General features: G+C 37.7%; 2 protein-coding genes, 1 long non-coding RNA gene and 1 other non-coding gene across 21 annotated transcripts; 1 reads left to right on the forward strand and 3 right to left on the reverse strand.

Annotated features, from left to right (window-relative positions):
- Window positions 1-4,639: 4,639 nt before the first annotated feature.
- Window positions 4,640-5,851, reverse strand: LOC129031165 (uncharacterized). Its single transcript, XR_008500973.1, has 3 exons — window positions 5,718-5,851; window positions 5,494-5,637; window positions 4,640-4,885 (listed from the first exon to the last, which is right to left on the reverse strand). It is a non-coding gene; the product is annotated as an uncharacterized LOC129031165 (long non-coding RNA).
- On the forward strand, window positions 5,841-100,138 carry CCDC150 (coiled-coil domain containing 150). Of its 17 annotated transcripts, none has more exons than XM_063647770.1 (28): window positions 5,841-6,100; window positions 12,662-12,825; window positions 22,946-23,166; window positions 23,271-23,449; window positions 25,108-25,176; window positions 31,872-31,988; window positions 33,024-33,153; window positions 36,140-36,183; window positions 38,704-38,796; window positions 40,596-40,703; window positions 42,504-42,628; window positions 42,915-43,092; window positions 43,655-43,723; window positions 59,412-59,525; window positions 65,485-65,568; window positions 79,009-79,116; window positions 80,466-80,609; window positions 85,465-85,593; window positions 86,463-86,632; window positions 87,542-87,635; window positions 88,471-88,640; window positions 92,907-93,033; window positions 96,543-96,737; window positions 97,142-97,210; window positions 97,306-97,467; window positions 98,210-98,296; window positions 99,370-99,489; window positions 99,783-100,138. In XM_063647770.1, exons 1-28 carry the CDS (start codon window positions 6,089-6,091, stop codon window positions 99,897-99,899), a joined length of 3,399 nt encoding a protein of 1,132 aa, XP_063503840.1. In that variant the 5' UTR covers window positions 5,841-6,088; the 3' UTR covers window positions 99,900-100,138. The 17 variants fall into 17 exon arrangements, with proteins under 17 accessions (XP_063503840.1, XP_054333047.1, XP_054333054.1 ...); XM_063647769.1 differs by having other exon boundaries at window positions 5,894-6,015; XM_063647771.1 differs by lacking the exon at window positions 5,841-6,100 and adding an exon at window positions 6,121-6,479.
- Window positions 52,216-52,398, reverse strand: LOC129032261 (small Cajal body-specific RNA 16). Its single transcript, XR_008501276.1, has one exon. It is a non-coding gene; the product is annotated as a small Cajal body-specific RNA 16 (non-coding RNA).
- LOC129031164 (uncharacterized) lies at window positions 65,009-79,896 on the reverse strand. 2 transcript variants are annotated; one of them, XM_054477091.1, is made up of 3 exons: window positions 79,606-79,896; window positions 77,410-77,507; window positions 65,009-65,217 (listed from the first exon to the last, which is right to left on the reverse strand). In XM_054477091.1, the coding sequence occupies exons 1-3, from the start codon at window positions 79,732-79,734 to the stop codon at window positions 65,106-65,108; spliced, it is 339 nt and encodes a 112-aa protein (XP_054333066.1). In that variant the 5' UTR covers window positions 79,735-79,896; the 3' UTR covers window positions 65,009-65,105. The 2 variants fall into 2 exon arrangements, 1 of the variants encoding a protein (XP_054333066.1); XR_008500972.1 differs by having other exon boundaries at window positions 65,012-65,217; window positions 79,751-79,893.
- Window positions 100,139-103,965: the final 3,827 nt, after the last annotated feature.

Genomic DNA, 103,965 nt, shown 5'->3' on the forward strand with positions numbered 1-103,965 from the left:
CAGGGTGGCATCCTACCTAGGGCTGGTTCCTGCCCTGTGTCCTGAGCTGCGGGGATAGACTCTGGCCACTCAGAACCCTGAACTAGGATAACTGGGTAAAAGCTCTGGCCACCCACAACCTTGAACTGGGATAACTGGGTAAATAATTATCTTACTTGTTTTTATTAATCTTTTTTTTTTTTTTTTTTTCTGAGACAGCGTCTCACTCTATCGTCCAGACTGGAGTGCAGTGGCTCAATCTTCGCTCTCTGCAACCTCCGCCTACTGGGTTCAAGTGCTTCTCATGCTTCAGTCTCCTCAGTCGCTGGGACTTCAGGCACGTGCCACCATGCCCAGCATTTTTGTATTTTCAGTAGAGACGGGGTTTCACCACCTTGGCCAGGCTGGTCTTGGACTCCTGACCTTGGGTGATCCACCCACCTCGACCTCCCAAAGTTCTGGGATTACAGGCGTGAGCCACCGCGCCTGGCCTATTAATCTTTCTTAAATGTATGTATAGCTCTCATTTATTTCAATATTTAATATTAGAAGTGTTTTGGCCTTTATTTAGAAATTTGGTGATGTTTTTGTGACCAGAAGTATGTCACAGGCACCTAACTCTCGTTTATATCAATTAGGCTATAATAAAAGTGGTTTCCTTAAACTTTCAATTAAAGTTGCCATTTCCAAGAACCTGTTGAGGATGTTAAGTAAGGACTTACTGTCCTGAAAACAACTGTATGCCCATAAATCCAACAACTTAGATAAAACAGACCAATTCTTAAAATACACAAGCTACCTAAACTCACTAAAAAAAAAAAATAGTCCTACAACTATTAAATAAATTGAATTTGTAGTTAAAAACTTTTCAATAAAGAAAGTTCCCTGCCCATATATTTTACTGCAAAATTCTAGAAAACATTTAAGGAAGAAACAATAACAGTTCTATACAATCTTTTTCTGAATTTATAAGAGAAGGAAACAGTTCCCCATGCATCTTATGAAGCTAGCATTACCCTAATAGCAAAACCAGATAACAACAGTATAATGAAAGAAAAATAAAGACCAGGCCAGGTGCGGTGGCTCACACCTATAATCGCAGCACTTTGGGAGGCTGAGGCGGGCAGATCACTTGAGGCCCAGAGTTTGAGACAAGACTGGCCAACATGGTGAAACCCTTTCTCTTCTAAAAATACAAAAATTAGCTGGGTGTGATGGTAAGTGCCTGTAGTCCAAGCTACTTGGGAGGCTGAGGCCCAAGAATTGCTTGAATCTAGGAGGTAGAGGTTGCAGTGAGCTGAGAGCACACCATTGCACTCCAGCCTGGGTGACAGAGACTCTGTTTCCAAAAAAAAAAGAAAAAGAAAGACCAATATCCCCCACAAACATAGACACAAGAATACTCAACAAATTATTATTAAATTGGGTCTAGAAATATATAAAAAAGGAAAATACAGAATGATTAAGTGGGATTTATCCAAAGAATGCAAGATTGTTTCAATTTGGGAAAACTCAACCAATGTAATTTACCAGATTACCAGACTAAAGAAAAAGAACATGATTATATAAATGGCATTTGACAAATTCAAATTTCTTCCCAAAAAAACTCTCCAGCAGACTAGAAATGAAAGGAAATTACCTGGATATGATTAAGGACAACTGTAAAAACCGATGACCAACATCATACTTAATGGGAACAAGATAAGGACATCCTTCTTTCACCACTGCTATTCAATATCATAGTAAAAGTTTTAGCCAGTGCAACGAGGCAAGAAAAACAAAGTCATTCAGATTGAAAGGGAAATAAAAAACTCTATTTGCAGATGTCAGAATTGTTTATGTAAAAAAATCCCAAATAACATACAAAAAAAATTCTAAAGCTAGTCCTAAAACTAGTAAGAGAGTTTAGCAAGGTCATAGGATAAGAGCTCAAAATACAAAAGTCAATTATATTTCTATATACTAGCAACAAACAATGGATTTGAAATTAAAAAAAAACTATTAACAAAAAGTGGAAAACTTAAATACAAATCTAACAAAATATATAGTATCTATATGTTGAAAACTATAAGATACTAATTAAAGAAACCAAAGAAGACCTTAGATATGTGGAGAGATATATTATCTTGGTTTGGATTAAAAATTATATGGTCACACTATCTACACAGGTAATAAAAGGTACTTTTATTTATTTCTTGTGTATATTCCCAGTGCTTATTTATACAAATATAAAATTCTTATCCCCCTTGGTGTTACACAATACCACACTTGTTCAACTTAAAATATATCCTATACAATTTTCCATATAAGTACATAGACATTTTCCTCATAAAAAAATTTTTATCGTGAAAATAATTTTAGACATACAGAACATTTGTAAGAATGGCATAGTAAACACTCACATACCACCACCTGGATTTCCTTATTTTCTTTGATAAACATGGTTTTTGATTGTGTGAAGTTAATTCATATATTTCTCATTGCATAGTTAGATGCTGAAAATTCTGTCTTACCCCACTGCTGTCAGATGGGGTGGAGAGTGGTAGGAGATGGAGTCTAACCAAAATGCATAAGCTTTGAAGTGAGATAGAGCCAACTCCAAATAACCATTCTGCCACTTATTGGCTGTATGACCTTTAGGCAAGTTACTTAACTTCCCCCGGTGTCAGTTACTTCATCAGTAAAATGAGAATATAACTACTACACCAAAGGTTACAGTCAGAATCATGTGTGGTGGTGTTATAAAGTACAAAAGAGTACTTTAATCTTAGGAAATGTAAAATACGGCTGCAGCAGTGTCATCATAGCCTTGACCTTATTCATAAGTTTGGTTAATGCAACAAGGTGAAAATCTACCTGACTATAAAATTTAGTTGGTGGAGCTAAGTGACAGAGACCTTATGAGAAGCACTGTTACCCTTGGCCAATTCAATTAATAGAATTATCTTCTCAGCCTTGGCCAGGCGCGGTGGCTCACGCCTGTAATCCCAGCACTTTGGGAGACCGAAGCGGGCGGATCATGAGGTCCAGAGATCGAGACCATCCTGGCTAACATGGTGAAACCCCGTCTCTACTAATAATACAAAAAAATTAGCGGGGTGTGGTGGCAGGCACCTATGGTCCCAGCTGCTGAGGAAGCTGAGGCAGGAGAATGGCGTGAACCCGGGAGGCAGAGCTTGCAGTGAGCAGAGATCCAGCCACTGCACTCCAGCCTGGGCCACAGAGCAAGACTCCATCTCAAAAAAAAAAAAAAAAAAAAAAAAAGAATTATCTTCTCAGCCTTGGGCTGATTCACCAGTTCATTAAAAAGCCAAAGACTCTTTCAAATCCTAATCTTTATACCCAGAGCCAATACTTTACCAAAATATCTGGATTGCCCACATAAGGTGAGGAACCAGTTAGTGAATTTGCCATTTTTATTCTTTTATTGTACCAACAAGATATGAAAACTTTGGGTGTTTTGTTTGCATTTCTTTGTCCACGGAATACATTTCCAACTCCAAGGGGAAGTAGTTGCAGGGAACTTTACTGCCATTCGTGTAACTACAATGTCCAATCATTTGCAGCATATATTCTATTTGGAGGCCTTTTCCTGGCTTACAAGTAGAGAGTGAAACACAGCCTCTATTAGTAGAGCTGTTCAAAATTTATTCATTCACTCACCTAACAAAAACTTTCCAAACGCCTACTGTGTGCCGGGCATTGTACTTGGTGTTGAAAAGAAAAAAACAAATTCCTGTCCTTAAGTAGCTTACAGCTCAAATAAGGGGAAATAAGATACATTGACAATTATGAAGTGCTTTGGGAGAGAATAGAATGGCTTCACAGAAGAGGCTAAGTTTCTGTTGAACTGGTGAGACTGACAAGAGGAAGGCCATGAGCAGCAGTGAGCATAACCTGCAAGCACAAAGACATTCTATGGTAGCAGGCTTGAATTCAGAGTTCCACTGGGGCACTAAGGGCAGAGTAGGCTGGAGGGTTCGGCTGAAGCTATTACCAGTTTGGTCTTCATCCTGCTCAACGGAAAACTTTTAGTTCAATGGTGGAATCATTAAATGTTTTCAAGCAAAGACCTGAGATAATCAGATTTACTTTTTAAAAAGATCTGGTAGCCATATGAAGGATACTCTGGAAGGGGTAATAGGAAAACCAGTTAGGAGACCATCGAAGTGAAAGAGAATGTGGTCTTCATGGAATAGCTAGGATTTCCATGAATGAAATGATCTTGTTTGATAAATGGGGTAATGTCTGAGAACTATTTATCAACTGAAAATCAAGAGGGAAATCAGCAAGAAAATCGGTATGTTTGGCATTATTTTAATCAAAATCCTAGCAGAATTTTTGTAGGTATCAACAAGTTGATTCAAAAAATTTGGGAGAAAGTTAAAGGAACTAGAAAGTTAAAGGAACAGCCAAAACAAATTTGAGAAAGGACAAAGTTGGAGAACTATACTCCCTGATTTCAAGTTTATTGAAGACTTCAGGTCCTTTTCTCTAACTTCGTAATTGCTTAAGTTCTTATACGGTTTGCCAGACGGTGAATAGGGGAAAACAAATGAAAAACACGAATTTAATCAGTTTGGTTCCCTGACTGCTGCTTAATATGGAGATTTGAGAAGGTGAAAACTCTCATTACACAAAAACACGTGGATACACGGATCACTCATCTCTTAATTCCACTGATAAACCAGAGGTCATTGCAAGATAAAACATACATAATGAAAATAATTGGCTCTTTGCACTGACGCTTTAAAATACATTTTCATTTCCTATTAAAAGCTTTATTTGGTCCCTTTCTCTGAATAATGTATGCAGTGCTCATTTCTCCTTCACCGGATCGGCTCAAAGCTTGATGAATATGGCTGTGGTTTGATGGGCAGTCTCTGCATCTCACATTGAGGCTCCGCTATGAAAAGAATTAGAATAGCAAGATCAATTGTCAGGCTAAGTAAATGAGGTCTCATCTCGGATCTGATTGCTTATATGAGAGGGCTGAAGTGATTCTTGGCTGCACTCTCAGGGAGAAGAGAGAAATGCATTTTAATTGCCCTGGCAGGGATAACAGGTGTTCTGTCCAGCTACCAAAATGCAAAGCCGTGTCGTCTTCGCACTATAGAAGGCTTTCCCTTAAGTGGGAATACATATTCTTAAAGCAAAACAACTCAGAAACGTTGGCGTGGTGATGCACGCCTGTAATCCCAGGACTTTTGGGAGGCCGAGGTGGGCGGATGGCTCGAGCCCAAAGAGACCAGCCTGAGCAATATGGTGATAACCCCGCCTCCACGAAAAAACACAAAAATTAGCCAGACGTGGTGGCGCGCGCCTGTGGTCTCGGATACTGGGGAGGCTGAGATGGGAGGATCGCTTAAGCTCGGGAGGTCGAGGCTGCAGTGAGTCGAGATTGCAACACCGTAATCCACCCTGGGCGACAGAAGAAGACTCTATCTCAAAAAAGCAAACCACCAAAAAAACCAGGAACAGTTCAATGCTCTTTTTCGTTTCATAGCTACTTACACTCAGATTTACAAATACCTATTAACTTGTCGACAGGGCAAGAAATAATTTATGCCGAAGAGACGAAAGACCAGAGAACAGATTTCTGTGTTTTACTCTCCATGTGGCCATCATGGACGAGGAAGAAGAGGGACTTGATTTTTCCTTTAACGAGAAGAATGTTTAAGCTCTGAATTTTTAACCAATTTTTATGCTCTTTACTCTGCTGTAGGGTATGTATTTACCAAGATTAGCAGAACACCGCGTGTTCACCAGGCAGAGACAAGTCACTGTGAAGTGGGCAGCACAGGACCTCCCGGAGGGCGGGGGCCGGAAACTACATATCCCGGCGTGCCCCGCTCGCGAGCACAATGGAGCCCGTCGTCATTTGGTTCACGGCGCTACGCATTCCCTGAGCGCCGCCGGATGCCGGCCTGGGTCCCGCCCAGGGCGGAGGGCCCTCCTGGGCCGGGAAAACTACAGTTCCCGACATGCCCTGCCACGGGTGCGCCTGCGTACCGGAGCTACTGCGCCGGGGAGCGGGTTGGTTTAAAATGCTGTGTTAGTTCCGTGGAAACCCGCTCGCCTGCTGCAGTACGGACCCTCAGGCGGACAGATGGACTGTAGGGTGAGGCTGCCGGGCCCTGGGCTAGTGAGCGGTCGTCGGAGGCTCGTGGGGGAGAGTCGTCGTCTCAGATAAGGACAGTCACCACTCCCTGGCGCCCTCTCCCTGTCCTGACGGAGTCCAGTCTCCCTCCCTGGACCTAAGGGCCCTGATTTAAGGCGCTTCGTCGTTGGCTGCCGGTGAAAGCCATTTAGGAGCGAAGATTGCATTGGCCTGGCTCCGGCTGAGGGATGGGGGATAGCCACCGAAGCCTCCAGATAAGCCCAATACCACCTTCATTTATGTGTTAAACTGGAGTTTAATAGGTTCCTGGGAAGGCTATTTCGGCGTTAATGTTTGATTTTTGCCACCAGTTAATCCTCCCTGGCTTGCTTACCAGAATGTAGGTGTCAGGAATTTGCGCTTGCTCTTTACGGTTTCCGCAGTACCTGGCGCTCTTGCTAGAACGGAATAGACATTCGTTAAATTCCTGTCGAAGTATTCTCCTGTTTATTTACCACCTATAATTTCCCAGGCACTGTACTAGGCTCTAAAGATAGAAAAATGTTTACTTTTAACCACACTTTGGAGAAGTTCGTATTAGTCCGTCTTAAATGCCCCCCCCCCACATGCTTCTAATTTGTTAATCTTGGCGTGCTCAGGACTAGGTCCTGTTCTCTGTTATCCTGCCTTATGGTTTTCTTGAGCTCTTCAGAAATTAATCTCCAGTCCACACCTCACCCCCAAACTTCAGATCCACAAATTCAATAATGTATTTAGTATCTTTCATGTTTTAAATTTGACATTTTAAAAACTACTCTTTATCTTTTCCACAAAACGGATTCTTCCTTAATAAGTTTGCATTGTCTCAGTGATAGCACCATCCAGGCCAAAAACCTTGTAGTAATCTTGGCTTCTTCCTTTCCCTCATATCTCATATCTAATGCATCAGCAAAAGCTATCTTTCAAGTATATCTAGCCACTAACCACTTCTTACAGTAGGAATACCGCTGCTGTCACCTTGGTTCTAACCAGCAGCATCTCTACTTCTGCTCTTGTTCTTCCACCATTTGGAGTGGGAGGGAGTCAAAGTGATCCAGTTAAAAGGAAAGTTAGATAGCATTCCTCAGCTATAGACCTCCAGTGGCTCTGAGAATCACTGACAGCAAAAGCCAAACTTTTACAATGGCCTTCAAGGCTCTGTGTATTCTGGTTTATTTATTTATTTTTTTGAAACGGAGTCTCACTCTGTCTCCCATGCTGGAGTGCAGCAGTCTCAGCTCACTGCAAGCTCCGCCTCCCGGGTTCACACCATTCTCCTGCCTCAGCCTCCCGAGTAGCTGAAACTACAGGCGCATGCCACCACGCCCGGCTAATTTTTTTTTTGTATTTTTAGTAGAGACGGGGTTTCGCCATGTTAGCCAGGATGGTCTCGATCTCCAGACCTCGTGATCCACCCGCCTCGGCCTCCCAAAGTGCTGGGATTACAGGCGTGAGCCACCGCGCCCGGCCATATTTTGGTTTTATTATTACTCTCTGACCTCATCTCTCAATGTTCTCTGTGCTACTCCTTCCTCTGCAGCCAAACCCACCTCTTTATTGTGTGTGGACTCAACAGACCTTCTAACTTCAGGCCTTTGCACTTGCTGTTTCCGTCTTCTGGGCCTTTCTGCCCTCTGATATCTATATAACAGGTCTTTGCTCAAATGTTATGAGGCCTTCTTTGACCACCCTGTTTAAAATGAAAATCTGCCCTGTAGCCTCCATCCCATGTTCTTTCCTGTTTCATTCTCCTCCTTTGCACTTATCACCAATAAACAAACTATGTATTTTACTTACTGTCTGTCTTCTTCAGCTGGAATATAAGCTCCACGAAGGCAGGGAGTTTTGTCAGTACTGCTCTACCCCGCCCCTGCCCCCTGCCCCCTGCCCCATTGCCTATAACAGTGTGTGGCTCATGGTAAATGTTCAGGAAATATTTGTTAGATGTGTGAGTGAATGAAGACAGTGTTACCATATTATTTTCCAGTGGTTGTGATAAACAACATTGACTCCCTGGACTGTTATTTTGGAACCAACAGCATATACTTGTATATGCTTTTGCCATTGTACACCTATTGCCAGGTGTAAGAATGGAGCCTGTGTCCACAGAAGCACGTGTTCTCTTTTCAAAGTCATCTGGCTTTTACTGGTATATTACTTGTGACAGTGGTCTTTTTCTTGCCATGCTTTCCATAAGGTTACCTGCCTAGAAGCTCTTTGGAAATATTCTCCCTAAACATTAAGACAGAATTCTATTAGTTTAATAATGATATGTGCATAGAAATTAGTTATGAATGAACTTTTTTAAAAATAAAAGTTTATATCAGTATTTTTATTACTGTTACTATCAAGCGTTAGGACTTAGATTCAAGGCAGCAATCAATATTTGCTCCTTTTCAAACACAACAAAGCACAGATATGTTGAAGCTGTTGTCTCTTTGCTAGAATGTCAGCCATTACAGGTAGATTCTTTTCATGTAAGACTGTGCTTCTTAGACTATGAGCCATAGAACTATGACTTATAAGGATCTGCCAGGTGGCCAATGGAGAGTGTTTGTGTATTTATGTATGTAGGGGTGTGGGTGGCATTTCTGCTATCCCTGCTTTGGGCCTACCAGATGGGGAGGACAGGCAACGGTATGAACAACTGCAGTGAAAATAAGAATCTCTAAATTTAAGCCCCAACTTGGTAGATTAATTTACTGGATTGAAAGTTCTTGTCTCATACTTTAACAGCCTCCCAGATACTCGGGGACTCTGCCTGGTGGCTTTAAGGCTGTCCTCTTGCTACTCAGCCATCACTGCCCCCTCCCTTGCTTCCAAGGACTCTCCTGACCTTGGCATTGTTTGATTTTTGTTTTTGTTTTCCCATGGTGGGAAGTGGAGGTGGTGGTTGGGAGGGAAGATTTTTCACTAACCCTCAGACTTGTTTTCATTTTTATTTTTTTAGAGACAAGGTCTTGCTTTGTCAGCCAGGCTGGGGTACAGTGGCACAATCATAGCTCACTGCAGCCTCTACCTCCTGGGCTCAAGTAATCCTCCTGCCTCAGCCTCCCAAGTAGCTAGGGCTACAGGCACAGGCCACCGTGCCCAGCTCATTTTTAAAAATTTTTGGAAGAGAATAGGGTCTTGCCATGTGGGCCAGGCTGGTCTGGAACTCCTGGCCTCAAGTGATCCTCCCACATAGGCCTTTCTAAAATGCTGGAACTACAGGCATGAGCCACTGTGCCTGGCTATGAGATCTGTTTTTAGTAAATCCCCAAAGGCTAGATTGGCTTATTTAATTTTTGTATCAGCAACTTTGATGACCTGAACAGGATTCTCAGCGATTGACTAAGAGGATATTTTAAGGACAACACCATGTATTTCACTCAAAAGCTTTGTCCCCTGCCAACCATCAATGAGTGTCCAAGTCACCTCAGTCTCCCCCTTCTTAGGGTGAATTTTCTATAAACCTCCTGCCCCTCAGAGGCTGGGCCAAGTTGGTTCCTCCTTTTTGAAAGTATATTTTCTCTGTGGAAGCCTGAGAAGCTTCAGTGTAGAGCAGGGTCGGGTGGCACTCAGTGTGGATGCAAACCAAATTCCTACCGCAACATGTTGGACCTTCTTTTTTTTTTTAAACAAATGAAGCAATTTAAATGATTTGCTGTTTTGTTTTCATGGCTGAATGTACACATGTCCTGGAGAGCCACTGTAAGCATTTAATACAGATCATAGGTTCCTTAGGGAAATATCAACAAAACTAGACATTTGAACAATTACATGAAAAAATTTTAGTTGGGAATCTGCATCCTATTCAAAATATGTGGGGGAACTTCTCCATTTCCTATATTTTTTTCCAAACATAGACTTTTGCAATATGAGTATTAGTATTATGTGCTTGGCTTCTGATATAAATGAACATAGACAAGACTCTATATTATAACTAGCTACCTGGGCCTAATAAATTGCCACAGAAATTGTTCTCCCTTCCCCTCTCCGGCACTGCTTGTCATTTTTACTTCTTCCTTCTACTTGTTTTTCCATCGGCTAATGCCTGGGCCTACTGTATGTAGAAGAAAGTGACTAAAACAAAAAAAACAAAAGTTTTTTATCTCACATAAGCAGAGTTTGAATATTACTGGTTTTGCCCAAGTGTCATGTTAGTCTGAGGTTCTCTGTCATTTCCTTGTGTTTCTCAGACACTGGTGATCTTTGGCTCTTTGTTTATATTTGAGAATGAGTTGCTGCATGCCTGACTGATAGAACGCTCTGGGAATTGTAAGGGGGTAGGAAAAGACAGGTGCCGTCATTTCTCTCCTTTTTATCTAGAAAAACAAAAGTCTGCCTAGGAGCCCTTTTGCAAACTTCTGCCCAAAGTCTCTTTGGCCAGAATATATCACATGAGTGTGCCCACTGAGGCGAGGCTGGGGTCAGGGGCTTTTCTGCTTCTTTTGGAGAGAGTGCAAAGGAGCTGTGTCTGTACACACCCCATTAGCCACCCTTTCTCTACTTTTTATCCCCATCTTTGGCCTGATTTATCTCTAGGTCAGTAGCTGGACAGCAGGTGACAGAAAATAGAATGGAGGTGCTTCTTCATTGTTACCCCTCCATTCTTTCCCCACCCAGTGCTGCCCCAACTCCAGCCCTGGTTTATGGCAGCTGATCCAGCCCTATGGACTTACTCAGAGGCTCTTCCTTTTACTACTTGAGGAATACTATACTGGCTTATGTGGTAACGTTACCAGGAGTCTCCACATCTGTTTTTTGTTTTGTTTTGTTTTTTTCCAGAAATGTAGAGGAACCCTACTTCGAATCTTTTGTATGTCCAGAGATTGCATCAATATCTGCATGTTGTTGTCTTTCCTTCAGGAATGATCTGAAAAAATGAAAGTTAATTAATAGAAGGGAGCTTCTTTCACCCCATGTCCTTAAGCTGACTTAACAGCAAATCTAAAGAATGCAAAAAGCTTGTGTCAAAAAATGTTTCACAGTAGGACGTGAAAGAAAAATTCTGGTCAGAAACACCATAGTAAGAGTAAAAAGAAAGATAGGCTGGGCATGATGGCTCATGCCTGTAATGCCAGCACTTTGGGAGACTGAGGCTGGCAGATCACTTGAGGTCAGGAGTCTGAGACCAGCCTGGCCAACATGGTGAAAACCCATCTCTACTAAAAATACAAAAAAAAAAAAAAAAAAAAAAAAAATTAGCTGGACATGGTGGCACACACCTGTAATCTCAGCTACCCGAGAGGCTGAGATGGGAGGATTGCTTGAATTCACGAGGTGGAGGTTGCAGTGAGCTGAGATCACTCCATTTCAGTCCAGCTTAGGTGACAGCAAGACTCCGTCTCAAAAAAGAAAAAATAGGCCATTTTCTGGGACCTGTGGGAAGAAGATACAAAGTGAATTGGAGAGCTATTTCAGGATGAAGAAATATCCTCAGTGGGTATAGCAAGCTCAGCCCCACCATGATTCTTGCTCCCTTAAATCCTGCCACCCGTCCTCCCCACTCATGAATTCTTGCCCTGGGTCCCGGGACCACCTTTAGCAACTTGAACATGAGGTGGACCTCCCTTTCACTTCCAGGAAGGTGAGGGTCAGGGAGATACCTGATGACATAGGAAGTGGGTAGAAAGGTGTATTCCTGATATCCCAAGTCGGACCCTTGTGAACACATTCCCATACGAACACTATCGCTAGAAATGGCTAAGGTTTATAGCATGATTAGTAGAGAAATGTCTGTACAGAACGGAGTTGCAGGACAATGTTTTTAAAGTTTTCACCGATTACCTTGTCATTGAACACGATTCATTTACACGTTGGGATCACATATAAGCTAATTCTGCTTCTGTCACTAATATCTTGAAAGTATTCTCACTATTCTTATTTATTTTCATTGGGTTTTGGGGGAGGAGTCTGGAAATTTGATGTTAATAGCTGTAGAAAGGTCTTGCTCTGGCTTGAAGTTAAGGTTGCATGTTATTTTTTAAAATGCTGCTTCAATGTAGGATACATAGTTGGTAAGTCATTTATTTTATGACAGCTGTACAGAGGTCCAAGTATAGAATGTTTTTCAAGAAGGTTGAATGGTAATGTTATGATGAAAATGGCTAGTAATAAAAGCCATTTCCTCAGCAAGTCATAGGTCCTTGTGTTTGACTAATAGTGGCAAATAGAATAGACTAAATTATGGTGAAATAAACTACTCAACAATCTTAATGGCTTACAACAACATAGGTTTATTGTATGTCATGACATCTACACTGTATATCATGAATGGGTTGTGGGTCTGTTTGATGTCATTGTCACCGTGGGATCCTAGTGCATGGAGAAAGTCCTACCTGGGATGTTGCTCATCTCATAGGGGAGGGAAAAGAGACAGATGGTGAAGAACAAGCTGGCTGTTATAACTTCCACCTACATTTAATTGGCCAAAGCAGAACACATCACCATTCCTGAGTTCAACAGGACACTGATGCCTAATCCTGGCACAAGAATGGCAGTGACTATTTTTGAACAATAATAGGACCTACCACACTAAGATTGTGACTGTATTCTTAGGTACATATGGAAACTACAGTGTCCAGACCGGTCCTTTCTCCAACCCACATCAATGCTACAGCTTCTGAAACATTCACAGTACTTCAGCAAAGGATGAGAATAGTTGAGGAACAGACCAGTTCACTGAGGGATGACCTAATAATGTTGGATTTTGGTGAAAAAAGGTAACAAAAATGAACTTAGATCTCTGTAGGTTGAAGAATTTTGCTTCACTGCTTATTAAGTCACAGTACTTTAGCAGATGAGATGGATATTTGCAAAAGAACTGAGAAATAATTTTCATTTGAGCATTACTTAGAAAACATTTGCAAAATGAAGAGTTGTCATTCTGTGATAGAGCTAGAGCTACTATCACTTTTTTCCTAAGCAGATATTTAAAATGTGTTAATTAGGTATACAAACTTTGGTATTCTGTTCACTTGATTAAAAACAAACGTAATTTTTCATGTAATAAAAAAAGATTTGTTCTTATTTTAAAATAAAAAGAGACATATTAAAGTTAAAAGCTAAAATGTTGCTTCATGCCATTAATTTGGTCATTTTCTTCTCCCATATTTATTGTAAATTAAAAGAGGTTTTTGAAGTCTTTAAAAATTTTATAATTTAGAATGGGATACTAAAAAAAAATTTTTTTCCCTAGTGCTTCTAAAGAAGTTATTAAAAGTTGGATTATCAATGGCCTGCAGAATCTGTGGGTTTAAGCAGCCAATTTAGAATTTACTGGTGTGATTTTTAAAAAATTACATATATATTTCCTGAGTGTCTCTCAGGAAAGATATAAAATTAGTATAGTTGGTATAACACCCATGGAATAAATAACCCTTTAGCAGTTAAAGATTAAATTTGGTTCAGATGTTGAGTATGTTGGTAACACAATAGGAATATTTGTTATGACTTTAAAAATTTTCTAAAAACATGAATATATTGCCTCTATGCTGACTTTAATAATTAGTTCACTATAATAGAATTAACATTTAACATTTTTGTGCATATAAAATATGCATATAAAATATACATATATGCATATATATTTTAAATGCATGTATATATTATGTACCTAATTATCACACTTTAAATATTTAACATATTTTATCACTTGTTTCTACGTAACAAGAAAAGTTTTATGAATCCATATTAAACAACAATTAAAAAGTCAGTGGTCCTCATTTATCACACATGGCCTCATCTTTACCTAATAACAAGAAATATATTTAAAATTGGAGTGGTTAATAAATGCTTGTTAACTAATCTATTCTTTTTTCTTTTTTTATATTTTATTTTTAATTGAAAAATAATTGTATATATTTATGGGGTAAATGTGATGCTATGATGCATGCATACATTGTAGAATTATTGAATCAGGCTAATTAACATATCCATCACCTCACATACTTATTTCCTTGTGGCAAAAAGATTTAAAATTAGTCTTTTAAGAATTTTGAAATATATAGTACGTTATTATTAATTATAGTCAATGTACTTTGCAGTGGATCGCTAGAACTTATACCTCCTCTTAAACTGGAGCTTTGTACTCTGACGAACAATCTCTTATTCCCCTGTCCACCTCCTCACCTTTACCCAGCCTTTGTTAACTACTGTTCTACATTCTACTTCTGTGAGTTTGACTTTTTAAGATTTACATGTAAGTGAAATCATGCATATTTGTTTTTCCATGCCTGGCTTATTTCCCTATTGATGGGCATTTAGGTTGTTTCTATATCTTGGCTATTGTGAATAGTGCTACAGTGAACACAGGTGTGCATATATCCCTTTAACATACTGGTTTCAATTCCTTAAGATACGTACCCAGAAGTGGGATTGCTGGATCCTATGGCAGTTCTACTTTTAGTGTTTTGAGGAACCTCCATGCTGTTCTCCAAAATGGCTATACTAATTTACATTCCCATCAACTATGTACAGGGGGTTCCCTTTTCTCAATACCCTTGCCAACTTGTTATCTTTCATCTTTTGGATAGTAGCCATTCTAACAGGTGTGAGGTTTTCTCACCGTGGTTTTAATTTGTATTTCCCTGATGATTTGTGATGTTGAGTATTTTTTTAATGTATCAGGTTGGCCACTTGTATGTCTTCATTTGAGGAATGTCTATTCCGGTTTTTTGCCCATGTTTAAAAAATAAGGTTGTTTTCTTGTTATTGAGTAGTTTGAGTTTCTTGTATATTTTGAATATTAGTCCTTTATCAGATGTATGATTTGCAAATATCTTCTCCCAGTCTGTGAGTTGTCTCTTCATTCTGTTGATTGTTTTGATTGCTGTGCAGAAACCTTTTAGTTTGATGCATTCCTATTTGTCTATTTTTGCTTTTGTTGCCTGTGCTTTGGGAGTCATATCCAAGAAATCATTGCTGAGACCAATATCAAAGAGGTTTTCCCTCATGTTTTCTTCTAGTAGTTTTAGTTTCAGGTCTTAGGTTTTACATCTGTCTTTAATCCATTCTGAGTTGATTCTAGTATATGGGGCGAAATAAGGGCCCAATTTCATTCTTCTATATGTGGATAGTCAGTTTTCCTAATACTTGGTTGAAGAGACTGTCCTTTCCCCATTGTGTATTCTTGGCACCTTTGTTGAAAATCAATTGACCATAAATGCATGGGTTTATTTCTGGGCTATCTATTCTATTTCATTGGACAATGTGTCTTTTTGTGCTGCTACTATGCACTCTTTATTACTATATCTTTGTAATATATTTGAAATTAGCTAATGTGATGCCTCCACCTTTGTTGTTTTTGCTCAAGATTGATTTGGCTATTTTGGGTGTCTTTTGTGGTTCCATATGAATTTTCAGGTTTTTCTATTTCTATGAAGAATGACATTGGGATTTTAATAGGAATTGCCCTGAATCTGTAGATGGCTTTGGGTAGTATAGACATTTTAACAGTATTAATTCTGCTAATCCATAAACCTGGGATATCTTTCAGTTTACAGTCATGTGGCACAATAAGGGCATTTCAGTCAGTGGCAGAGTGTATATTAGTGGTGGTCCCATAAGATTGTAATGGAGCTGAAAAATTCCTATCATCTGGTGATGTCATAGTCATGGTAACGATGCAGTGCAAGGCGTCACTTTTTCTATGTTTAGATATACAAATACTATTGTTTTACAGTTGCCCACAGTATGCAGTATGGTAACATGCTATACTGGTTTATAGCCCAGGAGATACAGCCTAGGTACGGAGTGGGCTATACCATCTGTGTTTGTGTAAATATACTCTATGATATTTGTACAGTGACAGAATCACCTAACAACACATATCTCAGAATGTATCCCTGTCATTACATAACTCATTACTGTATTTGTGTCATCCTCAATTTCTTTCATCAGCCTTTTAGAGTTTTCATTGTACAGATCTTTCACCTCCTTGGTTAAACTTATTCCTGAGTACTTTTTGGATGCTATTGTAAATGGGATTATTTTAATTTCTTTTTCAGATAGTTCATTGTTGGTGAATCGAAATGCTACTGATTTTTGTGTGTTGATTTTGTATCCTGCAACTTTACTGAATTCATTTATTGTAATCGTTTTTTGGTAGAGTCTTTAGGGTTTTCTGTACATAAGATTTTGTATGTCTTCAACAAAAAGAGACAATTTCACTTCTTCCTTTCCTGTTTGGATTTCTTTTATTTCTTTTTCTTTTCTAATTGCTTTGGCTAGGATTTACAACAGTACATTGAATAGAATTGGTGAGAGTGGGCATCCTTATTTCAGTCCTGATCAGAAGCTTTCAACTTCTCACCATTGAACATGATGTTATCTGTAGGCTTTCATATATGCCCTTTATTATGTTGAGGTACATTCCTTCTGTATCTAATTTGTTGAGAGTTTTTATTATGAAACATTGTTGAATTTTGTTAAATGCTTTCTCTGCATCTATTGAGATGATTATATAATTTTTATCCTTCATTCTGTTAATACAGTGGATCACATTTATTGATTTGGGCATGTTGAACTGTTGTTGCATCTCAAGGATGAATCTCACTTGATCATGGTGAATGATCCTTTTACTGTACTGTGGAACATGGTTTGCTAGTGTTTTGTTTGTTTGTTTTTTGTTTTGTTTGTTTTTGAGACTGAGTCTTGCTCTGTCGCCCAGAGTGCAGTGGTGCAATCTTGGCTCACTGCAGCCTCTGCCTCCTGGGTTCAAGCGATTCTCCTGCCTCAGCCTCCTGCGGATCTGGGATTACAGGCACATGCCACCACGCCTGGCTAATTTTTGTATTTCCAATAAAGACAGGGTTTCACCATGTTGGTCAGGCTGGTCTCAAACTCCTGGCCTCGTGATCTGCCTGCCTCGGCCTCCCAAAGTGCTGGGATTACAGGCGTGAGCCACCATACCGGCTGCTAGTGTTTTTATTGATAATTTTTGTGTCTGTGTTCAGGAATATTGACCTGTAATTTTCTTTTAGTGTCTTTGTCTGCCTTTAATTTCAGGGTAATGTTGGCCTTGTAAAACAAATTTGATGTATTCCCTCCTCTTCAATTTTTTGACAGTTTGAAAAGAATTGGTATTCTGCATTAAATGTTTGGTAGAAATTCACAGTGATGCCATCTGGTACTGGGTTTTTATTTGATAGGAGGAAACTTTTTATTTATTACTGATTCAATCTTCTTACTCTTTATTGGTCTGTTCAGATTTTCAGTTTCTTCATTATTCAGTCTTGGTAGGTTACATGTTTCTAGGAATTTATCCATTTCTTCTAGGTTATCCAATGTGTTCTTATTTTGCTGTGTGGTTATTCTGAGGATTACCAAAAAACACAATAGGCTATTTTAAGGTGATAACAATTTAATTTTTACTGCATGCCTGAACTCCACACTTTCACTTTCCCTGCTCCCACTATTTATGTTCTTAATGTCACAAATTACATGTTTTTATAATGTGTATCCCTTGGCAAATCATTGTAGCTATAGTTGTTTTTATTAGTTTTGTCTTTTAACCTGTATACTAGAGATATAATTGATTAATAACCTGCTATTACAGCATTAGAGTGATTTGAATTTGACAGTGCTTTTACTAGTGATTTTTATGCTTTCTGGTATTTTCTTTTATTAATTAGTATCCTTTTCCTACAGCTTGAAGAACTTTCTTTAGCTTTTTTTGTAAGGTAGTGGCAATAAACTCCTCCACCTTTTGTTTGTCTGAGAAAGTCGTTATTGCCTCTTTGTTTTTGAAAGATAGCATTGCTGAGATAGTATTCTTGGTTGACAGTTTTATTTTTCTTTCAGGATTTTGACTATATATTCCACTTTTTTCTTGCCTACTAGGTTTCTGTTGAAAACTTGATCGATAGTCTAGTATGGGTTCTCTTGTATGTAACAAACTACTTTTCCCTTGATGCTTTTAAAAATTTTTGTCTTTAACTTTTGATAATTTGATGATAATGTGTCTGTGTTAGTCCATTCTGCACTGCTATAAAGGAATAGTTGAGATGGTTAATTTATAAAGAAAAGAGATATATTTGGTTCATAGTTCTGCAGGCTGTAAAAACATGGTGCCAGCACTACTCAACTTCTGTTGAGGCCTCAGGAAGCTTACAATCATGGTGGAAGGCAAAGGGGGAGTAGGTGAGTCACATGATGAGAGAGGGAGCAAGAGAGAGGAGGAGGTACCAGGCCCCTTTAAACAACCAGTGTGAACTAACAGAGAGAGAACTCACTCATTACCATGGGGAGGGCACCAAGCCATTCATGAGGGATCTGCCCCCATGACCTAACAGCTCCCACCAGGCCTTACCTCCAACAATGGAGATCACATTTCAACATGAGATTTGGAGGGGACAAACATCCAAACTATATCATTCCGCCCTTGGACCCTAAATCTTGTTCTTCTCACACTGCAAAATATAATCATCCCTTCTCAATAGTACACTAAAGGCTTATTCCAGTGTTAATTCAAAAGTCCCAAGTCTCAATTCCAAAGTCTCATCGGAGACTCAAGGCAAGTTCTTTCCACCTGTGAACCCGTAAGACAAAAAGAAAGTTATTTACTTCCAAGATACAATGTAGTACAAACATTGGGTAAACATTCCCATTCCAAAAGGAAGAAATTGGCTAAAAGAAAGGAGCAATGGGTCCCACACTTTAAAGCTCCAAAACAATCTTTGACTCTCTGTCCCACATCCTGGGCACACTGGTATGCCAGATGGGCTCCCAAGGCCTTGAGCAGCTCGATCCCTCTGGCTTTGCATGTTGCAGCCTCCATGGCTGCTCTCAAGGGCTGGAGTTGAGTGCCTGTGGCTTTTTTAGGCTCAGGGTAAAAGCTGCCAGTGGCTCTGTCTTTCTGGGGTCTGGAGGGTGGGTTCATTCCCACAGCTCCCCTGAGCAGTGCCCCCAGGCGGACTCCAGTCCCACATTTCCCTTCAGTGCTACCCTAGAAGAAGCCTGTTGCAGGAGCAGAGCCTTTGCAGAGACCTTCTGCATGGGCACCCAGGCTTTCTCATACATCCTCTGAAATCCAGGTGGAAGCTGCCAGGCCTCCTTCATTCTTGCATTCTGCATGCCTGCAAGCTTAGCACCACATGGAAACTACAAAGGCTTATGGCCTATGTCCTCTGAAGCAGTGGCCTGAGCTGTATCTGGGGTCCTTTGAGCCATGATGAAAGCTAGAGCAGCCAGGATGTGGGGAGCATTCCTGAGGTGGTGCAGGGCAGTGACACCAAGTCCCCAAAACCATTCTTTCATCCTAGGCCTCTGGGCCTGTGATAAGAGGGGCTGCTTCAAATATTTCTGAAATGCCTTCAGAGCCTTTTTGCCATTGTGTTGGCTATTAGCATTTGGCTTCCTTTTAGTCATGCTAATCTCTCTAGCAAATGGTTGCTCCACAGGCCACTTGAATTCCTTTCCTGAAAATGTTCTTTCATTCTCTACCACATGGCTAGGCTGTAAATTTTCCAAATTTTTATACTGTACTTCTCTTTTCAATATAAGTTTCAACCTTAAGTCATTTCTTTGTTCCTATATCTAATTTAGACTGTTAAAAGCAGCCACATCACTTCTGGAACATTTTACTGCTTACAAATTTCTTCTGCTGAATACCCTAGGACATCACTCTTAAATCCAGACTTCCACAGATCCCTAAGGGCATGGACACAGTACAGCCAAGTTCTTTGCTAGGGTGTCACATGGGTGACCTTTACTCTATTTTCCAATAGCTTCCTCATTTTCATCTGAGACCTCATCAGCCTGTCCTCTGTCTATATTTCTATCATCTGAGACCTCATCAGCATGTTCTCTGTCTATATTTCTATTGGCATTTTCATCACAACCACATAAGTCTCTAAGAAGTTCTACTTTCCCTCGTTTTCCTGTTTTCTTCTGAGCCCTCCAAACTCTTCCAATCTCTGCCCATTACCCAGTTCCAAAGCTGCTTTTACATTTTCAATTACCTTTATAGCAATGCCTCACTCTTTGTTACCAACTTTCTGTGTTGCTTATTTTGTGTTGCTTGTAAAGGCATATTTGAGGCTGGGTAATTTATAAAGAAAAGACATATATTTGGCTCATAGTTCTGCAGGCTAAAAAGCATGGCACCAGCATCTGTTTACCTTCTGATGAGGGTCTCAGGAAGCTTACCATCATGGTGTAAGGCAAAGGGGGAGCAGGCGAAGAAGAAGAAGTGAGAGAGGAAGTGAGAGAAAGAGGAAGAGATGCCAGGATCCTTTAGATAGCCAGCTCTTGTGTGAACAAAAAGTGAGAACTCACTCATTGCCAAAACATTCATGAGTGAGCTGCCCCATAACCCAAACAGCTCCCACCAGGCCTTACCTCTGACAATGGGTATCACATTTCAACATGAGACTTGGAGGGAACAGACATCCACACTATGTAGGTGTCTAAGTATGGGACTGTGGAACTCTGAGTTCATCTTATTTGTTGTCCTTTGGGTTTCTTGGATCTGGATTTCTATGTCCTTCCCCAGGCTTGGGAAGTTTGCTTTTTTTTAAAATTATTTCTTTGAATATGTTTTCTGTTCCTTTCACTTTTCCTTCTGCAATTTTGATAATGGGCGTATTCTTCTGTTGATGGTATCTCATAAGTTCCATAAGCTATCTTCACTCCTTTTCATTTTTTTTTCCTTTCTGCTCCTCACATTGGATGATTTTCAGTGACCTGTCATCAGGTTTACTTATACACTTCCACTTCATATAGTCTGCCATTGAACCCCTCTATTGAATTTTTTAAGTTCTTTTATTGTATTCTTCGGCTACATGATTTGTTGGGTACTTTTTTATACTTTCTTACTCTCTTTTGTTGAAATTCTGTTTGTTCTTGCATTATTCTCCTGACCTTGGTGAGCATCTTTATGACCATTATTTTGAATTCGCTCTTGGAAAAACCACATGTCTCCATTTCAGTAGGATCGGTTTCTTGAGATTTATCTTATTCTTTTATATGGAACATATTTTCCTATTTCTTCATTTTTCTTTTAGCTCGCTGTGTTGGTTTCTGTACATCAAGACAGTAACCTCTCCCAGTCTTGTCAAACCGGCCCCTATTTAGAAGATCTTACCAATTCGTACAGCCAGAAATTATAATGTATCTCTCAAATCTCTGTGTTTGTACAATCTGATATCTCTGTTTTTGGTGGCCCCAGAAGATTAAGATGCGCCAAGTCTTGTTAGTACCATGAGAGCAGTAAGACAGAAGCCACGCTCTCTAGATGCAGCTGAAAATATTAGGGTGTTAGATGCATGTTCCAGTTCCTTCTATCCTCAGAGTGAAGCTGAGAGCAGGTATTTATCTCTTATTGCACTAAAGCAGGCATTATCTATCTGCACTAAGGCAGGCATTTATCTCTCTCCACTCTAAGCCAGGGAGAAGCTCTGTGGCAAATACCTATACTACTGTCATTCAGACTACATCCTCTGAGGGTATGGCCACTGGGAGTGGGCCCATTGTATATCTACCTCTTTGTTTTCTGTGGTCTAGAGAGACTTGGAAATGCAGAGCCAAATCAGCTCCCAGAGCTGGGTGGCTAAGGAGGTAGTCCTTACATGAGAGCTGTAGAAGTTATGTCACTCGATAAGTGGACAGACTACTTTTAGGAAGCTTCTGTAGACTTGGAGTTATCGCTGGGGCAAGCTAAGGGAGAAGTCTTGGCAAGTACCAAGCTCTCATTTAGGCTGCCAGAGGTGTGTTGTTTGCCTGCCCCATTAACTCCCTGATGCAAGTTAGTTAGAAGCCAGACCATCAAGTATTCACTGGAAGAATGTACAGAGAAATCCTTTTTAGTGAAAAACAGAACTGTGTGTTTCAGCACTTTCTCTGCACTGCTTCCAAGAGGTGTAGTCCCTGGAACTGCTTGCACTCCTGTTTAAAACCACCTCTTAGTATTGTGATCTGGGGAGATTCTCATATGAGACTCTTATATTCCTAATCCTTTCTATTTCTAGAGCTAGGAGGTTTAAGATGCAGTCCCTCAAGTAGAAGTTACAAAAGTTGGGGTGCTTGATGCATGGAAAAACTTTTTCCAGGAGGGATTGGTAGACTGAAGTTATTGATGGGAGTGAGCCAGGGGAATAGGCTTGGGGGCTGCCAAGCTCCCCTTCAGGCTGCCAAAGGTTATGTTTGTCAGCCCAGTTAATTCCCTGACGCAGGCTTGTATGAAGCTCAACTGGTAACAGCAGCAGTTGACAGAGTACATTGGCAACCCCTTCCAGGCAGAAACTGGGAGCTTTGAGTTGTAGGCCCTTCTCTACCCTGATCCTGGGGGATGAAGCCTCTCTGTAAGTGCTTACACATCCATGTATAATCACCTCTTTGTTCTGTGGTCTGGGGAGACTTGTGTATGCCTAATCCCTTCTGCTTCTAGAGGCAGGTGAATTAAAAGCCACTCTGTGGGGAATCTTAGAGTTAGGGTGGTAAATATGAGGTCCAAACCCTTCTCTCCTCAGGGAGAGGATAGGTGTTGGGGATACCTTCTTAACTGGATGGCACAGTGCCTGGGGTGGGGTTTGGACCTGAGTGTGCCTCAGCTTTTCCTACCTAGTCAATGTGGATATTTTCTCAGTTGCCAGATACAGAAGAGTCTCTCAACTTGTTTCTGACTTTCTCTCAGAGGGAATTGATCTGTGTGTCAATTAATCAATTCTCAGAGGGAATTGATTAGTGTGTCCCTATGTGGAGGGAGAGTCAGAAGCCTGCCATGTTGGTGATGTCACTCTCCAATTATTGTTCTTATTGGAAATGTTACATTGACTCAGTTTTTGGGATTACCGTAGTAGAAATTGCATTGCATAATATTGTTATATTGGGATCTTTGTCCAGAGGCTATTTGGAAGCTCCAAACCATTTAGAAGACCTGGACAGCCAGAAAGTCATTAGTCCTATCCAAAATGAAGCAATTTGTGCAGGAAAAAGAGATATTTTATGGAAGAACTGTGAGTTTCTGGTAAATCGAATGTGCCGTCTTGAAAGCCTCATTCAGTCCTTGAAGATGAACATCTTTCGGCTGCAAACTGAAAAGGATTTGAATCCTCAGAAAACAGGTATAGAGATAAGAATCATCAGAAATGTGGTCCTGTATAGGTGCTTGGTTTTCTTTACTGACCTTCTTTCTGCTGCTTGATGCCCCTCCTGTGCGGTCTGGTAGCTTTTCTGAAAGATCGACTGAATGCAATACAGGAAGAGCATTCTAAGGACCTGAAACTGTTGCATCTTGAAGTTACGAATTTGCGCCAGCAACTGAGAGCTGTAAAAGAGGAAGAAGACAAGGCACAAGATGAGGTGCAAAGGTTGACTGCCACTCTGGAGATTGCCTCGCAAACAAAGGTTTGAGTCTAAGAGTTCTGAAGTATAAACACACTGTTATGTGTTAGCTGGAGGAGGCAACAGACCTATGACACTGACTTTTAAAAATAGGTGAAGTTGATATGAGGATTCTTGGCATTTGACATTTGGCATGTTGATTTGAGGATTCTTGGCCTATGACATTTGCACTGATAACCTAAACCACCGTATGCTATCCGTGATTGATTATTTGTACAACCCTTACCCCATACAAGTGATGGTGTGGATCCAGAGGTATGAGATAGAGCCTGTGCTCTTCAGGAACTCATATGCTAGTTGGGAGAACAAGCTACAGCATGAGAAATTAAATAAGGAAAACATAAGAGTATAGGAAATGTTACAGAATAGTATAGGACAAAAAGTGAATATTGCCGAGTAAGGGCTTTGTGTTCAGACATATTTGAAAGGGTGAGGATGCTCTATCTAGAATAGATCAGGCAGGCTTCAGGGAAGGGATAGGACCTTTAGAAGCAAAGTGTAGGGGTGAGGACATTTCAAGGAGCACACGCAGAGGCAGCAAAGAATAAGGACTACTTGGAAAAGAAACTAACAATGTTGTTCTCCCTTCATGGGCTAGGCAATGTAATGGATGTTCAACGTGTTATTTTGTTTAATCTTTGCAAAAATCTTGTGAAGTAGGATATTATTATCCCCATTTTTTAACAATGATAGTACTGGGTCCCTGGGATAAATCAGTTGTCCAAGATCAGACATACCTGTTGTCTTCTTGTTACCCAGGTTTGAACCTGGATCTTTCTACTGGGTACAGCTAGGAGAAATATATAAACTAGCCTTACAAGAGTGAGGATTTGTTTGTGGGAAATAAGTTGGATATTAGCTAGCAATGACATTATAGAGCATCTGAAAATCAGAAATAATTAGTAGTTGGGGTTGATCCTATGGGGAGTGATTGAGATTTTTGATATGGAAGTGACATAATGAAAACAGGAAAACAAATTTAGCAGTATTATAGGGTATTGAAAATAGGGAGAGAAATTGGAGGCAAGGAAACCAATTAGGAATCGATTGCATTATTTGAGGCATGAGCCAAATTAGGTCTGATCTAGGGTTGTGGCATTTTGAAAGGAAAGAGGAATGTTCTGTTAAAAAAAAATATGCTCAAATATGGTACTGGGAGGGACTGAAGGCAGTAAAGAAGGCAAAGATCGCTCTGAGGTTTTACATCTGAGATTGTGGTGCCATTTATCTTAATAAGAAAGAGAATAAGTAGGGAAAGCTGTGTTTTTCATCCTCAGCTTGTAAGCACGAATAATATTTGAAGCTGGAAAAATAGAGTTCTTTAAAAAATTAAGAATATACCCTGTAAGTAAAATGTCTGTCAATTACCAGATTGACCTCTAATTATTGAATTTTATATGGGAGGTGGGTGTGATTAATCACTGTTTACGATATAAAAGAGGAAATTATAGAAATCATGTATCAAAGTAATAAAATAACTTTCCTGTTAAGTAACTCCTGGTAATAATTACTTCAGACTTATAACAAGGAGTATTTATAACCATATTAAAAATAGCATTTATAGGTTGCCAGAAAAAAACCTGATTTGATCTGATATACCTATAGACAATTTCTTCCTGTCATTTCAGATTATTTAGAATCTTTTCTCCTTCTGCTTTTAGAAGAATGCAGCCATTATTGAAGAGGAACTGAAGACCACAAAACGTAAAATGAACCTTAAAATTCAAGAGGTAAGACAAAAAGATGGAGGGTGGAGGAGGTGTTGGAATTGCAGAGGGGAAATCAAGAAAGCAGAAAGAGAGAATGGAAAGAAACCTTTGAAGAAGAAAATATGTGACTATGTAGTAGGAAGACTTTAAAAATATGCCACATTGAATTCAAGTGAAAGTGCCTGCCCTTACATGACATTAAGACTTCCTTTTACCTCAATACTGGCATAAAACTAGAAAGAAAAAATAAATGCTTTGTGACCAGGAAGGAATAGTTACCACTCGTGGCTGCCCGTGCACCATAGTTAAGTGGACACTTTCATGCAAAGTCCTTTTAATCTAAAGTTGTATTTAAAATAAAAAGCTATTAATAAGTCTGTTCATCTAATTTTACCTTAAACTTTCATTTCAGCTTGTTTTAGTAGATAGCAGATTGGGAAGTATGAAGTAGGTGGCTGCTAAAAGCTGTTGGACTAAAAATTTGCAGCTGAAAACAGTGGAAGAATCAGTAGAATTACTAACTCAATATACTCTGGCAGTGGCCTGAAACCTCAATATTCCCTGACATAATAGTATTAATAATTGATGTTCAAATCTAATGGGTCAATTTATATTTAAAAGATTCTGTTAATACAAAATAGAGAAGTAGACATACTTTTTAGGAAAATTCTTATGCAAAACTATTTTTAAGGTTATAAATTTTAGTGCTTAGGTGGTAAGCATAGGTATTTGGAAAATTGTCTTATATTGAGTACTTTATTTGCCAGTAATTACTGATAAAAGCTTGATTGCTCATAGTTAGAATGTATTCAGTTTATTTCTAAGATATTGTACTAGACTATTTTTAGGGCAGTTTTAGGTTTACAGAAAAATTATGCGGAAAACACAGAGTCCTGTATACCCCTCTCTCCACTCCTGCAGTTTCACTATTATTAACATCTTGCATTAGTATGGTACTTTTGTAACATTTGGTAAGCCAATATTGAGCCATCATTTAGTGAAATATGTTAAGATTCACTATTCATCATGCTGTAAAGTGCTGTGGGTTTGACAAATGCATAATGCCATGTATTTATCATTACAGGATCACACAGAATAGTTGCCCTGCCCTAAAAATGCCCTGTGCTCCACCTACCCATCCCTCCTCATGTCTTCCCCTGAGCCCCTGACAACCACTGATCTTTTTATTGTCTCTCTAGTTCTGTTATTGTTGGAATCATAGAGTATGTATGTAGTCTTTTTTTGTACTGGCTTCTTTTATGCATATGTGCTTAAAGTTCCTTCATGTTTTTTCATGGCTCAGTAACTCATTTCTTTATATAGCTGAACAATATTCTATTGTATGTACCACAATTTGTTTATCCATTCACCTATTGAAGGACATATTGGTTGCTTCCAATTTTTGGCAATTATGAATAAAGCTGCTATAAACATTGTGTGCGGGTTCTTACATAGACATACGTTTCCAACTCATTTGGGTAAATGTAATACCTAGGAGTGCAATTGCTGGTTCATCTGGTAAGCCTATGTTTAGCTTTGTATGAAGCTGCCAACCTGTCTTGCAAAATGACTGTATCGTTTGCTTGCCCATCAGCAAGGAATAAGAGTTATGGTTGCTGCACATCCTCACCAGCATTTGGTCTTGTCAGTGTTTTGAATTTTTGCCATTCCAATGGGTGCGTAGTGGTATCCTGTTTTGAGTTGCAATCCCTAATGATATAATGACACTGAGAATCTTCTCATGTGTTTATTTGCCATCTGTATATCTCCTTTGGTGAGTTATCTGTTAGACTTTTACCCCATTTTGTAACTGGGTTATTTCTTATTGTTATGTTTTAAGACTTCTTTGTATATTTTGGATACCAGTCCTTTATCAAAGATGTGTTATGCAATTATTTTCCCCTGTTCTGTAGCTTATCTTTTTATGCTCTTAGCTGTCTTTCACAGAGAAGGAACTCTTAATGAAGTCCAATATATCAGTTTTTTTCTTTCATGGATTGTAATGTTAGAATTGTATCTAAAAAGTCGACAAACCCAAGTCACTAAGATTTTCTCTTGTATCATCTTCTAAGAGATTTTATAGGTTTTCATTTTACATTTAGGTCTTTGATCTATTTTGAGCTAATTTTCATGAAAGGTATGAGATCCGTATCTAGATGAATTTCTTCTTGGCATGTGGATGTCCAGTGTTTCCAGCACCATTTGTTGAAAAGACAATCCTTGCTCCTTTGGATTGCCATTTAACATTATTTTTTACTGGGGAAGTCTTATTCTTAATTCTTGGTTCTATGGTAAAGTCTTGAATTTTGATTAAGCTCTGTCAAAGACTTGCAGAAGTACTATGCTAGTCAAACATGGGCATTCTGAGGGTATGTGAAATAGAAAGGGTATATTAGTTTGCTGGGCTGCCATAACAAAATCCTAAAGACTTGGTGGTATAAACAGAAATTTATCTGTTGAAGTTCTGGAGGCTTGAAGTCCAAGATAAGTTGTTAGCAGATTTGGTTTCTTCTGAGGCCTTTCTCCTTGGCTTGCAGGTGTCTGCCTTCTAACTGGGTCCTCACATGCCCTTTTATTTGTGTGTACCCATCCCTGGTGTCTCTGTGTGTCCAAATCTCTTCTAATCAGGATATGGTCAGATCACATTAGGGTCCACCCCAATGGCTTCATTTTAATTTAATCACCTGTTGAAAGGCCCTGTCTCCAAATAGAGTCTCACTGTGAGGTAGCAGATGTTGGGCTTCAACATAAGAATTTTGGAAGACACAATTCCGCCTATGACAGAGGGTTATATACAGATAGAAGAAGTGTGGTATTTATCTTCCTAAGAGATAATAAATATATATAAAATAGATACAAAATCTGGATGTGATAAACATTAAATGGATTAATTTATTGCCCTTAATAGTACTTCAGAAACAAATACTTCATTAGTAAAGGATTCTCTTTGTAATGTGCTTTTGTATGGCACATTGTAGGTATATCATGTATAAAAGAGGAAAATGTCCCTTTTTAAAAGTGGCCGTTCTTTAAAAAGGTGGCCAGCTGAATGCTTTCAAGCCTACATAATGGGGGTGATTAAAACAGAATTTAAAAGAGTGAAATATTTAATTCTGAATGAACTAGAGATTGAATCACATTTGACAGTAATGCAACTAAACTTTAAATGAGATGATTTCCTGGGTATTTTGAAACTTTCAAAGAATAAATTATATCTTGAACAAATTATAGTACCTAATTTGATATAAAGTTTAGGAAAGTATATTAAGCTACTCTATATGCTAAAGTAATTATAATCTGATACTAAAATCTGAAAAAATATAACCACAAATAAAATGGCTCATTCTTACATAAGATTGTAATATTTAACTTATCATTGGATAAGTAAGCAATTTCTAAGCTTAAAAAGAGCAAAATTATAAAATGGTCAATAGATTTGACCACATAAGAATACTTCTACATATAAAAAGCAATACTAATAAAGCAGCAGTCCCTAACCTTTTTGGCACTAGGGACCAGTTTCTTGGAAGACAGTTTTTCCATGGGGTTGTGGGGGTTGAGGGGAATGGTTTTGGGATGAAACCGTTCCACCTCAAATCATCAGGCCTTAGTTAGATTCTCATAAGAAGCACGCAACCTAGATCCCTTGCATGCACAGTTCACAATAGGGTTCACGGTCCTATGAGAATCTAATGCTGCCACTAATCTGACAGGAGGCGGAGTCCAGGTGGTAGGGCTGGTTCACCCACTGCCCACCTCCTGCTGTGTGGCCTGGTTCCTAACAAGCCATGGAGTAGTACCAGTCTGTGGCCCCAGGGGTTGGCAACCCCTGTAACAAGGTATTATAACACAAATAGGCAAAGTGTTAATAGTTTTCCCTTTTAAAGAATTTAACAGCCTGGGCAACATGGCAAAACCCCATTTCAAAAAAAAAAAAAAGAAAGCCAGGCACAGTGGTGTACACCTGTGGTCCGAGCTACTTAGGAGGCTGAGGTGGGAGGATCACTTGAGCCTGGGAGGTCGAGGCTGCAGTGATCATGCCACTGCACTCCAGCCTGGGCCACAGAGTGAGATCCTGTCTCCAAAACCCACCCCGCAAAAACTTAAAACTGCCAGGCATGGTGGCTCATACCTGTAATCTCAGCCCTTTAGGACGCTGAGGCAGGAGGATTGCCTGAGCCCAGGAGTTTGAGACCAGCCTTGGTAACAAAGTGAGACCCTGGCTCAACAACAAATTTTTTAAATTAGCTAGGCATGGTGGCATACTCCTTTAGTACCAGGTACTCAGGAGGCTGAGGCGGGAGGATCACTTGAGTCGGGGGAGGTCAAGACTGTAGTGAGCCATGGTTGCACCATTGCACTCAGCCTGGCTGACACAGTGAGACCCAGTCTCAAAAACAAAAACAAAAAAAGTAAAATTGTCTAAAAGTGCCCAAAAACAATGGACAAAGAATAAGTATGACAGTTTATTACATAAATATATATAGAGTTGATAACTATATTAGAAGATATTTAATCTCACAGTAACCAAAGAAATCCAAAATTATTAAGATGTTTTCATTTATTAGATCAGAAGAGATTTAAGAAAATTTTAATACATAGTACTGATGAGATTTATTCAAATACTATTGATAAGGTAATCATTGGAAAATTATGAAGGTAACAATTGAAAAAAAGGTTCTTATAGGAATTTATCTTAATGAAATAATCAGAAATGTAAGGAAAGATCTACTCACAAGTATGTTCAGGAGAGCAGTACTTACAATAGTGAAAAATTGGAAAAACCCTCATGTCAAATATCAAAGATATGATTTAAAAAGTTATAGAGCATTTCCAAAATGAGCAATCTTATAACAGTTATATCCCAACACATTTTTTACCTCTTTTAACCTTTAAAAAATGTTTTAAAAATTATAAAATATATTGTCCGTAGAGAAAAAAATGTGTACAATTTAGAAAACAGGTATAGTGTACTCTTAATGTCATCTACACTGGGGTTTTAAAATAGGATTTCTTTCAGTTTCACATCACTTCTTAAAAGGAATAGCATTCTCTGCAATTCCCATTTCAATTGGAAAGGATCTCTTTCCCTAATAATAAGAGAGACTCTTTACCTAATAATAGAAGAGACTCTTATTATTGGAAGGATCTCTTTACCTAATAATAAAAGAGACTCTTAACCTTCTTTATATTTAATGTGATTCTTTTTATAGTCACTTATTGACAGAAATAAGGTCAGTGTGCCTCCAAAACAGGGAAGAAAAAAAAAGTGTGTTTTTCTACTCTCACATACCTTGCAGCAGAACACTTCTGACACCCGACGACACACCAAGAAATTCTGTTCTTCAGTGGACGCCAGTTGAGTGTCCTGTAATTCAATTCAGTCCTGACACTATCTACCTGAAGACAGGTGAGGACTCAGTCTCACAAGATTGCCCCCCACTTTAGATGCCAATTGCAAGCCAAGTTGTCCTTCTGACTGACTTGCAAAAAATCGGTGTTCCCATGATGCCCCTCTGCAAGTTGAAATAATTTGCTGGAACAGCTCAGAGAATTCAGAGAAACACTTCACTTGTATTTACCAATTTGTTGTAGAGGATATTACAAAAGATACAGTTGAGCAGCCAGATGGAAGCGATGCATAGAGCAAGGCATGTGGGAAGGGATGCAGGCCCTTTCTGGGGCTCACCACCTTCCAAGCACCTCCGTGTGTTCAGCTGTCCAGAAGCACTCTGAACCCAGTTCTTTTGAATTTTTATGGAGGCCTCATTACATAGGCATGATTAATTAAATCATTGGCCATTGATGATCAACTTACCTTTCAGCCCTTCTCCCCTCATTAGAGGTTGAGAGGAGGGACTAGAAGTCCCAGTCCTCTAGTCATGCCTTGATCTTTCTGGGGACCAGCCCCCATCCACAGCTACCTACCTTCCCCCACCCCCAGCCAATCAGTCATTAGCACACAAAAGACACTCTTATGAGGTGATTCCAAGTTTTTTACGAGCTGTGTGCCAGGAACCAGGGTCAGAGATGAAATATATATTTCTTATATCACAATAGCACAGTACCCAAATTCTTTGAGTGTCGGTTTGGTCTGCTACTTAGTGGTTACTTCGTTATTTGTTTGGACCTCTAAATTCCAAAATAGAATGAAAACAGTTTTCAGAGTGATGTGTATAATACTGCAGGATAAAAAATATATAGATAAATCAAAATACAGGAAAATAAGAGTTGAAAATAAGTCAGAAAATATACAGAAAATACTAAGGTAAGATACTAGTGTTTTTCAAACTTTTTTTGACAATCCATTGTTGGACATATATTTTACACTGCAACACACATACATATACACAAACATTTCCCAAAGCAGCACTTACCCTTACTACTTGCATGCACTCTGATACTTTCTTTCTACTCTTTTATTTTTTCCTTTCTCTGAGTGCTTCTTTCAATTTACTAATGGATTTTGACCTCCAGTTTAGAAAACAGACCTAAATTATAGGAGGATGGGTACAATAAGTTTGATTTACATTCCTTAGGAGGTAATCCTAGGTAATCTAGGGAGAAACAAAAGCATGTTTCTGAGTAGTCATAAATGAATTAAGACTGTTTGGGGGTGAGATGGCGTGTCTGATAAACTTCTCAGGTAACTTTGATCTTTGTTAAACTAGTATGATGTTCAATTGGTCTTGCCTAACTGCAGTGTTGCTTTGTAGCTAAGGAGACAACTGGCTCAGGAGAAGTACCTTAGGGAATCTTTAGAGAAATCAGCATCAGCCATGCTCCTCAAAATACAAGAAATGGGATCAACAGTGGAGGTAGAACGAAAACAGGTAGAAATATTTCTTTTCCTTGTGTGGTTTGGGAAATGAAACCAAAGAAAAACTGGTATTTTACCTATAAACTTAAAATTTTACTAATTTCCTCTAGATTTATTAAAATATTTACTTTTTGTTAGCCATATGTTAACAATCTTACTACAGTTTTTTTTTTAAGTTAGTGCAAAATAAGAAAGACCCTAATGTCATTATTCAACACTCTTAATTAATGAATCAGAGAGCTAAGGACTGGAGAGGTTAATTTACCTCAGGCTTTATAGAGGTGAACTCTTAGCTCCTAAGAGAAAGATAAAGTATTTTTCCCTTATACCATACAATCTCTGTTATAGACATTGATTTTGGAAGGCATAGCCCTGGTCTCATGCTGTATATGTCTGACATGGATAGAAAATAAAGTCTAAAGCGATCTAACACTGGAAGCGTATCAATAAGTAAAACAGTCAGGACTATATTTACACTGCTGTTTTCAATTATCATTTATTTTAACATGATATTTCGCCTTCATATTTGTTATTTGAAGTACCTACAAATAATTTAGAATACTTTAAATTCTAACCAAGTCAGTTCATATTTTCATATTTTAATATAATTGGATGACATAATCTTTATTATTTTAACCAATGGATAAAGTTTCCCTTCATAACTGAATTATAACAAGGATTCTACTTTAGGAATTGCAAATGATCCTTTGTTGCTGTAACTTGCAATGCCAATATGGTAGCCATTAGCCACATACGGCTATTCAAATAAGTTAAATAAAAGATTTATTTCTTCACACACTAGCCACATTCAAGTGCTCAGTAGCCACTTGTGGCTAGTGGATTATTGCATTGGAGGTGCACAGAAGTTTCTATTGGATGGCACTGCTCCAAGACCGCATTCTGTTGAGATTTTAACTGTAACATAGACTAACTTCTTGTTGCTTCTCAGTGACATTAAGGTTGGAATGTTGCCTTATACATGTGCTATAAGGCAGCTTATTTGAAATCTTTATCTTACAGAAAAGGAATTTTTCTTATACAATTTCAGGTGCACATTTTGCAGCAAAACTGCATTGCTCTACGTGATTCTATACAGAGCACTCAAGAACTACTGGCCCAGGAACAAAAAAAAAAAGAAGAGTTGGAGATTGCTACTTCACAGCTCAAATCTGATCTAAGTATGAAAATAGATGCTAGAAATCACCTTCTTGTTAGTTTTTTGAGATTTCCTGGAAAAACTCTTAAGATCCCAAATTCTTAAAGTGGCCAGTGTTATTGGTATTTCCGACAGTGCTGTATGTAAAAAATTGCAGATTTCCCTTCTACCTGTAGTACTGAGACAGAGAAGGAATGTTGTTAATAATATATTTGACCCTCTTAATTGTAAACTATTCCTTATTTGTTTTTTTCCAGCTTGTTTGTGGACCTGGGAATATTTGGTTTCTAGACATCTGGCTTGAATATTGGGCAAAAAAGTAAAACAATAGATTGAATATTTGATAATAGAATATTAGTAAGGTAGTAAGGCCATGAATCCTTGATAACTTATGGATTCTGTCAGTTCATCATGTCAGATTCTCCATTCTTCATGTTATCAATCTGTTTTGGTTAACCTATTATTTGTAGAGATGGATAGTTGTAAGGTACCTTTAAGAGAGCTTAGATTAATCTCCTCTTTTTATAGATGAGTCTTCAAAGATGACAGAGCTAGGAAAGGAAAGAGCCTAGACTTGATCCCAAGGTGTTCGGTCATGTTTCTTCTAACCCATCAGCCTTTTACCATACTACTGTTGGTAGTACTTCATTATAAAGCAGTTTCCAGATAGTCTCAATGACAGAGGTCACAGAGTTACAGGGCAGTGCTTCATGTGATTAATACATCATGGTTTACACCGAACTTTCACATAAACTATTTCATTCAATACTCAAAGCTATCCTTCCAGAGTTACAAAAGGAAAAAATGGCAAAGTAAGACCTAGACCTGGATCTTCTAACTCCAAGCCTAGTGTACTCTCCAGTTCACCTTCTGTGCTCTGTGGCTGTGATGGGGGCAGAGAATACCAAAAAGGAAATGGAAATTATAAAAAATATAGAGCAAGAGTAATCTATTCAATGTTTTGACTTACTGCTTTTAGCAGAAAATATTCCCTTTTCTTATAGTAGTGAATTACTGTGTGAAGTTCTCACCGACAATGCCCCTAGATAATTTTCTGTCTTTCCTTAATTGTGTGCCTACAAAAATACATGTATATTTTATGGTGCTGCCACATTATCTCATTTGAGCACTGCAACAACCTGTCAGAAAGATAAGAAAATACACACATTCTATAGAAGATACAAAAGGGGTTGAGTGCGGTGGCTCACGCCTGTAATCCCAGCACTTGGGGAGGCCCAGGCAGGTGGATCATGAGATCAGGAGATTGAGACCATCCTGGTTAACACGGTGAAACCCCATGTCTACTGAAAATACAAAAAATTAGCCAAGTGTGGTGGCACGCGCCTGTAGTCCCAGCTACTTGGGAGGCTGAAACAGAGAATCGCTTGAACCCAGGAGGCTGAGGTTGCAATGAGCCAAGATCGTGCCATTGCACTCCAGCCTGGGCGACAGAGCAAGACTCCATCAAAAAAAAAGAAGATATAAAAGGATCCGCACTGACTGTACCCCTGTACCCAAAGACCCACAGCAAGTAGAATAGCTGAGCCTAAAACAGGTATCTATTATATTAGTTGGCCCTCTGAATTTTTATGTTACTTTCTTGTTGGATTAATGCTTTATTTTTGAATTTTATAAAGAGTTTGTGCAACACCATTAAAAAATGAAGATTAAAACAACAATAATTCAAACTGACATGAGGAAAAGGAAGCCTGTCTGAATGCCAACTAGGTGCATAATATTGAATTATAGACGACATATATGCAATTTTATTACTTTAAGGTACAAGTAGTTGTTTGAGCTACATTAATAAAAGGAATGCCTTTAAATATTTGCTTCAGTGAATTAAAACATGTAATTGTTTATCAACAATAAGCATTTATATGCAGATTTATAGTACTTAAGATGAATAAATTGTTCTTCAAAGTAAGATAAACACTCCCCTTTCATTCTTAACTTTGATTAGTAGAATTTTCCCAAAGTCATATAGTTCATCTTTTTTACCCTTCATGTATTTTAAATTAGAGTTTATTCTGATGAATTGTGGATTCATATGTTCAAAAAGTATAGTTTTTCTAAGGTATATCCTATATAAAATATCAGTTTTTATGTGTTTTATAATTTCTGGCTTTAGAATATTTAAGTGAAACAAGACTGATAGATAGATACAAATTTTTCTGTGAAGGCAAAACATTACTCTCAGATAAGTTTACACTTTTTGGCTACTAGTATATAATGCCAAACTGTTCCACAATTTTCTGTCTTTGGTTTTCTTTTCACTGTACATGCTCTGAGTGGTTTCAAATCTTTTTTTCCATACAAAATCATCCTCCTGAGTTCTAGACCAGTATCTTACTGCCAACTAAATATCTACATTTGGATGCTTTGCAGATTTGTCAAAACACATAGAAAACTTAAGTGTTTCACTCATTCTATCCCTGAAACCTGCTCCATGCTCTGTATTCCCTATTTAGCTGAAGAGTCCACTGTTCACCCTGCTGCCCAAGTCTGAATGCCAGATGTTCTCCTTGTCTCATCCGTTGTTTTACCCCACCAGTAAGCCACCAAGTCCAAAAGTGCTCTCTGTTGACTGTTTCACAGATCTGTTTTTCCTCTGTGTCTCTGTTGTCATGACCAGTGAGAGTCGGTCCTCATTGTCATTACTTTATTGAATTGTCGTTTACTCATATGTCAGTTACTTTAACAGCTGCTAAATTCATCTCCTTGCCTTTATTGTACCTTTGTTAGAGTGATCTTTCTAACAAAAATCTTTTGATCATGCCCCTCCTCAGCTTAAAATCCTTCAGAGACCTCATTTCCCATTGCAAATGACTGTGGACTAGTTTCTTGATAATTCCATAACAGTTTCTAGTCTATAAAACTATGATAGAAATAGTTGGGTTCTCCTTATCTCTACAAAAAATAGACATAAAATATTTAAAGCTTCTCACTATGTGATTTTAATGTAGCAAGTTACTATTATCATAATTATGTGGAATTTTTGTTTTTAGCTTCTAGAGATGACCTCATTTCCAAGTTGGTTGAAGAAAATAAGGTGAGTTTTGAAGTTGTGGAGTACAGAGGTGGTCTTTCCTCTCTTCACTAAGTCCTATTTCCTCTTCCATGTTGGCTTACAGTGCTGCTTATTCTCATCAAAGTTTTATTTAAAAAGTTTCATGTAAATGAGTAGTATATTTAGGATAATAGTATTAGGAACTAAGAAATCATTTCATGAAGGTTATTAGAGTTTGAAAAATGTCATTTGGCAAAAATAATAAGACTTACTTGTGTTTTTTGCCTATTGTAAACTAATTGTTATAAAATAAACTTAATGAAATGTAAGAAATATAACTACTTTTGGTGTTGGTGGTTGCACAACAGTGTGAATGTGTTTAATGACACTACACACTTACAGTGATTTGAATGATAAATTTTGTCTTATGTATATTTTGCCATAATTTTTAAAACAAAACATAATGATTTTATATCTTACTACATTTCTAAGTCTCTTGATGTGTCGATTCTATTTCTTTTGGATGCTATCTCATCCTGTGTTATATGTTGTCTGTTTTTCTTGAGATGCTTCTCCTGGGAAAATAGAAGGGTGGTTCTTCCTCTGTAGGAAGAAGATTTATACTTTGTCCTTCTCCATTCTGCTAAGTACCTTTTAGGGAAAGCCCCACCTACAATGCACATCTGTATCACTTCTCTCATCTCAAAGAAAACTAGCTTTTTTTTTTTTTTTTCTATAACCACAGAACAAAGGTGTTTTCTTCTGCTCCACTCTCGGTTCCTTGTTTTTGAAAATATCTTCACTTGTAACTTTAAAAGATCCTTGAATGTGTTCCTTTGAAGTCATAAGATCTTACTGCTAATAAGAAAAAATGTGTATGTTTAATAATAACAAATATTTAATCTTAGGAAGTAGAACTGTGATATAAAGATACTAGGTATATTTAGGCTATGGTTTCAGGCAAATTCTAACTGGAATCTCAATATAAGAATGGATTTAATAAACAGTTTTCAAAAAATAGGCTTTATTTTTAAGAGCAGTTTTAAGTTCACAACAAAATTGAACAGAAGGTAAAGAGATTTCCCAAATACTCTCTGCCCCTATTCATGCATAGCCTTCCTCATTAGCCGTTTGATGGATGTCCATTGAAAAAATGGATGCACCATTTTACATCCCTCACCAGAGTGGTACATTATGACAGTTGATGGACCTATATTGACACATTATCACCCAGAGTCCATAGTTTACATTAGGGTTCACTCTTGGTGTTGTGCATTCTATGGAGGGTTCACTCTTGGTGTTGTGCATTCTATGGATTTAAACAAATGTATAATGACATATATCTACCATTATAGTAGTTACGTTTTATAGTATCATTCAGAGTAGTTTCATTGCTCTAAAAATCTTCTGTGCTTTGCCTATTCATCCCTCCCTCCCCTTCTAATCCCTGGCAATCATTGATCTTTTTACTGTCTCCATAGATTTGCCTTTTCCAGAATGCCATATAGTTGGAATCATATAGTCTATAGCCTTTCAGACTGGCTTCTTTCACTTAGTAATAAGTATTTATGTTTCCTCCATGTCTTTTCATGGCTTGATAGCACATTTTTCTTTCTTTTCTCTTTTTCTCTCTCTCTTTTTTTTTTTTTTTTTTTTTTTTTTTTTTTTTGAGATGGAGTCTCACTCTCACCCAGGCTGGAGTGCATTGGCACTATCAGCTCACTGCAACCTCCGCCTCCTGGGTTCAAGCGATTCTCCTGTCTCAGCCTCCTGAGTAGTTGGGATTACAAGTGCCCTCCACCACACCTGGCTAATTTTTGTATTTTTAGTAGAGATGGGGTTTCACCATGTTAGCCAGCTGGTCTCAAACTCCTGACCTCAGGTGATCTGCCTGCCTCAGCTTCCCAAAGTGCTGGGATTACAGGGATGAGCCATTGTGCCTGGCTGAAAGCTCATTTATTTTTAGTGCTGAATAATATTCCTTTGTCTGGATATATCACAAGTTATCCATTAACTTACTCATGGACATCTTGATTGCTCCAAGCTTTGGCAATTATGATTAAAGCTGCTATAAGTATCTGTGTGCAGGTTTTTGTCTGGGCATTGGTATTCAGCTCCTTTGGGTAAATCCCAAGGAGCATGATTACTGGATCATATGGTAAGAATATGTTTAGTTTTGTAAGAAATCACCAAACTGTCTTCCAAAGTAGCTGTACCATTTTACATTCCCACCAGCAATGAATGAGAGTCCCTGTTGCTCTACATCCTTGACACCAGTTGGTGTTGTCAGTGTTCTAGATTTTGGCCATTGTAATAGGTGTGTAGTGGTATCTCATTATTGTTTTAAATAAACAGTTTTGATAAATAGTTTTGAAATAAACAGAAGTTTAGGAGTTGAAGATACCAAGATTTTTATACATTCTGTATAAGACATTTATAAAGTTCCAGTGTATGTCATTGGAACTTGAACTTGTACTGGCCGAAATACAAAACAGTTATTTTTATAGGGGTGCACATACTATCTCTTATATGTGAAAAAGAGAGTAATTTTTTTTCTTATAGAACGTGCAGATATCTTTCAACAAGGAACATGAAGAAAATGCATATTTGAGGTCCGAAATAATGTCTCTTCATGAAGCATCAGAAAAAGCACAAGTAAATACTCATGATTTTGCTAGTTTTTAGATGTTATTTAATTTTGTTCAATTAAATAACCAAGAAACAAAATTAGTCTTGATTATATAAATTCATACCATCTCCATCGCCCAACTTTTCATTTCCATAAGATTTATTTCATCTTTGAAACATTATCAAATTAACTACATTTCTCATTTCACTCTCCAAATTCCTATGATATATAAGTATACAAGATGTACCACTAAAATTATGCACTAGTTTACACTTTGCCTTTGCTTGCTTTCTAATTTGCTCATTAAATATATGTATTTCCCCCTCCAAAGTGAACTTCTGAATAATTCCATGGCAAGGGCTATGTCTTATACTTTCTTTGTATCTTCTATAGTAAATAATTATACAGTAGGAACCTAACAAATGCTTGCTGGATTTTGAAGTTAGATGTAATCATTTCTGGGATGGTGATTCCCAGATTTAGCTGATGTTTTATATATATGTGCATCTGCAACAAGAAGTCACCAGATATGCAGGCAAATTGGAGTTACTTATCACAGAGCCGAAAGAAGTGTTTATCATTTAAAATAACTTTTCTCTTGGTACAATTTGATTGTCTCAGTATTAGGTTCATAGTGTTGCTGGGCTCTCTGCATAATAAAAATAATGAAGTATAAAATGAATGTGTTTTTAAATATAATAACATCAACTACTATTACTCTTCCTATACTAATAGTAGGTAACATTTTTACTGAGCCCCTTCCACATTCCAGGCACAATTCCAGGCACCTTATATTAGTAACAAATTGTAATCCTCACAATAGCCCTATGAAATGGAAACTTATTCACATTTTAAAGATAAGGAAGCTGATGTACAGACAAGTTCAGGAACATAGATAATAGGTGGCAGAGTTGGAATTTGAACTCAGGTAACCTGGCTCCAAAGAAAAGTAGCTATTTCTTTTCAAAGAGCAAGGGTTCTCTGTTTTGTCCCCAGGTATTCTTTGATGAATAGCTTGTACATCTGCATCTGGTGTGACTTTAAGCCCCTGAATTTGTTTCTAACTACTGTACTGCCCATACCACTTGTGATGTTTGCCAGATAATCTTTTATTTATCTTTTCTTTTACTCCATTTTATTTTTTGCATGTTTTTTTCCTAGTGCTCCTTCAAAGTTGCTTGTTCTTGAAGAACTTGTTTAAAACATAAGATCTTTGCCAAATCTACCTTGCAAAAATAACTGATAATTGAGATAAATGTTTTTCTCAATAATACAAATTTCAAATTATGAAAAGAGAATTATTAACTACCTACATATATGATAGATCTGTGTAGCTCAAACAATTTTTGTTTTATTTTGAAAGATTAATCTCATGATGGTAAAATCATCCATATTTTGCTTTTATGAATATTGTCAGCTGGTGGTGAAGGAGCTTAGGTATTTTGTGTTACCAGCTAAATAATTCTGAATGCTCATGGATTTCTATAATATTGGCTAGGTACTGACATTGTAAATTCCATTTTGCAGATGTCTTGCTCTAATGAACCAGTGTTCAAAGTTGTGAAGAATAGAAGATCAGTAAAATGCCATATGCTTCAGTTGCTCTACCAAATCAGCAACTCTCTTAATTTAGAATTATTTATGGTATAGACTTTTAATATTTGGAAGTACTTTTTAAACTAATGACATGTGAATTGAGGATAGGTTAAATAGATTAGGTTCATATATACAGTGAGATACTATGCAATCATTAAAAATAATAATACATAAGTAAAACTAATTCTTTATTGGAGAGACCAATGACTTGCTGTGTGTGTTTTCTTAGGTTTTGAATGACCAATTGACTAAAAAGTGTTCAGAGTTGAGCTGCATGCTTCAGACTGTTACTATGGAAAAAGCCAGAATCATTGCTGACCATCAGGCTATTCTGCAGGTATTCGTTTAACACGAAAGCCAACCAGAAAGCCAGCCTGGTTGATAGATCTGGAAATGTTTGTGGCCAACTGGAGAAATAAAATATTTTAACAATAAATTTCAAAAAATCTACTGAATTATCTTATTTCTATTAGTGCTTTTCAATTTTCATCAGAGGGGTGATTTGGCCTTACACTCAGGGCTTTTCATGATTTCTTCTCAAATATCATCACTTGAGGAAAAATAATTATTTGTCCCATTGTTTATAGAATCATGGAGAACACGTATGACTAACCCTAAAGTACTTAACCTTTTCCTCAAACACCTTGCGATTTCTCCTTTTGCTTATGCCATTTTCTCTGCTGAGAATGCTTTTTACTTCATCTTCAATATCTGAAATTCTGTTTATTCTTTAAGAGTCACTTTCATCAGGCAGCTTGATCATCCCAACAAGAAGGGATAAGTTTTCCCTTTCAACTTCTATTCCTGGGACACTAAACAGACCATCATAGTAATAGATCACTTTCTCTTTTTGTGAGCACACTTACTATATATACTAAGCATTGTGCTAAGGATTTTACACATATTACCTCCTTTAATTGTAGCAGCCATTATGTAAAAGGATATTTGTTATCCTCATTTTACAGATAAGAAAATGAGGGTTAGAGAAGTTCACTTGCCCAAATTCACCTAACTAGTAAGAAGTAGAGTTGCGTTTTAACCTAGGGTGACTCCAGAGTCAATGTATATAATCATTATGTTATGCTGCATCCCTATTCTGCATTCTCTAGTAGTAATTTATGTGCTGGTTCATTTCCTAGATTACACTGTGAGCTCTCTAGAGGCAAGGACATTACCTTATATATCTTTATTTCTCATAGTGCTAAGCATGCTTTGCACATAACATATACTCAATAAATATTTAGTTTTTAACTCTGTGCAAGTATAATGCTATATCTAGATAGGATTATAGTGGTGAACAAGACAAAATTCCTACTTTCATGGACTTATAATTCAGTGGACTGAATATATAGTGAAATATTTATTACAAATATTTCAAAATTTTGGAATATAACACAATTGGGATCCCATTTTACCAGTGTGAAGACTTGCTTTGCAATCAAATATTGTTAAAATAAAAGTTTTTAAAAAAGTATTTATAAAACTAATTGTTGATATGTCCTGTATTTGCAAAAACTTTATGGATTATTTGTAGGGGTATATGGTACATAAAAATGTCATGTTTTGATAATTCCAAAATGGTGAGCCAGAGAAAATAAATTATGTAAAACAGTTATAGTGCTTCTGCTGTAACATTATCTGAGTGCAATTTAAGATAGTCTTAAAAGAATTCACAGCAAACTGTTAAACATGATAATCCTTAGAATGTGGGATTATTTGGAGGGGAAGTGCAGATAGAGAGGAAAGGATCTTTTCACTTTATATACATTTATATTGTTTTACTTTTAAAAATAAAGTACCATATTGAAATTTTAAAATACCAAAAATAATTGTAATATAATTTTCTATATTTAAAAATTTGTTGGTATTAGGAGTTTTATAATTTTTCAGCAGGCTGGGTAAATAATGCATCTTGACTATTGGCTAGTGGAGCTATAAAATGATAGAACTAGTCAACTCAGAGGAGGACAAAGAGAAACTGGGCATTGAAATAAATTGTTTTAAAAAGAGGTTTTATTTATGTAAATGAAACTTGTTTTTTTAAGTTAGTTCAGTGTTTTTGATCAGTTACTCCAAATGACACCCTATCAAAAGACTTTCTGGAGCTTCAACTTCTAATATTGCTTTTAACACTCAGGTAGAGCAGAAAATGATGTCGCAGACATTTCAAGAACAAAACTTATTGCTGGATGCAGCCCATGCTAGTATCACAAATGAACTACAGACTGTTCAGAATGAGAAAACCCAACTCCAAGCACATCTGTAAGTAAATTATGGGCAACTTCTTATACATCTTTTGTTCTTGCATGTGTGTTTCTTATCATGTGTCCGTCTCAGTCTTATCGTCAATGAAAACATTTGATTCTGCATTTTTTGGGCCAGCCACAGAGCTAAAATAAAGACTCTGCCCTCAAGAAACTAGTTTTGTTAGAACATTTTGGTAACTACTCTCAGTCAGGAAATATGTTCTATAAGAACATTTAATTGCTCTTTCTGTTAAATTAGAACTCTAATTTAGCTTTCATATGTTCTTGTTCTCTTCCTGCAGGGATCATTTAATCCTTGAGCATAACCAGTGTATCCAGAAAGCACAGGATGCTGAAAAGAGAACAACTGTGCAAAAAGAGCTGCTAGAATCAACTATTGCAAGATTGCGAGGTGAATTGGAAGCATCAATGCAAGAGAAGAAGTCTCTGCTAGAGGAGAAAGATAGATTTCAGAGGGAGGTAGGTAGAAGCAAATTTACATTATCTTCTCGTTGTGGTGTGATGATGTTTTAAAATTGCATTCTAAATGCAAAAGACAAGAAAAGAAATAAAACCCAGATGCAGTTTGTCTGAGTTGCCCAATAAAGAATCTTTAGGTGGCTAACCTATGCCTTTTAGCATGTGAAGTAGTCTGTGCCAAATAGAACAGTATATACTTATCCAGCGTTAGTGAATGTTAACTAGTAATTCACACATCCTCGTGTTAGTTAAGGGGTCAGATTTTAAAAATTGATTTCCCCTGAAGGAGTGGGACAGTGAAGGTTAAGGGGGAACAGCCCTGTCTTCCTACTTAGGAAGGAACCAGCAGAGTCTGACATGCAGACATGTCTTTCTAATTTCAGGGCAATTTGTGAAGTCTGCTCTGCCTCAGAGACTCCCTGATTGACCCCTTTTCTGAGAGGATGTGCTATCTCTGCAGTGTAGGTATTAATTGACATACAGAATATGTGTACTATAGTGGAGCCTGTCAGCTGCTATAAAATTGACCTATTTCTTTTTTTTTCCCATCCCCCTTGGGCAGGTTAATAAAACAGAAAAAGAAATAGCGCAAGAAAGATGCAATTTGGAAAAGGAATTAGCTAAAAACAAGGTATTTTACATTTTACTTGCTGATATTTCACTATATTTCCTTCTGTATTGCTGACTACTGTATCAGCTTATCTTAATGAGGAGATGGCTGAGGAATACCAAGCTGCAGGGAAAGGAGAGCTATGAAGCTGGATGCCACTCAAAGCATACCAGTCACTGTAGCAGAAGGTTGTTTCTGGGGAACATTTTCTTGTTGAGCATCTGATGTTTGCCAGTGAGTCATCACTGCCTCTGGCCCTAGTGTTAACTGAGGATTCTAGCCAAGAAGTCACCTGAGAGTTAGCTAATGGGCCTGTGAGAGGCAAAGAGATGATTGCTGACTAGGCTGTTTTTAAATAAAAAACTAAAGGCTGGGTGAGGTGGCTTGCGCCTGTAATCCCAGCACTTTGGGAGGCCAAGGCGGGTGGATCATTTGAGGTCAGGAGTTTGAGACCAGCTCAACCTACATAGTGAAACCCCATCTCTACTAAAATACAAAAATTAGCTGGGCGTGGTGGTGGGCGCCTGTAATCCCAGCTACTCGGGAGGCTGAGGCAGGAGAATCGCCTGAACCCAGGAGGCAGAGGTTGCAGTGAGCAGAGATTGTGCCATTGCACTCCATCCTGGGCGACAGAGCAAGACTCCCTGTCAAAAAGAAAAAAAAAAAAAAAAAACTAAGGCTGCCTAAGTACCTATCAGCACCTGCCACTTTATCTTCAAGGTACCATTTTCTGGGTTCTAAAACAGTAGAATGTCCAGAGAAACAAATGAAATCCTTATTAAAATTAAACAAGAACCAATCTTTAAAACATTGCTGTTTGTGTTTCAAATTTTGAAGAGAGTAAAGATTATGTATCACTGTCATCTGGAGAATATATCTGGAACAGCAAGGAGTTATTAGCTCACTTAGACAAGAAATCCAGCAATAGGTGTTGGGTATAGTCGTCAAGCCTTGACTGTTTCTTTGCTTCTGGTTTGCCCAAGTAGCATTTGTATTACCATAATACAAATACAAATACATGTAAACTTTTAATTTAAGGATTGGAGAGAGGAGAAATGCTAGAGTTTGAGCCTGAGCTCAAATGCAGTTACCACCAAGCTAGCAGGTGCTTTCTCTGGTTCTAGTGATATGAAAATAGTCCACCCTAAAAATCCTCAAATGAAGCTGACTTCCTGTGGCAAGGACTTTGGTGGTATCAATTTGACCTCAACCATGCTTTCTAAAATTGGGAAAATTGGTGACTACTATTAAATTCAGTAATGCTTTTTGCTTAAAAATGTTAGTGAATGAAAGCGGGCGTGGTGGCTCACACCTTTAATCCCAGCACTTTGGGAGGCTGAGGCGGGCAGATCACTTGAGGCCAGGAGTTTGAGACCAGCCTGGCCAACAAGGCAAAACCCTGTCTCTACTAAAAATACAAAAAAAATTAACCAGGTGCGGTGGCGCACACTTGTAATCCCAGCTACTCGGGTGACTGAGGCATGAGAATTGCTTGAACCTCGTAGGTGGAGGTTGCAGTGAGCCAAGATTGCACCACTGCATTTCAGCCTGGGTGACAGAGTGAGACTCTGTCTCATAAAAAAGTTAGTGAATGTTACATGGCCAAGGCAAATGCTGTGAATATGTTTGGGATAAAAACATAGCATTATTATTTTGCTTGTCTGGTTTCATTCATCTTAATGTAGACTAAGTGTAAGTTCCTGGTGCTGAAAGATACTTGCTCATTGGAGACATTCTATGAAGCCAAATGATAATGCTTATAGAAAATCTCATTTTGTGGTATATAAATTGATTTTTTAAATATGTGTTCTTTTAACGCTATGCTTTTTTAAAAAGTCAGGTTAATTGTTATAATTTACATACAGTGAAATTCACCCTTTTTTAGTGTATAGTTCTGTGAATTTTGACACATACAATCATGTAACCACCACCAAAATCAAAATATAGAACATTTTTGTCACCCTGAGGATGTTCCCTTGTGCCCTTTTGTAATCAATGCCTTCTTCCACCTCCTTCCCCTGGCAACCACAGATCTGTTTTTTTTTTGTCCCTGTAGTTATAAATTATCCAGAGTGTCATATAAATAGAATCATACAGTATGTAGCATTTTAAATTTAATTTCTTTCATTTAGCATAAGTCATTTGAGATTCATCCATGTTGTGTGTCAATAATCTGCTCCATTGCCTGGATGTATCAGTTTCTTTATCCATTCACCAACTGAAGGACATTTGGTTTGTTTCCTGATTTTGGCAGTTAATAAAGCCTCTATAAATATTCAAATATGCACATATGTATTTCTGTTGGGTAAATATCAAGAGTTGGATTTCTGGTTCCTGTGATAAATGTATGTTTAACATAATAACAAACTGCTCAACTGTTTTTCAAACAATCTGTACCATCTTACATTTCTATCAGTAATTTATGAGTTCCAGTTTCTCTACATTGTCACCAGCACTTGGTTGTCAGTTTTTTAGTTTTATCTATTAGAATTTGTGTGTAGCAGCGTTATCACTGTGGTTGTAATTTGCATTTCTCCAATGACTAATAATATTGAGCTTCTTTTCCTGCACTTATTTGCCATTACAAATTGAAGTATCTCATCAAATCTTTTAACCATTTTAAATTCAGTTGTTTTTCTGGAGTTTTCAGAGGTTTTAAAACATATTCTTATAATCTTAAAAATATTTTTACTGTTTGTATATATACAAGTCTTTTGTCAGATATGTGTTTTATAGATATCTTCTTCCATTTTATGACTTGTCTTTTCATTTTCTTTCAAAGAGCAGAAGTTTTAAATTTTAATGAAGACTAATGATCAATTTTAAAAATTTTGTGGACCATACTTTTTGAATTTTTGCCTAACCTAGGATCACCACAATTTTCTTTTTTGTTGTCCTCTAGAAGTCTTATAGTTTTAGGTTTTATAGTAAGTCTATGATCCATTTCAAGTTAATTTTTATGTATCATGCAAGGTATTGTTCAGGGTTCATTTCATTTTTTTTTTCAGGGTCTCACTCTGTCGCCCAGGCTGCAGGGCAGTGGCACAATCACAGCTCACTGCAGCCTCAACCTCCCCAGGCTCAGGTGATCCTCCCACCCACCTCAGCCTCCTGAGTAGCTGGGACTGCAGATGCATGCCACCACACTCAGCTAATTTTTTTATTTTTTGTAGAGACGGAGTTTTGTTATGTTGCCTGGCCGGTCTCGAACTCCTGGGCTCAAGCAGTCTGCCCAGATATCTCAGACTCCCAAATTGCTGGGATTACAGGCGTGAGCCACCATGCCCAGCCTAGTACCTTTTTAAATTTCTCCATTGGTGGGCTTTCAGGTTGTTTCAACTTTTTGGGTATTAATGATTCTGTGAGCATTTGTATACAATTTTTTTGTGTAAACATATGTTTTCAGTTGTCCGAGGTATAACCTAGGAGTGGAACTACTGGGTCATATGATTACTCCATGTTTATCATTTTGAGAAACTGCCAAACTCTTTTCCAAAGTGGCTACACCATTTTATAATCCCACCAGCAATGTTTGAGAGTTCCAGTGTCTCCACATCCTTACTAACACTTGTTATTGTTCACATTTTTAAAATACCCATCCTAGTGGGTGTGAAATATCTCACTGTGGTTTTTTAATTGAGGTGAAATTCACATAATTTAAAATTAGCCATTTTAAAGTGAACAATTCAGTGGTATTCAGTACATTTGCAGTGTGGTGCCACCACTGCCTCTGTCTAGATTCAAAATATTTTCATCACCCCAAAAGGAAACCCTGTACTAGTTAAGCAGTCACTCCCCATTCCCTCCTTCTCCCAGGCCCTAACAACAACTAGTTGGCATTCTGTCTCTATGGATTTACCTATTCTGGATATTTTATATAAATATAATCATACAATATTTGATCTTTTGTGTGTGGCTTCTTTTACTTAGCATGATACTTTTGGGGTTCTTCAACATTGTAGTACGTATCAGTACTTCATTTTATGGCTGAGTAATGGTAATTGTATGTATGTATGTGCACACACACACACACTCACACACACACCAAATTTGTTTATCTGTCCATCTGTCAAAGAACATTTGCACTGATTTTACCTTTTAGCTATTGTGACTAGTGCTGATATGAACCTGTATATACATATATTTCAGTACCCCTTTTCAATTCTTTGTGATATATATATCTTAACAGTGGAATTTCTGGGTCACACGATAATTTTATGCTTAACTCTGAGGAATCACCAGTTTTCCACAGCACTAAACCATTTTACATTCTTACCAGCGATGTACAAAAGTTCCCGTTTCTCCACATCCTCACAAACACTTATTTTGTGTTTCATTATAGCCATCCTAATGGGTGTGAAGTGGTACCTCATTGTGGTTTTGATTTGCATTTCCATAATAACTAATGATGTTAAGCAGCTTCTTGTGTGCTTACTGGCCATTTGTATATCTTCTTTAGAGAAATGTCTATTCAGATCCTTTGTTTTTAAAACGGATTATCTTTTTAATTATCAACTTGTATGAGTTCTTTACATATTCTAGATACTACAACCTTATCAGATGTGATTTGCAGGTATTTTCTCCCATTCTGTGGGTTGTATTTTTACATTGATAATGTCCTTTGATGCATAAAAGTTTAAAAAATTTTAAGTTTGGTTTATCTGTGTTTCCTTGGATTGTTTGTGTTTTAGTATTATATTTGAGAAACTCTTGCCTAACTCAAGATCATATAGATTTATACCTTTTTTGTATTTTAAATTTTTTTATAGTTTCATGTATTAATTTAGGTCTTTGATCCACTTTGAGTTTATTTTATATGTGCTATGAGGTAAGGGTTTGACTTCATTATTTTGGCTATAGATATGCAATTTTCCCAACACTGTTCGTTGAAAAGATCATTCAGTCTTTCTATGGAATAGTTTTCACTCCCCTGTCAAAAATCAATTAATCATAGATATGTAAGTTTATTTCTAGACTCTTAATTATCTTGCATTGATCTATATGTCTGTCGTTATGCTAATACCACACAGTCTTGATTACTATTGTTTTGTAGGAAGTTTTGACGTCTAAATGTGAATCTTCCAACTTTTTTTGTTGTTGTTGTTGTTGTTTTTTAAAGATTGTTTTAGTCATTCTGGGTCATTGCATTTCTATATGAATTTTAGGACCAGACTTTCCATTTCTGTAAAAAAGAACAGCTGGAATTTTGGTAAGGTTTACATTGAATCTGTAGATCAATTTGAAGAGTATTACAATCTCAATAATACAATTTGTTGTATATTTTCTGTATAAAGTATGTCCTCACTTAATGTCATCAGTAGGTTCTTAGGTTTCAACTTCAAGTGAAACGACATACAGCAGGTCCTTGAATAACATCATTTCATTCAGTGTTGTGTTATGATGTTGATAAGAAAAAAATGGATTTTGTTATACATTATCATTTCACTTAAAGTTGCAGTCTCCAAGAACCTATCAATGACAGTGAGGACTACTGTATAAGATAGTGTCATCTCTATAACTATCTCTATAAACTATATCTCTATAAATTATCTCTATTTGTAATAGAGATAGTTATTTTTTGTAGAGACGGAGTTTTGTTCTGTTGCCTGGCTGGTCTCGAACTCCTGGGCTCTCTATTTGCTATGTCTATTTGTAATAGAGATAGTTTCACTTCTTCCTTTCCAATTTGGCTGCCTGTTATTTCGTTTTCGTATATAATTGCCTGATAGAATCTCCAGTGCAGTATTGAATAGAATTGGTGAGAGCAGACATCTCTGTCTTGTTTCTGATCTTTGGGGGAAAGCTTTTAGTTTGTCACCATTAAGTATGATGTCAACTGTGGGGTTTTTTCAATGCGCTTCATCAGGATTAGAAAATTCCCTTCTATTCTCAGTTTGTTGGGAATTTTTGTCATGAAAATATGTTGAATTTTGTTAAATGCTTTTGCTATGTCTCTTGAGATGATTTTGTGGGTTTTGTTCTTTGTTCTATTACTATGGTGTATTACAGTGATTGACTTGAAGTGCAAAACTAAGCTTGTATTCCTTGGATAAATTTTATTTGGTCATGTTGTCCTTTTTATATGTTGTTGCATTAGGTTTGCTAGTATTTTGTTAAGATTTTTTGCATCTATATTCATAAGAGATACTGTTCTGTAGTTTTATTTTCTTGTAATCTTTTTGGTTTTGGTATCAAGATAATATTGGTCTCTTAAAATGATTTGGTAAGTATTCCCTCCATTTCTATTGTTGGGAAGAGTTTGTGAGGGCTTGGGGTTAATTCTTCTTTGAATATTTTGTAGCATTTACCAGTGAAGCCATCTGGTTCTGGGCTTTCTTGTATGTAGAAGGTTTTGTTTTTTTGTTTGGTTTATTATTTTTATTCTTATAGGTCTATGCAGATTTTCTACCTTAATATGAGTCAGTTTCAGTAGTTTGGTTCTTTCTAGGAATTTGTCCATTTCATCTAGGCTATCTAATTTGTTAGCATACTATTTTCAGAGTAGCCCCTTGTCTTTCTTTCTGTAAGGTCAGTAGCAGAGTTCTCTCTTTGATTTCTAATTTTAATAATTTGTGTCTCCTGTATTTTGTTCTTGTTTAGTCCAGCTAAAGGTTTGTCAATTTTGTTGATCTTTCTAGAGAACCAACTTGTGGAAGTTTTTATAGATTTTTCTCTATCTTATTTCTGCGTTAATCCTTACTGTTATCTTCTTTATGTTTGCTTGGGGTTTAATTTGCTTTTCTTTTTCTAGTTTCTAAAGATAAGCTTAGGTTATTGATTGAGAAATATTTCATTTTTTAAATGTAAGTGCCTATAGGAGTCACTCTGAACCTATTCTGGTTCAGGGGAGTGCCCATAAAAAATAAGTTTCTGCAGCTATAAATTTCCCTCTCTGCACTGCTTTAGCTGCATATGAGATGTTTTGTTATTTTGTGTTTTCATTTTTGTTTATCTCAAACTGTTCTTTAATTTCCCTTGAGATTTCTTTTTTGACCCATTGGTTGTTTAGAAGTGACATGTTTAGTTTATTCCCATATGTGAATTCCCCAAATATTCTTTTATTGATTTCTAATTTTATTCCATTATGGTGGGAGAACATACTTTGCATGATATCAGTCCTTTCAGATTTATTGAGAGTTGTTTTATAGTATAACAGGGATATACCCTGAAGAATGTTCCATGTGCATTTGAGAAAAATGTGTATTTTGCTATTATTGGGAGGATTGTTCTATAGGTGTCCGTTAGGTCTACTTGGTTTATAGTGTTGTTCATGTCTTCTGTTTCCACATTAATCTTCTGTCCAGTTGTTCTGTTGATTAATGAAAATGGGGTATTGAAGTCTCCAACTATTACTGTTAAATTATTTATTTGTTCCTTCAATACTGTCATTTTTTGCTTCATATATTTGTGGCCTCTGTTAGGTGCATATATATTTATAAATGATGCATCTTCTTGATGGGTAAACACTTTTTCGATGTATAATGCCCTTTATCTCACCAGTTTTTTCTTAATGTCTATTTTGTCTAATATTAGTACAGTCATTCTAGCTCTTTTTAGATTACTGTTTAATTTATATGGTATATATTTTCCATCCTTTTGCTTTCAACCGCATTTCTGTCTTTGAATCTAAAGTGTATATTTTATAAACAGCATATAGTTGTTTTTTTAAAAACTAATTTTGCCTATCTCTGTGCTTTGTAATTGCAGTGGTTTAATCCATTTGTATTTAATATAATTACTATTAAGGTAGGATTTATATCTGCCGTTTTGCTTTTTTTGTTTCATTTTTTGCTTTTTATTCCTCTATTTCTCAATTAGTGCCATCTTTTATGTCAAATATATATATTTCTAGTTCACCATTTTAACTCCCTTATCATTTCTTTTATTCTATATTTTGGTTTATAGGTAACAAAAAGAATTACAAACAAAAATATATACTACCTTTTATATACACCTGTGTTGCTACCTTTACTGTTACCTTTTATTTCTTATGTGGATTCCAGATATTGTCTAGTGCCCTTTTATTTTAGCCTAAAGAACTTCCTTTAGTATTTCTTACAGCATATGCTTTCTAGCTTCACAATCCAAACCCCACCAAAAATGGGGACCTGGAGAAATTACTCCACATTTTAGGTGAAGTCTGAAGAACCACCTTCTCAAGAGTGTGTTTAAACTAGAAGAAAAGCTCTTGTATGAATTATTTCCATTTTTATTTATCTGGGAATGTCTTAATTTCTTTGTTGTTTTTGAAGGATAGGTTTGCTGAATTTAGAATTCATGGTTGAATGTTTTTCTTTCAGCATTTTGAATATGTCATCCCACTGCCTTCTGGCCTCAACTTTCTGATGAGAAATCAGCTGTTAATCTTGCTGAGATTATCTTGTACATCAGGAGCCACTCCTCTCTTGATACTTTCAAGATTTTGTGTCTCTTGCTTTCAACAGTTTACTTATGTATGTTTTGGGGCATGTCTTTTACACTCATTCCCACAGTTGGCAACTCTCCTTTAGCTTTCATTTCTGATATCACATGATCAACAAACTGCTGCTGGAATGCTTACACCTGTTACTGCAAATTCAAAACCCAGGAAAGACTTCTCCTGGGAATTTACTTTATGTCAGGCTTGGGCTGCCTGGTACATGGCTGCACCCACAACTGGGCAAGTTCAACAACACAGGAGCCTTTCCACAGACTATGATTATTGTAGCTTTATAATAAATTGTGAAATTAGGTAGAGTCCTCCAACAGTGTTATTTTCCTAAAGTGTTTTAGCTATTTTAGTTCGTTTGCTCTTTCATATGTGTTTTAGAATGACCTTAATGATGTTTTGTGGGGATTCAACTGAAATTAGAGTTAACATCTCAGCAATATTGCACCTTCTAATACAGTTAGGTTGTCACTTAATGATGGAGATACATTCTCAGAAATGCATCTCTGGGCAGTTTTGTTGTCATGCAATAGAGAGTACTTACACAAACCTCAGTGGTCACACCTAGGTTATTTTTTTTAACTTTTAAGTTCAGTGTACATGTGCAGGTTTGTTACATAGGTAAATGTGTGTTACGAGGATTTGTTATGCAGATTATTTCATCACCCAGATATTATTATTTTTCCTGATCCTCTCCCTCTACCCACCCTCCACCCTCTGACACACCCAGTACGTGTTGTTCTCCTCTGTGTATCCATATATTCTCATCTAGTTCCCACTTAGAACATGCAACATTTGGTTTTCTGTTCCAGTGTTAGTTTGCTAAGGATAATGGCCCCCAGCTCCATCCATGATCACGAGGACATGATCTCATTCTTTTTTATGGCTGCATAGTATTCCATGGTGTATATGTACCACATTTGCTTTATCCAGTCTATCATTGATGAACATTTAGGTTGATTCCATGTATTTGCTGTTGTGAATAGTGCTCCAGTGAACATACACACATGCATGTATCTTTATAATAGAATGATGTATATTCGTTTGGGTATATACCCAGTAATGAGATGGCTGGGTCAAATGGTATTTCTGTCTTCAGGACTTTGAGGAATCACCACACTGTCTTCCACAATGGTTGAACTAATTTACACTCCCACCAACAGTGTGCAAGTGTTCCTTTTTCTCCACAACCTCACCAGCATCTGTTATTTTTTGATTTTTTGACTTTTTAATAGTACTCATTCTGACTGGTGTGAGATGGTATCTCATTGTGGTTTTGATTTACATTTCTCTAATGTTCAGTGATGTTGAGCTTTCTTAATATGATTGTTGGCCACATTTATGTCTTTTAAGAAGTGTCTGTTGATGCTTTTTGCCCACTGTTTAATGAGGTTGTCTTTTTGTAAATTTAAGTTCTTATAGATGCTGGATATTAGACCTTTGTCAGATGTATAGTCTTCCATTCTGTAGACTGTCTGTTTACTCTTTTGATAGTTTCTTTTGCTATGCAGAAGCTCTTTAGTTTAATTAGATCCCATTTGTCAATTTTTGCTTTTGTTGCGATTGCTTTTGATGTCTTTGTCATGAAATCTTTGCTCGTGCCTATGTTCTGAATAGTATTACCTAGGTTGTCTTCCAGGGTTTTTATAGTTTTGGGTTTTATATTTAAATCCTTAAGCTATTTTGAGTTAATTTTTGTATGTGGCATAGGAAAGGGGTCCAGTTTCCATCTTCTGCATATAGCTAGCCAGTTATCCCAGTCCCATTTATTTAACAGGGAATCCTTTCCCCATTGCTTTTTTTGTCAGGTTTGTTGAAGGTCAGATAACCAAAGGTGTGTGGTCTTATTTCTGGGTTCTCTATTCTGTTCCATTGGTCTATGTGTCTGTTCTTGTACCAGTACCATGCATGCTGTTTTGGTTACTGTAGCCCTGTAGTATAATTTGAAGTTGAGTGGCGTGGTACCTCCAGCTTTGTTCTTTTTGCTTAGGATTTTCTTAGCTGTTCAGGCTCTTTTTTGGTTCCATATAAATTTTAAAATAGTTTTTTCTAGTTCTGTGAAGAATGTCAATGGTAGTTTAATGGGAATAGCACTGAATCTGTAAATTGCTTTGGGCAGTATGGCTATTTTAATGACATGATTCTTCTTATCCATGAGCATGGAATGTTTTTCCATTTGTTAGTGTCATCTCTCATTTCTTTCAGCAGTGTTTTTTTTAAATTTATTTTTATTTATTTATTTATGTATTATTATAATACTTTAAGTTTTAGGGTACATGTGCACAATGTGCAGGTTAGTTACATATGTATACATGTGCTATGCTGGTGTGCTGCACCCATTAACTCATCATTTAGCATTAGGTATATCTCCTAAAGCTATCCCTCCCCCCTCTCCCCACCGCACAACAGTCCCCAGAGTGTGATGTTCCCCTTCCTGTGTCCATGTGTTCTCATTGTTCAGTTCCCACCTATGAGTGAGAATATGCGGTGTTTGGTTTTTTGTTCTTGCGATAGTTTACTGAGAATGATGATTTCCAGTTTCATCCATGTCCCTACAAAGGACATGAACTCATCATTTTTTATGGCTACATAGTATTCCATGGTGTATATGTGCCACATTTTCTTAATCCAGTCTATCATTGTTGGACATTTGGATTGGTTCCAAGTCTTTGCTATTGTGAATAGTGCCACAATAAACATACGTGTGCATGTGTCTTTATAGCAGCATGATTTATAGTCCTTTGGGTATATACCCAGTAATGGGATGGCTGGGTCAAATGGTATTTCTAGTTCTAGATCCCTGAGGAATCACCACACTGCCTTCCACAAGGGTTGAACTAGTTTACAGTCCCACCAACAGTGTAAAAGTGTTCCTATTTCTCCACATCCTCTCCAGCACCTGTTGTTTCCTGACTTTTTAATGATTGCCATTCTATTTTGTAGTTCTTCTTGTACAGACCTTTCACCTACCTAGTTAGCTGTATTCCTAGGTATTTTATTCTTTTTGTGGCAACTGTGAATGGGAGTTCAGTCATGATTTGGCTGTCAGCTTTACTGTTGTTGGTGTATGGGAATGCTAATGATCTTTGCACATTGATTTTGTATCCTGAGACTGCTGAAGTTGCTTATCAGCTTAAGAAGCTTTGGGGCTGAGGCGATAGGGTTTTTGAGATATAGGATCATGTCATCTGCAAAGAGGGATAGTTTGACTTCCTCTTTTTCTATTTGAATACCCTTTATTTCTTTCTCTTTCTTGATTGCCTTGGCCAGAACTTCCAATATTATGTTGCGTAGGAGTAGTGAGAGAGGGCATGCTTGTCTTGTGCTGGTTTTCAAGCGAAATGGTTCTACCTTTTGCCAATTCAGTATGATATTGGCTGTGGGTTTGTCATAGATGGCTCTTATTATTTTGTGGTATGTTCCTTCAATACCTAGTTTATTGAGTTTTTAACATGAAGGGATGTTGAATTTTATTGAAGGCCTTTTCTGCATCTATTGAGATAATCATGTGGTTTTTCTCTTTAGTTCTGTTTATGTGATGAATCACATTTATTGATTTGCATATGTTGAACTAACCTTGCATCCCAGGGATGTAGCCTACTTGATCATGGCAGATAAGCTTTTCGATATGCTGCTGGATTCAGTTTGCCAGTATTTCATTGAGGATTTTTGCATCAATGTTCATCGAGGATATTGGCCTGAAGTTTTCTTTTTTTTGTTGTTGTATCTCCGCCAGGTTTTGGTATCAGGATGCTGCTGGCCTCATAGAATAAGTTAGAGAGTAGTCACTCCTTTTCAGTTTTTTGGAATCATTTCAGTAGAAATGGTACCAGCTCTTCTTTGTACCTATGATAGAATTCAGCTGTGAATCTATCTGATGCTGGGCTTTTTCTGGTTGCTAGGCTATTTGTTACTGCCTCAATTTCTGAACTCGTTATTAGTCTGTTCAGGGATTCAATTTCTTCTTCCTGGTTAATTCTTGGGAGGGTGTATATATCTAGGAATTTATCTGTTTCTTCTATATTTTCTAGTTTATGTGCATAGAGGTGTTTTTAATATTCTCTGATGGTTGTTTGTATTTCTGTGGGGTCAGTGGTAATATCTCCGTTATCATTTCTGATTGTGTTTATTTGAAACTTCTCTTTTCTTATTTATTAGTCTAGCTAGACGTCTATCTATTTTATTTTATTTTTTTAAAAAACAGCTCCTGGGCTGGGCACGGTGGCTCACGCCTGTAATCCCAGCACTTTGGGAGGCCGAGGCCGAGGTGGGTGGATCATGAGGTCAGGAGTTCGAGATCAGCCTGGCCAAAATAGTGAAACCTCGTCTCTACTAAAAATACAAAAATTAGCCAGGCATGGTGGCATGGGCCTGTAGTCCCAGCTACTCAGGAGACTGAGGCAGAAGAATTGCTTGAACCCGGGAGTCAGAGGTTGTAGTGAGCTGAGATTGCGCCACTGCACTCCAGCCTGGGCAACAGAGCAAGACTGCATCTCAAAAACAAAGCAAAAACGGCTCCTGGATTTGTTGATCTCTTGAATGGTTTTTGTGTCTCTATCTCCTTCAGTTCACCTCTGATTTTGATTATTTCTTGTCTTCTGCTAGCTTTGAGATTTGTTTGCTCTTTATTCTCTAGTTCCTTTAGTTGTGAAGTTAGGTTGTAAACTTGAGATCTAATTTTTTGATGTAGGAATTTTGTGCTATACATTTTCCTCTTCATAGTGCCTTAGCGGTGTCCCACAGATTCAGGTATGTTATCTCTTTTTTCTCATTAGTTTCAAATAACTTATTGAATTTTGCCTTAATTTCATTATTTACCTGGGAGTCATTCAGGAGCAGGTTGTTCAATTTCCATGGAGTTGTGTGGTTTTGAATGAATTTCTTAGTCTTGAATTCTAATTTGATTGTGTTGTGGCCCAAGAGACTGTTATAATTTCAGTTCTTTCACATTTGCTGAGGAGTGTTTTGCTTCCAATTATGTGATCAATTTTAGAGTAAGTGCCATGTGGCAATGAGAAGAATGTATATTTGTTGTTTTGGGGTGGGGAGATCTGTAAATATCTGTCATTTCCATTTGATCTAGTGCTGAGTTCAGATCCTGAATATCTTTGTTCATTTTGTGTCTCCATGATTTAATATTGTCAGTGGAATGCTAAAATCTCCCACTATTATTGTGTGGGGGTCTAAGTCTCTTTGAGAGTCTCTAAGAACTTGCTTTGTGAATCTGGGTGCTCCTGTGTTGGGTGCATATATATTTAAGATATAGTTCTTGTTGAATTGAACTCTCTACCATTATGTAATGCCCTTCTTTGTCTTTTTTTGTCTTTATTGGTTTAAAGTCTGTTTTTTCAGAAACTAGGATTGCAACCCCTGCTTTTTTCTGTTTTCCATTTGCTTGGCAGATTCTCCTCCATTATTTTGAGCCTGTGACATGCCTAGGTTATATAGTGTAGCTTGTTGCTCCAACCATTGTTGTGTATGTGGTCCGTCATTGATTGAAACATTGTTATGCAACACATGTCGGTACATGAACATGGTATATCTCTCTGTTTTATTTTGGTTTTTTATTTCTCTCAGTATTTCATAATTTTCAGCACATCATATCTTAGACATATTTTGTTAGATTTGTACTTAAAGAATTTCATAGTATTAGTACTGTTTTAAATGGCATTTTAATGAAATGTGAATTTCCAATTGTGCATTGTTGATATATAGAAATACAATAGATTTGCCCTTATATCCTTCAGCCTTGACACACTCACTTATTCTAGCATCATTTTTGGAGGTTCTTTGGGATTTCCTTTTTAGACAATCATATGTCTCGAGTAGAGACAGTTTTATTTCTCCTTTTCCAATCTTAATGGCTTTTATTATGTTTTTCTTGCCTTACTGCACCAGCTATGGCCTCCTGTATGATGTGGAATAGGAGTGGTGAAAGTGGATACCTTTGCCTTTTCCCAGTTTTAGGGGGAAAGTTTTTCACTATTAATATTGATATTAGCTGTAGGATTTTTATGGATACATTTTTTTAATCAACTAGAGGTGGTTCCCTTTCATTTCTAGTTTGCTGAGTTTTTATAATGAATTGATGTTGAATTTTATGAAATTCTTTTACTGTGAGTATTGAGATGGTTATATGTGTTTTCTTCTGTAGTCTATTGAAACGGTGTATTATACTGATTTATTTTGAATGTTCAATGAGCTTTGCATTACTGAGATGAGCTTCACTTAGTCCTAATTTGTTATCTTTTTATATATTGCTGGGTTCATTTTGCTAATATTTTGTGGAAGATTTTTTTTTTTTTTTTTTTGAGATAGAGTTTCACTCTTGTTACCCAGGCTGGAGTGCAATGGTATGATCTCAGCTCACCGCAACCTCTGCCTCCCAGGTTCAAGCAGTTCTCCTGCCTCAGCCTCCCAAGTAGCTGGGATTACAGGCATGTGCCATCACGCCTGGCTAATTTTGTATTTTTAGTAGCGATGAGGGTTCTCCATGTTGGTCAGGCTGGTCTCGAACTCTTGACCTCAGGTGATCTACCTGCCTCAGCCTCCCAAAGTGTTGGGATTACAGGCGTGAGCCACCGCTCCTGGTCGGAAGATTTTCGCATCTATATTCATAAGCTTGAATTGATTTTAAGTAAATACCAGAAGGACTTTAACTTATAGTAAAGGGGAACTATATAATTTACGATATCCCTTTTGCTGAGGGCAACTAGAAAAACTCAAAAAATGGAAAAGAGAGAAAACGGGTTCTTTTTAGAAAAAATGTTAGACCCACAAACCACACAGAGAAAAGGGTTCTTAAAAACATCATAGAGCGGCTGGACGCTGTGGCTCATGTCTGTAATCCCGGCACTTTGGGGGGCTGAGGCGGGCAGATCACAAGGTCAGGAGTTCGAGACCAGCCTGATCAACATGATGAAAGCCCGTTTCGACTAAAAATACAAAAATTAGCCGGGCATGGTGGCGCGTGCCTGTAATCCTAGCTACTCAGGAGGCTGAGGCAGGAGAATCGCTTGAACCCGGGAGGCAGAGGTTGCAGTGAGCCAAGATCACACCACTGCACTCCAGCCTGGGTGACAGAGCGAGGCTCCGTCTCAAAAAAGTAAAAAATAAAAAATCATAGAGCTATCAGACTGACTGGTCATATCTCCATATTTAGAGGCAAGGAAACATGGAAGATATTGTCCATTTTACAGTTGTAATTGTCATTTTAAAAATAAGATAATACTTTTTGGATCTGGCGTAAATAGTTTCTTTTTTACTTTTGTTTCTTTAAAGGTAGACATAAATACGTTAACTCATAACCTGCAGACTCTTGAAGAAGAGAATAAGCACCTGGCAGATCAAATGGCTTCCCTAGAACTTCAGCAAGTCACTTCTGATTACCATGGGGTGGGTATAAAAAGGTCAGTCTAAATAGCAATTAATGACTAATGAGTTCAGAAATAACAACAACCAGAGGTCAGGAGATGGGTTTTCTTTGTGTTTTCATTATTAAAAATCTAAGCAGAGATTCTTACAGTATTCAAACAGTAGTGATTTGAGAAACCAAGAATTTAAGGGATTTATTAAACATTTGCCTTCACAAACAATCTGTGTTACGGAAAAATACAAATATATCTGATGTTTTAAAATAGTTCCTCTTTCATAAATTATGAGCAAGAAACTTGATTTTTTTCTCATCAGACAGTTTCCTCCATTAGGCAATCAGTAATAAGTCTGATTTCTGAAGGCTATTTGACAAGGTCAGTGCATTACAAATAAACGGTACAGTTCTTAAAATACCTTCTCCAGGCGGGGTGCGGTGGCTCACACCTGTAATCCCAGCACTTTGGGAGGCTGAGGCAGGAGGATCACGAGGAAAGGAGATTGAGACCATCCTGGCTAACACGGTGAAACCCTGTCACTACTAAAAATAGAAAAAATTGGCCAGGCATAGTGGTGGGTGCCTGTAGTTCCAGCTACTCGGGAGGCGGAGCTTGCAGTGAGCCAAGATCACGCCACTGCTCTCCAGTCTGGGCGGCAGAGCGAGACTCCGTCTCAAAAAAAAAAAAAAAATCTTCTCCAAGTAAAGGGGATTTAAAGATATGGTCATTCTGTTAAGTAGCTAATAATTTTCCTGTGTGCTTTCAAATACATGAAAAAGTATTACTGCTTTTAAGCATGCAAATAATCTTTGAAAATTCCTAGAAGACCCCGATGTGAGTCTGTTTTAACCTGAGCTAAAGTCTTTCAAACTGTTATAAGCTGCTCATTACTTCAGCTATGAAAAATTATACAGACTAAGTCTAAATCTTCTTATATGGTCATGGTTTTCAAGCCAGATTTCCTATTTTTCAGTTTTGGCTGTGACCTCGGGTATGATCCTTAACTTCTCTGAGCCTCAGTTTCTTAATCTGTTAAAATGAGGATAATAAGGCTATAACTGTGTGGATATTTGAGCTTAAGTAAATTAATACACACAGAATGTGTAGCAGATAGCTAACATTTATTGAATTCTTAGTATCTGAACTGTCTCAGAGAAAAAAAAAAAAAGCCTGTAAGTGCCTATTGGAATGACAAGATCCATTAGCTATAATCCCTGGTACTATTTCAGACCAACCCTCTCTCTCCGCAGAGTTAAAGATTTAGCCATGTCCTTTGCTGGTTGGCCAGCCTCAGCTGGGTTCCTTTGGGAGACCACATTCTCAGTATGACTGATTCTTTCCTGAATCCATTGCCAGTGAGCAGGCCTAGCCTTACCCTATTAATGACTTTGACAGATCTTGCCAGTGATTTGGTCAGTGTTGATTTTTGCCTGCCTACCATGTCTTGATTACAGGTTCCCAGTGATGACTCATAGATAATGCAATTCTAGCTTGCAGTTCTGTCTCCACCGAGAAGTGTCTCTGACCATGCCTGCCTGGAAATGCTTCGGTTGGCTATATGAGTTTGAGGAATGAGCTAGGGATTTCAGGATTTGTTTTTGAATCTTAGCAATATCATTAAATCTATTGTCATTCAATGCTGGCAGTGTATTTTTGTTCTTTGAGAGTTAAAACTTGAAATTATAAAGAGTGCCATCTGGTCTAACCCCTCATTGATTTTTGGAGATACACATGACTGTGTGTTGTGTGTGTAACATCACAAACTTGAATTCAGATAGACCTGGTTTCAACCTCCGTTTACTGTGTGACCTGGGCAGGTTCTTAACCTCTCATGGCCTGCAATACCAAGAGGATCTCTCCTAGTGTAGGTATCCCACAGTATACTCTGCACACCCATATCAGAATAATTACTACTAATAATAATTGATTAGAAATTGGCCTGTTTATGCATCTGCATTCACTCTCTTCTAATGCAAGAACAGTAGTTACTCATCTTTATATTCCTTTGCCTAGCATAATGCCTAATACATAATAGGTGCTTTAAAAACACTGATTGACTAGAATACAAAGAAGGTCATGTCTGTTTTGCCAGGCAGTAAGGATTAATGTCATATTGCAATAATAAATATCATTCTCTGCTATTTCTTTCATATTTCCTAATTTCAGGTTTGTTTGTTTGTTTGTTTGTTTTTGCCATTTTAGTCTGTAGTGATAGTGCAATTTAATTCCATTACCCCTGGCAGTCACGCAGGGAACCACAGTGAGAAAAGATCCAAATGTAGGAAGGTTACCATGCCTGAGTTCAGTTTGAATGATTTTCCTCCCCACTTCTCTTTTGGGGTTTAAACATATATTTTAAAATTGTAGCACTGGACAGAAATATAATTCCCTGTACAACTGGGACTTTAATGACTTGAAATTTAAAAATGAACTAAAATGTATTATTTCTTAAAACCAGGATAACATTGTCAGTGTACACTCATGCAGATGTCTAAGTTGGTTTGATTTGCTGGGGCTCATGTCATACTGTTGTTAAATATTTTGAATAAAAAATTCAAAATAATCAAAAACTTTAAAAAATGCTTACAATCTGCTTATAAAATAGCTTTACCGAGATGCCAGTATCCTACTGGTTTTGTGTATTCTTCTAACAGCTTCTGCTAACTTGTACAGCTCACCTAGATTTAAAAAATGATTTTAGAAATAATTTTATGGCTTACTGTTGATCTTTGGCAACCTGTCTTTCATATCTTAAGATAATTCTTCCTATTTTTACTTCCTGCTTTTCCACAGATTGGTATCTTTCTGTTTCTGAGTTAAAATGGATATTCTAATGTTTGGTATCTTTCTCTGTATGATGTTTCTCAAGTGATTCCCCAGTTTCTGTTTTGCTCTGTATACTAATAATGTTTATAGTATATTGCCAAGAGTATTTAAGCAAAAGTTAATTTCAGTTCACTCTTCTGTAACTCAAAACCTGAGATAGTCACTCATTTAAGTGGTTTCTAATTTCTTGTCTCCTGTTGATGAAAGTACAGGGCCTATTTAAATCTGTAAACAGTAATTTAAGTAACTGCCTTAACATCCACTTTCCCTTAGCAACTTGGAACAATTATTTTTTGTGTGTCATAATATTTAAATAAGTGACCCTTTGTCAAATATTATCACATTTTGATTTTGCTCAGTTTTCATTTAGTACATTAGCATTCTCTTTGGTGGCAAAATGGGAAAATTATTGTTTTAAAAGTATATTTAAAAGATTAATGGAATTTCTTTATGCCTTTGCCTGAAAGAGGGAATTGTATTGATAGGGAAAAAGCTCCATTATTTTTTAAATTTCTGGTCACCTTTTATAGAAGACCCAGATAATTTAAGTTATTCTTTAAAAAAAACTTTCCCCATTTCAAGAAGATAGTTATATTTGAGTGTTTAGTATTTGTTAGAGCTAGCATATTTTAGGTTAACTCTAGTTCTTGGTTTTTTATATGTTCTTACTATGCTTTACAGCACACTGATACATCTTAATTTGTAGAAGTTTGAATCGAATTTTAAATAATTAAGCTTTTTTTTTTATTATACTTTAAGTTTTAGGGTACATGTGCACAACGTGCAGGTTTGTTACATATGTATACGTGTGCCACGTTGGTGTGCTGCACCCATTAACTCGTCATTTAACATTAGGTATATCTCCAAATGCTATCCCTCCCCCCTCCCCCCACCCCGCAACAGGCCCCAGTGTGTGATGTTCCCCTTCCTGTGTCCATGTGTTCTCATTGTTCAATTCTTGTAGCTTTGCTTTTGTGGTATTATTGACCATCCTTACAATTTATTTGCTGCTGAAGACTTGGTCAACATAATCCTAAATTGTAATGTTACATTCATGGAATGATTTTGTATCATAGTTCCCAAAATAGATAATATTTTGGCAAAGAGCACTGTGTTTTCCACAAAAATTAATCGATGATGAACTAATTTTTGATAATGTATTTATCATCATGGGTTTCCTATTTATTGATAGCAGTCTACATTTTGCTCAGGTTATTTTGAAACCAATACTCTACTGGTCTAAATGCTTTTTAAAACATATTTTCCTTTGCCTTAGTGGGAGCAACACAGTGATTTTTAAAACTTTTAAAAACTGAATTATGAATATGTATAAGAATGTATGAAATAAATATTAATTCTGACAGGACAAATACTTGGTCTAATAGTTAATAATCCACCAAAGCCTAATATTGGGTATAAGTTTTTATATTAAAGGTGTATGATTTTACGGTAGGTGGTATACAAGGGCTTTTCCATAGATTTTTATCAAGTGTTGAATGTCAAAAATGAAAATTCTTCTAGCCAAGGCAACTGCTAAGGAGAAAACAATGCTCCAGACTACTGTGCCTTTTTTTTTTTTTTTTTTTTTTGAAATGGGGGTCTTGCTCTGTCTTCCAGGCTGGAGTGCAATGGCACCATCACGGCTCACTGTAGCCTCGACCAGCTGGGTTCAAGCAATTCTCCTGCCTCAACCTCTCAAGTAACTAGGACTACAGGCATGCACCACTATGCCCAGCTAATTTTTTACTTTTTTGTAGAGACAGGGTCTTGCTATGTTGACCAGACTGGTCTTGAATTCCTGGCCTCAAGTGATTCTCCCACCTCAGCCACCTAAAGTGCTGGGATTACAAGTGTGAGCCACTGTGCGCAGCTTAGTTTGCCTTCTCATAAAAAATATTTTGAACAGAGGAAAATATGAGTTACAGATTATAGTAATCTAGTTTGGAATGTGTTTTTGCTTTTATTTAGAAGCAGGTGTGGTAGGTTCACACACTTAAAGGATGTTACAAAGTGGTGACTGAAGAATAGCTGTAATCATGTTGGAGATAGTGAGGAATATCTCTTATGTGAATTAATACATGGGTTTTATCTTTATCAGCTTACCTAAAATTGAACATAAAACAAAAGTCTAAAATTCTTTGGCTTAAAATGCCTAAAAGGCACTCTGTTCTGTTATTCACAGAATAAGCAAATATAAACCAGAAATAGTGAATAATGTCAATATGAGATACTTACCAACATTAATAAGACGTTGAACTTTAGATTTACTGCAAATGATCCATAGTGCAGCTAGTTAGCTTATGAGTGATTAAGAGTTTGTGTCTTCAGTCACATTTGCTTTGTGTGCATTATCTCCACATTTGGTTTATGAAGATGATTTTGACATATGGCAATATTTCCTGTTATTAAGATTTAACACTGGCATTGATTGTGGAGAGTGAAAATTCCATCTTCAATCACTTAATGGTGCCCCTCATATAAAGAAAGTACCAATATGGCCCAAAATTTAAATTTTGTACTTATTTTTTTCTGATATAGTCTGAGAACAACAGGATATGAAAAAATAACTGTCATTATTAAAGGCTGTTTGAATAATGAAAATATGTAATTTCGTCAAATATGAAACCTTTGGTAATGTTTGCCCCAGATAATACTGTGTTGAGTATTTGATCAAACAGTGAGTTTGAGTCTCCAATAAACATTTATTTTGTTTTTGAGATTTTTCTAAACTGCTTTTTACCATGGTAAGTGAGGTGCCTTCTGCTGTTAGTGGTCCTGGTCACAAAGCAGCTGCTGTTTCCGTAAAGAACTGTGTAATGCTCCACAGACTACCTGCAGTCACTGACACAACCACACCACATCCGTGTTGGATCACAACTACAAAGGAATAACTGACACAACAAAAAAAGTTAATATACAAAACCAACAAACTCTGATAGTCTTAAAGCTTCATGCTTTTATTAGCAGTCTCTGTACATGTTGCATATTAGCCCTGTGATCAACTATGTAGGGAAAGACTAAAAGCAGCAGTAGCAAATAAATAGGAATCTTGATCTTATGATGATAGAAATGGTAAGGATGTAAATACTTGTTTAAAAATGAAAATGGTTATTCCTTTCTATGCCTAGAGGTTCTGATGCCTGTGTTTGCCTTATCAGCTTGCCCAACAGAAGGTGGAAAAAGTCTTGGGAAAAATTACTGAAAGTAAAAATAAACTGGCCTATGAAAAGGGAAAACTCCAGGTATGAGATTTATTTTCTGATTTTTCTTGTCTGAATTTTAAAAATACCAATTATCAAATTAAATATTGCTAGATTTTTGAGAATACCTAGCTCTGTCATTTACTAAGTCTATAGTCTCTGAACATCCTTAAGTTTGTGAGCTCATTAATAGCCAGGTGACTTCTATTTACATACTGTAGTTGCTGAAACCTAAAATTGTGAAGCCAAAACCCATTCTGTGACTATTTGAAACTTTATTATAATCATTTTATGCATGGTCATTCACTGAGAATGTAGAAAGCGTATACCTCTTTTTGCTGAATTTTTATAACACATTTCTAAAAAGAAACAAATCTGGAAACAGACTCAGAGGCAATTGAGTAAATGTGATGATACTATTCTTTTGCTGCCTGTGGGTTTTGTCCCTATGGTACCCCAGAGCAGGAAGCCTGCAACTAATATAGGTAAGCCTGACTTAAACTAACTCCAATGGAAACACTGAAATCCAAATCAGTGGTGCTAAGTCTTAGCTACACATTAGAATCACTAGGCAGTTTTTAAAATTCCTCATGCTGGGAAGTGTATGATATCTGCCATTTACTTTGAAATGCAGCATAGAAGAAATAGGTTGATGGATGGATAGAGGAAATGATAAATGGATAGATATGTGATAAGCAAATAAAAGAATATTAATGGTAGAATTTGGATGGGATGGTTGGTGTATGCATGTTCACAGTAAAATTCTTTTCATTTTTCTGTATATTTAAAACATTTTATAAAATGTTGGGGGAGGCTGTGCGTGGTGGTTCATACCTGATCCCAACACTTTGGGAGGCTGAGGCAGGAGAATGGCTTGAGGCCAGGAGTTTGAGACCAGCCTGGGCAATATAGCAAGACCCTGTCTCTACAAAAAATTAAATAAATAAAAATTAGGCAAGCGTGATGGCAAGCGCCTGTAATCCTAGCTACTTGGGAGGCTCAGGTGGGAGCCCCAGGTGGGAGGATCACTTGAGCCCAGGAGTTGGAGGCTATGGTGAGTTATGATCATGCCATTGCATTCCTGCCTGGGTGATAGGGTGAGACCCTGTCTCTAGAAAAAAATGTAGGGGGAAAATTCCCATGACTAGAAAGGCATCCCAGAGCAATTTAATCAAAATCTCAGGGGATAGTTCCTCGACTGAAGTGCTTTGTGTGTGTGTGTGTGTGTGTGTGTGTGTGTGTGTGTGTGTGTGTGTGTGATGTCTCACTCTGTCATCCAGGCTGGAGTGCAATGGTGCAATATCTGAGCTTGCTGCAGCCTCCTCCTTCCGGGCTCAAATGTTCCTCCCACCTCAGTCACCCAAGTAGCTGAGATTCAGGTGTGCAGCACCATACCCAGCTAAGTTTTTTCATATTTTTGGTTTTTCCATGGAGATAGGGTTTCTCCATGTAGCCCAGGCTGGTCTCGAACTCCTGAGCTCAAGCAGTCTGCCTGCCTTGGCCACCCAAAGTGCTGGGATTACAAGAGACTTCGGTACTTTTTAAAGCTCCTCATATGATTCCAATGTTGCAACCATAGTTGAGGCCCACTAGACTAAATAGTATGAAGTGAAGCCCAGTTAGGCTTGGCAACTGTTCTAGTCTTGTTTTCTGTTGCTATAACAGAATATCTGAGACTGGGCAATTTGTAAATTAAAGAAGTTTATTTGTCTCATGATTCTGGAGGCTGGGAAGTCCAGGATCATACAACCTATCTGTGAACACCTCATGCTGCCTCATGTCATGGCAGAAAGCAGATGGGAGAGTGGGTGTTTGCAAAGAGACCAAACACAAGAGGCAGCCTCACTTTATAACAACCCAAGAGCAAGAACTTATTCACCCCTGTGAGACTGCGTTAACCCTTTATGAGAGCAGATCCCTCATTACCCAAATACCTCTTAAAGGTCCCACTACCTCTCAACATTTAATTACGTCAGCAATTAAATTGCATCATGAGTTTTGGCAGGGTCAAACCACATCCAAACCATAGCAGCAACTATGGAGCTGATTTGATAAGTAATCTCACTAGAAGCTTGCCAAACACATCAGCATTAACCTCATCCTCGTCTACTCAAAGGGTTTACCATAGGGTTAGCAGACAGGATGGGGCCCAGAAATAGCAGGCCATCTAAAAGGTAGTCGATAAGCGATGCTTGTGGAACAATACATTACTAGAACAATAAAAAGAACTACAATAAAAAGAATTACTAGAACACCTATTAATATTAATATTTTGCAGAGGTAGTGATGCATTTAAATATTATCTACATTTGTGTGACCATGGAAAGGTCTTAATTTTCTTGAGTTTCATCTTAATCATCTATAAAATGAGGAGAATAAGCACACCTCTCTTATCTACTTCTCATTGGGAAAAATAGGCTACATTACAGGCTGGGTATATACATCTTTACAGGCATAAAATAATTTTCCCCTTTCTGAAATGAATGATCTTATAAGAGTCTATGACCCATGACTTTAACCTTTTTTTAGTTTTTTCAAGAAAAATGAAATATATTATGAAATACATAAGACAAATCCCAGGCCCTCATGACAGACTTAAAGTCAAATTTTGACTGGGAATGAAATATATTTTATAATTTATGAATGGGTCTGATGTTATCTGTCTGACCTTTTAAACCTCAACTATGCAATCTTAGAAATTATCTAGATTCTGTGTAATCATAAAGGAAATACATGCCTGTTTGCTGTTCATATTCCTATAATAAGAGTTTAAGATTTTTGATAGTCTTTGAAGAAACACTTTTTGAACTATTGTGAACTATTGATTCATTGGTGCTTTTATGTCAGGTCTTGGGTTGCCACATTCCAAAGGCACTGACTTCATCAGCTCTAGGGAAAGTGCTCTTGGAGCACATAACTCTTACAAGACAATTTAAAGGAAGAGCTCTATACTAAACATAGTCAAAACAGTAGTCTGCTGTGTGTTCTCTCTCAACTGGATTAGAATGGATTAAAAATATACATACGAATTGTTGGTAAAAGACTACATTTTCAGAATCAACTTGTTAATGAATGATATAAATACTGGATTTTGTGTGTTAATGTAAACTATATTGGAAACTGCTGCCTCATGTTCAAACATGGTTTGAACTTCCTTTTCAGTGCTATACAGTATTCCATTATGTAAATATGCCACAATGTATTTATTCTTCTGTTGATGGATAATCGGCTAGTTCTTAATTGCTTGCAAACAATAACAATGATGATATGATGAATTTTTGTACCTGTCTCCTTATATACAGAAGATTCTCTCAGCTAAATATAATTCTTAGGAGTAGAATTACTGGGTTTTAGGATGTACATATCCTAAATTTTACTAGATTTTGTTATATTTCCCCTTACTAAAAGTAATTATGCCAGTTTTAAAATCAGTATTTTTTTTATTATACTTTAAGTTCTAGGGTACATGTGCACAACATGCAGGTTTGTTACATAGGTATACATGTGCCATGTTGGTTTGCTGCACCCATTAACTCATCATTTACATTAGGTATTTCTCCTAATGCCATCCCTCCCCCTGCTCCCCACCCCACGACAGGCCCCGGGTGTGATGTTCCCTGCCCTGTGTCCAGCTGTTCATGTTGTTCAATTCTCACCTATGAGTGAGAACATGGGGTGTTTGGTTTTCTGTCCTTGTGATAGTTTGCTGAGAATGATGGTTTCCAGCTGCATCCATGTCCCTGCAAAGGACATGAACTCACCATTTTTTATGGCTGCATAGTATTGAATGGTGTATATGTGCCACATTTTCTTAATCCAGTCTATCATCTATGAACATTTTGGGTTGGTTCCAAGTCTTTGCTATTGTGAATAGTGCCACAATAAACATACATGTGCATGTGTCTTTATAGCAGCATGATTTATAATCCTTTGGGTATACCCAGTAATGGGATGGCTGGGTCGAATGGTATTTCTCCTTCTAGATCCTTGAGGAATCACCACACTGTCTTCCACAATGGTTGAACTAGTTTACACTTCCACCAACAGTGTAAAAGTATTTCTGTTTCTCCACATCCTCTCCAGCATCTTCTATTTCCTGACTTTTTAATGGTCCGCATTCTAACTGGTGTGAGATGGTATCTCATTGTGGTTTTGATTTGCATTTCTCTGATGACCAGTGATGATGAGCATTTTTTTTAAATTAATTTATTATTATTATACTTTAGGTTTTAGGGTACATGTGCGCAACGTGCAGGTTAGTTACATATGTATACATGTGCCATGCTGGTGCACTGCACCCACTAACTCGTCATCTAGCATTAGGTATATCTCCCAATGTTATCCCTCCCCCTTCCCCCCACCCCACAACAGTCCCCAGAGTGTGATGATCCCCTTCCTGTGTCCATGTGTTCTCATTGTTCAATTCCCACCTGTGAGTGAGAATACGCGGTGTTTGGTTTTTTGTTCTTGCGATAGTTTACTGAGAATGATGATTTCCAATTTCATCCATGTCCCTACAAAGGACATGAACTCATCATTTTTTATGGCTACATAGTATTCCATGGTGTATATGTGCCACATTTTCTTAATCCAGTCTATCATTGTTGGACATTTGGGTTGGTTCCAAGTCTTTGCTATTGTGAATAATGCCGCAATAAACATACGTGTGCATGTGTCTTTATAGCAGCATGATTTATAGTCCTTTGGGTATATACCCAGTAATGGGATGGCTGGGTTGAATGGAATTTCTAGTTCTAGATCCCTGAGGAATCACCACACTGCCTTCCACAAGGGTTGAACTAGTTTACAGTCCCACCAACAGTGTAAAAGTGTTCCTATTTCTCCACATCCTCTCCAGCACCTGTTGTTTCCTGACTTTTTAATGATTGCCATTCTAACTGGTGTGAGATGGTATCTCATTGTGGTTTTGATTTGCATTTCTCTGATGGCCAGTGATGGTGAGCATTTTTTCATGTGTTTTTTGGCTGCATAAATGTCTTCTTTTGAGAAGTGTCTGTTCATGTCCTTCACCCACTTTTTGATGGGGTTGTTTGTTTTTTTCTTGTAAATTTGTTGGAGTTCCTTGTAGATTCTGGATATTAGCCCTTTGTCAGATGAGTAGGTTGCAAAAATTTTCTCCCATTTTGTAGGTTGCCTGTTCACTCTGACGGTAGTTTCTTTTGCTGTGCAGAAGCTCTTTAGTTTAATTAGATCCCATTTGTCAATTTTGGCTTTTGTTGCTGTTGCTTTTGGTATTTTAGACATGAAGTCCTTGCCCATGCCTATGTCCTGAATGGTAATGCCTAGGTTTTCTTCTAGGGTTTTTATGGTTTTAGGTCTAACGTTTAAGTCTTTAATCCATCTTGAATTGATTTTTGTATAAGGTGTAAGGAAGGGATCCAGTTTCAGCTTTCTACATATGGCTAGCCAGTTTTCCCAGCACCATTTATTAAATAGGGAATCCTTTCCCCATTTCTTGTTTTTGTCAGGTTTGTCAAAGATCAGATAGTTGTAGATATGTGGCATTATTTCTGACGGCTCTGTTCTGTTCCATTGATCTATATCTCTGTTTTGGTACTAGTACCATGCTGTTTTGGTTACTGTAGCCTTGTAGTATAGTTTGAAGTCAGGTAGTGTGATGCCTCCAGCTTTGTTCTTTTGGCTTAGGATTGACTTGGCAATGCAGGCTCTTTTTTGGTTCCATATGAACTTTGAAGTAGTTTTTTCCAATTCTGTGAAGAAAGTCGTTGGTAGCTTGATGGGGATGGCATTGAATCTGTAAATTACCTTGGGCAGTATGGCCATTTTCACGATATTGATTCTTCCTACCCATGAGCACGGAATGTTCTTCCATTTGTTTGTATCCTCTTTTATTTCCTTGAGCAGTGGTTTGTAGTTCTCCTTGAAGAGGTCCTTCACATCTCTTTAAGTTGGATTCCTAGGTATTTTATTCTCTTTGAAGCAATTGTGAATCGGAGTTCACTCATGATTTGGCTCTCTGTTTGTCTGTTGTTGGTGTATAAGAATGCTTGTGATTTTTGTACATTGATTTTGTATCCTGAGACTTCGCTGAAGTTGCTTATCAGCTTAAGGAGATTTTGGGCTGAGATGATGGGGTTTTCTAAATATACAATCATGTCATCTGCAAACAGGGACAATTTGACTTTCTCTTTTCCTAATTGAATACCCTTTATTTCCTTCTCCTGCCTAATTGCCCTGGCCAGAACTTCCAACACTATGTTGAATAGGAGTGGTGAGAGAGGGCATCCCTGTCTTGTGCCAGTTTTCAAAGGTAATGCTTCCAGTTTTTTCCCATTCAGTATGATATTGGCTGTGGGTTTGTCATAGATAGCTCTTATTATTTTGAGATACGTCCCATCAATACCTAATTTATTGAGAGTTTTTAGCGTGAAGGGCTGTTGAATTTTGTCAAAGGCCTTTTCTGCATCTATTGAGATAATCATGTGGTTTTTGTCTTTGGTTCTATTTATATGCTGGATTAAATTTATTGATTTGCGTATATTGAACCGGTCTTGCATCCCTGGGATGAAGCCCACTTGATCATGGTGGATAAGCTTTTTGATGTGCTGCTGGATTCAGTTTGCCAGTATTTTATTGAGGATTTTTGCAGATGATGAGCATTTTTTCATGTGTCTGTTGGCTGCATAAATGTCTTCTTTTGAAAAGTGTCTGTTCATATCCTTTGCCCACTTTTTGATGGGGTTGTTGTTTTCTTGTAAATTTGTTTAAGTTCTTTGTAGATTCAGGATATTAGCCCTTTGTCAGATGGGTAGATTGCAAAAATTTTCTCCCGTTCTGTAGGTTGCCTGTTCACTCTGATGGTAGTTTCTTTTGCTGTACAGAAGTTCTTTAGTTTAATTAGATCCCATTTGTCGATTTTGACTTTTGTTGTCATTGCTTTTGGTGTTTTAGTCATGAAGTCCTTGCCCAGGCCTGTGTCCTGAATGGTATTGCTTAGGTTTTCTTCTAGGGTTTTTATGGTTTTAGGTCTAACATTTAAGTCCTTAATCCATCTTGAATTAATTTTTGTATAAGGTATAAGGAAGGGATCCAGTTTCCGCTGTCTACATATGGCTAGCCAGTGTTCCCAGCACCATTTATTAAATAGGAAATCCTTTCCCCATTTCTTGTTTTTGTCAGGTTTGTCAAAGATCAGATGGTTGTAGATGTGTAGTGTTATTTCTGAGGCCTCTGTTCTGTTCCATTGGTCTATGTCTCTGTTTTGGTGCCAGTACCATGCTGTTTTGGTTACTGCAGCCTTGTAGTATAGTTTGAAGTCAGGTAGTGTGATGCCTGCAGCTTCGTTCTTTTGGCTTGGGATTGTCTTGGCAATGCGGGCTCCTTTTTGGTTCCATATGAACTTTAAAGTAGTTTTTTCCAGTTCTGTGAAGAAAGTCATTGGTAGCTTGATGGGGATGGCCTTGAATCTATAAATTACCTTGGGCAGTATGGCCATACGGCATTATGGAAGAATAAATGTTCTTCCATTTGTTTGTGTCTTCTTTTATTTTGTTGAGCAGTGGTTTGTAGTTCTGCTTGAAGAGGTCCTTCCCATCCCTTGTAAGTTGAATTCCTAGGTATTTTATTCTCTTTGAAGCAATTGTGAATGGGAGTTCACTCATGATTTGGCTGTTTGTTATTGGTGTATAGGAATGCTTGCAATTTTTGCACATTGATTTTGTATCCTGAGACTTTGCTGAAGTAGCGTATCAGCTTAAGGAGATTTTAGGCTGAGACGATGGGGTTTTCTAAATATACAGCCATGTCATCTGCAAACAGGGACAATTTGACTTCCTCTTTTCCTAATTGAATACCCTTTATTTCTTTCTCTTGCCTGATTGCCCTGGCTAGAACTTACAATACTATGTTGAATAGGAGTGGTGAGAGAGGGCATCCCTGTCTTGTGCCAGTTTTCAAAGGAAATGCTTCCAGTTTTTGCCCATTCAATATGATATTGGCTGTGAGTTTTTCATAAATAGCTCTTATTATTTTGAGATAACATTCCGTCAATACCTAGCTTATTGAGAGTTTTTAGAATGAAGGTTGTTGAATTTTGTCAAAGGCCTTTTCTGCATCTATTGAGATAATCGTGGTCTTTTCGTTGGTTCTGTTTATGTGATGGATTATGTTTATTGGTTTGTGTATGTTGAACGAGTCTTGCATCCCAGAGATGAAGCTGACTTGATTGTGGTGGATAAGCTTTTTGATGTGCTGCTGGATTTGGTTTGCCAGTATTTGATTGAGGATTTTCACATCAATGTTCATCAGGGATATTGGTCTAAAATTCTCTTTTTTTGTTACCAGGCTTTGGTATCACGATGATGCTGGCCTCATAGAATGAGTTAGGGAGGATTCCCTCTTTTTCTATTGATTGGGATAGTTTCAGAAGGAATGGTATCAGCTCCTCTTTGTACCTCTAGTAGAATTTGCCTGTGAATCCATCTGGTCCTGGACATTTTTTGGTTGGTAGGCTATTATTGCCTCAATTTGAGAGCCTGTTATTGGTCTATTTAGAGATTCAACTTCTTCCTGGTTTAGTCTTGGGAGAGTGTATGTGTCCAGGAATTTATCCATTTCTTCTAGACTTTCTGGTTTATTTGTGTAGAGGTGTTTATAGTATTCTCTGATGGTAGTTTGTATTTCTGTGGGATAGGTAGTGATATCCCCTTTATCATCTTTTTATTGTGTCTATTTGATTCTTCTCTCTTTTTTTCTTTATTAGTCTTGCTAGCAGTCTATCAATTTTGTTGATCTTTTCAAAAAACCATCTCCTGGATTCCTTGACTTTTTTGAAGGTTTTTTTGTGTCTCTATCTCCTTCAGTTCTGCTCTGATCTTAGTTATTGCTTGCCTGTTGCTGCTAGCTTTTGAATTTGTTTGCTCTTGCTTCTCTATTTCTTTTCATTGTGATGTTAGGGTGTTGATTTTAGATCTTTCCTGCTTTCTCTTGTGGGTATTTAGTGCTGTAAATTTCCCTCTACACACTGCTTTAAATGTGTCCCAGAGATTCTGGTACATTGTGTCTTTGTTCTCATTGGTTTCAAAGAACATCTTTATTTCTGCCTTAATTTTGTTATTTACCCAGTAGTCATTCAGCAGCACCAGGTTGTTCAGTTTCCATGTAGTTGTGCGGTTTTGAGTGAGTTTCTTAATGCCAAGTGCTAATTTGATTGTACTGTCATCTGAGAGACAGTTTGTGTGATTTCTGTTCTTTTACATTTGCTGAGGAGTGCTTTACTTCCAACTATATGGTCAACTTTGGAATAAGTGTGATGCTGAGAAGAATGTATATTCTGTTGATTTGGGATGGAGAGTTCTGTAGATGTCTATTAGGTCTGCGTGGTGCAAAGCTGAGTTCAAGTCCTGGATATCCTTGTTAACCTTCTGTCTCATTGATCTGTCGAACACTGACAGTAGGGTGTTAAAAGTCTCCCGCTATTATTGTGTGAGAGTCTAAGTCTCATTAAAGGTCTCTAAGAACTTCCTTTATGAATCTGGGTGCTCCTGTATTGGGTGCATATATATTTAGGATAGTTACCTCTTCTTGTTGAACTGATCCCTTTACCGTTATATAATGGCCTTCTTTGTCTCTTTTGATCTTTGTTGGTTTAAAGTCTGTTTTATCAGAGACTAGGATTGCAACCCCTGCTTTTTCTTGGTTTCCATTTGCTTGGTAGATCTTCCTCCATGCCTTTATTTTGAGTCTATGTGTGTCTCTCAATGTGAGATGGGTCTCCTGAATACAGCACACTGATGGGTCTTGACTCTTTAACCAATTTGCCAGTCTGTGTCTTTTAATTGGGGCATTTAGTCCATTTACATTTAAGGTTAATATTTTTATGTGTGAATTCGATCCTGTCATCATGATGTTAGCTGGTTATTTTGCCCATTAGTTGATGCATTTTCTTCATAGCATCAATGATCTTTGCAATTTGGCATGTTTTTGCAGTGGCTGGTACCGGTTGTTCCTTTCCATGTTTAGCGCTTCCTTCAGGAGCTCTTTTAGGGCAGGCCTGGTGGTGACAAAATATCTCAGCATTTGCGTGTTTGTAAAGGATTTTATTTCTCCTTCACTTATGAAGCTTAATTTAGCTGGATATGAAATTCTGGGTTGAAAATTCTTTTCTTTAAGAATGTTGAATATTGGCCCCCACTCTCTGGCTTGTAGAGTTTCTCTGAGAGATCTGCTGTTAGTCGGATGGGCTTTCCTTTGTGGGTAACCCGACTTTTCTCTCTGGCTGCCCTTAACATTTTTTCCTTCATTTCAACCTTGGTGAATCTGAGAATTATGTGTCTTGGGATTGCTCTTCTCGAGGAGTATCTTTGCGGTGTTCTCTGTATATCCTGAATTTGAATGTTGGCCTGTCTTGCTAGGTTGGGAAAGTTCTCCTGGATAATATCCTGAAGAGTGTTTTCCATCTTGGTTCCATTCTCCCTGTCACTTTCAGGTACACCAGTCAAATGTAGATTTGGTCTTTTCACAAGTCCCATATTTCTTGGAGGCTTTGTTGATTTCTTTTTACTCTTTTTTCTCTAAACTTCTTTTCTCGCTTTATTTCACTGATTTGATCTTCAATCACTGATACCCTTTCTTCCACTTGATCAAATTGGCTATTGAAGCTTGTGTGTGCATTACGTAGTTCTCGTGCCATGGTTTTCAGCTCCATCAGGTCATTTATGGTCTTCTCTACACTGTTTTTTCTAGTTAGCCATTCGTCTAATGTTTTTTCAAGGTTTTTAGCTTCCTTGCAATGAATGGGTTTGAACATCCTCCTTTGGCTCAGAGAAGTTTGTTATTACCGACCTTCTGAAGTCTACTTCTGTCAGGGTGTCAAAGTCATTCTTTGTCCAGCTTTGTTCCGTTGCTGGTGAGGAGCTGCGATCCTTTGGAAGAGAAGAGGCACTCTGGTTTTTAGAATTTTCAGCTTTTCTGCTCTGGTTTCTCCCCATCTTTGTGCTTTTATCTACCTTTGGTCTTTGATGTTGGTGACCTACAGATGGAGTTTTCATGTGGATGTCCTTTTTGTTGATGTTGATGCTATTCCTTTCTGTTTGTTAGTTTTCCTTCTAACAGTCAGGTCCCTCAGCTGCAGGTCTGTTGGAGTTTGTTGGAGGTCCACTCCAGACCCTGTTTGCCTGGGTATCACCAACGGAGGCTGCAGAACAGCAAATATTGCTGCCTGATCCTTCTTCTGGAAGTTTTGTCCTGGAGGGGCACCTGGCTGTATGAGGTGTCATTTGGCCCCTACTGGGAGGTGTCTCCCAGTTAGACTACATAGGGGTCAGGGACCCACTTGAGGAGGCAGTCTGTCTGTTCTCAGAGCTCAGACACTGTGCTGGGAGAACCACTGCTCTCTTCAGAGCTGTCAGACAGGGACATTTAAGTCTGCAGAAGTTTCTGCTGCCTTTTGTTCAGCTATGCCCTGCCCCCCAGAGGTGGAGTCTACAGAAGCAGCAGGTCTTGCTGAGTTGTGGTGGGCTCCGCCCAGTTCGAGCTTCCCTGACTGCTTTGTTTACCTACTCCAGCCTCAGCAATGGCGGACGCCCCTCCCCAAGCCAGGCTGCTGCCTCAGACTTCTGCCCTAGCAGTGAGCAAGGCTCCGTGGGCGTAGGACCCGCCGAGCCAGGCGCAGGATATAATCTCCTGGTGTGCTGTTTGCTAAGACTGTTGGAAAAGCGCAGTATTTGGGCAGGAGTGTCCTGTTTTTCCAGGTACCATCTGTTACGGCTTCCCTTGGCTAGGAAAGGGAAATCCCCTGACCCCTTGCGCTTCCCAGGTGAGGCGATGTCCTGCCCTGCTTTGGCTCACCCTCTGTGGGCTGCACCCACTGTCCAACCAGTCCCAATGAGATGAACCAGGTACCTCAGTGAAAATGCAGAAATCACCCGTCTTCTGTGTCGGGCACGCTGGGAGCTCCAGACCAAAGCTGTTCCTATTTGGTCATCTTGGAACGGAATAGCCTGAAATTTTAAATATTTAAGAGGGCATATTAAATAGGTGCATTAGAGTTACATGTGTTAACATGGATGAATCTCATAAAACAATACTATATACTGTTTAGGGATACATATAAAGTTATTTTTTAAAGAATGGGAATGATACATTCAGCAAAATAGTTAACTGTAGGATCAAAGGAGATTTGGTTGGGATAGGCTACACAGAAGCTTTCAATTTTAATGGTAATTTTTTTTTTAAGTTCAGTGGTGGATAGATGGGATGATGGCATATATATCTGAAAGATTTCCAGCACTTTTAAAATTGTTTTTAAACATATGTCAGTTTGAGTTCTTTGGCCTCACTCTAATCTACCATTGGCCCCATCACTTAACCACTAGGATTTCAACATTGTGTTAGCTGCCTGGCCCCTATAAGCAACTGCATTTGTGACCTTAATTTAGAAGTTAGGTAAGTGCTTGGTTTACTTTGTTTTTTACAGTTAATTTCTTGTTGAACTATAGCATATATACTGAAAAGTACACAGGGCACAGCCTGATGAATTTTTTATAAAGTAAATATAGCTATGTGATCAGCACTCAGATCAAGAAACAGAACATCCCCAACACCCAGTACCCTCTTCCAGTAACTGTCACCCACAAGGCTAATTAACCATCCTGATTTCTAACACCCCATTCAAATTTTAACAGTTGCTGAAAATGTCCAGTAGCTACTGAAAGAGATGTTTGCACTCTACAGATAGGAAACAAGTTATTGAGACATGGAACAGTTGATTTAAATAAAATTTTGGATGAAAATTTTCCTGATTTAGGGGTAGGTTCGGTAACGTTGATTGTTGTGTGTGAATGGTTTGGGGATAAGAGGAAGCAAATATGGAAAAACGCATAATTTGGAGATTTACGAGTATATATTAAATGATTTTGTCCTCCAAAATGATAATTTTCTTTGAAAAGAGACTTGTGAGTATCATCTTTGTGAATTAGTTTTAAAATATAATTCAACATATAAGAATTCCATTTATTCAACTTTTGTAATATTGTGTCAGTGAAACACAAGACTCTATGCCTGTTCTCCGCCCCACTCCATTCTTCTGGTCTGATATGTCTGCTTCTTGCACATTGACAGTTCTAATTATACACATTCAAAAGGGTTTTGAATGCCAGGTACCACAATTCAAATATATTAGCCACAAATTTTTGAATTATATTAGCCACAAAATCTCACTGTTATATTCATGAGTCATGTCCATTTGAAGGCCTATAAGCACTAGAAACCAAATGAGTTATCTCAGTACATTTAAATGACTACAGAGTCTAAATCATTTTTTGCATGATTAAACTTTGGATTGCTTTTTGCAAGTTTTAAGGAGTCTCTGTAATTTTTTTTTTTTTTTTTTACAACTCATGACCTTTTTTCCCCCTTCTGGCGTATATAAATATGTGTAAATATATATGTTTAAATGTCTTTATTTTTTAAAATTTTTTTGTATTTTTGTTTTTCCTCTAGATAAAAGTTAAACAGCTAGAAGAACAAGTACAATCTTTTACTGACACCGGCTTACAGAATGATCATCTACGCAAGATGAATAAGTCTCTACAGACTAAATATGCTCAGGTGTGATTAATATCTACAAAAGCGGATTGCTGCTATATTTCTTTTTTGAGAAATTGTTTGATGTCTTTTTCCCCACTTTACCATACAATCCCAGAAAGATCAATATGCTGTCACTTGACTCAATTTAACAAACTTTTTTTCAAGCACCTAGTACATACAAGGTTCTGCTAAGCCTCAGAAATTGTAAAGATACCTGAAGCAGGATTGAGACATTCAACTTGCTTATTATAGTTAGGAAATGTACTCCATAAACTTTATTAGAGAATACAAAGTTATGCTTTTCAGAAAAATAGTGTATTACTGAACATTCATAGGGAGCATTATTATGAGTAGAAGCAGTGAGAAATGCTTTCATAAAGGCAGTGCTTTTTAAACTTGAGCCTTACAAATTTTGGCAGTTGTGAGGAACAAGTATCTTTGTTTTTTGAATTAAAGGCAAACTCAGAACTCAGTGCCAAGAGGGTACACCTGCAGCCGGCAGATGCTCACCTGAAAGAAGTATTGGTAATGAAAGTGCTTACTTGTCAGCATGGTGGCTCTTGAAGCTAAAAACCTTTCGTAGGTCACATAATATTTTAACAAATGAATAGAAAAAGTTAAGCAAGATAACAAAAACATTTAGTGAAGAACATACCCCAGGAAGGTGTTACCAGAAGAAAGTGACTCATTTCAATTATTTACAAATTTAGCATGCATATTATTAGGTTATTTTTAAATCATTAACTCTTAAAGCATATGTAACTTCTGCGTCTATGATATTTGTGTATCTATACCCCTGGTAACCAAGGAACTAAAATATGTTTTCAAATGGAATACTCATAGAGTTCTAACCACTTGACTCTGCTGATGAGTGATGAGGTCACAGAGTTGTTAAAGGAGGCCTCATTAGATGCGCTCTCTGACAGGGGCTCTCTGACAGGGGCTGTCTGACAGGGGCTCTCTGACAGGGGCTCTCTGACAGGGAAGTTGGCATAAGGTCTGTTTCTTTGCTGGGTCATATTTTACATTGTGATCTCTTCACTCTGAAAGCAGAGAAACACATTCTCAATATATTTTCCATTACGGCTCCTTCTAGAACACTGTGTTGTTTCTCCTGGTAAAGGGGCTATTCCTTGAAAAATAACTCTAGGTTTAGCTGATTTTATTGTTTTTATTAATAATTGACAATGCCTCTAAGAAAAAGGAAATCTCCAGAGCGGCCTGCATCTTCAAAATCCCCCGAAATCTCTAGGTCCCACGTAAACAGTATAAAGGAAAGAACGTCATCAGTTGGTTTGCCTAGTGTTATTCCAAACTCTACACGCCGTGTGAGCTTTGCACCTAACCTGCCTTCTATGAAAACATCTCAGGATATTGGAGACTCTAGGATCTCTCTAAAGACTCTGTTGAATGCTATTAAAACCATGGAGGGAAGACTGGAAGGCAAAATAGAGATTCTAGCCTCAAGACCTTTAATAAATGATGAATCACCAAATTTTCTTAAACGGGACTCGGTAAGTGAAGACCACAAGTTAAATCTTAAGGAAGTTTTAAATTTATACAAGAATGAAGTATTAATCCAGAAAGATAATGCTTGAAGATATGAGTAACAAGGAAATAAGGTTCTTCACAAATAGAAAAAAGACTAATATAGATTGAAACCATTATCCTAGCCATCACATAATTAGTTTTAGACATAGAACATTTGGCGTAACAGTAATGACTGCGTTTTTTATATAATTTTGATTTTTTTAAAAATTCAAAATTTCTACCTAATCTTAACATTTGAGCTAAAATGCTTGGATAAAGCCTCATTTTCAAATAGAAAATTAATTCAAGAAACCCCAAGAAATTTAACATTGGAAAATATTTTCTTGAGAAAACTTATTAGAGCATTCATCTTTATCTGATATTTAGAAATAGAAAATACTATAGCTTATCTTCTAGAGTGGGCTACTATTACCAGAAGGAGGGCTGTGAGTGTGAGTTGTCCAGGTCCTTGGCGTTTTGAACAAAGAATTGAACAAATCGTGCAAAGTGACGAAGGAAGCAGCGAAAGCAGGGATTTATTAAAATGATGAAAGAACTCCATAGGGTGTGGAGTTTTCTGGGTTTTAAGGTTAAAAAGTTTTCTGGGTTTTAAGTACTCCTTTTGAGGTCCCTATGGCTACCTCTTATCTGGATGAAGGATTTGGCCTGTGGCTAATTAAAGGCTGAGGTGAATTGATGCTCTATGCTGATGAAGGGATGGCCCATGCTTGGCCTGTGGCCAATCCAAGGCACTCTCCCTTTCCGTCTGAGACATGGTGGAAGCGGGAGGAGTGTAGGGAGAGTAGCAGCCTTTGATCCTTTGCTACTTGCTGGGGAGATGGGGTTTTTCCTTTTGGTGTAGCTTTTGTAAGTTGGTGTTAATTGGACTTAGGTTCCTTGTCCCAAGACCCAGGTGTTTTCCTTTTGATCCAGCTTTGGGAAGTCAGCAAAAATTGGCCTCACTTTCCCTGTCTCCAGACCTTGGTGTTTTTCTTTTGATCCAGCTTTGGGAAGTCAGCAGAAATTGGCCTCACTTTCCCTGTCCCCAGACCTTGGTGTTTTTCCTTGATCCAGCTTTAGGAAATCAGCATGAATTGGCCTTAAGTTCCCTGCCTCTAGACCCTATTCTCCTGCCTCACTACTATTTAGATGTCTTCTGTAAACATCTAGTGGCATTTTTGCATTTATATGTGTGTGTATATACATACTGATATATACATACACTTAAAAAACTGGTAGAATTTTAAAAATGATATTCTTGTATACTTTTCTAGAACAAAATTCAGTAGATTATCAGGACCTGTAAGTTGCCATCTTTTGCACTTTTCTGGGATCCTTTTCTGTAGAAAAAGTTAAGTATTTTAAATGTTGCAGGTTCAAGTTTAAGGATGTTTTATAATGTTGAGGTAGATGTGGGGAAAAGACATCCTCCTTTGTTACTGTTGGGATTATGAAACAGTACAACTTCCTATGGAGGGCAATTTAGCAATATTTATCACAAGTTTGACCCTACAATTGTCCTTCTAGGACTTTTTCCTACCGATATACTGGCTTGTACACATGACATGTATACAAGGTCACTTACTGAAGTATTGTTAGCTAATAGCAACAGAGGAAGCAACCAAAATCTCATCAGTAAGAGACTGGCTAAGTAATAGTTTGTATCCATAGTTTTGCAATACTGCTTCAAGATATATGTATATTATTAGGTTTAAACAATAAAAGTTCAGAAGAGTATATGTAATATTTTACTATTTGGATGTAAAAAGGGTGGGGAGATAAAGAATATATACGAATGTATTCACTTGTATAAGCATAGACTGTCTAAAATGACCCATAATAAACTGGCAACATTATTTTTGAGGAGGGAGACTGGGCGGCTGGGATGTTTTTCACTTAATCTTTTTGTACTTTAAAAATAATGTGAATGTACTACCTATCCAAAATAGTTTTATGAACGTTTTCTTTTCAACAAAACTGAAAGCAGAGAAAGGATAGTCTTTTCAACAAATGGTGCTGGGATAATTGGATATCCATATGCAAAAACAAAATATCTTTGCTCCGTACCTCACAAAATGTATAAAAATTAAAATAGATCATAGATCTAAATGTAAACCCTATAACCGTAAAACTTTTAGAAGAAAACATAGGAAGAAATCTTTATGATCTTGGATTACACAAAGATTTCTTAGATTTGATATCAAAAGCATGATCCATAAAGGGACAAAAATGATAAATTGGAGTTTATCAAAATTGACAACTTATGCTCTTCAGAAACATTAAGGGAATGAAGAGACAAGCTACAGACTGGGAGGAATTATTTGCAAATCACATATCTGATTAAGGCCTTGTTTCCAGAAGGTACTAGAAATAATTTTTAAAATTTAAATAGAAGAAAACCTAAGAAAAAGAATAGGCAAAAATTTAAACAGATAATTTCTTCAGCAAAGTTATGTGGCTGGTAAATAAGTGCTTGAAATAGATTAAGCATCAGTCATTAGGGAGATGCAAATAAAATCACAGTGAGATACTACCACACACCTGTTAGTACAAACACTTTAGAAAATAGTTTGGGAATTTCTTTAAAGTGAAACATACTACCACCATATGACCCAGTCAGTGCACCACTAAGTGTTCACCAAAGACAAATGAAAGTATGTCTCCACAGAGACTTGTACACAGCTGTTCACAACAGCTGTATTTGTAATAACTTAAAACTGGAAACAACTTAAGTGTCCACCAGGTGAATGGATAACTAAATTGTGATGTCCCTACAATAGAATACTAAGCAACAGAAAGAACTATTGATACATGCAGCAGATTGAATAACTCTCAAAATAATTACACTGAGCGAAAGAAGTTATTCAAAAAAGAGTGCATACGATACAATTCCATATAAAATTCTAGAAAATACAAACTCATATATTGTGACAGAAAACAGATCAGTGGTTGCCTGTGAGAATCAGTAGGAGTGTGGGAATAGAGAGAGACAGAAGGGGGAGATTACAGAGGAGCATAAGGAAGCTTTTGGAGATGATGGAAATGTTCAATATCTTAATTATTGTTTCAAAGTCTTATACATGTCAAAACTTATCAAAATGTACACTTTAAGTATATGTAGCTTATTGTATGTCAGTTATACCTCAGAAAAACTGTTAAAAAAGAAGAATCATATATTACCTATTCAAAAATGTATTAAATGTTTAAAATAACTTTTTTTTTTTTTTTTTTTGAGACAGAGAGTCTCACCGTGTCACCAGGCTGGAGTACAGTGGTGCGATCTCGGCTCGGCTCACTGCAACCTCTGCCTCCTGGGTTCAAGCGATTCTCGTGCCTCAGCCTCCCAAGTGGCTGGGATTACAGGCGCCCACCACCAGGCCCAGCTAATTTATTTTTCATTTTTATTTTTATTTTATTTTTTTGTATTTTTAGTAGAGACGGTGTTTCACCACGTTGGCTAGGATGGTCTCCATCTCCTGACCTCGTGATCCACCCGCCTTGGCCTCAAAGTGCTGGGATTACAGGGGTGAGCCACCACGCCCAGCCTAAAGTAACATTCTTGACAGAACTGTAGAAATAGAGAACAAATTACTGTACATCAGTGTAGTATGGGAAAGACAAGAACAAATTAGTGGTTGCCAGAGGACAGGATGAGTTTTTGGAGGGAAGAGCGAATACAGAGACAGCACAAGGGAATTCTTTTCTGGTAATGGAAGTTTTGTGTCTTGACTGGCAGTGGCAGTCATGTGAATATGTAAATAGGATCAAATTGCATGGAACTGTGTGCATGCACATATACACATGCATACACACATAGATGAATGAAGGTTGAAAAAATGGCAAAAATGGAATAAACTATATAATCTAGTTAGTCAAGTTAACAATAATGTATGCATGTCAATTTCCTGGTTTTGATGTTGAACTACAGAGATATGAGATGTCAGCAAAAGAAGCAGGATGAAGGGGCCGGGCATGGTTGCTCACGCCTGTAATCCTGTCACTTTGGGAGGCCGAGGCGGGCAGATCACCTGAGGTTAGGAGTTCGAGACCAGCCTGACAAACATGGTGAAACCCCTTCTCTACTAACTACAAAAATTAGCTTGGCGTGAAGGTGCACACCTGTAATCCCAGCTACTTGGGAGGCTGAGGCAGGAGAATCGCTTGATCCCAGGAAGCAGAGGTTGCAGTGAGCCCAGATCATGCCATTGCACTCCAGCCTGGATGACAGAGCTAAATTCAGTCTCAAAAAAAAAAAAAAAAAAAATCAGGGTGAAGGGTATGTCGGACTCTGCACTATTTTTGCAACATCCTGTGAGCCTAAAATTATGAAGTAAAAAGTTTAAAAAGAGTAATATTTAAAATAGTATGATTATCTGAACTGATGGTGTGGCTCTACCAAAACTGTTTCAAGGATATGAGGTTCTAATACTGTACTTCTAATTAGGATTCATTCTGCTGTAACACTGTTTTCTTGACCTATTTAGTATTTATACATCTTTGCTTTTATAATATTAGTTTGTGCATTTTTTTAATATTTTCAAAAGGAAGCTAGTCTCATAATAATTTCTCTCCCATTTTACATCTCAGCTTCATAGATAGTCTTATTCTCCCTATTCTTGTGTTTTCATGGAGATTAATGTATTAGATTTGTCTATGTTTATTCACACAGATATTTTTGTTGTAGTTTCCTTTAAAGGAATAAGCAGCTAGTAAAGATGGGTTTTATTTATGGTAGTGAATAAATATATTTAAACATTTAAAATTTGGTTTCTAAATTTCTATGTCTTATTCTAATCACTGATTTGTAATGTTATTTATTGTTTCTTTTTTCCTACTTAGGTGAAATCTATTCTTGAAAGAAGTAAAGAGGAGCTGTCCCGAACAGTGAAGTGTCGTAATGCGGCCCTGAAAGAGAGTCAGAAGTTGAAAGAAGACCTCGAGGCTGTGGAGGACAGGGAAAACAAGAAGGCAAGGAATCAGTCCCTTCTGACCGTCTGTCACTGAGAAGAAGCACTTATGAAATCTTTCATGGCCATATGTTTCGCTTTCTTGCTTCCATTAGTAAGAATAAGGATTGATCAGGGGAGGATTTCTTTTTCTAGAGAAAAGATAATTTTAGAATAGTTTAAAATTTTTCTCTTAAAAATACATTATATATATATAACTTCCAATTTTTTTTTTTAACTTTCTGTCTTAAATACTCAAAAGAGAAAGTTCTAATTTTTTCTGTTGAAACACATCTGATCTTGGTAATAATAACCTTTATAGTTTTATGCTTGATTAATGTGGTGTAAGATTTCTGTGATGCTTTCTCCTTAACAGTGTGTGTATGCTTAGTGGGAATAGAGGTCACATCCCAAACTTCTGTTTGTCAGCAAGTGCTAGATTTTGTCTCTCTGAGGAGGGCTGTGAGTTACCTCATTCTTCAGCAGCTTCCACTTTCTCTTACAGTCTTTTTTTCTCAGATAATTCTAATGCATTTCAGATGTATTATTCTCATCTGACCCCATCAGAAGACAGCTGAGAGGCCAGCCTGGCACCACCTCTGGAAGCAGGTTGTGCTGAGTCAGGCCTCTCTGGTTAATGTGTATGCTGTAACATGACCACAGTTGGGAAGCTGCAGAGTTCACCATAGGATCTCGGGGTCAGCTTTTCTTTTTCTCAACAATAACTTAAGAAACCATCTAGAAATAAAATATACTTTAATTATTCCCGCTAACATCCTACTGTGTCTGCTTGTCTGCTTTCCATGCTCTTTCCTGGGAGTAATGAGATCCACAAGCAGAAGAGTAACCAGAAAGGATCAAATGTCTTTGTGTTGTTTCATTTTCTGTTAGGTGGGAAACTTTCAGCGACAACTGGCAGAAGCTAAAGAAGACAACTGCAAAGTCACAATTATGTTGGAGAATGTGCTGGCTTCTCACAGTAAGATGCAAGGTGCTCTGGAGAAAGTACAAATAGAGCTTGGGCGGAGGGATTCAGAGATTGCAGGCCTCAAGAAAGAAAGGTACCTGTGGTTTTTTTTTTCCTGTCATTGGTATTGCTGCATTGTACTAAGGAGCAGTGTCAAGTCGATAAATGAAGTCACTTTATGTAGCTTCCTTTACAAAAAAAAAATTGTAAAATGATATGTTTAAAGAATTCCTAAGTTCGAGAAAATTTAGAATTAGAAATAAATATTATTTCCAAAAATTCAAAATGCCCTTATTGTGTAGTGATGTGAAGGAATTTCTAGACTATATCTCCTAGAAATTCATTAGCTGTACTGTTGTTTTACCCTTGCTTTCTGCACCGTGTAAACCTAATTCTTTCCTTGCTTCTAAAGAATAGTAATTGTCAAGATAATTGAAACTAAGTACATACTTTAGTTTGAATTAATTATCCATTTATTACTATCCTGTTTCAAGATTAATAATTATTTTAGGTGAATCATTCTGAGAACCACTTCTAGCCATGTTTTATAAGTAAATTCCTTCATAGAATGTTTCAAAAATTAAATAAAATTTCCTTTTAGGTTAAAGAATAAATGGTCTGAGTTTAATAGGGCATATTGCCTCTATGTTATGAGAGAACAAGTGAGTTTTCTTTTTTCTTTTTTTACATTACATATTGTTTATCTTTTTTACATAGTATGAAAGTATATTGCCTTTGCATTTTTAAAAGGTCAAGGGAATGGTATTAAAAATACTATTCACAATAAATTTATAAGTGGCTGTTATATGTAGATGCAAAAATCCCAACAGCAATTCAATCTTTGTAAAGGCAATGTATTTTTTTACTAGTGATATTTACTAGTGATATATAAGTATGATGCTATTTGAGCTTCTTAGAAGAAAAGTGTTCTGTAACTCCCAAATGGTATCATTCCTACATAATTCTTTTCTGTAGTCACTCTTTTTGTGCTTTTCATTTTTAGGGATCTCAATCAACAGAGGGTGCAGAAGCTGGAAGCTGAAGTGGACCAGTGGCAGGCCAGGATGCTTGTCATGGAGGACCAGCACAACAGTGAGGTTGGGGCCAGGCTTTAAAAAATGATAACATAGATATTTTTAGTTTTATTGGGATATTACTGTTTTTGGGGAAATGAAGTGAAACTATCAGGTAAATGTTTCTTTCAGTCAAGTCTGAGTTTTGGACAGTGACATATCTACAAATGGGAAATTGACCTGTCTTACAATGAGTCACTTATTGGCAAACCAGTACCACAATAATGACTAATCTCTTTGTCTTATATGGTCTTATATGGTCTACATTTTTATTCATTTATTAACACACAAAAAATTTCAGAAGTTAATAGGCTTAGAAAATATAGTCTGTCAGAAACAGCTGGAGTGATCCCACTATTAATAAGGAGTCATCTACACATACATGTGCTCACAGGTATATATGTAGTTACACGCATACATATCTGTATGCACATATATAAAATACACATGGATATTTCATAAAGTTTTTTTTCTGTAAGAATCTATAAGGAACAGTGGACAGGTTTTTTTCTTCAAGGGAGTGAGACCAGAAGGTCATAGGACCAGGAAGGGGAATTTAGTTTAAAATTTAAAAAATTAGGATAAATTAAGCTGGGTCTGTTTTCCAAAGCTCTCTGGTGACCAGTGGAGCATGCCCTTCTCATTGCCTTCTAAGTGTTTCCTGAGCAATGTCTCTAATGAGTTCTCATTCATATATATATATATATATTCCAGGCACCTGGAATCTTTGCTTCTGGTTCCAACTAATTATTGTTTCAGTGGCACTTGATGATAGAATGTGAGGAGTGATTACACAGTGTTATGGACTTCTTGCATCTGTCCGTTACAGTGGAATTGAAAACATGCTTCTCTCTTTCAGATTGAATCTCTACAAAAAGCTCTAGATGTAGCTAGAGAAGACAACAGGAAACTTGCTATGAGTCTGGAGCAAGCTCTCCAGACAAATAATCATCTGCAAACAAAGCTAGATCACATTCAAGAGCAATTGGAAAGCAAAGAACTTGAGCGACAGAATTTGGAAACCTTCAAGTAAGAGCATTATAGTCACAGTAAAATTAGGGAAGCACCTCTGGAGGAGTAAGTCACATTCACATAAATGGCTCATTCACATAAATCAGTTAAACTCTTTTCTCCTGCTTTGCCCTAGTACTTCCAGCAGAGCCATGTTAAGAACCAGGCATAGCTGAGCACCAGCAGGTAATAGCTGGCTAGAGCATGATCATTTGACTCTCCTTCTCAGCTCTTCCTTCATCTACTATCTAGCTGCTGCTTTACTCAAAAGTTAAATCAAAACTTAAAGAATATTGATTGGAAGGGACATTCTCATGTTTCTATGAAGGCTTTTCTATTAACAGCTTATATGTCCTTTAAAGGCAGATTTAGACAAGGAAAAACATCAGCCTGGGTGGAATGACTCTATCTAAGCAGATGTTAAGCCATTAAATGTTTTCAGTTCTGACCTGAGATTACTTAGATCAGACCTATCCAGTTCAGGTCAAATGACTAAAGTTTTGCCTTAAATTATACCTAGGTAAATATTTAGGTAATAATAGCATCCCATGAAAATTTATACTTAAGGGAAATGCAGTGTGCACGTAGATCTTTATTCCTTTTTATTTATTTATTTATCTGAGACTTGGTCTTGCCCTGTTGCCCAGGCTGGAGTTCAGTGGTGTGATCGTGGCTCACTGCCGCCTCTACTTCCTGGACTCATGCAGTTCTCCCACCTGAGCCTCCTGAGTAGTTGGAACTACAAGCATGCATCACCATACCTGGCTAATTTTTTTTTTTTTTTTTGGTAAGAGATAGGGTTTCTCCATGTTGCCCGGGCTGGTCTCAAACTCCTGGGCTCAAACAATCCACCTGCCTTGGCCTCCCAAAATGCTGGGATTACAGGCATGAGCCACTGTTCTCAGCGTAGATATTTATTATTTTCAATTAGTGAGCATGTTGATACAGGAAAGAGGTACAAGCTAAAGCAGAGATGGTATTTTCCAGATATATGATCTCTGCAAATTTTATATTCAGCTGAAATGTTACTGCCTTAAGACTGTTCCATATTGTGTTTATGTAGTCGTTGGCAGCATCATTTAAAACTGCAATGTCAGTTTAGGTAATTATGATTTAGAGGGCTTGTAATTGTTTCAAAGCCTGAAAATTATTTAGGTGACTGTAAAATGTAGTCCTTGCCACTGCTGCTTAAACAAACAAAACCAAAGGAAAAAAAAAATGGTTAGGTCATTTACAGGAAAAGGATGAGGTGAGAGTTAGAGGTCTCCTTGCAACATTTGCTTCAGGATTTACCCTTGTGCCACTGCTTATGATAATGGTTTGTATTTTCATCAAAGGTGAATCAACCTTCTTTACTTGAGATCTTTGAACCTCCTGAAATCATATGCAGAACTGTATTTATCAGTGCACATGGTTAGGAAGACAGAGCAGGTTTTGGAGAACTTGTTGGGTTTCAGGTACAGTTACTTAATTTAGACTTAGAAATGCAGGCTTAGTTCTAAGAAGAGGCTACTAGTTGGAATTCATCTCCATAAAGATAAAAGCTAAACGCCAGGCGCGGTGGCTCACACCTGTAATCCCAGTACTTTGGGAGGCCAAGGTGGGCGGATCACGAGGTCAGGAGATCGAGACCATCCTGGCCAACATGGTGAAACCCCATTTCTACTAAAAATACAAACCTGGGTGTGGTGGTGTGTGACTGTATTCCCAGCTACTCAGGAGGCTAAGGCAGGAGAATCACTTGAACCTGGGAGGCAGAGGTTGCAGTAAGCCGAGATTACGCCACTACACTCCAGCCTCGGTGACAGAGCGAGACTCCATCTCAAAAAAATAAAAAGATAAACGCTAAAGCTTTGGTGTGGGTTAGACTGCCATGGGAAAAGTATAGAGAGAGAACCAACATCAGAACTTGGAGATGTGCTGCATTTCAGGTAGAAGGCGAACAGAGGCCAGAGAAGGATCCAGAGAAGGAGCATTTAGTGGAGGTAAGGAAAGAGTTGGTAGAATGTAGTATCACCAGAGTCAAACACAAGTGAGTCAGATGCTGCAGAGTCAAAGAGACCAGAGAGGAAGCCACTGGGTTTTGCAACAGGTATCTACCAATCATCCTCCAGATGGCCAGTTTCTGTAGATACAGAAGATCACAAAGAGTAAGTGATTGATGAGGAAGGGCAGGCAAAGAGGACAATGGTGAAGATAAAGAAGATCAGATAGCAGCTCAAGAGCATAACATGAAGAAAAGTTATTCTGCTGCTGTCCTGTTTTTAGAATGCGAGGAGCTGGACTATGATTAAAGATTATGGGAAAGAACTCAGTCGAACTGGAGAAAAACAAGAGACAGTATAAGCGGAAGGGTTATCTTTAAAGATAAGGTTGGACATTTCTTCCTTTGGGACTAGAGGGAAGCAGACGCTGGTTGAGTCTTCAGAAGACTGTTAAGGAGGCTGATTGGTAGATGGTCTGCGATTTTCCTTAGAAGAAAAAAGAGCAAGATGAATACATTCTAGAGATCTGCTATATAACATAGGGCTATAATGAACAACACTATATTGTATGCTTAAAATTTGTTAAGAGGGTAGATCTCATGTTAAATGTTCTTACCTCAGTAAAAAGAAGAAGAAAGTAAGAGTTGAAGTGCTATGTAGGGGCTGAGGGTAGAGGTAGAGACTTGAGAGAAATTTTAAAATTAAAAATTAAAGTTAATAAAAAATTTAATTTAAAAATCCAAAATTTAGAATTTGAATTTTTAGAGCTAGATGATGATGATGATGACAGTAGCTAACATTTGTTACATGCTCATAATATGTTGGGTAATATGCTAAGGACTTCACATGCATTATTTCCTTTAGTACAAACTATTACCCTATGATGGTGGTTACTGTTATTATTCCCATTTTGAAGATAAGGGAACAAGCAGGGGAAGGTGGTGTACCATACTCAAGGTCAGACATCATCTTACTAGAGCTGGGATTAGATCCAGGCAGCAGCAGGCTGACTCCAAAACTTATAGTCTTAATCATTTTGATATAATCACAATAAATTTAAAGGCAATTTAGAAAGTTAAAATCAAAATACAGCACTGTAAAAATGATAGTTTTCTCTTTCTGTATCTCCATGAATTTTTTGCTCATTTTTCAGATTGAGGTGGGTATGGGGAGGAGTGTGGGAATATAAGAAATAACCATAATTATATCCAATGACTTCAGGATCTCCATCCCTTTATGCTGTGCCTTGAGGACAGCTGTCAGCAACTTTTTAGATGTGATGTACCAAAGTATATTGATACATTCCTGCCTGGGGTACTGGAGGGACAGTTGCAGTTACCACCTGCAAGTCTCATGTATAGACCAAGCCACTGAATGCTGCCAAGTGGAGAAACTGAATCCATTAGTAGATGTGCTTTTAGAGATACATGGAGAACATGGATATATTATACAAATAAGAGCAAGAGATGGTCAGGAGGAGAGAGAGGGAAAATGAAGATGATTTCATGGCAGGGCAGGCTCCTCCTATCCTTTGAGAAAGAACCAATAACTCGAGCAATCATACAGTAAGTCATTATCAGCTAGCTCAGAGAATGTTAAAGCTGGAATAAGCCTAGTAATTGTTTAAATCCATTTAGTCCTTTTTGGAGTCACTTATCCTTTTAAAAGTCAGAAGCTATGGACTCAGCTACACTCCCTCACACACACACATTTTGCATATTATTTCAGAGAATTCCAGCATCCTCAGAAGATTAATCATGGGTCTTGACCAAGGAGTTCAAGTGAGGAATGCTGATCTAATTTAAGGCTCTCAGTTTAAAGATAAGGAAACAATATTATTACAAGTTAAAACTTAAGTAGTAAATAGCTGCTAGCAAAAAGACACCATCTTACTAGAGGTGAGATTACAATCCAGGCAGCAGCAGGCTGACTCCAAAACCCATAGTCTTGATCACTTTGCTATAATAATGGTTTTGTTTGAAAAGACGCAAGAGAAAAGACAAAAGCAAATATCTCTTAAAGTGTTTATTCTTCCTCCAATATTTTTCTTTGATGTGAGTTTTTTACTCGTTTGGTTGGATCTCTTTATGTAGAATTAATGTTTTTTAATGCTACAGATAAATTCACTTCTTTTTTCTTCTGTTAATGAGCTCCAAATTAGTGAGGTTCACCAGGCTACGATAGGCTGCTTGTTTATAAATCATACACCTTTTGGAGAGTTGCACACTCCCCTCCAAAACTTTCTTACCTCCTAAAGTGATTTCTAAAGGGGACTTACCACCTCTCTTCTTCAAAACAGAGACCGGATGACTGAAGAGTCCAAAGTGGAAGCAGAATTGCATGCTGAACGCATAGAAGCTCTAAGAAAGCAGTTTCAAACCGAGAGAGAAACTGCAAAGAAAGTGGCACAACGGGAAGTGGCTGAGGTATAGAGTCATGAGAAAGGTTTCTCTTTTGGTGAATGCCTCTTAGGATAAGCAGCTCAAGGATTTCAGAGAATGGCTACAGTTGTTCTTTGACTCCTCTCGTCCCCCTTTGATCAGCAGGCCAGATGTAATTAAGACCTCTCTGTAAAGCAACACACAAGAAAAAAGTTTCTGACATAATTCTCTGCCCAACAAAGTTGTGCCTTGATGGGAGATTTTCCATCAGAGAGTGATAAGCAAGAGGGATAGAGGAATAAGGAGACTGCCATTTGATAGACAGAAGAGAAATCATCTGTCTTCTCAGTTCACTTAACTGGCATCTATTCTGCATCTACCATTTCCTGAGAGGCACAGAGAAAACAGTAGAAGATATGGTCCATGCCCTATTGTGTGCCAAATGACCCTTGTTTGGGATCTCCACTCTGGACATGAGACATATAGGGAAAACATCAGAGAACTTTCTTGGGTAGCAGAGGCTGTGTACAACTTTGAAGGAATTCAAAGTAAGAGAAAGTTTATTTTAGGCCATTTGGTTGATAGAAGAAGGGAAACTTAATGAGAGTACAGGATTGAGACTAGCAGAAATGGCAGGGCTGGACACCTTACGAAACAGCACAGGCCAAGCTTACAAAAATGAACAGGACATGTGAGCAGATGAAAAGTAGCCTCTCTTGATTAGAGCAGAGACTTTGGAAAATGTTAGAGAGAGAGTGTTAGCTTAAATGGGACCACCTGATAGATGGCCTTAGTTATAGAAATGTTGGATGTGAACTCTTAGGTAGAAACGGAGCACTATGGGTGTCTGAGCAGGGGTGGTATGATAGAAGCATAAGTTTAGGAAGGTGAATGTAACAGCAGAGGACAGTAGAGGATAATGAAGAGAAACTGGAGGCATGGAGGCTTGAGAAAACTATAACAGTTAATTTGAGTATTAGATGATTAGGGCCAAGCAAAGTAGTTCAGTTGAAAATAGAAAACAATTAAGTTAGAAAGCCCATTTTAATAGAAAAATCATCAAACAGGCCAGGCGAGGTGGCTCATGCTTGTAATCCCAGCACTTTGGGAGGCTGAGGCAGGTGGATCACCTGAGGTCAGAAGTTTGAGACCAGCCTGGCCAACATGGTGAAACTCCATCTCCACTAAAAATACAAAAACTAGCTGGGCGTGGTGGCGGGCACCTGTAATCCCAGCTATTCAGGTGGCTGAGGCACAAAAATCACTTGAACCCGGGAGGTGGAGCTTGCAGTGAGCTGAGACAGCGCCACTGCACTCCAGCCTGGGCGACAGAGTAAGACTCCGTCTCAAAAAAAAAAAAAAAGAAAGAAAAAAATTATCAAACAGACATTAAATGTTGTATCCTGGAGAGGGAGGGATTAAAATGATTCCTTAGTTGGCATAGCTGGTCTGTGTTTCACCAAATTTGTTACATTTAGTAGTTGGAATTGACAGACCATTCACAGAATCAAACTCAAATAATGGTATATAAATATAAAACAATTTTGTGAATTGTAAAGCACTGTATAAATACAAATGTTATAAAAAGCAAATTCTGCTTTTTATAGAAGAGTTAGGGAACATAAAGGTGTGCTAAATGTAGAAATGTACCTTTAGTCGGAGATCATTGTTAAGAATACTTACAGCCGGGCGCAGTGGCTCACACCTGTAATCCCAGCACTTTGGGAGGCTGAGGTGGGGGGTGGATCACGAGGTCAGGAGATAGAGACCATCCTGGCTAACATGGTGAAACCCTGTCTCTACTAAAAATACAAAAAATTAGCCGGGCGTGGTGGTGGGTGCCTGTAATCCCAGCTGCTCGGGAGGCTGAGGCAGGAGAGTGGCATGAACCCGGGAGGTGGAGCTTGCAGTGAGCTGAGATCACGCCACTGCACCCTAGCCTGGGCTACAGAGCACGACTCTGTCTCAAAAAAAAAAAAAAAAAAAAAAAAAGAATACTTACAAAATGAAATCCTTTGAAGAAGGATCAGTGACAGTGGAGAACAGTGAGAGTGACAGCAGTGAGAAGTTGGCAGCAGCAATGGGCTCAGGGAGCACTGCCTGAGTCCCAGCTCTGCCTCTTACTAGCTGCGTGTTAATTTACTAAGTAAGTGACTTAATTTCTGAGTTTCAGTTTCCTCAGTCATAAAATGGAAACCATCACAACTACTTTTTCAAGTTTGTCTTGAGAAATAAATTGGAAAGCATTTGTAAAGTAATTATTGCAGTGCCTGAACATAATAATCGGTACAAAGTAAATGATAGTTGTTAGTGCTTATACAGTTTTAGAAAGGCTGTGATTGAGGTAACTGGAATATCTAACAGGAAGTTAGTTGGGTAGTAATAAAAGACTGTAGTGTAAAGTTAGGATCTAAAAGAAGTAACTAGTATAGAGAGAAAAGGTACAGATATGCTTGACTTCACTCTTTGCTATGTTAAATGCTACTATCCATAGAGAATACCACCTTCCTGTCTTCTCCCTTCTCAACTACCTCCTCTTCCTAAAGTTTTCAAGAAGCAATGGTTTAGGGCATATTAGAAGGCGTGAACTCTAAAATTATTTAAGTAACTACTATGCAGTTTTTTTTCACGAGAGAAGTTTGTTAAAATCCTTAAGAACAAAAAGCAAAATTATAAAAATATATGCCATGGCAGTCAATACCTGACAGATATTTATATAAACTGCCATATAATTCATTTTCATTTCTTCAGACGTGAGGTTGCAAGTGACAGACAAGAGCTTATAGCATGATAATCACAGAGTAATTCAACTTCTCAACTTCTCAACTACCTCCTCTTCCTGAAGTTTTCAAGAAGCAATAGTTTAAGGGCATATTAGAAGGCGTGAACTCTGTAAAATTATTTAAGTAACTACTATGCAGTTTTTTTCACAAGAGAAGTTTATTAAAATCCTGAAGAACAAAAAGCAAAATTATAAAAATATATGCCATGGCAGTCAATACCTGACAGATATTTATATAAACTGCCATATAATTCATTTTCATTTCTTCAGACGTGAGGTTGCAAGTGACAGAGAAGAGCTTATAGCATGATAATCACAGAGTAATTGTGTGTGCCAGACTCTACTTCTTTCTCTATATGATCTTATTTAATTTAATTGTTATTTGTAGTCTATGAAGTAGGCTATACACACACTGTTCAGATGATGAACCTGAGGCTTAAGGTAGTTAATTGGCCCCAGATCACTCAGCTAGTAAGTGCTGAAGCTGATATTTGGACAGAGGCCTGACTCCAAAGTCATGCTCTTAAAATGCAAATGATGAATATACCTTTACATTCTTTATTCCAAGCAAGATTTTGTTCTTTAGTGATAAAAATTATGAAAACCACTTGGTCTATTGCTCCATAAATCTGCTTAATCAGACATTATTATTGCCTCACTAACTCTCCTTTTTAAAAGAAGATCCAAAGATAACAAAATATAAGGACAAAACTAAGTAAGCTTCTCTTAATGGAAAGTAAAAATGTTTCAATTTTCTCCCTTGTGTTTTAAGCTGAAGAAAGCCCTTGATGAAGCTAACTTCAGATCAGTGGAAGTGTCCCGGACCAACCGAGAGCTGCGACAGAAACTTGCAGAGCTAGAAAAAATACTAGAAAGTAACAAGGAGAAAATAAAGAATCAAAAGACCCAAATTAAGCTCCACTTGTCAGCTAAGGCGAATAATGCTCAGAATATAGAAAGGATGAAGGTTGTATGAGAAACCTCTTCTCACTTCCTGGATACCCTGTGAGGATGTAGTCAGTCAATGATGTCTGGGGAAGACAGGTTTTAGAACCATACCAGCCCCATGTATTCTCTGGGAATTATAGCCAGTTGTCTCTGGGGAGACTTTTTCAGTGGAGACGCTGCTGTGTAAATGTTTGATTTCTCATTTGCTGCCAGTGTCACATTCTGGCTCCCCATCTGTCTCTTCCGTGTTGATTGTACTGGACTTTGCTCTTTTGGGATCAGTGGGCTAGATGGGAAAGAAAGCTCAGCAGGAACTGGTAACTTTGGTCTCATATTGGATTCTTTCTGTCATCCTATAGGCAAAAAGAGCAAGCCAGTTTTTCCACTGATCATCTTTTTATGTTATTTTCCAATTACTTTTAGCAAATAGAAAAAGAATTGAAGCAAATGGAGCTAATTAAGGATCAATATCAGAAAAAAAACTACGAACAGGTAGATGATTTCCATACACTCTGTGTCTACCTTTCATGCAAAATCTCAAACTTGGAGGGTGTTCACCAAATGTGTCTGTCTTTGTATCCTTCCAGTCTTTGAGTATCCAGAGATTTGTGTGTGAAATGACTAACCTGCAGAAAGAGATGCAGATGTTGGCCAAGAGCCAATATGATGCCTCAGTGCGGAATAAACAGCAAGAGCTGCACCTAGAAGCAGAGCGGAAAATAAGGCTGGAGCTAGAGAATCGGTGCCAGGTAAAAGGTTTCCTAAGATTCATCTTAAAGATGATCAGCAAATGACATGTGCCAAAGCCCAGCAGTATTGCACCTAGACTTTCTAGAGTCTACAGAAGACAACACACATTTACAAATTGTTTATCTTAGCTAAGTCCTTAGAATAATAGTATCTAGGAAGAAGGCTGTAGTTTGAATATGGCAAATGTTCTCCATTTTCAGTTTAATAAAAGTAATGTCAATTTTTAAAGAACATCTAGAGCTTACATATGCAAAGTATCAGTTACTAAGTAAGACTTCTGAACTGAATTTCATAGCCTTTCAGGAACTTTGTACACCTCGTTTCTTCTCGTAGCACAGGTACACCTGTTGCTGTTACAGGACTCTTAGGTATTCCTAAAGTCTTAAAAGCATAACGTCTTATCACTGAAAAGGGACTTCAAGAGATCACTGAGCTCTTGTCTTTCAGTAGGGTTTGTCATGAGAAGTATCTCTCCAGTTCTGAAAAAAGATATTAATCACTTTCCTCAACAAACTCCATAAATAAAAAATCAAAGTCTGTAATCATATGCACATATGTAGATATGTAGACTATAGGTTAAGCTGAAAATAACAGTTTTTATCTCATATGTCAGTAGCACCTGAAGTTAGAAGGCACTCCATCCTATTTTCATATTTAGTTGCCCATTTATTATAACAGTGAAGCATTTGGCTTCTTATGGTATGTTGGAAGTTTATAAAAATCTTTGTATCACATTTTCAGGAATTGGAAGAAACTATCAGACACCTGAAGAAATGTAAAGAGGCAACAGAGAATAAGCTGAAAGAAGCCAGTGTGGAATCAGAACAGGTGAGCCAGACCCACGGACATAAAGACTTAGACGTTTCCTTCAACACAACAACCCTGAAGCAACCCAAGTCAATGTGAAATCCTTCATTAACATAGTTGTCAGGAATGCAACAGGGAAGAACGAGTAACTTCCTAAGTGTGGTCTCTATTGTAGAGAAGAAGTGATTTTTAGATTAAGAGTCTGTGTCCAGATGACAGATGATATATAACAGAATGCTAAAATATTAAACCTGAAGTCCAAATCTCCCTACTAAATATAAGGAAAGACCAGCATATGTGTGGATTTTAATGCATTATTATTTGACATGACCCTACTGAAAGTGGATGCTCTTTGTTCAATCAATCAAAAACTAAAAAAGTAAAGTAGACCCTATTTAACTAATTTGTGAATTTGCTTTCTCTAAACTTAAATTAGCCTTTTGGGGGGTATTTCAAATCATACTTTTTTTTTTTTTTTTTTTTCCGAGACAAGGTCTCACTCTGTCACCAGGCTGGAGTGCGTGGCATAATCTTGGCTCACTGCAACCTCCGCCTCCCAGGCTCAAATGATCCTCCCAAGTAGCCAAGTAGCTGGGCATGGTGCACCACCATGCCCAGCTAATTTTTGGTAGAGATGAGGTTCCACTATGTTGCCAGGCTGGTCTCAAACTCCCGGACTCAAGTGATCCACCAGCCTTGGCCTCCCAAAGTGCTGTGATTCCAGGTGTGAACCACCACACCTGGCCCATGAACTACTACATTCTTAAGAGTCTTTCATATATTTTTTTCATTTTCAAAGCCATCTTATACCTTCATTCTTAATTTTCTCCTGGGTCCTCTCTTCCATTACTTCACATCCAGGAAACATTAACAGATGCATGAAAAGCAGCAAGTCTGCATGCATTCTTTAACCCCTCACTCAGAAATTACTCTCATGTATAGGATGTTAAGTATAATATGCAAATAGGTTGCGAAGAACAAGCAGTCAGAATTTGGGTCTTTTAATTTCTAAGTAAAAAATCCTTGCAACTAATACACAAAAAAACTTGTAACTCTTTCTTTGTGTCTTTTAATGGTGATATTTATATGTTCAGATAACAGCTAATCTGGAAGAAGCTCATCGCTGGTTTAAGCACAGGTTTGATGGTCTACAACTTGAGCTGACAAAAAACCGGTTGCAGAGGCCTTCTGGGGAAGACAGGTGGCAGGAAAAGGTAAGATTAAGACATGGATGTCTTCAGCAATTTTCTGCTTGTTGCTTCTCAGATTTCTAATTACTGCAGTTCTCTCATCATCTCGATACTCTCTCTTTTAATCTTTAGTTTCTTTAGACTAATGCTAGGAAACCAATTAATTTCTTTTTCTTACAAAGTTCCACCTGTCACAAACTTTTTAGATTAGAATCACTTGTCTTCATGAATACATGACATGTGTAGAGGCAAAACAGGTGCAGATTGCTGCAGTTTGCTCTGAACAGTCAGTGTTAGGTGTGTTTTCTTTCCAACAGGACCAAGATGTAAAACATGATGTCATGTCCAACCAATCTGTTCTGCATCGATGGGAGAAAAAACAGAATCTTAGGCCCATGCCCAAGAAGTATCATTCTGAGGTACAGAGGAAGTGATGTCCTTGACAAGGGAGCTTCTTTATGTATAGCTACACTCCATAATTCCAAGAGCCCAGCAGCCAGGGCTGGCCTGTTTCTAGAGTCATAAGAACATGAAGTCTTTGATGTGGGCTGAAGATTTTGGACCTGAGTTTATCACTTTATGAACTCTTATATCAGTACAAAACTACCCCTTTTTTTGTCCCTTTTCGCATTTTCCACCCAATAAATTTATGTTAATTTGTTGTATGATAGGACATGGTGTTGCATAATTCTTGTCTGTTTTTCTAATAAGTATATTTTATGAAAAAGCTTTTAGCAAGGTTCTAAATGATATTGCTACTAAACGATATGTTTTGTTTCAATGAAATGTCCCACTCTAACATGCAGTAGATAATCCCTGGTAATAGAATTGTGTGAAAAATGGTAAAGACTCCTCTACTGTCTTGTAAACTTACACACTTCTATGTTGGGTAATTACCAGCATATCTTTTAAAAGACTAATATCTCTATTCTCAAATAAGGCATTTCAGAGATTATATTTACAGCTTCCTTGGTCATTAAAAAAGTTATAGAATGCAGCAGTCTGTTCTTCTCAGGGAGAGTATGCCTGACCAACATAGCTCTTCCTTACTATAGTTAAGCAATAAGCTTATCTTTGTCTTTTTATTTCAGATGTTGAGTGGTGGATTAGGTAATCCAGATTTAACACATGTAAATGGCTGGCATAAGACCTGACTTAATTAATACTCAAGTAATCATAGCTGCTGCTGATATTATCAGGACCTAAATCAAGTAAGCAATCACGAAATTGGAAATAATATCAAATATAAGATTGTCAAAGGTTGATGAGCCTACTACTCAATATCTGATAGAAAAAAACAAAGCTGAATTTATCGCTTACTATATAGCAAGGGAGAAGTGTTGTTCAGGCATAGTCCTCCTTGAGCAGAGCAGACTGTTAATCTCATGTAGGTTTTTTGGGAATGTGAAATTCATATTGATACCTATAGAACTGTAGTTACTGGAGTGAGACTATTGTTCATTGATTCACATTCAGAAGCATGTTAATTGGAGTGGGTCCATTTCTGTTTGTTTGACTTTAGGAATAAAGGACTCTTGCTAGTTTTCAGGCTTGTAAAAGCATGTACAAAAAAGCAAGTTGGCCGGGTGAGGTGGCTCATGCCTGTAATCCCAGCACTTTGGGAGGCCAAGGCAGGCAGATCACTTGAGGCCAGGAGTTCGAGATCAGCCTGGCCAACATGGGGAAACCCTATCTCTATCAAAAATACAAAAGTTAGCTGGGTGTGGTGGTGCACACCTGTAGTCCCAGCTACCTGGGAGGCTGAGGCACAAGAATCGCTTGAACCCAGGAGGTGGAGGTGGTAGTGAGCCAAGATCATGCCACTGCAGTCCAGCCTGGGCAACAGAGTGAAACTGTCTCAAAAAAAAAAAAAAAAAAAAGAAAGTTGTCACTGAGCTAATGGACAAGTTAAAAACTGGTAAAAACTGTTAGTTAAAAACTAGCCGCTTGTTCTTGTGGCTTCCAAACAATCAATCTCAATCTGTTTTTGGGGGGATGTAAACATTTTATTCTTTGTGCCCCCTTTTGGTCCTCTATCATATGTTAGGACAGTGGCTCTGTAGAAGCATTTGAGACTGAACAATAGACATCAAATATTTTGTTAACCCAGGTACAATATGAAGTGTTAGCACTGGTGCACACACCTCTCTGGTTGGGAAAAGAAAATAATTCATGGCTATTTTATTACCTATAACTACTTTGGTTGTGTGGTTTGAATGTGTCTCCTCCAAAATTCATGTTGAAACTTAATTCTTACTGTGGTAGTGTTAAGTGGGGGGCCTTTAGGGCCTCTAGGGAAATGGTATTAAGTGGGGGGCCTTTGGGGCTCTGCCCTGATGAATGGAGTAGTGCCTCATTAAAGGGCTGGAGGGAACTAGCTTGGGCCATTTTGGCCTTCTGCCGGAAGATTATAAGTGAGGACACAGCATTCAGCCCCTCTGGAGGAAACAGCAACAAGGTGCCATCTTAGAAACAGGGAACGGGGTCTTCACTTGACATAAAATCTGCAAGCACCTTGATCTTGGACTTCCCAGCCTCCCAAACTGTAAGAAGTAAATGTCTGTTCTTTATAAATTATTCAGTCTCAACTGTTTTGTTATAGCAGCAGAAACAGACTAAGAAGACGCCTGGTTATGAAAAATTTAAGTTGTTTGCTGTGTCTCCAAGGGTTGGGCTGTGTTATTTACTGGGTCAGCTAAAGTGAAAGAACACATTTTTTATGGTCTCCTCAAGTTGTCAAACTCCTATGGGATAGGTCACTATCCATAGGAGTTGATATGGTTTGGCTCTGTGTCCCCACCCGAATCTCATGTTGAATTGTAATTCCCAGTGTTGGAGGAGGAGGGGCCTGGTGGAAGGTGATTGGATTATGGGGGCAGTTTTCCCCCTTGCTGTTCTTGTGATAGTGAGTGACTTCTCACAAGATCTGGTTGTTTAAAAGTGTGTAGTATCTCCCTGTTCACTTGCTCTCTCCTGTTGCCATGTGAAGATGTGCTTGCTCCCCCTTTGCCCTTCCGCCATGATTATAAGTTTCCTGAGGCCTCCCCAGCCTCAGGTACTTATACAGTACCACAGGGTGTACTGTACACCCTGTGGAACTGTGAGTCAATTAAGCCTCTTTATAAATTACCCAGTCTCAGGTAGTTCTGTATAGCAGTGTGAGAATGGACTAACACAGGAGTCTCCCCAAAAAGGGATTTATCCCTTTGGGCTCTTTATAAAGATATATAGTCAATTGAGGGTATTGGGGAATTATAACCTTAAAACAGCCTAACCAGGAGCCCCCCAGAATAATTAACCTTGGTCCAGGGTTGGCACGGAAAACCTTGGTGCTGAATTCCACAAAGGAAAAAGATCCCAGTTACTACACAAGGGAGATGATCAACCTTAATGGATTGTAAATGTATTACCGCTTATGTTGTCATGACAGTCACAGTTATATGCCAAGAATATTTATATCCTCCTTTTCCAGAACAAGGATGTTTCTCTTCACTTATGTATTGTCCTCAAAGGGTATCATTATTGATAAAGTTAATGTAACATACCTTTATGTTATTTTCAGATTGGCTATACGAGACTGGGAGAAAGACATAGTTAGATTGATGATCATTTCTAGTAAAGCTTATATTTGTTGTAAGAGGCATATGATAGCCAAATCACAACTATATAAGCTTAAACCAGTAAAGAGAGGAGTATGACCAACAGAATAACAGACAAAGGTATGTTAAGAGAATGTGACAGAAGAATCTTGTTTGGATGGTCTTAGGCCGAAGCTGCCTGTTTTATGTGGTTATCTGCTTGTTCTGAGGCTTTTGGGTTGGCAGTCAGTTTCTGCAGATCATTTGCTTCTGAGAGCCCTTCAGAGAACTTTGGAATCTCTAATGGGTATAACTTTCTGATTCTATTAAGACCTTTTCTGTTTTTCCAGAGGATTGAAGTGATATGAGCAGTAAGAGTTCATTTAAAAAGCAAAGCTTGTATAATTCAAATCATGAAAAACCATTCCAGCTTAATGTGTCCCTGTATTATTAGATAGATGTAATATCTTTGGTGGGAAACACAAACTCGAATCCTTTTTTAGCCATTTTAAGTGCTAGCTTTTTGACAAGGGAATGTTTCCACTCATCCAGAAAATAAATATACCATTATTACTATATATAACACACATAGAATCAAGTAGTTATATACAATCCATTTGGATGTACTCAAAGAGTCTTTTAGGGTATGGTTCTAGTTCATACCCCACCTTTATAATTTTTCCAAATTAATTTCATTACAGATGAAACATTATCTGGCCACATCCTTTGGCATGCTAAAAAAGTTTCAGTGATTAATATTGTGGCAAATTTTTTCGTTCTGTGATACGTTGTTTTATAGAAGATTTTAGTAAGTGTCTATTTGAAGGTTTTTTTTTTTCCCTTATTTTAAGTTCAGGGGTACATGTGCAGAGTGTGCAGGTTTGTTACATAGGTAAACATGTGCCATGGTGGTTTGCTGCAT

Source organism: Pongo pygmaeus, chromosome 11, assembly GCF_028885625.2.
Source record: "Pongo pygmaeus isolate AG05252 chromosome 11, NHGRI_mPonPyg2-v2.0_pri, whole genome shotgun sequence".
NCBI lineage: Eukaryota > Metazoa > Chordata > Mammalia > Primates > Hominidae > Pongo > Pongo pygmaeus.

Excerpts from the sequence above, each read along its gene's own strand:
- CCDC150 (XM_063647769.1), top strand. The coding sequence starts at position 5,899 with ATGCCGGCCTGGGTCCCGCCCAGGGCGGAGGGCCCTCCTGGGCCGGGA. Across the intron at positions 25,177-31,871 it reads TGAACCTTAAAATTCAAGAG|CTAAGGAGACAACTGGCTCA; the intron begins GTAAGACAAAAA and ends GTTGCTTTGTAG. Across the intron at positions 93,034-96,542 it reads CACAACGGGAAGTGGCTGAG|CTGAAGAAAGCCCTTGATGA; the intron begins GTATAGAGTCAT and ends TTGTGTTTTAAG.
- LOC129031164 (XM_054477091.1), bottom strand. The coding sequence starts at position 79,734 with ATGTTTTTGTTATCTTGCTTAACTTTTTCTATTCATTTGTTAAAATAT. Across the intron at positions 77,508-79,605 it reads ATTACCAATACTTCTTTCAG|GCTATTCCGTTCCAAGATGA; the intron begins GTGAGCATCTGC and ends TTAAAATTTCAG. Across the intron at positions 65,218-77,409 it reads ATTTCTGCATTTTCACTGAG|TTATTCCTTTGTAGTTGTGA; the intron begins GTACCTGGTTCA and ends TTGTTGTGTCAG.